This window comes from Rhinolophus sinicus, chromosome 18 (assembly GCF_057876585.1).
Source record: "Rhinolophus sinicus isolate RSI-liver-muscle chromosome 18, RSI-T2T, whole genome shotgun sequence".
NCBI classification, from domain to species: domain Eukaryota; kingdom Metazoa; phylum Chordata; class Mammalia; order Chiroptera; family Rhinolophidae; genus Rhinolophus; species Rhinolophus sinicus.
Window position 1 is genome coordinate 1,969,022 of NC_142518.1, and position 144,179 is coordinate 2,113,200.

The following is a 144,179-nucleotide window of genomic DNA, read 5'->3' on the forward strand; positions in this document are numbered from 1 at the left end:
CAGCACTGTGGTTCCAACACATTCATTTTCAACCTCAAGCATGTGGGTTTTACACTGTTACATGAGTTCCCAAGGTGTGTTTTTTGCTTTCATTTACAAAGCACAGGTTTCGAAGTGAAGGTTCAAATGAGAAAAGCGCTGTCGCCTGTGTTACTTGCCAAGGAAGATTTTCAGAGGGATGCCAGGGCACTAGGAAAAGACAGTGATGACATGACAAGCGGAAGCAAGCCTGAGAAATACGTGGGAAGGTGCTGCCGTGACGGGAACATGTTGGAAGCGACGCTTCCTGTGGGAAGAGAAAACAACATTGCAGGAGTGGGCGGTGGGTCGTCCCTGCTGGTTTTGGGTTCTGAGGCTCCGCGGTGAGTTTCTCCCTGAACTTTTCACACCAGTGCTCTTTAGTGCATGGTGATCTGTGTTGAGAGGGTGACAACCGGGGTGCAGACAAGCTCTGGCAGACCCTGGGGGCGTACTTGGCCCGTCTCTGCATTTACCTCCAAAGCGGTGCTGCCACTGGTGAGTGAACACACCTGCTGTCTTGGCTTGGCATTTGAGAAGGCTTATGTAAAGCTGATGAAGCGCTTCTTAAAAAATCATCATCGTCAATGGGCAGAGATTTTGCATTCTGGATGAGAGCTAAAGACACGTTTGTTTCCAGAAGACATGAAGCGTTTCCAAATACTTAAGAAAATCTCCTAAAGGACTTTCTCGGTGTTATTGCTGCTGATACTCTGAGGTATGTAACACTCCTCACGTCAGAACGTTGTCTAAGCATCCCTCACTACAGTTTGCTCATCTCTGAAGGGTCCCACATGTACACGACGGCAGGCAGACCTGCAGAGGCTCATTCATAATTCATTTACCAAGAGCGCACACGTGAGAATGGAGAACCTTATGGATGTCCTCAGGTTGCTACGAAAGGATCCAGTGCTGCTCGAGGGGAAACCGCCTTGGGGAAATCCATCCTTCAGCGAGGAAGATGCTGGTCACTTCTGGACCACCTTAGCTCCCGATGTCGTTGTGGTGGAAACACCTCCAGGGGAGGGAGAGGACTCCCAAAACTGGGACCATCTTGCTTTGGTAACCACACCACTCCTGTCACTTACATCCAACATGACTGCTGTTCCTCTGATCCTCTTTCAATTCTGTTGTTTGTAGGTCTACTCTCATGCCATTTGCCTGAGTATAGAAATATTGACCAATGCCCGGATTGGCCACATTTCTCAAATTCAATGATCAGGACCTATTTTCCATAATGTTTAGAGAGAAAAAAAAAATACAAACAAGAAGACAAGAGAGTAAAGGAAGAGAAAGAAATGAGAGGAAGGCAGGGAAGAGAAAGGAGGAAAAAAACAACAACCTGTGATCCACAAAGGGAAACTTTTTCTTTTCTTGTTATTTTATTACTTATTCCCGTTTCTTAACTAACAGTCCCTATAATGATCTTTAAATTGCATTGCCCTCCAGGTCTGTAAAAGGTGGTTTCTGGTAGTTTCCTTATTTCTCATGAAAAAGGAAATACAAATAAGGTTGAACCACAGGTCCTATCACATCCACTTTCCATTCAAATTGCAGATGTTTGTAAACTCAGAAATGCAAGGTACGGCGGGACGAGGGGTCAAGTTCAAGTTCGTGGAGGTGTCGTCTGTCCTCGCATGCCCTTGACTCCCATAACTCTGCCTATTTCCTTTCTCTCCCAATTCCCCACAGCCCAACGCACGCTCATCAGCCTTCAGTTCTGTTGGCTGGAAGCCTGGTGCATTGTGCTGGGTTCTCTGCCACAGTCTCCCATTCAGAGCAACAGCTGGGCAAGGCTCCTCTCTGCAGGCCCTGGGATGACTCCCCTTCAGGTGCATGCAAGTTGCTGCTAGAATTGTCCTCAGTGTGGCTGTAGACGGAGCTGTTTTCCTGGCTGTCAGCCGAAGGATCCTCTCACCTCTAGAGCTAATTACACCCCTCAGCGCATACGTGGGCCCTTCAAAGCCAGACGCGGCACGCTGGTGCTTCTCACAGTAGGAATTCCCAGAGTTACTCTTCTGCCAGAGAGAACCCTCTGCTTCTATAGAGCGCATGTGATTGGATCAAGTCCAGCGGGATAATCTCCTGTATTCTCATGTACTTTCATGTAAACATTAAATACGTTGGAAATGTGTTATGGTATAGAGTATAAACGGGGGTATGTGCTGCTTTGTCGCTAGGTGAGAGGTCAGCAGACACTTTTTGCCAAGGTCAGAAAACATATATTTTGGGCTTTGCAGGCCATGTGGTCTCTGTCATTGTAGAAGAAGCTGTAGAAAAAACATAAACCAATGGGTGTGTTCCAATAAAACTTCATTTTCAGAACACGTGGAAGGCCAAATTTGGCCCACAGGTTCCAGCTTGCTGACCGTTGTTCTAGTTACAGAGGGAGATTGACTAACTCTGTTTGTCCAATGGGCCATCCCTTTCCCAATGAACCAAAAGGCCAAACGTTTCGTACGTGCCATACAGACTAGGAGAAATTTACGAAGTTCCTAGGTTATGGTATTTGGTGCATTACTCCCCCACCTCCCAACCCCATTGCTGAGAACAAAGACAATTGTAGAATATTCTGGGTGAAGTGACAGAGAGCTGTAAGACGCTGGGACTTCAGAGGCCAACATAATAGAGACAAAGGGAACAGGGTTGAGTCACATATTCCATATGGAGTTACGATGTCCCCCCATCAACAGATTTACATGGGAATGTTCAGATAGTGAGAAGGCGAGCAGAAAGCAGACTCCAGCACAGAATGAAGCAGAATTGGGGGGAAGAACTCAGGGGGTCGGGGGGCAGAGGTGGGAGACGGAGTTTAAAGCCCACCGAAGCGCAGGGCTTGCTATAAATGCCAAAGCTCTGAGTCAGGCCTCACAAAAGGTTGGCTATTATGAGTAGGGGAAAGCTGGTTATAGAAAGTTCTCACAAACACTAACGTATAGGCTCTCACTGGCCCCACTCCTACTTGTAGTAAGGCAATCTTCTTTTCCACTAACTGTCTGCCAGAGGAAAGATAAATCCTGTCCAGAGCAAGATCGCCATTCCAAAATCCCCGCGCTTTGCTCATACGAAATGTGCAACATTCAATCAAAATAATCAAATATATCAATGAAATGCAATACAAGTTAAAAAAGATAGAGTCAACATAAACAGGCCCACGTGAGGTTGAAATGCTGGTTTTGTGAAGCTCAGAGTTTAAATACATACATTGGAGGTCCTCGAAGTACATTTCGACAGGTAACTGGACTGTCAGAAAAAGAATCAAACACAGGAAATCTGAACAGGCTTATGTACAACCAGTGAAGAGGCCGAGTTATGAACACGTGCAGTCAAATCCTCAAGGAAAGGTGGCCGATCAGATTCAGCACCGGGTTACGTGCGGGGACAAATGACATAGAGGTCGGAGGCAACCTCTCAGAGGGGAAGAGCACATCTGGGGGGGGGGTACAGGGGAGAGCACAACCTTGACCTGAGAAGGCAGCACCTTAGGACAGGACGTCTCATCATCACCAGCACCAGCGTGAGTGCAGTGAGATGACACAGGTGAGCTCTGCAGGGATGAGCTGTCCACCCGCCCCGTGGAACACCCACCCGGCAGGACAGACAGCCCAGCATCCCGCTGACCAGAATGATGTCCCCATGGGGCCTTTTTTCCTCACGTGGGTACGAGGGGCTTCCACACGCAGGAAACGCACATTTCACAATCCCTGAGCTCTTCACGCAGTGATGTGAGCAAATGGTGGTTATGTGTGTGCACCACACATCCCTTAGCACTTGACTCCAGATGGTACGTAAGAACCTTTGGCTCCAAAATCTACACACTGAAGGGGAACGGTGATAAAATCTGGGAAGAATACATTTTCAAGTATTTCAGTAAAACCAGATTTTCAGCAGGGAATGGCTAGGGGTCCTTGGAAGTGTCTGAAGGTGTAACCCCAGGTGAGCAGTAGCCAGAGGTTGACAGGTCAGTCAAAACCCCTCCTAATGGGGACACAGGGGTATTTTTATATCCCTATTTTACATTCCCATTTTTATACAGGAAAGGCTAACGGGGTCATATTGTTTATAGAGAAATGTTTGGGTTGGAAATTAAACCACCGATTACACGCAAAAGGGAAGCCCAAAATGGCTTTTAATGATGCACATAAACGTCTATACACATAAGAGACAGGGAGGGGACCAACTTTTTGCCACCCTAAAATGCCCTTTGGGATATTGATTTTAGGCTGGTTATTAAGAAGCAGAAGACTCAGAAAGAACCTTTGACCCAACCCCTTCCCTGCCCATAAGATTCCGATGGAAAGAACTGCTGCAGGGAGGGGATCTCAGCAGAGTCAGCTGAGCCTAAACTGAACTGAGGGGTGATACTGGGGGGGCTGCAGGCAGAGGTCTGGTGGATGGATCACCCCAAGTCGCGCTGAAGCAAGAATGTATCTGCCACGTGTGCCCTGCTCTCCACCACTACCTGTCTGTTGGCCATTTTCACTTTCTCAGTCTAAGACCCTGTTCTTCCCTTTTCTCCTTTGTCCAACATGACGCAGAGACCGATTTCACCTCATTCCCTGTGGAACTTTCCTGCTTATGTGAATTCCCCGAGTGCACGTATTAAAATTTGATTTCCTCCTGTGCATCTGTCTCTGCTAATCTGATTATTACCTCAGCCAGAAGAACTTAGAAGGTGGGAGGAAGAGCATTATCTTTTTTCGCCCCCTGAAGGGCATTCTGATGAGGGAAGAAAAAGCCAGGCTCAAAGGTTGTGTCCCGTATGATTCCACTGGTAGAATCACCTCAAAGTGACACAGGTGTGGTGACGGGAATCAAATGCGTGCTTGGCAGGGCTTAGGGGTGGCGGGCAGGGGTGAGGGGCGATCTGTGTGGAAATGGACTCATTCTGCATGTTGGAGCTGCTTCCGCAAACCCATTTATGTGAGAAAATGGCACAGAACCGGACACACTGAACCAGGGTTCCTCTGTTGCTTTTCATACGGGGCTACGGTTACGGGCATGTACCCACTGGTGGGAGCCGCCTGACGGTCCGCGGACCTCTGTGTACTGTCTCTGCACGTTTCTGTGAGTCTATCCTCAGTGCAAAAGAAAAAGAAAAGCATTACAACGTGTCTTGTCGGAGATTAAACTCACTGCCTCAGGTGACGTATACTTCCTGGCATTTCCAATACGAGAATAGGACTAAAGCCCTACGGCTCATGTACCTGCATTTATGAGTAATTCGATGCTTTGCCCCCCCCCACACGCTCACGTTTCCCTTTTAGAAGCTTTGCAATGTTTGCAATCATTTGACCCCCTCGTTCACTGTTTGTTCTTCTTTGAGAAATGAAACTCCAGCTTTGAAACAAGGCACTCATAAACGGCGCTGTTTATCACCGCCTGCAGTGCCTCCGACAAGCTTCCTCCATTCCGTCTTTCCTGATTCTCTCCTCCCTCTCCCTCCTCAGTTGGCTTCCCATCTGCTAGTTTGTCCCCGGTGCTCCAGCCTAACTAGCATTTTGCTCTTTGTACTCAAACTGTGCCTCTGATTTTTTTTTCTGCCCTCAAGAGCAGGCACAGATCATACGACCGTGTTTGCCCCAACTATTTTGTTTCTTCTTTCCCTGATGTAAAAACTCAGCATGACTCGGCAGTCTAGAAATTAAAACAGGGGCCACTGTCACAAACGCAATTGACATAAGCTTTTATACCTTCACAACATGAACAGGTAATAATACAAAGAAACACTCTGCAATATGTCAGAGAGGGGAAGCATTCTGAGAATCTAGCTCTCTTTGCATCTTTGAAAAGTGGTGAGGACCCTGTAGGGAATAGGCCTGATTGAGTTGGTGTTTTATGTTCCAGGAGAAACTGCTATATTTGTTAAAATGTCTTCATTAGTGACTCCTGTGCAAAAAACTGCAAAACAAAAAATAGAAATTCTTGCAGCTTTATTGCTGATTAAGTGTCTTAAGCAATTAGGCCGTACAACAGAACTGAATTTACACCAGTAATAATAAGCGTAGGAGGAATTTAATTGGGAGACAAACTACATCCTAGGTTATGGCCGCTGTCTAAACCACACAACCTCAAAGACGGTCTTTTGGGTTAAAATTTAAATGCACTATGGCTTTGTTTTTAAGAGCGAAAACATAAAGACATAGGTTTTTACATACACAGGTTGAAAGAGTTCATCGCAATTTGGCAAATGTTCCCTCTACAAATTAAAATGTATTCCTGGAAAATAGAGAGTTATTGTTAATAGTTGCTTATACATGCATTACGAGAAGTGATTCTGTAAGAGGCAGGAATACGACAGAAAAAAATACACTGCGAGGTTAAATCTGTAGCTTTCTTATATTTATTACAGAAACGTGTTTTTCAAGTGATCCTTTTTATACTTACCTGCACTGTTGGTATAGTTTTATGTGAAAGCAGTGGGGTGTCAGGCGGGGTCTCTGGTCCCGCTCCCCGCACAAGAACGCAGGGCATGGTGAGGCCAAAAAGCAACACCCACGGAGCCATGGATGGGGGAGTCACACCACTATATTCCTGCTGGCTGCTGGGTTGGAGGCACAGGAGACAGGAGCCACAATCTGCCGTCCGCTTCTCTGCCAACCAACCAACCACCAACCCCCTCGCGTAGCCACAGCAGTTATATTAGTGGCTAAAGGCTCACTGGTTACAGCTGACGGCCACCCAGCCACAGTGCAGGGCCATCTTATTACAGCTGATGGTCATCTAATAGCCGAGCCAGCACCTTTCCACGTGAGGTCGAGAGCCTGGAAACTGCTCTCTGGGACTCTGTCCCCACAGGAGGTTTTCAGAAGGGTCAGAATGTGAAACCAGAAGATATGTATGCATTTGTTTGCATCCATCTATTAGGAATTGCCTCATACCTGTAATACAACAGGGAGCAGCAGATTGCTCTCTTCTGAAGTTGGGATGCAGTGGGCTGTAGACACCAGGCCATCCGATATTAAAATGTCTTAACCCGGGGGTGGGTGAGTGGGAGGGAGGGTGGTTTCCTAATCCCGCTGTCTCACCAGAGACCTGTTCAAACAGCCGCTTGGGCCGGCAGCGGGAGGAGAGAGTTGGCTCCTGCAATACTGAGGGGAGCATTGGCTCCACTGTCCTTCCGTGTTTCAAAGCAAAATGGGGGAACCTGGTGTCCCAGGCAGCCTGAAAACAGGTGGGCCCTCAAAGCCAGTCCATGTGTGCTCTGCATTATGAGCCTGTGCTGCTGTCCCTGACACCTTAACGCCAACAGGGAGGTGGCCAGGTGGGTCGATTCCCACTCCCGCTAAGCCTGGAAAAGAGGGACGACACTCGGCAGCCAGGGGCCCCTGCAGGATACAGACACCTTCACCATCCACGAGCACATTGGAAATGAGGCCTCTTGCCTAGGTATCGGGGACCGTGAGGAATTCTAGGGTCTTCCTGTGTTTCAAAGTCTATTAATACCATCCATTAATTCAACCCACAGAAGAAGAAGAAACATGATTACATCCGACATGCAGCAAACACATTTGAAACTAAGTATGCAGCCCGACCTAACGTGGTAATAAGAAAAGCATAAGCAAAACCAAACGAAACCCAACTCACACAACAAACGCCTCTTCTAAAACCAATCCCAGTATCATCAGATTAAAAGTGGAAAGGAGTGTCCTCTGTTTTCTTTATGACCCAACAATGTCTTTGAAGATTCCTAAACATGCACTGAGACAAGTAAGTGAAAATGTGTTTTAACTACTGGAAAAGAAGCGATAAAAGGAGAGTTCGTTAGTAGACAGCGTGAGTGTGTACCTAAGAAAATCTATTAAAAAGCTATTCGAAGGAATAAGGCCATTTGGTAAAATTGCTCAATACGAAGAAAATAAACCAAATGTTTTAGCTTTTTGCTATACTGGTGATAAGTACCAGGACGGCAATATGGTCATATTTAATTTAAAATCCAAACAGTTATTAAAAATATATATCTGAGAAGGGCATTTCATTACAAAAGGGAAGAAAGAGATCAGGTCTTACGGAAGAACCCAGATGGAGATCCAAGCAAGTGAGAGGACCCGGTCAATTCTCAAATGTCTGAACAGGAAAATACCAATTCTCCCGAAATTAATGGAGGATTGAATTGCAATTCAAATTAGAACCCTAACAAGGGGTTCCCCGCCTTCGGGCAAAGTGATACTAGAGTTTGTAAGGAGGACTCATTTACAAGCACAGGTAAGAGATACATTTTGTAAATCACCCAGGTATGTAAACACACTCCAGTAAAGTGCGTACACGATTGTCACTGGTTACTCAGGACAAACTGACCCAACCTTGTACATTTGAGAAACACACTCTGTTTTTTCCTGCCCTCACTGGGGCTGTTGCAGGCCCTGACAAACTGTGCTGGCTCAGATCCTTTTGCCTCTCGACTCTCTAGCTTTTCAGAAAATTGTCTCGCTGCATTTTTTTCCCTGGCCAACCCCTGACTGAGTATTTTCCACTAATGGGACTACGGACCATTATTATGATTTATTCACTGAAAGCGAGTGTCTGATAGGCTAACGACGGCGTAAGTAAACTCAGATCAAATTAATAATCTGACATTTTAAACATCACGAACTCAGTGATTACTTTAAGGGTTATTTAAACATAATATTCATTGAACTGCCCCCAAAACATTTGAATGTATAAGTTCCGAACAAGTCAAAATATAAACTAACATTTACTTGAACAAATCCATACAATTTTCCTTAAATTGCTTATACCACAGTTTATGTCTTAAAATAACAGAAACATATAAACTGAATGCTTATGAAAATATGGGTGTAGATTATGATCTAAGACAAATGCAGGCATCCGACAGGGCATGCTTTTATCCTAATTATATATATACACACACACACATTTTGGTTTAAAACAAACTAAGGCTTAAAACAGAAAGGTGAAATTATTTTGCCATAGATCAGCTTTTTAAAAACCCTATAATGAGATACCACCTCACACCTGTCAGAATGGCCATCATCAATAAATCAAGAAACCAGTGCCGGTGAGGCTGTGGAGAAAAGGGAACCCTCGTGCACTGTGGGTGGGATTGCAGATTGGTGCAGCCACTATGGAAAACAGTATGGAGGGTCCTCAAAAAATTAAAAATAGAACGACCATAAGACCCAGCAATTCCACTTCTTGGTATTTGTCTGAAGAAATCCAAAACAGGAATTCAAACAGACATATGGACCCCTATGCTCATTGCAGCATTACTCACAATAGCCAAGATATGGAAGCAACCTAAGTGTCCATCAATGCACGACTGGATAAAGAAATTGTGGTACATACATACAGCGGAATATTATTTGGCCATAAAAAGAATGAAATCTTACCATTTGCAACAACGTGGATGGACCTAGAAGGCATTATGCTGAGTGAGATAAGTAGACAGAGAAAGACACAGAGCATATGATCTCACTTATATGTGGAATCTAAAGAACAAAATAAACAAATACAACAGAAATAGACTCACAGATACAGAGAGCAAACTGATGGTTGCCAGATGGGAGGAGGGTTGGGTGCATTGCTGAGAAAGGTGAAGGAATTAAGAAGCGCCAATTTCCAGTTATAAAAATAGTCATGGGGATATAAAGTACAGCACAGGGAATAGAGTCGATAATATTGTAATAACTATGTATGGTGTCAGGTGGGGACTAGACTTACAGGGGGATCTCTGCATAAATTATAGAAACGTCTAACCATACGCTGCACACCTCAGACTAATATCATATTGCATTTTCTGTGCAGTCATGATGTCATAGTGTTTAAGAGGACGATCACCAGTGCCCCACAACCATCCAACCGTTACCTAGTTACCTAGGTAACACCCCGGCTCAATTCAGAGGACCACAGAGGACCTCAGCCTTACGGGCAGGAAGGGGAAGCAGCTCCCCGTGAGTCGTGGTGAACACTAGCTGGGCCAGTCGGCCAGCCACCTGCCGTTTGATGCTCACCATCTTTGGTACCTGAGTGGACAAAGCAGCTGGACGTGACCTGAGGGAAAGGAACGAAAGCATTCCCAGGACCCTGAAAGTCCTTGAGACACCTGGTCCATTTCCCAGGAGAACTGGCTTCCTGGACGTCTCATCTGCTCGGGCCACCGTACCCAACACTGCAGACTCAGCACTTAAACAACAGATGGTTATGTTGTCACGGTTCTGGAGACTCGCAGCCCAGACCACGGTGGCAGCACGGTTGGTGGCTGGTGAGGACGCTGTCTGGATTCAGATGGCCACCTCCTAGCTGTGTCCTCACGTGGGAGAGAGAGAGAGAGAGAGAAGACACAGAGAGAGGGGGCTCTGCTGTGTCTTCTAAAAGGGCACTAATCCCACAGGATAGGGGCCCCATCTCTTCCACCTTAATTACGCCCTTAGTGCCCCCTCTGCCAGGACAGCGACGCTGGGACGTAGGACTTCCACACACAGATGGGGACGGACAGCTCAGACATCGTCAGTCTTTCACGCCAGGTCATTCAATGATAAGATGATTTTCCTTACGTAGAGACGTAGTTTAGCTTTTTCCACTGTTGTACGTGTACAGAGAACATATCGACATGGAAAGAATCGCCGAGGAACATGCAATGTGTACAAGGAAGCTTGGAGATCGTGAACACCTCAGAAGAAGAACCTTTGGGTCTTTCCAAAGTGAACAGGACGGGACGAGGGTGGACAGTGAGCATAGTGGGGGGATTCATAGTCATCACTGGATGGACGCAATGGCAGTAAGCTACGCAAATGAACGAAAACCTTGACACGGGAGGAGGACGCAATGAATGGGAAGGAGGCAGAGTCACTGCACCAACACTCTAAGGTGTTTCGATGACATTAGTTTGGTTTGATGGACATGTGAGTGTGAGGTCAGGCTCTCCACACACAATTCACTGAAGCAAGTGGCCGGGTTCGAGGGCTAATCATACAGAGTTCAGAATTCATCAGGGCACCAGGCCCCCCATACCGTTTACATGTATCTATGTTGGTTTACTGGTCTTTAAACGTGAGTGTGTTCTAACGCTCTAAATTAAGGGCTCTGATGAGAAACTCGCTGACTGAAAGTCACCATCAGAGGAGGCCCTCCCACCAGCTGTCTTGTCACCAAGTCAGGCTCTAAGGAAGGTCTGCTGGACACACATTTATCGGTATTTGTGTTGTGTGCAATCACCAACAAGTGCCTTCCTTTCCCCTTTATTTTAATTTTGAATTCTCTCTTGCACATAAGCCTTCCAACGTTTAGCCAACTCGGCTCCTTTCTTGTCTTTCAAAACAAACCCTTTGGATGGGATAAACAATTAACAATCTCAATAATAACAACCTTGACAGTAAGTTTCACAGAGTTGAATCACACTGGGAATTAGATTTTTTTTTTTTTCTTTTCAAAATGTGATTTCGAGAAAACTGTCATCCTCAACTTCGTTCTGAATCAGGGACCCCTCTTTTAAATGAAAACTTCACAGATAGTCCTAGGGGCGCCTTTTTCATCATCAATGGGTCTTTGAATAATTCAGAATGTGCACCTTACAGTGTTAAGAGCCCAGGGCCCACAAATCAAGCTGGGTGGTCGATGTCTATAATGGGCTTAGAAAAAGGCCAGGGACAGTCCTCACTTGATAATACTTTATAAATGATGGCAAAGAATAAGGAAGAACAGAGGTCTGCCCACACAGGTCCTACCTAGGACCCCACATATGATCCCTGAAAAGGGTGGGCTACTTTTCATCGTGCTGGTGTGTGTGTGTGTGTGTGTGTGTGAGCACATGTCTGTGCATGAGTGTGGAGTGTGTGTGAAGGCATGTGCGTGTACTTAACAGAGAAAAGGCTGATGGCCTTTCTGGAGGGAAGAGCGTAAAGGAAACCCTACCGCTGGTCTCCTGCTTCCTGGACAGCCTGGGCGCCTTCCTAAATGGCTCTGGCATTCACACAGCTCTAGCTATGCAGCTGCAGCTTTAGGAAGTTAATGAAGCTGCTTTTCCCTGAATGTGGACAAACTATGGCTCGGAGACGCCATGGACTACGGCCAAATGATCATTGAGTTGTTACCGCTGTGCTTTTTACCTCCTTCTCATGTTCCTTCTGGACTTAACCTCTGCGACTTTCATCCACGCTGCAAAAATTATTCAGCGAACACCTGCCTGTGCCCAAGTGATGTAGGCAAAGCTGCTAAAGTGGAAATAGATCCATAAAAAGGGATGAGCCTTCCCGTGAAATCACCTACAGTCTGAGGCAGAGGACACGCATGGCTGCAGCCTCGGTGCCTTTCAGAAGGTTAGGTAATGGTGAGATAATATTCATTTACGTTACGAGCTCAGCTGCAGGCAGCATGTAGGTATACAGGGCTATTAACTCTAAAAATAATCTTTTCTATGCTATAAGTTGGGCTTTCATCACCTCTGAAGAAAGCAGGTGAGGAAAGACATACATATTTCTATCAGCCGAGCGTCCTTTGTTTGGGAGGCGATCTTGCCTAGGACCTCACAGTGCTGAGAAAGACCTCTGGCCACCAGCTACCTCAGATGGAAGAGTTAGCCGGCATTCTGAATTGCTGCTGTCAGAAGCAGGCGAAGCAGAGTAAGCAGAAAGATGCTTATTAAAAGAGACAACACAGATCCTGAGGTTGTTTGGAAGGGCGACACAGCCAGGCTACAGGGGAGTCTTCAAGGAATAATGTGGAATCTAAGCTTATGAGACGGGTCTGGTGACACGTGGCCATGGGACACTTGGGGGTTATCACCAATTCCATTGCTACCCCGTGATGTCATGCCTTAAGTTAAGGCTGTGACCTGTTCCCAGGGCCGCTGCCACCATGAAAACCCACTCCCCCTGCTCCCGCCATCAACACCCATAAAGTGCCTCTCATTGCACATTGGTTTGGATCCTAGCTGCAAGGGAAGCTGGACATCTGAATTGTATGAATTCTCCTTTGAGTAGCTAAGACTAACAAAGCAAGAAATAGGCCATCCATAGCAAGTACATATAACACAAGTCAAATAAATAAGCCTTCCGTTCAAGAAATGCGTGGATGTCAGGTGTAATGTCAGTATTAATGAACGCCTTTCCTCCTGCTATAGAAATTGAGCTTGAGTCATGGCTGGCTCTGAGATAAATGGGTAGGTGGAAACAGGGCTGAAAGGATAACCGCTGTGTTACTTTGATGAGGACGAATGAACTACAAGGACCTCCCTGTCTAATTAGCTTGGCAAAGGCACTAAGTTATCCCCTTGTTATGAGATGTCATAGTTTAGAGCTTCCTTTGAATATTACTTATAACATAAGCAATGCACAACTGCCAGACAAGCATAAGAAAAAAGTGGATTCAAAAAAGGAATTACTTGTACTGCAAATATAGGTATCATTACGACATCCTGTTTCAATAAACAGGTGTTCCCATGCAAAGACATGGGTCTTCCCATCACCAAGGTCGTGACTCACCACCTCTGGCCTGAGGCAGCCCCTTTCTCCTTCTCACAGCCCCAAATCAAGGCAGGCACTGCTCACGAATCATGCCCTATCATTCCACTTTCCAACTTTCTGCTCCCTTAAAGGCAGTGGTCTTCAACCATATGGAAACTGGGGCACCCCTTCTTCAGAGACCAGAATCTGAAACAGAAAGAATTAGGCTCCTCTGAACCAGGTCACTTGGGGGGCCTCAGAGCTTTCATCACTCATTTCCCTAATTCTCATCATGCACAAGGTTTACCATCAGTCCCATAATGCCATCCATCCATCCATCCATCCATCATCCATCCATCCATCCATCCATCCATCATCCATCCATCCATCCATCCATCCATCCATCATCGATCTATCATCTGTCTATCTATCTTTCTATCTATCTATCTATCTATCTATCTATCTATCTATCTATCTATCTATCATCTATCATCTGTCTATCTATCTATCTATCTATCATCTATCATCTATCTACATACGTGTGTGTGTGTGTGTGTGTGTGTGTGTGTGTGTGTAGCAACTACGGTGAAAAGTTAACTTTTTCTTAAAACTATATGATGGATAGCAATGTGTTATTCTTTCGATGTTTATCTAATTTTGAAAATGTAATGAAACAGATAAACAGTGTAATGCCTGTTTCCAGAAAAATAAACACTTTTAAAAAATGCATTCCATGATGATAAACTGTAAACGTAAATAGCTGCAGAAATACGTGTTACTTATTGCAGGAAAATCAAAAGATTATCTTGGAAAGCTGTGAAGCTGATCACACCAGGAGCCCTGGCTTAAAGGCGTAACCATTTAATAACCAAGAAATAAAATAACTGCCTTCCCGTTTTCACAGGCCAGAACACACAAAGGAAGTCCCCTAAGGATTTAATAGAAATTTCCATCAAATGGTGCCAGCGCCAGGACTACAGGAAAGCTATCAGGCTTTACCTTGAAGAGCGATTCGGTAACAGTTAGCAGCTAAGAAATCAGGGAGACTGACCGAACTCCATAAAAGTAATCTCTGCTTCTTTCTACAGCACAGCGGAGAGAACACCTGCGCCCAATGGGAGAGACCTCAACCGAGTTCCAGGGGACAGAAAAACATGACATGGGAGACTGCTGGAAACAGATTCTTCCCGGAAAAACAAGACCGAAACTTATTCAGAACCCTAACTTAAAGCACAGATGAAAAGACGTGTGTACACGGATAACCGTACATGACATCCCAGCTCATTCATCTTATAGGTGGAAGTTTGCACCCTGTGACCAATGTCTCCCATTTTCCTGCCCCTCAGCCCCGGGCAACTCCTTTCTACTCTCTGCTTTTATGAGTCTGACTTTTTAGAACTTCACATGGCAGTGAGTTCATGCAGTAATTGTATCTTGTGCCTGGCCCACTTCATTTAGCACATTGTCCTCTAGATTCATCTACGTTGTCACAAAAGGCAAGGTGTCCTTCTTTGCTAAAGCTGAATAATATCCCACTGTGTGTGCACGCATGTGTGTGTGTGTACACCTTTTTTACCCAGCCAGCCATCAATGGCCACTTAGCTTGTTAGCTTGTCTTGGCCACTGAGCATAACGCTGCAGTGACATTTCTTTTCGATATACACCCAAAAGTGGGCTTGCAGGATCAAAGAGAACCCCACTAGAGAAGAGGTGACACTTTGTCTTTCCAGTCACCTGCGGGTGGACCCCTGGGTGGTTTGGAGATTCTCACTGGTGACCACTGTAGGTGCTATAAGCATGGGTGTTGGCCGTGTTGGGGAAATGTGTCTGTATTTCTCTGGGGTAAATACCTAGGAGTGGAATTTCCGTGTCACGTAGAAGAGTGTACATGTAGCTTTAATATAACATGCCAAATGGTTGTCCAAAGTGGATTCACCATTTATATTCCCTTCAGCAATACATGACAAGTCTCCGCTAATACCTAAGTTTAATTTTATCCCTTTTAATAGGGGTGCATTCATATTTCTTTTCAGATTATATTTGCATTTCGCTAATAACTGATCATGCCACGTGGCAATTAATGCACTTTGATATTTATCTTTCTAAAACAGAATTTATGTTTTATATATGTTTGAATCTTTTGTCTGTTCTTTTGCCCACTAACAATTAAAAATGTGTATGTAGAGTCTATCTTTTTCTATCTTGGTGACAAAACGCTTATCTCTTCATTTTAATTTTGAATACTTTTAAATTGAACTGGATTTGTAGTCCACTTAGAGTTGCTGTTGTTATTATTATTATTATTATTTTATGCTCTGAGGAATCTTGAGGTTGATTTATGTTTTCCGTGTGGGTACCCAGTTGATCCAGCAGCATTTGAAATGCTTATCAAAAGCACAGTATTATTCTTACCTCTACTGTTTTCTGAAAAAGTCTCTGTAGGATTGGAAGAATTTCACGTTCTTCAATGTGTCTTAGAACTCATCAAAAAAGTCACGTGGGCCTGGAGTTTTCTTTATTGAAGGTTATTGAAATTCAACATTAAAAGGTACTTACAGCTGTTCAGATTCTCTTGTTCTTGCTTGTCATTTCACATAATTTGTGTGTTTCAAGTAGAGTTTCAATTTTTCAAATTTCAAGATTTTTTTTTTATTAATTTCAAATAGCAGATCTGCTTTAATGGCATGAAGTTGTTGTTTATGCTTCATTGTTATTCTTTCCATGTCTGTATGGTTGGAAAGACAGCACCTCTTTTATTACCAATGTCGGTAATTTTTAAAACTGCGTTTGTTGTGATATCTCATCATTTTATATGCCAAGTCTAGTGGTTTTATAAAGTATCAGCTTTCAAAAATACTTTGAAATTGATACTGTACTTCTGTTAACTAGTATATACACCTTATCCACATTTCACCATTTTTTTTTACAAGCACTCTGTGTGTGTGTAGAAAAATCAACTTTGGGTTTTGTTCAATAATTCAGTTTTCTAGTTCAAGAATTGAATATCATTTATATCATTCCTTCTTATTTTTCATTAAACATTTTTTTTGATAGCCAGGTAAAAACTTAGTTGGCTGATTTTATATGTTTTCATGTTTTTGTATAAGCATTTAAATATACAGATTTATACAGATTTTCCCCTATGTCCTGCTCTGCTTGCCAGCAACTGACTGTGATACATTTTGGTCAAGTTGCTGGTTACCAGTCACACCAGGATATGTGGAAACAAAAGCAGAAGCAGAAAGTCAAATGGATGTGGATTTTTATATTCTGCTATTAAATGCTTCTTGATGGAACCAAAGAGGGAAAAAGAGAGTTGACATTAAGGGGGGGGGGGGGGGAATAGAAAGAACTAAGCTACGTTGATTGATGTAAATTTCCCATCAGGTACCTCCTTTGACACAAATAAGCCAGATGGCCTTCTCAATAGGTGACCGATTTGAGGATTTGGCTCATAAAAGTCAGCTAAAGTCATCAACACTGGAACTTTACGGCCTTTGTAAAGAAACTGCCATGTGCAGAGAGAAAAGAAAATGAACAGGCACAGGAGTGATGCTGAGCAAACACACTGCTCTGAGGGGGGGCTCAAGTCTAGGAGGGAACGAGGATTGACTCCCTTGTCGACCCCAGGAGATGTTCTCTCACACAGGAAGGGGTACAGTGATGGTCAGGTTGCCAGGGTGACGCAGACCACAAGATCCTACTCGGAGATTGTACTCAACAGTTGTACAGAGACAGCTTAATGAAGGGCCTGTTTGCTGACCTATGGAGAAGACTGCACACCACGATTTGCCGTCTGGATGTGCACAAGCAGAATGGCAGCTTGCACCCGCCCGGGGCGTAAGCGTAAGGCGGCAGCGTGCAGAGGTGCTCACCCGAGCTGCAGGGCTTCCAGCGCTGCCGGTAAGCAGCAGCAATCTCACTTGGGGGCACTAACCACACCACGTCACAACACAATAGCAACCTTCCGTACAAACAATAGGGCCACGTGGTTGCTATGTATGGACAACTAAGCTCAACAGAAGACAACGTCAGAAATTGACCCAACCACACTTGAGAATTGAGTCAATCACACGATGATGTCACCAATCAATGGGGACTTCTTAATATATTGTTTTGGGAAACTGGAATAAAATGGATTCTCTACCTCACACCATACACAAAAAAAATCTCCAAATGGCTTAGAGATCTACATGAAAAGAATTGAAAATATATGATGTTAGAGATAAAGATTAATTTGTCTAAAACCTGGATATATCAGAAAGCGTTGAACTGACTCAAAATCCAAATGCAATTAGAAGACAGATGGATAGAGAGAAAACAGATAAATACATGACAGAGAGATGACAGATGATGGATAGATGGTAAAAACATATAGATAGATAACTGATGGATGTGTAGATAAATTATAGTGAGAGATAGATGATAGACAGAGAGACAGAGAGACAGATAGATAAATAGATAGATAGATAGATAGATAGATAGATAGATAGATAGATAGATAGATAGATAGACAGATACGAGTAGATACCGCAGGAGTTAATCAATACTTTTTCTTTTTGACTTATTACATAAGCACGAGATAGGATGGAATAAATGAAATGACCCATTTAAGAAGTATTAACGGAAAAATATACACTGAACTTCCAACAGCATGAACAAAGGCGATTTCTATCAACTAAATTGAGCAATCAGAAATATAGACTGAAAAGAAAAAAAACCAGTTTGTGTACTTAAAACTCTGTTAAGAGGGTAGATGTCATATGACATGTTCTAACCACAATAAAATAACAATAAATATTAAAGTAAGAACTACAAAGTAATTTGAAAGGAAAAATAAAATAATGAAATACGTTGGTTGTCACATTGAATGTGAAATAATTATAATTCTTGTTAAGATGGAAATTATACCTTTTTAATTTTAAAATTACTCCCATTATTGAGATTATTATTTCACAAAAAAACACACATTTAAAATATAGAGATAAGGTAAGGTTGAGTGTTAATTGATAGTACCAAAAAGTATCAGCTGAATGCAAATAAAATGTAATAGGATTATTTTAATGTCATAGATGTGGAATTATAAGTGAAGCACGGTCATCAGAATGAAGAGAATTTTTAATGAGTGAAGATGGAACTGCTGACACTATATCATAAGTCTGTAGACATCACCAAGACAGTGAACTCTGCAAGTGGGAAATAATCAGAAAATGACAAAAATAAAGCGGTAAACACTCCAATGACCCTCACTGAGTCCGGGCAGATTTGGTACAAAATTAAGAGACAGCGTCACCAGCTTGCTTCTGTGTCTACAGCCACAGCCATGGGGAGGCATGTTTCCGTAACTAAAGTATTCTTGGGACGTGCCCAAAAGTCAACACGTAGGTCACACACCAGACAACGTAACGTCTGCCTCCCCAAGTCAATGAAGCAAAACACCATGTAAATAAACTTACGTGACAACGCTCAGGAATTCAGAAACACACTTCCAAAGCACGCCGTCAGGGCGCCACCCCACTGAACGCACCATGTGCCAGAGACACGTGGAGACCAGGGCAGCTGGCAGCTCCGCTCCCGATCAGTCCTGCAGAAACACCAAAAGATCCGACTCTCATGTGGCCTCATGCTGTGTGGCAAAGCCACCAATCCAGGACAAGAGGAGAGAGGGGGGCTGCCTGTGCTACAGCTCCCATGGTTTTCATTGGCAATACTTCCTACGTAACCATCTGAAACACTAACTATTATAAAAAGGAGATCGCATAGGACAGCGGAAAGACTGCACTGGGATAAAACCAGTGGAACTCAAGCTCTTCCACTGATTGTATTGGGCACAGAGCTTATCCTTCTAGCACATGGAGTCCTCATTTCTAAAATTAGTCGATGGGCTGACACGGTTGTGGTAATGTCGTTCCATGCATTGTCTCCGAGGGGAGTATCCGGCATGTGTGTGCATGCCTGAGAGTCACAGAGGATGACAGCTTTCTTTACGGTCTCAATGCTATGTACGAATCAAAAAGAGTCACCAAGTGCTGGAACGGTCGGCCCGCCTGGTCCTTCCCGGTTCTATTATCTGATTTCAACAGAAAGCAAGGCAGTTCTTGTACAACATGAGAAATGCAACACTGAGATTCGAATTCTTCTCCAAATACAGTAGTGGAGGTTGAAAATGTCCAATTAACTTATTTTCATTCAGCGAGTGTTCTAAGGTTACTCTTTCTTTAATCTTTGATAAATACCGCAAGGACATTACGTCCTTTATAAGAAGGGAAACTTATATCTTCAGGTAACTCCCTTCGGTGGTGTGTTCTTATTATGTCTTCATTCCTGGCCAAAATGAAAGGTGTTGGTCTTAAGCTATAAAGGCCCCCATGTCTTAATTCCTAATCAGCTCAGACACTGGCTTTGGATAACCCAAAAACAACAGCAGCATTTCTGCGTGTTAACTGTGCAAGCTCTCATGTGACCCTGAACTTCTCAAAGCATGTCTGCTTCTTAATTCTGGTCTCTTTATACATTCACTCCCAAGGCGAAGAACAGCTGAAACGGAGCCATGGAGAAGCCACCCAGCCACACGATGAAACAGTAACTCAGACCTCTAAGCACCACATAGGATTCTAAAAAGCTACGCGGCCAGCATCATGGAACCCAATAACCACGCATATGCTTTTCTGAAATGCAGCAGCTTCCACTCTGGCCCCCTGTGGTTCAGCGCAGGATCGTGTTAGAGCCTCAGGTACGCAATAAGTTCAGCTGTGCCCAGAGAAGGGGTCAATTTTGACATCACCTTAAAGGAGCCCGTCAATAACTGCCCATGGTTTAACATGTGTTAACTACTGAATCTATGGAGTTCCGTGGAGAATGGGGTGACTCAGTACCTCATTTCCTTTCTCTGTTGCCACTCCCTGGTTACCTATGTGTATACTGATACTCAAAACATTAAGATTTAGGTCAATGATACAACATTTTGGGGCTTATTACTTACAGTCCATGACCATGATGTTGTCCCTGAGCTAAACCAACTTGAAATTTGTCATGGGGGTCATGGCGCACTTAGTATGGTGGCACAAATTAGTACGGCGTGACGTATAACTAAATACACTGATTCAAGCAAATCTTTTAGACAATATTTTGCTCGGTTGAGAGCAGTATTATAATCAGTGTCAAACATGGCATTTTTGTTCACAGACTGATAAACCTAACCTTCCTAAGTACGCGTCCAAGTTCACTACTAAGGCCCCATCAATTACCATGTTACCAGTTCTAATCCAATCTTTAGAGGACGAAACTGGGTCTCACAATTTTAAACTTTCATGGAGCTCGTCAATGGTGCTACCAGGTAAATGTTTATGTCGTCAGTTGATCGTATGTCAACCCTGGATGTCTCACCAAGAATCTTCTGTTTTCATCACTGAGATTTAATTATAGATTTCATTACATGTTTTTTTCCAGTTGATTGCAGGGACACCAATATTATCATTTGGACCTAGACCGATTGACAGAAAGGGGAAACGGATGTAAGATACACATAAGAATAGAAGGAAATGTAATTAGAAACAGAGTATCCAGAGGGTCAAATGGTTGAGATAAATCATGGCTGAGGGTAACAATGGAAAAAACAAAAACAGGACGCAGCTGATGTTCACTAGTGACTCTTCAAGGATCAGCTCTCCTTAGAAAAGTGAAAGCACTGAAATCTTTTCTTGGTAGGAGAGGAAAACTGAGTAAAGACATGGAGGAGGGAGTTGATGAGTCTTGGCTATGCAATATGGTAGCCCCTGGCCGTACATGGACATTTCAATGTGAGTTAATGGAAACAGACAATAATCCACAGCTGGGTACCAGAGTTACAAGTGCCACATTTCAGCCACTTTCACGTGGCTGGTGCCACCATGTTGAATAGCACAACTACAGAACATTTCATCATCCCCAAAAGGTGTCCGGCCTGGTACCGCTGTGCTCCCAGCGGCTGAGAGTAGAGTCGGGCAACAATGTTTCTCTCAGCAGTTATTCGTGAGGTCAGCGGTGACATGCAAAGACCTGGAAAGGCGTGAACTCACAGCCTTAAGCCAAGTTAAAATAAATCCAGTGGAAAAAAGTGACTTTAGTGTGAATGGAATGCTTTAAAAATATGTCCAAAATTAAGAAACACAAACACACATCTCTTCTCAGATACCAATCACCCTAAGTTATACAAAGATACCCATTTACAAAGAGGGGAAAAAAATGCTTTGCAAAAATTATACGTGGAATCTAAAGAACAGAATAAATGAACAAACAAAATAGAAACAGATTCACAGAAACAAAGAACATTTTGATGGTTGCCAGAGGGGAGAGGGTGAGAGCTGGGTGAAAAAGGGGAAGGGGTCAAGAAGTACAAACTGGCAGTTACAAAATAGTTACGGGGATGTAAAGTACAGCACAGGGAATGTAGTCAGTAATATGGTAATAACTGTGTATAGTGCCAGGTGGGGACTAGACTTATTGGGGGGGGGGGATCTCTTCATAAGGTATATAAATGTCTAACCACTACGCTGTACACCTGAAGGTAATATAAAGTAATATTGAATGTCAACTGTAACTGAAAAATGATTTTTAAAAATAGATAAAGGAAACTTACATTTTAAATTCCGATTTCCTCATAGAGGCTCTTCATCGCTAACTATTTTAAAGGCATCCAAATTGTGTTCAGAGGCAGCTGAAAACACACCCTCTTTTTTTCTCCCCCTTCCCACAGCATTTTTCCTCCTCCACGGCCTGCGATCTCGGGACCTGGAAGCCACAGGTGTTTGCTCTTCCACCTCCCACCGAATCCCACCTGCCAGCAAAGGACCCTGGAGTTTCGTGAGGGCACATGCTTCTCAGATTAAAAACGAGCATGTATTTCTCAACTCACACGAACACCAATACAGTGCATTTAAAAACGTAACAACTTGCGATTTTAGGTAATAACGTTTTCTTCTCAAATATCCAAGGAGGCTTAAACTGTCATTGGGAATCATAAATTTAAAAAAAATAATAATGACAATAAATATTGATGGTGTGCACTGAAAATAAAATTACTAGGAAAATATCATGAGCTACTTGTTGCTGAAATACGTTTCCAGGCCCAAGATGGAGCCGCTCCTGCCTGGGGAGCAGCTCAGCAAAACAACACCTGTATCACTCTCAAGTCTCCGTGAAAGGTCGATCGACCGGACAAGCAAGACACACAGGATATCATCAGCCAGGCCCCACACGCCAACGGTGCATGTGTGGCCCCAGCCAATGTTAGTTTTCCTACGTGTCTCCCTTGTTCTTTCTTCTTTATCCTGTCAGCGCTTGCCGCCTTCCTCCAATGGAGAGTGTCCAGTTCACAGGTGGTCAAATTCGCTCGTATCACCCAGACTGGCCTCCTTAATCATTGGTAGCATGACCGCCCCTGCTCGGATTGATGCCACAGGGTTCTAACATCTCAAAACGGATCTTCAACAAGTGATCCTTGAAAATAACTCCTTTTGAGAGAGAGAAATCAGAGTCACTAGGTGACTCTGCAGGCAAATAATGAAGTAAAATAAGTAAGGATATACACAAAATGGTAAAAATACATGAAGAATATAAATAAAATAACAAGATAAAGTGATGCATTTTAAGTATCGACAAAGCCAATATTATTAATGTCATCGCAGACGCCTCAACATTTTACAAATGAGAATTTTAAGATTATGAAACATTTCCTTCATGTCTGCACATTAGCTGCACTGCACCATAAGGTGATACAGCTTAAACTTCCTGGAACAAACAAAAGGAGATGGGAGGGACAGAGGGGAAGAGGGAAGGCGGGAAGGAAGGAGAGAGGGAGGGAGGGAGGGAGAGAGAGAGAGAGGAGAGAGATGAGAGAGAGAACACTGTTATTTGAAGGGGAAAACTATATTTCCAATGAAAATAAGATGAAGCACAACCATAAAATATTCAGATGTTCTCAGATTTACAATATCCCTTTGGTTAAAAAAAAAGATGCATTTTTGAGATGCCATTTTATGCAGAATACAGATACCATTGCTGGGTGCAGTCGGGAGGCAATTTTTAAATATTTTCACAGTTTCCATCACTGCACGTCAATAAGCCTGTCCCCCAATCTCTTCCACTGGACCTTTTGCTATTATTATTCTTAAACAATATATGTAGCAGGACACGGTCACGAACGTAGGGTTGTTAAAACTGGTTACTTCCACGTTTATGGGGTAGGACACTGTTTTGATTGCTGCTATTTTCCCGTGTTGTGCTGGTTCCTCACACAGGGTACACACCAAATGAGTATTTGTTAAACACACTCTTGAATTTATAACCGAATAAAGAAAATCCCAAAGCACAAGAAATAGCCAGGAAACACATCCGCACTGTTAGAATTTCATTCAACATTCATGACTCCAGTACTCTGAAGGTGAAAAATCCACAACATTAATATGTGATTTTTGAGTTCAAACTGTCATTTTTCACAAGGATTTAGAAGCATTCAGCAAAATCTAACTCGTTAACTCTGTTTCTCTCTCCGACGTAAAGGTTTCAATTGTTGACTTGCCAAAATTACTCTAAGGCGTTCTAGGAAATCATTCGTAATTTCAGAATATCATCAGAAAAAGAGTTTTTGTAGGGTTGATTTTTGTTAGCAACAGGTAACGCTAATGCCATTGGGTTTACATGACATTTTCCTAGTCACTTACTTAGGAGATGATGAAGGTAATATTTAAGTGTGAACCACAATTTTTACCACCCCTGGTCTTTAACACAGTTACACAGTGACATAAAACACCTCCTTACTTCCAAGGGAAAACACTTACTTTTAAAGAATTTACTCTAAATACCCAATGCAGAAATTCTCTTTCAGAAAGATACCAAGACAAAGTGGCAAAGCCCTTGTCATTCTGTGTAGTTTTTGGAAACTCAGCTCCAACCTTAAAAGCACTGACTGATGGCGAAGATAAATGCAATAGAAATGAACTGAACTAATCTCAAAAGTACACACTGAAGAGAAAATAACGCTACATTAGAATAAGTACATCTGCATAGGAGGCAATCCTTCGTAAAGAGGGGTCATTTATAATCTGTTTCCAATTGTGTCTATGACGTTGTTTAAAGTTCAAGGTTATAAGTGAGCTTCTCCACAAGCATTCCTAATGCCCCATCCTTCGAAACCCATTCTAGCATCCCGACAGTTCGCAGCAATATTCAGAATAAAGTTCTCTTTTGGAAGGATAGAATGCCGCTATTATCATACCTACGGGACATTTGTGCATGGACGGGAAGTCATAATTATATACAGCGTGTGCCAAAAATGGGTACACACATTTTAAGAAAGGAAAAAACTGTATTAAAATTACACTGATGGGAACCGCTTTGAGCACCTCTTGTCATTGCAGATGTCAAATGTGACTTGTATGCATCTTCTGTTATTGGTATATATACACATGGACAACTACTGCTGATAATAGACGCTGATGCTTCTTTTCTCAGTCTGACAAAATATACAGAACTCCGATACGTAAGTTCCACATCCACATTGTAACCCTTCTCAATCCCATCGCAGCCTACCCCTGCCCGCGGAGCCGCCAAAACCATGGCTCTGTGGTGTATTCACGGCATTCAAGTGAGACTGTCAGAATGAACGTGCATGCACACAGGGGTTCTCTCCTTTGGATACCTTCTGTAAACAGACAGTACGGTGGTGGTGTGGTCACTTTGTACTCAGTGCATGTGCATCTATGAGCCCTCACACAGCAGACGCAGCTCAGAGTCCGGACTGCTGATTGCATTCCATTGCATTCCACGTTCTGCCTTGCTGAACTCTGTTTTCCCCTTTGCAAGGTCAGCACCACTGTCATGAGCCACGGCCATCTTAGATTTGATCCATTTGCCGTAAAAGGGTACGACTGTTTGGGCTCTATCCCCCAAACTGGAATTGCAGAGTATCATGGCGTCAATTGCCCACCTCCAATGTCAGTAGCGTGTGCGTGTTTTGAATCAGCTCCATTCTCATGAGTACACTGCAAGTATTCCCACTGACGTGGAGACTTTGGTAACACGACCCTTCCTGGTTCATTCTGTTCAGCCTGACCACTTGAGTAGGTTGTTGCCACTGAAGTGATTATTTTCCCCTTTGCAATCAACATGCACCTTGTGGGAGATACTTCGAGACCATGTGAAGATGCTTTTCTCCTCCAAACCCCGTCCGATCTCACCACCCGTCGGTGGATACAATTATTTCTATGGTGTCTGCCTAATGGCGATTTTATATTTCCCTCACGCCTGCCGCAAATATTAACTGAAATTCTTCTTGCCCATTTATTTATTAAATCAGTCACTTATATCTGTACGAACTCAAGTGATCTTTAGATGATTCTATGGGTGATAACTCAGTACCCTGATTTTGTTGCTAAAATTTTTCCACCTTTTTCTGTTGGGAGGTCCTCGAGTTTGACTTCTCTGTTCTTCCAACATGCAAAACCCCAGACAGACCCAGAGTGAGAGACACTCTACAAAGTACTTGACCACTGTCTGTCTTATGTGTACAGATGATGACAGACCAGGGAGAACAAAGGATGGGCCCAGATGGAAGGACGATAAGGAAACAAGATGACTATGCAAAGGGGGTCCCAGACTGGAAAAAAAGAAAGATGACACTGGTTAAAATAAGAGTGGGATTTGAATGTTGGCGTAGCTTAGTTAACAGCCTTGTACCAAAGCTAGTTACTTAGTTTTGGTAAATGGACCACGGTTCCGTAGATGTTATCATTAGAGGAAACGGGGAGAACACAAGTTCCCAGGACCCCATGTTCCTGCCACAAATCACCAGGTTTCCCCCCCCGGGTGGGTGCAGTTTCTGAGAATTGTTTATCTTTCTGGGGATCTATGTTTTCTAACCTTGCCCCATTATTGGGCTATTTTAAATTAAATCGGGTGGATCTTACTACAGAGCACTGGGGATTAAAATATTTAAATGTTTTATCTCCCTACACTCAAAGATTCTGACACTGACTGGCTTTTTCCTCGGCTGCTTAAATAAACAGCAAGCATCTTTACTAACAGAAAGACTTAAACAAAAAGTTAAATGAGAAAAAGATCAAAAAACTTTGGGCTCTGACTCGATCAACGAAACCGTCATTGGTTTACGATGCAAAGTATATCTAATTAGGCAAAGTGGTGAATCCTTAGTTTTCACTAAGTATCAGGAAGCTCTTTACATTCAGATTTATAGCATTGGGGGCACACATGCCCTCGCTTGTGTTTCATTTTAGAGCCATCGCTATTCTTCATGGTAAAAATTGTTGTGATCTGTCTCAATTTATGCAGAGATGAAGGAATTATTCCGTCTCCGGGTACTTAAAGGAGAGGAATGGCTAGTTCCTGCCTCTGATGTTTTCAGATTTCAGTAGAGTTGCTATGAGACAAGGAGACAAAAAATGGGGGGGGGAAGGGAAATTTTATGGACGGTGTTGGCATTTGGAAGCTCACGGCCGTCTTCGTTTCATGCTTTAGTCCAGATTTGAAACACCTGACTTTGCTTCCCAGTGCAGCCGTTTGGAAAGGAAAGAAAACGGAAGATTCTCCCTTTTATTGTGATGCGTTCTTATATGTCTTCTTGTATTTTGCTGTGCCTTCAACAATGCTGTGCATTATTACTGTCGTTATTATTTCTCAGGAGGAAATAAAATACTTGATTACACACACAGTATTGTGTGTGTGTGTACGTGTGTGTGTGTGTTTCTGAAAGGGCACTTAGTTAAGTATTACTGTTTGAGCATCTAATAAAGTGATTAATGTCAAAAACACTTGACAATCCGTCTGCTATCCTTTCGGCTCTTGACAAATATTGGAGATGCAACGGTCCGGTGTTTGGGAACTTTATTCTGACAGGATGAAGTGAACACAAAGGGTGGAGGCAAGCTACAAGTTACTGGAAGCATATACACACACACACACACACACACACACACACACAATCAACCCTAATAAAATAGAACGTCATTGATCGAAATCAAATCTTAAAATTTTTGCAAGCATGATTTAAGTGTTCATTATAAAGGGATGTATTATAACTTAGTGGATTTAAAGCTCTGATATACGGTGAGGATAAGAGATCTCAGTGACAAGCAGAAAGTTAAGTGTGACCCTGGAACTAAATAGAAGGCTGAGCCATCCCAGAAGAACTGTGGCAGGGACAGGTGGGGTGGGACCTGAAGACAGATGAGAAAATGGTAAAAGGCTGTGAATTCACCGTTTTTCTCCATGCCCATCATGTGATCTTCGGGCCTGGGGCACTTTTAGAAACCTTATCTATTTAGTTTCCGACTTTCCCATTTTCCTTTCCCATTTATTAGAGGAGGCTGCGGGTCTTGTAGTGTCTTCTGTGATCTGGGAATCAGCTCAGATGGATATACAAAGGCCACACAAAGTTAAGTCGGGGCCTCGTCGGGAGGTAGCGGTGCAGGACGGCTTGGCAGTCATATACAATAAAGAGTCAGAATGACACGTGTTCCTCTAACACTCATGACAGGAGGGAATTAGGAGGGAAGAGAGAACTGTAGACACCAGAAATAACCAAGTCCCATCACCTCATATCCACACTGGAAATAATTGATTCTCCAACAGTTTACCCAACGTATTAAATCTGTTTTCGCTACTTGTTCTGCGGGTACAGCCTGCTCTGAACTCAAATACCCACCTTCTAGATCTCAAACTGATGGGAAACCATGTTCCCTCAGTTCCGTTCTCTTGCTTTTGAGCTCTTTGCCGAGTAAGTAGACGTCATTGCCCTCTGGGTTTCCTCTCTTCCCTGTGCTGTGTCTGTTTCCGCTGCAGGAGCCAGGACTTTTAGTTATGAGATCTAAAAACAGCAGTCGACGGGCCATCGTGGAGTCAGGCAACTTGGCTTGTTCACTTTTGTAAATTCAGGACACGTCACGGCATCTTCGCAACAGAGGGAACTGCGTCAGTGTTTGGATACGCATGGTGAACGACAATTTCCACCTCATGCTTCATACCTGGGGACCTTCCGTAATTGGAATCAGGACCCGGCCGGCCGGCCATGAGTCCAAAACAGAAGACACTTTGTTCCCAGGCAGTCTCTCTGTTGGACGCTTCTAACCGTACTCTCTTCGTCAGAGAGACAATTTCGTCTCAGTCGTCTTCCTTTTTGTCCGGGCAGATATGGTTCTGCCAACAGGATGTCATTGACTGTTATTTCTGGGGCCCCCCAAATTCCCTCTACAATGAAAAGGAACACATTCTCCACGGAGGACGAGATCTTTATTTAGGGGAGAAGCTCTCTGCTCCTCCAAGAAGGGCACACTTTCTTTAACTGGCTTCTCTCCTTTTGAAACACATTTTTACATTCCTTTCAGCAAGGTTTCATAAAGTACGGTCCCCTGTTTTATGGAAATACGGACCTCCAATTGTGAAAAAGCTCAACCTATATGGGAACTAAATTTTTGAGCCGATGTTTCTAAGATGTTTTCTTTATTTTTGGGACATGGACCTAAGACCACCTTTGGTTTCCCCATAAATGTCCAAAAAACAAAGCCTTACCTGCCTATAAATTTGAACAGTTTTTGCTGGAGCGAGATGGAAGAATTCAGTGAGAATCCAATACAAAACAATAAAGGTGGTGTTTAAAAGAAACGCTGTCATCAATGACATGCCAGTGGTAGCCATCACAGATCCCTGAAAGTGAAAGTTTACCTAATTGTGTTTCATTTCTCCTCTTTATAACTGATAAGGACTTTAATTACAAAGGGGAAACATTCTGTGTTTGATGGCGACTTGGAATGTATTGCAAATTAAAAGGATTGATGGAAGCCAGACCCTGCGCATGAGAAAATAACTTGCAGATGGTTCAAAACCTTCATATTTCTTAGAAAATGCATGCAGAGTAAATTTCATTTCCTGAGATCAATAAGTGATGGATTTTGCATTTTCAGGGGCACAGTCATGATGACAATGACTTCTGTCTTCTTAGCCAGGAGGCTTTAACAATTCATTTCTCCATTACGGCCTTTCTCAGAAGCCCGATTTCAGAGGAAAACAAACCTATAATGTTCCCTGAATTCAAAATTAGACTCTGAAAAGCATCTATCAAAGTTCAATTTGGGGGAGAACACATGCGTCATCCAAACAGTCAGTCTCCCCAGATGGGGTCAACACGGATGTGCGTGGAGCCAGCCTCCACTAATACGAATCAAATGCGAAACGCCAGCACAAGAGAGAGATTAACACCCACCATCTCCTTTCAAAATGGATTTCTTCCATGAATGGGAGACAGTCACCCTCATCTTTCCAAGGTTCTTTAGGCTGCTTTCCTGTCTGTCACATTACAGTTCCCGAAATTCCACGGGCCTCCCTAAACAGGCCTTCCGTTCATATCCTTCTAAGGTAATAAAGCCACTTTCCCACGTTCTTTTTGGAGATTTGCTGGAGTGCCTTTTCTGTGGTTGGGTTTACCTGCAACTTCCCCTCACCACCAACCCAAAAAAAAAAAACCAAACTCTCGCCTTCTTACTGATTTGCTAGGTTTTCATTTTCTGCAGTGAGAAGCAAGACACGAGCAGACAGAAAGTGAAAGGATGGTAAAGACGCGGGCACAGTTTGTGGGATCCCCCCAAGCCCAGGCTATGACATGATGAGAGATCTCCAGGTTCCCCCAGCAGAGGGCGTCCGTGTTTATATGGGGACGGTGGTGCAGGTGGAGCTGGGGCTTCCTGGCAGCCACTGTGAGAGTTGGGTTTTGAGCCTGGCTTTTTAGAACTTGTCTGCATGTCTCTCCCCCGCCCTGGAAAATCGCCACAGTCCTAGATGGTGGGCTAGGCCATCGGCACCACGACCTCTGGGACGAAAGTCGCCCAGCGTCCTTCTCCATGTCCTCCCCCACCCCCTCTCCACTCAAACTCCCGGCTCTGCTGAGTCACAACCCAGGGGGCAGCCTCTGCGAAGGGCTGTGGCTTCCTCAGTTTTCAGGTGAAATAACTAGTGTCCTGGCTGGAGGACAGACACCAAGAGAGCGCCCTCCAGGTGTGTGGACCGGCAGGTCACCTACGATCCCCTGCTCACTGCCACCTCCCCTGGGACCTGCGGCTCCGCTTTGCCCTGGCGCTGTCCTGGAGAGCAGGCGGGAGAGGCCGTGCAGACGTTGGGAGGAGAAGCAAAGGGTGGCCCTGTGTGCAGTCCCAGAGGGGTCACTGGCTCCAGAAGCTTCCGGCTTCCTACGTGACTCCTGTCACTCAAACACAGATACACCCGTTTCCTCTGAGTCCCATCTTGACAGAGGACCGAGCGTCGGTGACGGCAGCCTCTTCCTTTGGATGTTCTCCCCGGCGCCTCAGCGTCCCCATCTGGTCACCTCTGTCATCACTCCCCTCGCTCCGACCTCTCCACTGAGACACAGTGGGCTTGTTGTTTGTCTAATTGGAATATCTGACGGTGAGTTACAAGAGGAAAAGCGCTTAAAGAAGCCTCAGGACATATAATACAGATAGTATGTAATATGCAGTGCATGTAACATCACATGTATGTCACGTTGTATTGAGTTATTATGTCACATATCATTATATATTAATTGATCATATTTTGTATGTGTTGCAACTCAATAATTTCTTTTTGTTAAGATTGTTTTTATTCTTACCCATTTTGGGGGATAACAAAATTTAACAGAACCAAGTTGCAGGACTTTACCTCATTTCAACACTTTACAATTAGAGGAACCCACATGGTACAGGGCTTGCAGAGAGAGCCCAGACGCGGACCCACTCATGCACGATCCACTTATTTTCCACAAAGGCACGGAGCGTGTTAATGGAGAAAGTTTTAAACGAGCCAGGATGGAAGAACTGGAGCTACTTGTGGGGGACGACCTACAGTTTGGGGAGAGAAATAGGGAGAAGCGACTGCTGAACATGGTAGGGAGGCTCTGAACTCAAACCACTCGTGTTTTTGCAGAGCCAAGAATTTGGCTGCAACGATTAAGAAATTACACCTATGAAGCGATTGTCTGTATTGCATCAAATGTACAGAACCTCCTTCTCTCGATTTTCAAGACTCATTTTTGAGCACAACGCCTCGCTTTTCTTGTGGAGGCACAGCTCACTGCTGAACGCACAGACCGTTCCCAGAGGGTGGGACGGTTCCTGCCGGTCTCAGTGATTTCTGCGTTCACTGCCTTTTGTTCAGCTCCCGCCCTAACTGTGGACACTCCTGCTTTGCTCTGTGGAGCAGCGGACACGTTTGACCCGGAGGGGGGATGGTTCATGCGATGTTGCAGAGGTGTGAGCCCCTGATGGCCCTCCCACATATAAGATGCACATTGGAGGCCATGGTCACTGAGAAGCACCTTCCCTTTTCTGAAGGGCTCATGGCACTCTGCACTGATGAGCAGCCCTGCACCCTCGTCTGCAACCCCAGAGCCAACTGCCACCCTAGAGCCCAAGCTGAGCTGCCACGAGGAGCAAACCGGTCTGGTATTTAGCTTCAGGGATGGGATGCAAACCTCACAGGCATCACGGCATCTGTGCTGTTACACACATTCAACCAGGAGCCAGGGTTCTGCGTCTGCACATGCTGGGGAGGGTCAGATGTGGCTGGCAAGTAACTTCTCCTGTGTCTAGGAGACAGGAAGACGGAAGAACGCAACGGGGGACCAATTCACTTCATACCCGAGTGGCTCCTGTCAGTTGTGCCCACTGAAGGGGTGCAGCCGTCCTTGGTGTCACGGAGACGGAGGGGCTAAGTGAGCCTTTTGTGACAGGACCAAGTTGCTGTAGCCTGCGCTGCCCGGGAGGAATGGAGAAATACCTTGGCATGGAAGCGGCGTTGTTTTGGAAGAGCAGACGGGAAGATTTGGAGGAGGCTATCTCTGATGCAGACCTGCCGTTAGGGGAAGGACCACGACACCCCAAGCTGGTGACCCAGGTGTGAGACCAGCCTCTCCAGGGTGGGGACAGGGCGCTTCGCAGAGTTTCGGGTCGATGCAGAAGGATTTGCACTCGGGCCTTGGTATCTGGTGCATTCTGGAAGAGGAAGTAAGCCACTTCCTACTGATCCGTCCAGATTCGGGGTTCAGTGAGCTCCACCTGGCACAGAAACAACTGCTCACTGCACGGATCCCACTTTCCTCTCCGTGGGTCGTTTGGAAGAAGACAGACCCTCCTTTTCCATTTCTTTTTCTTTTATAGACTATTTTTTTAGAGCAGTTTGAGGTTTACAGTGGAATTGAGGGGAAGGTGGAGGGCTTCCCCGCACACCCTGTGGCCCCCCGCAAGCAGGGTCCCCCTACCAACACCCCCACCAGAATGACAACTAGGAATCTACTCTCACACGTCACAGTCACCCAAATGGCTTACATTGGGGGTGTGCATTTCGTGGGTGTGGACAAATGTGTAATGAGGTGTGTCCACCAATATGGTATCTCACAGGCCTTTGCTTCAGAAGCTATGAAGAGTCATTATAGAGAAGACTTAAGGGGAAAATACAGAGCATTCTGCTTACAGATCTAATGAAACTGAGCAATCATCTCAAAGAGAGAATGAGAGACAGAGAGAGAGAGAGAGAGAGAGAGAGAGGCGTCTTTCTAAGATGGTGAAACCAGACACGCCAGTCAAGTAGGTCATTACAAAACCTCCCATTTTCTACATATTTGCTCCATTGATTTTTCTTAAGAAAGTTAAAATAATGTCATTGAAATTAACTGAGTTAGTGTGTTGCTCTCTCTGATTTCATTATTTCTGTTTATAGTGGCAGCACCATGTTCGTCAAACCTTTCAAAATACGTAATGGCCTATTTTTCTACTCCCATTTTCTAATATCACTTTAATCAATTGCAATGTAGTGCAATGTTTCTTACCTAAAAAGTAATGCACACTTTCCAATATCTGTTATTTCTATCCTTAGGGTGTAGCCTAATTTTTGTAGTTGTAACTTTATGGCTGGTTTCCTGTCTTAAAACCACTGTTGCTCGTTGAGATTAAAATAAAGGAAGCATGAAAATTGCTGCCAGGGACGACTGCCCCAAATACCCCAGAATTTCACCCATTTAGGGATTTTTCCACCCTGAGCTATAAGATTCAAAACTTAACCCCATTATTATCTAGGAATGGCTCAGCACCAAAGGTCTAACTCACGCCCGAGTCCCGATTCCTCAAGCACCGACAACACTTCCAACCAGAGGGCAAAATTATTAAGAGAGAGAAACGATCAGAGATTTTCCTGAAGCTGGGTCTCAGCCACCGTGCCCTCGGGCGGTGTTAGAATCTAGATGGTTGGATAAGCGAGCAAGGGGCACAGAGAAGCAGCCACTAAGGGGAGTTCAGGGCACAGCCATCCACAAAAACACGCCAGCGACAAAATGTCAGTTCCTACGCGGTCCTGAAAGGAACACTTCACATGGATTTTTGGGAAAAGGTGAAAAGTGGGGTCTCAGTCTCCCCTTTTTACGTGTCTTTCATGAGCCCCCCCACACACACACACAGTTTATTTACACGCAACTCCATCACGAATCCTGACCTAGCTACATGGTCAGCTTCCCTTGAAACCCACGGATTTCTGATGCTTTACAATCACTTTCCACGTTACTTACCTACCTCAGTGTGTGCTGACTGCATAGCACGGGTGTCAAGCCAGTAGATTATGGTGGGCAACTCCCCGTCTTAGATTTAAAAATGTACGTGATGACTGTTCCCCAAAGCCGACTGGGGCTGGGTCCTTCCCACAACCCCAAAACCGCCACTGGGAAATAGGAGCTTCCTCAGAACCCATCAGGCAAAGGTCTGCGTTTCATCACCCTGGACTCTTATCCCAGAACCGGGAAATTCTCCCAGGCTTTCTGGAACTTGCTTCTCAATCTCTGAATTGTTTACCTACAGCCTACACGGTTGCCTTGCTAAGTTCACTTGTAACTTACTTGCAGTCATTTCTACGACAGAGGGAGAAATAAGGCAGAGGCTCAAAATTCCCTTTACGCACTTACATAAACATATGAATTAGGGTATCATATGTTCACATACTCAGCCTATTAACACGTTATGTTTATAAACATTACGTTATTGAAGCCAAGCCAGACTCCCTTCTCTGCAAAGCCCCCCATAGCTTCTCGCTTGCAAGAAACCAGACCCGAGTCCCTTTTTCCTGCATTCACCTACGTCTACTTTCCCAGACAGAAGTTAAGGTTTCAGGGTACCCACTCCTCATCTGATAGCACAGAAAACATACCGACGCATCCCTTGTTTCACAGAAACTACAAACCTCTCCGCCAGATCCAAACTGCTGACCATGTCACAGGAACCCCAGCTGCCTGGCCGGGGAGGACGATGAGCACAAAATATGTCCTAACTTCAGCTCCAACCGACCAGAAGGTGCCATGGGCTGGCATGCACGGAAGACCCCAGACCCAGCTTCACACTTTCCAACCAACTGCCTTTAAGCTCATGGGAATCCAGGCCTGAGAGTTTCACTGCCCGTTCTCCACTGTGTAGGGCTTTGCAATAAAAAGTTCTTTTGTCTTTTATTGCACCTGATGTCAGTGTAATTGGCTGTCTGTGTGCCTTTGTGACACACACACACACACACACACACACACACACACACTCACACACACATCAACATGTAAACATGCAAATCCAAACCCATCAGAGCCTCTCATTCACATTATGCAAAAATGAAAAACAGGGTTTGACCATTTCTCTCCTTCCACATGCTGTTGCATGACAACATTTTTTTCCACAATGAGTTATCGCATCTCTAACACATTGTTTAAATGCTCAGAGATTGCATCTGAGCTGCCAGCCACTCCTAATGCATCACTATTCATTTTCCATTTCAATCTAGGAGCTTTATTAACTTGGAAACTGCAGGGAGAATGAAATGTAATTTTGCCACAAGTAACTATTCAACACACTGATACTTTCAACACGGAGAACCATCTGCTAGTCCGAACCGTTTATTAATGAAATTCTGACGGCAGGCTTTCCATGATCATTAAAAACAAGTTTTATTTTAAAATCCAATTCCCTCCTTGTCTTAGAAGTAAACTTTGGAGACGCCAACCAAGTTGTAAAGCAAATAAAGATAACCTTTGAACACTTTGCAGCCTTAGGGCACAGGAAGGCAAGAAAAAATAAGGAAAGTGGCACATGGTGTCCTCAAAGGGGTCCCCGGAGGTGGTCCTCACCAGGTGTGGTTGGGAGACCCCCCCAGCACCAAACGATTCAACTCAATCCGGCTGCTGGAGACGGCATCAGATCCCACAGGCGACGGCTCCGTCCCACAAGCCTGCCCCCACCTCAGACACCAGTCACCAGTCCAGGATGTCAGCTGTGCTTTTGCCTGACTGGCCATAGGCTGGAGGCTCCCACACCCCACTAGAGAGGCTCACGGAACAGACACACATTCCTTACTGGGTCACCGGTTTGTTTAGAAGGAACCGCCAGGTGGAAGACACAGGGAGGGCAAATGAAAGGGGGAGGGGAGGGGGAATCTGTGTCCTCGTGAAGCCACCACTCTCCCCCTGCCCTCACTCCATGCCCACGGGCTCACCCACCTGGAAGCTCTCGGAACCCCATCCGTCTGGGTTTCTTGGAGGCTCCGTGACACAAGCATGACGCGTGGAATCACGGACCGTTGGACTGATTCAACCTCCCCCCTCCTCGCCCCCCAGGAAACAGGGCAAGGACTGAAAGTCTCAGGCCTCTAATCACTAGGTTGGGTCCCCGGCAACCAGCCCCGACCCCCCTTCTTAGGTGCTTGCCCCAAGCCACTCATTAGCATCACATAAGTCACCTCCAAGGCTCTCCTCACAGGAAATTCCAAGGGTTTTACCAGCTCTGCCAGAATCTGGGATAAAGACCAAACCTACCTCTATTTCTTATTATAAATCACAATATCATTGCTATTTACTCTGGACCCCCTTCGCCCAACCCCGCAAGGCCCAAGTCAAGCAAATGCTATTGATTTAAAGACCAAAAAAAAAAAAAAAAAATGACAAAGCTTGCTTCCTTAAAATATTTCCAGGTGCCTGTAAAACAACCCTTCATCGTTTGGTGAGGACTGAAGATTTTCCCCTTCACGTCATAGTTTTCTGCTTTATTATTGGGAGGAAAGATTGAAAGTTACTGGGGGGTGGGGGGACAGAAACAAAAAAAAATTCACAGCTGATTTCTTCTTAAAGTTGCCCCTGAGTCTAGTAAAACTCAGGCCTATGTGGCAAAACATTTCCCTCTATTAATCAGATGCTCGCTTGCAGAGTAACAAGTTGTATTAGGGTGGTGCAAAAGTAACTGCGGTTTAAAAGGCTAAAAAGAATTGCAAAAACCAGTTACTTGTGCACTAACCAAATACATTCAGTGCCTGACAACTGTAGTCAAACATTGTCACAGAACCCAGTGGTTAGTTCGTTCCCTGAAGTATAATCTCTATGATTAGACTTGTTAATGTCATTTAATTATATTTTAATGGGGTCCTTTTATCTTTTCTGATTGGTTTTTACTTTTTCCATCACATATTATATATACTTTTATATATTCACATGGTATCATTTAACCATGCTTGCATGGGGTCCTTATTAATTTTTACTTTATCACATATTTGCATCTATCCTATGATATCATTTAATTATGTGTGTACAGGGTCCTTCCTTACCAGTTTTACTTGTTTCATCGTATGTTGTATACATATGTGTCCATATATGACAACTCCCTTGTATGCACTGATTATAACATCTCAGAGCGTTTGGACGTCTCTCACGGTCTAAACGTTCTCCCAGTGCAAAGCTGAGTGTGAGGCTAATGCTGAGAAATCTCTTTGTTCTGTTTTCTGGGTTCTGTCTCTCGGACTCAGGACTTCCCTTCCCAGCCCACAGCCACGCTTACATTGTATTGCATTTGTTTCCGAGAGGCTTTCAAGTCTTAGACACGGGGGGGGGGGGGGGGGGGGGGGGGGGGGGGGGGGGGAGTGCATGCACATGACTTGTATCATCTTTTGCTATCAGTATACATTGAGTATTACCGTTTTAATACAGTGCTTTCCTTTCTTAAAATGTGTGTGCGTTTTTTTGGCACCCTGTGTGTTGTGTTGTGTGTGTTTTGTGTTGTGTGTGTGGTGTGTGTTGTATGTGTGTTGTGTGGTGTGTGTGGTGTGTGTGTTTTGTGTTGTGTGTGTGGTGTGTGTTGTATGTGTGTTGTGTGGTGTGTGTGGTGTGTGTTGTATGTGTGTTGTGTGGTGTGTGTGGTGTGTGTTGTATGTGTGTTGTGTGGTGTGTGTGGTGTGTGTGTTGTGTGGTGTGTGTTGTTTGTTGTGTGTGTTGTGTGTGTTGAGTGTGTGTTGTGTGTGTGTTGTGTGTGTGTGTGTGTGGTGTGTGTTGTGTGTGTTGTGTGTGTTGTGTGTGTAATGCATGTTGTGTGTGTTGTATGTGTGTGTATACATACAGACACATGGTGAGAAAGAGTAGCAGTGTAGGAGGGTGGTGTGCGGTGCAGGGAGGGTAGGAAACGATCTGTTAACTAAGTGACACTTGGGCAGATGGCCTCAGGGGCACACAAGGATCTCTTCAGGGATGTGGGCTAAGTGAACACAACCCACGTAGCCTCGTCCTGAGGCGGGTCCCCTGGAAGTTCCGCGTGGTTTGAGCAGAATGAGCGAGGGCAATGTGGACAGAAGAAGTGGGAGAGAAAAGGGATGGACTCTGGGCAACGCCAGAGGCCACGGTGAGTAGCTCATTCTACTCCAGCGGGAGGAGAGCCACTGAGGGGATGAGGTAAGGCACCCACCTGGGTACACGGCCCTTCACGGATTTCTCTCAGGAATAACGTGCAAAGGGGAGACTGTTACTGATTCCATGTCTGCATCCGACAGCCAGGCTTGCTAGCTCATCCTCAGCAATCTGACTACTGCCCAAGTGTCTGGTTCATCTGTGTCCCTATTTGTGAGCATAAAGGGGGTTATAGCACGATCATTTATGAGGCATATAAATGATAAACGTCTAAGTATTATTTGTTTTGTGCACCTGAAACTAATTAAAAAAAAAAGTTTACTGACTTCCAGTCAAAAAAAAAAAAAAATCTTTGAAGCACATCTTTTCCTTTTTTCTTTTTTTCCTGTTAACTTCGTACATTTTTTTCTTCGCATCTTTACTCAGTTCTCCTTCTATCTTTTTATATTATTATTTCTTCTTCAAAATTTATTTTGTTTTTTATTTTAGTTTCAGGTGTACAAAACAATGTAACAGTCAGACGTTTACACCCCTCACGAAGTGATAAACCCCCTCCCCCAATCTACTGCCCCTCTGACATCGAACCTTATATAACTGTTACAGTCCCACTGACTCTATTCCCTTTGCTGTACCCCACATCCTGTGACGATTTACATATAGACATAGACATAGATAGATATAGATAGAGACGTAGGTATATAGATATATTTAATTCCAGTTGACATTCAGTATTATTCAGCTTCAGCTTCAGGTGTACAGTGCAGTGGTCAGGCACCTACACTGTCCATGACGTGGTCTCCCTAATAAGACAAGTGCCCATCTGACACCCTACACAATTTTTACAACATTATTGATTATATTCCCTATACTGTATTTCACATCCCCGTGACTATTTTGTAACTACCAATTTATACTTCCTAGTCCCTTCACCTTCTTCCCATTTCCCTCCCTCCTATCTAGCAACCATCAGTTTGTGCTCTGTATCTCTGAGTCTATTTCTGTTTTGTTTGTTCATTTATTCTGTTCTTTAGATTCTACATATAAGTGAGAACATATGGTATATGTCTTTCTCAGTCTGACTTACTTCACTTAGCATGACGTTCTCTACATCAACCTAAAAAGTATTTCTCACAGCAAAGGAAACCATCAACAAAACAAAATGACACCCTACTTACTGAGTGGGAAAGATATTCGCTAATGATACCTCTGATAAGGGATTAATATCCAATATTTATAAAAAGCTCATTCAACTCAATACCAAAAAAAAACAAACAACCCAACTGAAAAATGGACAGAGGACATTTCTTCAAAGAGGACATACAGATGGCCAATATACATATGAAAAGATGCTCAATGTCAGTAATCATCAGGGAAATGCAAATAAAAACCACAATGAGATACCACCTCACACCTGTCAGAATGGCTGTCATCATTAAATCAATAAACAAGTGTTGGAGAGGCTGTGGAGAAAAGGGAACCCTCATACACTGTTGCTGGGATGGCAAATTGGTGCAGCCTCTATGGAAGGCAGTGTGGAGGTTCCTCAAAAAATTAAAAATAGAACTACCATATGACCCAGCAATTCTACTCCTGGAGCCAAAGAAATCCAAAACACTAATTCGACAAAAATATATGCACCCCTATGCTTACTACAGCATTGTTTATAATAGTCAAGATATGGAAACAACTAAAATGCCCATCAATAGACGACTGGATAAAGAAACAGTGGTACGTACATACAATGGAATATTACTCGGCCATGAAAAAGAATGAAGTCTTACCATTTGCAACAACATGGATGGTCCTTTCATCTTTTTAAATTTAAATTTTTAAAACTCTAAACAGATGCCATTTTTAATGTACATCTATTTTCAAAAATCAACTTGGCTTATAGTTGATGTGCTCTCCATATTTTCATTTCATTTTAATTAAATTAAGCTCTTACGTTTGTAACTCCCCTCCCCCCCATATTTGGGAGTTTTTCTTTTAGCTTTGTCCACCTCTACAGTTGTGGGCTTAGGTAACCGATGTTCGGCATTATTTCTTTATCTGTAATACTCTGAATATTATCATTTCCTCTCAAGGAAATGAAATCATGTCGTTTCAGCATTGTGCATCCCTACATATTTTTAAATTTCTATTTTAATTTCTTACGCAACCAATTTTATCACTGCATTTTAGAATTCCAAACAGATGTCTATTTAGTTACTACTTCATCCTTCCACTTCAATTTAAATTTGCTTCCAACCTACGACATTTTTTCTTAGAAAATATGGTCTGTAAAATTTTTATACCCAGGTGTTTATTGAGACTTGCTTTGTGGACCAGTTCATTGTCAATTTTAAAAATTGTCTCTCTGTGCTTGCAAATAATTATATTTGTGGTTTTACCCTTATGAATTAGATCAAGCTTGTTAATTATGCTGTTTAATTTTTTTTTTTTTTTCATTTTTCCAATTGGTCTGGTATACACAATAGTCAGACTATAATGATTATTTTGTCTAAGCTTCTATGTGGATCTATTTTGGTCCCAAAATTTGTTGCTATGTTATTTGGCGCACGCAAATTTAGATTCTACATAAGACACTGTTTTATATCATTAAACACACACACACACACACACACACACACACACACAAAACCCGTTTATCTTAAAATTATTTTTGTGCTATTAACACAGTTATACTAGTTTTGCTTTGGTTGGTCATTGCCCCATTACCATTTTTATATAAAGCCTTTGGGCCCATATATTTTCCATATGTCTCTTGTTTGTACAGAGCACACAGCAGGGTATTTTTGTCCTCTCACTTTTAATCTGCTTCTCTCTCTTTTTTTCTTTTTATATGTTTCGAATGAATATAGAAAGTTTTTTTTCTAACTGATTAAAATTTTTGATTCTTGGTCGTCATTTATAATTTCAGTATTAGTTCTTTAAGATATTGCCTTCACTGCAATTCTATCTGTAATCTGCTTTCTGAACTTTGGTCAGAAATGTACGAGACCATTTCTTAATTATTCATTTATGTTTTCAGATCTTTAGCTTTTCTATGGAGTTCTGCGTAACTTTTTCAAGTTTCCAGAATTCTAGTACTTTTTATAGCTGAGTCTATTCCGCATTTTAAGCCATCTTTTGAAGTTTAATTGTAAAACATTTATGTAATAATCTAAACGGAGACAACAGATATCTAGTTATGGCTCAACAAATCTTATTACATAAAATAGTTACCCTGTTTCCTCAAAAATAAGACCTAGTCAGACAATCAGCTCTAATGCGTCTTTTGGAGCAAAAATTAATATAAGACCTGGTATTATATTATATTGTAGTGTATTATATTATATTATAACCGTATTATATTATATTATATTATATTATATTATATTATATTATATTATATTATATTATATTATCCAAAACAAATAAAATAGCAAAATATCCGTTTGTCAGGGCTTTTTTGTGCATGTTTATCTGGAATTTTGCCTTACTTGCTTCTTCTTCATCAGAATCTATTCTTTAAAAAGCGTAATTTAATAAGTAAATTTAAACATCAATTGGAGAGTTTGTTAATAAATGTCAGTGCTTCTTTTTATTTAACAGCTCTTGGTGTTGATAAAGTACTCTTTCTTCTTTTCCTCCAAATTAGATTAATACAATTGCCGTTCTGTTTATATCCTAGACCTTATCACACAAGGTGGAAAAACATCTTGAAAACACATCGAAAGCAAATTATAGACAACACTTAACACAGTGAGTGTTACAATATGTTCGTATAAATCAGGTCAATTAAGCAAGTAAGCAAGAACGCTACAACACATAAAAACACATAAAAATTATAGGCTGAGGGAGAATCAGAGAACTCCAGAAAGATTCTAGGGGAACCGCAAGTCCCTGTCTGTCTCCCACCAATATTACTTGAATATTTTCAAATTCAGAAGAGCTCTTGTGTGTTACCTTTCACATCGAGACCTACGATATAATGAAAATCGACTTTTGTGCATGGTGGGAGATAAAAGCCAATATTCCTTAATGTTTCTTTTTTTACATCCACAGATTCTTTCGTTCACTCTGCGGTGCCGTCTTTGTCATTAATTGAGTGACAGCATACACCTGCATCGTTTTCTCGAAGCTCCATTATTTCCCATTGATCTGTGTGTTTATTTTGTGTCTATAACACACGGCTGAATTATTGTAGTAATCACTAGTGGGATGACAGCGCCGTGGTTTTTTATTTTTTATCAAGATCGTCTTAGCAATTCTCAGTACGTGTCATTTCCATTACAGTTTATCACGGACATTGATTTTTACAGAAACCCTGCCTCAAGTTTTATTTTGTTTTAGTTGACTCCAGAGACAAATGTGAGGAGACTTGACATCTTTATATCATAAACATTTAAATGAAGATATTAACACTCATGCTGAACAACAGATTATGGAGTGCACTAAAAATCATTCAATGCATTAATGTTTTTAAAACTAGGTGTGAAATTGTAGGTGTGTGGACTAGCCTAATAAAAAAGACATCTATACAAAGGTGTTTTATTCTGAAATCATGGTGGCATAATAGTTGTCATTTTTGTCTGACTTTAGTAAAATATTTGGTTTGAACTTGCATTGTTACACCTTGCATTGCTGTGTTTGCTGCTACCGAATGCCAAGTTTCATTAACTTCTGAAAAAAACTGACAATGGCAGCAATGCATCCACTTCTGTGTATGAATTTGAGCTTTATAATTTCCCTGTTGTGTAACTGAGTTTTCAAAGAGAAACTACTGATGAAAAAAAAAAATACTTATGGGAAAAATCAGATGGGTGGGTCTGCCAAAAGAAGCTTATATAGACAATGACAATATTCTTGACGTAGAACCAGAAGAGAAAGGCAACCACTTACCACGGAGAGAAATAGGACTTCACAACAGCTGGAGAAAAACGGAGGACGTGACCTATAAATTACACCTCACGGAGGAAGCATAGCCATTGGGCCTGGATGCCAAGCCCATTAATTAACGAAAACTACGTTACAATGCTTGCCATCCAATGCACACAAACTCGTCCAGTTTTTAATGGAACTCACAGGTCTAGAAGAAACTAAATTTGATGTTGACGTTTTTGTGTTAGGTCGATATAGCAACAGAAAGTGATGAATTTTCAGAATCCCAAAGCAGCTGGAAGGTGCCCTCCCTGTTGACTACCAAAGCCATGCAGACGTCAGAGCTGGATTTCCTCAGGGATTTCATTGGCGCAAAAGGACTCCTTTCTGAAAACGATTGTCCTTTTTGTATTACCCTTGGACTCGCTACTCTATTGGTTGCCTCAGATTAATTTGTCATGAGAGATTTACTAATCGTTACCAACTCTAACCAACCAGTAGCCATCCACTGACATGTTTACTAAATTTCTAATCCATGCAGTTGTTTTTTTGTTTTGTTTTCTTCAAATACCTGAGGGCATCACAGCAAGAATTTCTGACAGGTTTCAAGAACTTGGGGGGAGAAATGTATTGTTTCTTATTTTAAAGGACTTCCAACATGACCTTCTTCTGCACGGTGATTTTAAAATCATACATGCCAAGTAAGAACATAAATAATATGGAGAAAATACATGGACAATGCATTTTTGCAGAACCTAAATGTTCTATCACATGGGAGACTGTCAGATTAAGTACGTAAATAAATCAGTCACTATTGTCCACTTCAGTTTTTGATACCATTTCTCTAGTTGATTTGTCATCACCATCACTACAAATTATGTAACTAAATTTTTGGAGCCCACATATATTCATATAAAAGTGGGGTGTTTCTTAACTAAGTAAATATTTTAAATTTAAAATACTACAGTGCAAATCTTCTTATTGACTTTATAAAAGTTGGGTTGATTGTTCAGTCATTAAATTTTTACGGTTATTCTTCAGAAAACATAGCAGATGGCACTTTATACCAGGTGGTAGAAGATTTTCTTCTTTTATTACATTTTTTTCTGTAATATTTATAATGAAATGTTAAATGCTCTATGGTTTCCTTTTCAACTTTCGAAACAGCTACTTATAATATACTTTCATGAACTCATCATAGAAAAAGTGCTAATACCTCATTGCTGAATATCACTACGGTCACCTTCGAAGGACTCCCCTTGGGAAGCTATGCACTGATGCCAGCACCTAGTCCACCCTTCAAAACAACTTTGGAACTTTTTTCTGGAATGGCCATCAGAGCTGTCATCATATTACCCTTGGTGTCCTGAATGTCATCAAATGTCTCCCTTCCAATATTTCCGTTATCTTCAGGTAAAGAAAGAAGTCATTGGGGGCCAGATCAGGTGAGGAGGGAGGGTGTTCCAATACAGTAATTTGTTTGCTGGCTAAAAGCTCCCTCACAGACAGTGCCGTGTGAGCTGGTGCATTGTCGTGATGCAAGAGCCATGAATTGTTGGCGAAAAGTTCAGGTCGTCTAACTTTTTCATGCAGCCTTTTCAGCACTTCCAAATAGTAAACTTGGTTAACTGTGTGTCCCATTGGTGCAAATTCATAATGAACAATCCCTCTGATATCAAAAAAGGTTATCAACAGCGTTGCAACAAGTTCGCGAATTTAATTGTCAGACGTCATATATTTGGATTTGGGATTTCTGGGCTATAGAACCTGTAGCAGAGTTGGGTTGTGTGGGTTCAAATTGCTATCCTTTCTATTATGAGCCCATGAGTCACCTGGCAAAGTGACTCAGCCCTTAGAGAACATACTCCCCAATGTGTATAAAACAAAAATCAGGACCTAAAGAAACGAAATGAGAAATTTTAATTAATCAATTAGAACAGCGTGTAGTAGATGACAGAGGATTTCAAAACTAGAGCCGGTAAGAAAGGTAAAGTGTATTTATTATTGAAAGATTCGTAAACAGACCTTCTGAAGAGTGAGATGGGAGACGTACAAACAGAGTTAGGCTCAAAATTCTTATCAGTGTGTCACACGTGAACATGATTGCAGCTCGAAGGGAGCTGAACGTAAAAGGAAACCGTAATCTGAACCAATTAAACGCACATTAAAAGTGCATTAAACAGCAAGACCAAAGCATGCCAGAATGCCAAAATATGTCACACATACGTCACTTCGGGGCTACGACCACTGCATTTGTAGAAGACAATTCAACAGCAACTGAAATGGTTTTCACACTGCATGAGAATTCTGCTCTCTCATATCCAGCAGGGGACTGGAACTGGAAGAGCTGATGCATTCTACTTCTCCCTCGCCACCCAGCTGGTGCTTGTCACCTGGCCGTGGGGACACCATCAGCAATTTATGGAACATCTAAGGAACCAAAGGACCATGACAATGGAATCAAATAACTACTTTCGCAGGAAGCACGACAAGACACTCAGATTTCCAAATAACCTCCTCTGACTTTAAAACAGGACCAGGAGTTGCAGCTGGTGATGGAATTACGATTACTGCACTTTTAACTAGGGTTACTGCTGCAGGCTAAAAACAGAAGCGACTATAATTACGTGTTACAGCTCGTACGTATCACGAATTTGCATAATGTGTAATAAATTGTATTTTATAGCTGCAAGTTCATACTTTAGCATCTTTGTCACAAGCGTTTCAAGTCATGCGCTCTCTGTCCCCAAAGCCTCTCAATCTGGAATTCATCAGCTTCCAGAGTTTCCAGCTTGTCTGACGGTTAACAAGCCCTCTGTGCCTGCTGTTCCAGGCTCTAGTATTCTGTTCCCACTGCTCTTTGAAGGAGTGAAGCCTTTAAATCACGGAAGTGTCAGCTCTGACACTGTCTGGGCAGGTTCCTTGGGAGCACACCACCAAAGGAGAACCCACAGACACTCCGCCGGGTTCTCCATCCACAGACACGCTGCTGGGTCTCCATGGTAACTACTGCCTGTGGGTTCTCGCGCCCTGACTATCCGTTTGCGAATTTCCATGCCCACGTCCGTTTGCCCCACGTAAGTATAAGCTGCTCTAGGAAGGGAGTTTGTGGGAGGTTCCTATACACGTTTTCCTGACACAGTTCTCTGCTGCGTCTTCCTCCAGCAGCTCCTTATCGGCTGCATGGCTGTGGAAGGGGAATTTTTGAGCGGAGACCCTCTGTGGATCTGATGAGAGCTGTGAGCTCTCTTTACAGGAAAAGCACATTTGCAAGTGCCTGTTACGGGTCATGTGTATGGCAGGCCCCCCCCTTATGGATGGGGGACACGCTCCAAGGCCCCCAGTGGATGCCTAAAGCCGCGGATAGTGCCGAACCTTACATATACCATGTTTCTCCCATACATACACACCTATAGTAAAGCTTAATTTCTATATTACGCACAGTAAGAGAGTCATATGACTAATGATAAAATAGGACAATTATAACGATATACTGCCATGAAAGTTACGTGAATGTGGTTTTTCTCTCTCCCTCAATGTACTGCAGGCACCCTTCGTCCTGTGATGGCCGATGACACAAACCTTCCGTGATGAGACAGACAGGTGAATGGCAGGATGCTGTGACAGTGCCAGGCTGCCATACGGGTGACGTGACACCAAGACAGGGTATCTCATCACCCAGACGGCTGCTAAGTGACCCCTGAGCGGGGGGCGTCTGCAGCATGGGGACCCTGGACACCGGGAGGGTTCACGTCCTGTGTGAAGGATGTTGGAAGGGGACTAGCCCAAGATTCCCGTAGCTTGAGATTTCACATGCTGCTCACAGCGTGATGACATTTAAAGCATATGAGTTGTTTCTCTGGAATATTCCATGTAGTATCTTTGGACCATGGCCGACCACAGCCAACTGGGAGTAGGGCACTAGTGCATAACGAATCCCAGACAGGTGGTACTCTGCCTGATCCACGGACACGGGCATTCGGACATTTGCTGAACTGGGTGCCACACAGCAAACAGGCGCAGGCAAGAGCTCATGTCCTCTGCACAGACGCTGTATCAACTGGCTGCTGGTGGGTGGGAGCCAGCGCTGAGACCGTCTCCTGCAAAACAGTGTGTCCATTTCGTTCACCTCAGGTTGCTCTGTGCTGTTTCTTGGGTGTGTTTGTGTTTGCCCCACGTCTTCCCGTTTCCACTGGTGCTTTCAAAGTTCTCTGCCTTCCCGACCTCCTACGACTAAAAGTGGATGCAAACTGGATGCACTAATTCAGACGCACTTGACAATACGTTCAATGATCGTATTATTACTGTTGCTTCATGCGATGACAGTGTTTTCTCCAGGGGCTGAATGAGTTCTGGCACCCACATTATCTACGCAACTGCTTCCCCTTTGGACGTCCATTCTTACCCAGGGTGTTACCAGAATCAACACTGACAAATTTAGGAAGTTATTACTTTCACATTACCAAGCATTCTTTGCAAAACTTAAATAGAAATATAGATTAATTGCTGTACGAAGTGAGGGTTTTTAAATACTTTGATATGGGTGAAAAATCCTGGAAGCAACTTTGAAAGTATTCAGAATTCAGAGACTAAATGTATTTAATTCTGTGTTCCTGAGGTCTGTCTTGCTGGAAAGCCCAGTGATTTAAAATAATTAGTTTTAAAATAGATAAGCAAGTTAATTTATAAATTATTTCAAATAATTATGGTATAAGATGAGGCATATTTATTTATAAACTTATTTGTAAATGTATTAAATTTATTATAATTACATAACTTTTTGTTTTAAATTAAATTAAATTTTACATTAAATTAAATTTTCATTTAAATTAAAAAAAAAAACTCTTTTAAAATGTTACCTACATTTTTCTTACACGAACCGAACTCTTCATTAGATGTATATCTTTTATTTGTATAACTGTAGATAAACTATTATATGGCACGGGTATTTCTTTTTTTAATAAAAATGTATTTTGAAGTTTTAAATCCCAAAACTAGATCGTCAGTCCTTATTCTTGGTGACGGTGAGGAACACTTATTTCATTAATAGGAAACTTGGCTCAAGCAGATCCAGCCTGAAGTGTCCGGGGAAATGATGACAGGAGGAGCAGCTCGATGAAACATAAGTCAGATCAACACCACGGTACCTCACACGTGAGCAAGTTGCAGAATAAATATTGCAACATGCATTTCCTAATATCGTCCTTCAAAATGTAAGACTTGAGATAATTGAAAGAATTTTAAAAACACCATTTTGGGTCATCAAAAATCTAAACTCGCAGCTGTAGAGGCAGCTCCTTGACCTCCCAAGACACACTCAGAGGCTTGGGATTTGGGGCGTTTTAGGAATTCCCCTTTCTGTTCCTCATACATATACGGGGAGGGGCAGTTAGGGCCACGTAAGTGACGCCTGGGCTTGTGTGCATTGTGAATGCTTCAATCTCACACAGAGAAATGATGAGGGAAGCTGTCTAGATTAAGACGCTCAATTCCAAACTTGGTCAAATTGGAAATTCGAAACCGGGAACAGAGAAGTGACCTTTAAAAAGACTATTAAAGCAGAGAAATCGAACGACCAAAGTGAGTGGGGAGAACTGCCTTTTGTGAGAAGCAGGGTTATCAGCACTTAGAGGGAGTCCTCCAGGACAGTTCCCACATAAAGGAGTGTTTGAAGATGATTCTGGGGGCACGGAAGCATTGCCCAGTTGGAAAACCCCCAGCCTGCAGCTGCTTTAAATAGTGTTTACCCCTATGATGCACGGATGACAGAGGCAGAACCCTTTGAAGGGGGATAAACTGGTTTCACGTGGAAGACCAGTGGGAGATGAGCGGGATTCAGACCATCTCCTCATCTGGAAAGAGGGTTCACACACGAGCCTTGGCTGTTGGGGGTGGGGTGGGGGGGAAACGTACCCAGAAGAGACTGACCTAACCAGCCACCTGCTATTATATTCCTTGTTCCATATGAATATCACCAAAATCCATTGCATTTAATTAAGCAATCAAGTGACAATGGATGGAAAGAGAGGAACGTCTGAACTTACTCACTAGTTTAACAACTCTCTCCTTAAAGCTAATCGAAGCAATGTGATACGCTTAAAATTCCCTTTGCAGGATTTGTGTCTGCAGTATGGTCCGTTATTCTAACCATTTGAAAATCCTTAGCAGTGCAGGGTGTTTGCAGGGAATACCTGGGACTGAGGGGTGGGCAGCTGAAGGTGTGGCGGTATTTCTGTCTGCACAGCATATCACAGGACAGATGGCATCCTTTCAGAAATGTAAAGTACATTTAGAGAGCATGCCTATGTCCACACTTAAGACAGATACAGAAATCGTCACACCTCCATCAGCGAGCAACGGAAAACTGGATGGCTCAAGGTTCATCTGGATTCAAACAGCATAGAGAGAAAATTACAACAGTATCGTGTTAAAAATTCAGTTAAATGTTTAGCACTTTAGTTAACTCATAACTATGAGAAACATCCATACTTGATAAGTTTATTGTTCGGGAACAGTAAACGTGGGTAATGGTTTTCTGTTATTTGGTTATAAGGAAAGCACACATGTACTACTGTGCTTATAGACGACTGTAATCTACAGCATAGGTTAATCATAATTGTATCAAGTTTCAGATATTACGCAAGTAAAAAGTATGATGTTCAATAACATATTTTGTTCAAAAGCCAATTTACTGTAATGGAAGAATTTCTGAGAACACCAACTGTCTGAACGAGGTAACAGAGGCATTTCTATAACCTCAAAGCAACACCGAAATATATATACTTTACAGGACACCAAACTGGACTGGGTTCTAAGAAATAATCGGAGGAAGCCAATTTAATGACAGTTACCTGAATCCTATCTATCAACACACCCTTCCGAAAAACTGAGAGTCGAAAAACAACGTCCACCCAAAACCCCAAGTAAAAACAAGCCAACACCGTGCCTGCCACATAATTACCTGAGAGAAAGAGAGCAGACCTTTAAATAACCTCCCCGTGAGAAGAAAAATGTAAAAACCAGAAAACAATTTCCACGCGAATTACTTCTTAAGCTCCCATGATATCTGAAAACACATCTTTGGGAGAGAACTAAGGGGTTCTAGAGAAAGAAAAGAATGGAAGCAACAAGCCAGAGACTGACCTAATGTGCCCCCCAAATAAGGAATGCGCACAAACTGTAAAGATATTCATAGAGGGTTCGAGAACATCAGCCTGCTGACTGCAGGGATGGCAGATGGACGGTTTTCAGGTTCCAAGGTGGAGGTCTTGAAAAAGCACCAATTCTTGGGAAGAGCTCAGCTCCTAAAACGGGGTGAAGTGCTATTTTTTGAGCACAGGTGGTAAAGGGAAACAGAAGAAAGAAATGGACATGTAGAACCTTGTAAGAAAAAAAAAAAATACTGAAGCACACACGATTCTACTCCCAATTATTTCTCTCCCTTCCCCCCAGAAAAAAACCACATACACACAAATCATTGGAAGAAACTGCAGTCCCCTACACTTGACAGCAGAGGGTCCAGCTTACGTATCTCTCAGTGGCAGAGTGAAGTCTACACCACAGGTGACTCTGCCTCACCTGGGCAATGGGGATATCAGGAGAAGAAGTGGGGATATCAGGAGAAGAAGTGGGGCATGCACCTGCCTTTCCAGGTCTCTGTTTATGTCCTGTGTCTGCAGACAGGTGTGTCCAGTGCAAATCAATCACAAACTGCGCCCACACTCACGGGATGGAGAAATAGATGGATGGAAAGATGTGGAAAGTCTTCTGGAACTATTAGAAGTGGGAGACTGGGGTATTTGTGGGATCAATCTACCCTATCGACTCTGGGAAATGCACTGAAGCCTGGAATGAAATATTCCTAAGGTACCAGGAAGAGCTGAGTATGCTGGGTAGCTTCCAGGTGAATGGTTCTTGTTTCTTGTCATCTGATTTCTGCGTCACAGGTACTTTCTTAGGCAACTGGATACATATTTAGAGGATTGTGTTGATGTTTTCCTTTCTGAATTATGGGTACCTCGTATAATATGCCATTCAAACTCCACACTCAAAGGCTCAATGGTCCAGTGAGTGAAAAACATAGGGAGAGCAGAAGCACACGACAATTCAGATCCTTTAATAAGGGAGGTAGATACATGCAGAAGAGAGCAACTCAGAGTATCACGGCTCGAGTCAAAGGCTGTTTGAGGAGCCAGTGTCTGCTGCTGAGCAGAAAACAGGACAATGTTTCTCATGGGGGATTTTGAGGAGATGGTGTCTTCCATGACCCTTGTTGAGGGTAGAAGCTGAAATTAGCTAAACAGCAGGAGCTACGGTGGCTCCCAAGGATATATGATCATTTCCAGACGCCAGGAAAGAGAAGCAGCAACGGACTTAGGTTAATGCAATGACATCCACGGCAAAAATCTAATTTTCAGATAAATCTCTACACTTACTGTGTTCTCTTATATAAAGAAAAATACAGCACCTACTTTCAGAATAGTTAGATTTATATTTCTTTCAAGTTGCATTAATGTAATCTGTGTCCACTAATAAAAATTAGAATGTTGCAATTCATCGATGAGGCAGTATATCTAATTACATGGTGTAAATTCCGTCTTTAAAATTTTGGGATATTTTTAAACATGTATTTTATGTGGGCGATAATGTGTGCTTTAAAAGCACGAGCTTTGTAGTAATATTTAAAATCATATGGGCTTTTCTTTACCCATTTCAGAGTAGAGAAGAGTGACTCAGAATGTACAAAAATATACATTGCACACTGGGATCCTTTATTTAGGTGTCATGGATGGAAGGGGTGCAAGGAGATACGGGGACTTCATTTAAAGCAGTGGGGTACAACTCATTTTAAGTTGGAAGTTAGAATTGAGAGATGAATTCTTAACTTTTAACAAGAAAACGTGGGTAAATTTGGAAATAGTGAACCTGAACTGTTTTACTAGGGCGCTAAGAACGTACTACTCTACAAACAGTTCATAAGTCATATATTACTAGGAACAGCGGGGAAGTGAAGAGAAGACGGACATTTCAAAGTGCAGACATCAAAGCTTAGGGACTTTGTCGCTATTTTCTGACTTTAGGAAAGCAAGATAACTTCTCTGGGCCAGGTGTCAGGCACTTTTTTCCTCTAATAGGCCGGATGGTGAATATTTGTAGTCTTCCAGGGCACACGTCTCTATCATGACTCTCAGTTCTGCCGTGTTTCCCCGAAAATAAGACCTAGCCAGACAATCAGCTCTAGTGCATCCTTTGGAGCAAAAATTAATATAAGACCCGGTCTTACATAACATAACATAACATAACATAACATAACATAACATAACATAACATAACATAACACAATACCGGGTCTAATATAATATAAGACCGGGTCTTACATTAATTCTTGCTCCAAAAGACGCATTAGAGCTGATTGTCCAGTTAGGTCTTATTTTTGGGGAAACATGGTGCCAATGTAACATGAAAACAGCCATAGACAATATATAAACAAATGAGCAAGTCTGTGTGCCAATAAAACTTTATTGACAAACACAGATGGTGAGCCGGACAGAGCCAACTTCTGCAGCTCTATGCTTCAATATTAAACACGTAAATGTGTCCTTGAAGGAATTTGGAGAGGACAAAAAGTGACTGTTTTTCACTTTGTAAGCGCTCAAAAAGGGTTCCTCATATCAAATCCAGTTCTGAGGACTCGAGAAAAACCCCAAAGAAGCTTTCCGTTCTTCTGATTTGAAACAACCAGTGCAGTGAACATTTGAACACATGATGATTTTTCTGATTTTTTTGTTCCCTAAAGGAAGAAGACCAGCTGTTTTCTTGAATCTACGGGAAACTATGAACACTAGGACATTTTCTTGGAACAAATGCTTAGTCTCCCTGTTGACATCTAGTTCTGAAAAAGGAGGCTGTGTGCAAAAAAATAATGTGTTGACCAGCTAGAGAGTCTTGGGAACATGTTTCGAGGTGGACGTGAAGGGAAGACCTTTATAGCATTTGGAAGTCTGAGGTCAGGAGCTTTACGATGCGTCTTTTCATGTGAATGTCTGAAATTGGGCAAAGTCTGGGTATCACACGTTGGGTGGGCTTGCACGGGAAGCTGACAAATGCATCTGGAGGAAAAAAAGAGTTGCTTTGAGAAGCAGAGGGTCCACCTGCCTGAATGAGCAATTATTCTGAGAAGGAGGCTGTTTACCCAAGTGGTGAGTGATCTAAGTTTTGAATAAATCAATTCTTGTGGCTGTTCTTGCATCTAATGATGAGGTCATTTACTGGTCTACAACCTCACATTTCCATGCAAATATTGTCTGGAAGAAGTAGTGTCAGGTTGATGCAGGCCTGAGAGAGAGGAGCCCAGAGCCGGCATCCCACTTTTCATCCCATGCTCTAAGCATGGTGATGACAACCTACAACAGCGGTCGGAAACTTATGCCCCACGTGTTGACCAACTGTCTTTGTAAATAAAGTTTTATTGAGACAGTCACACCCATTCGTTTACGCATTTCCTGCTGCTGATTTCATGCCACAAAAGCAGAGTTGAGGAGAGACAGAGACCACAAAGCCCGCAGAGCTGATAATATTTACTCTGCCCCATTATAGGAAAAGTTTGGAAAATCCTTCAAAGCGAGCAAATATAATATTTTCCACAAGCATGTGGGTTAGTCTAAGACCAGCGACGACGGTTTTCATTGTTTCCTGTGCTTTGCTAGGTATTCGTGTGTTACAATAAGCTACGACCAGTTTGTTAAACTGTTTCTGTTACCTCAGGGCTGTGTGTGGTTCCTGCTCCATTCTACACACAGCAAATCCGTCCTCCTTCCTTCGAAAGCCATCTCCTGTGCTGCCTCGTAAAAGAACTACGTCCATTTGATGTGAAAGGGCAAGGCATTCATTTGCACTTAAAAATGATTCATGCTTTTCATCCCATCACAGAAAGGAACGTTTGCATGTGATTGGAAATGTCATGGCTGGGATTTATTTTAAATTAAAATAAGGAACAGTAAAAGCCTGCCTGTGCATATATATTCATGATTTTTAAAATTTCATTCACATATATATGTATATTTATACGTAAATGAGTGCATGTATATGTAAATACATACTTCTTTTTGTGTGGGAATGAGCAGGGCAGATAACACTCTCCTCATTCGCTAATGAAAGCAATCCAAATTTCTGGGCTTGTTTTGGTAACAGCAAATTTTCTAGACTGGCCAGATCACAGTATTTTTTTTAAAGGAAAGTTACTTGAAAAAGAAAAAAGAGAGGTAACGTACGAGAAAAGCAAAGTGAGAACGGACACGAGTGAAAAATAATTTCAAAATGTGAATTAATTCATGGTCACACTTTGACATTTCCTAGGCACCTGTTGGTCTATGCATGTTCTTTAATGTTGTCCTTCTGTTAAGCTTGACATTTAAAAATATATAAAAATACATATATTAAACAAGATGGTTAATTGTTCGAAGAGTTTCTAAAGGAATCTTTTCTTTCCATAGACATTCTTTTCCCCTTAACGGAAACATGTCTGTTCCCTCCATCATCCCCAAATTAATTCAAGGGATACATGTTTTCATTCTTAATATTTTAGACATCAAGGGCAGAAGTGCTGAGAACCTTCCAGAAATACGTTCATTAAGAGGGGCTCCATATTACGCCAATGAGCTATAATGTGAACATAAAACCTAACTTTCTGAATTAAATTCAGAGTGGAGTGGATTTGGTGCGTGCTTTCTATGAGCTTCCATCCAATTTGACGTTGAAGAAAGAGATAAAAAGGAAAAAGAATGATTCTCAGGATCAAGACCGAGGACCCCTGGGCCTTTTTAAGTGCTGTGATTTCTGAGCAGGATTTCCATGACTATCAAGTGAAACCCAGTGGGAGGACGGTAATGCAAACTGTTTTATTCTTGTATTTGCTGTGGGCCGGTACACTGAGACAGAGCAGCCGAGAGACACACAATCACGTAGCACTTAGTGTCCCAGGAAGACGCCCATTTCTTCACAGCATTCCATTCATTCTTTGCTAATGTGTTGGTTGCAGGGAATTTATGCAAAACATTCCTTTGTGCCAAACACATATTTTCCAGAGACCGAGTTGCGTATTTGTACATTCAAAGCCAGTGTACGAAAATAAATAATTTAAAAAGAACATGGAAAATAAATTTTAGAAACGGAGACTGGTTTTTAAAATGGTAAGGTAGAAACTACTACATTATTTTATATAATTCCCATTTCGCAAGGTTAAATTACTTCGTTTTCAGTATATTATTCATGAATTAGTTATGAAAAAAATATCCATTGCGTGAATTAGAGGGACAAATAGAGATGGAAAGTGATTTAAAAGCTAGTTAATTGGTTAAAATGAAACTTAGGAGTTTAATTAAATATTTTGGAGGATTTTTACTTTAATCTCCCAAGTTGCCTCTCATACGACCAATTTTCTCCTTCTCTTCTCTTTGCTTCTCACTCTGTGTTCCCCTTTTTCGCCTTATCTTTGTTCCAATTTGCTTCTTTTCTTAAAAATAAAGTTGGGGGGCTGGGTGAAAAGGGGGAAAGGATTAAGAAGTACAAATCAGCAGTTACAAAACAGTCATGGGATATAAAGCACAGCGCAGGGAGTCAATAACATGGTAATAACTGGGTATGGTGCCAGGTGGGGACTAGACTTAGCAGGGGATCTCTTCATAAGGTATATAAATGTCTAGCCACTATGCTGTCCACCTGGAGCTAATATAATATTGCATGTCAACTGTCACTGGAGAATAAAAACTAAAACAGCGGTAGTCTAGTTAATCAAATGTGTGTGTTCAAGCCTCCTGAACAAACGTGAAACTTCTAGGGCGCAAGCATTCATCTCTGTTCCAGGTACAACAGGATAGCCTGTCCTTCTGGCTGCTTCTGTAATGGCATCTCCAAACTTCTATTCAACCCCGTGTCAGAAGAGGCAATGTTTTCTTCCTCACTCCCTTCTCTCTTGTGGAAACTCTGAGTGCAAATAATGGGCTCTGCATTCTCAGCAGCAGCTATGTGCTGCGGGAAACTAAGTGCTCAGCAATGCTTGATAAAACAAGTAATGAGCAAAGGAATGAGGGGATTTAGCTCTCTGAGAGAAGTATTGGAGAATGCAAAATACTGGCTTCCTTGAACTGGGAGGGGTGCAGGTTAGTTTTTCTGGGAGGCAGCCTCGGGGATGGAATTTAACTTGCAGGTTTTGTTAAGAATGATCTTTGGGGTCAACGCCCATGGAAAGAAATGAAAGGATACAGGGAAGCATAGAGATGAGAGGCATGGATGTGGATGTGGATGGATGGATGGATGGATGGATGGATGGTGGATGGATGAATGGATGGATGGTGGATGGATGGATGGATGGATGGATGGATGGATGGTGGATGGATGAATGGATGGATGGTGGATGGATGGATGGATGATGGATAATGGATGAATAGATACATGGTTGGATGAATGGATGGATGGATGGATGAAGATGATGGATGAATAGATACATGGTTGGATGGATGGATGGATGGATGGATGGATGGATGGATGAAGATGATGGATGAATAGATACATGTTTGGATGGATGGATGGATGGATGGATGGATGGATGGATGGATGATGGATGAATGGATGGTTGGGGGAATGGATGGATGGATGGATGGATGGATGGATGGATGGATGAAGATGATGGATGAATAGATACATGTTTGGATGGATGGTTGGGGGGATGGATGGATGGATGATGGATGGATGGATGGATGATGGATGGATGGATGGATGGATGATGGATGGAAGGGGGGGTGGATGATGGATGGATGGATGGATGGATGGATGGATGGATGGATGATGGATGGATGGATGGATGGATGGATGGATGGATGATGGATGAATGGATGGTTGGGGGGATGGATGGATGGATGATGGATGGATGGATGGATGGATGGATGGATGGATGGATAATGGATGAATGGATGGTTGGGGGGATGGATGGATGGATGATGGATGGATGGATGGATGATGGATGGATGGATGGATGGATGATGGATGGAAGGGGGGGTGGATGATGGATGGATGGATGGATGGATGATGGATGGATGGATGGATGGATGGATGGATGGATGGATGATGGATGGATGGATGGATGGATGGATGGATGATGGATGGAAGAGGGGGTGGATGATGGATGATAGATGGATGGATGTTTGGAGGATGAATAGATAGATGGGTAGATGAATGGATAATGGGTGATGGATGGATGGATGGATGGATGGGTGTGTGGATTGACGGTCAGATAGGTGGATGGATAGATAGTAAGTGGATGGGTGAGTAGATAGGTGTGGGGGTGGATGGTGAATAAATAGACGAATGGGTGATGAATGAGTAGGTGGGGGAGGGATGGACAGACAGACAAACAGATATGACATGTATATGAAGACATACATATTATACATGGAGTATTTTGTATCATATGAAATATAAATTTTCTGTTGCTAACACTAACCATTTTTAACTTACAGATGTGATATTCGTAGGAACGCTATACAGAGACATATACATGTGGATACGTACACGGTCATTAATATTTTTACATTTGTGTATTTCTATGGAGAGAGAGACGTTCAGAAAGGCAGACGTGATGTCCATATGAAGAGACTCACTGAAACCTGAAAAGAAAGTATGTTTTAGCAGCAAAAGGTGATTATATAAACCAAATATTAAGTGTCTACAGGACTGTCTACAAACTTATTTTCTGTATCAGAGGAAATTAGTGCTTTTACAGGTTTTGCTAAACAAGTAGTTTACCCCCCACAAAGGGCTCTTGCTGCTCTCTGTAAAAGGGAATTACTGATGCCTGTGACAGCAGGAGTCAGGACAGGGGCCAAGGGACGTGGACATTGCAGACGGGAGGACAAGAGGGCCACCGACAGAGGTCAGAAGTGTGTGCGTGTGGCACACGCACGTCTACCCACTGAGCAGGTGGTGGGGGCACATTCTCCTTTCCTCCAGAATTTCCTCCGGAATTCGTCATTTTATAAAACAGACGATGCCCAGTTAAATGGGAATTTCTGATAAACACCAGACGCATTATTAGTATAAATGCCTTCTAACTATTGCCTGAGACACATTTAAACAACCCAGTACTTGGTGTTTATTGGAAAATCCGATTCCACAGGGTGCGATGTGTGTTTATTTGCATTGTCCTGTGCAGAAAGGAGGTGAGTTCCTGGAGAGCCTTAGAAAATCGGTAAATGTAAGTACATAGGACGTCTTCGAATGGCGCTGTGAGTGCAAGCACACGTATGACATCTAACGACATTTAAATCAGCTGAATCGTCTCAGTTTTATTCACTGCGTGGACATGGGTCTGCTAAGCGTGGTGTGTTTGTGTGGGTGTGCTGCAATCTAAGGAGACACGGGGAGGGAACGCTAGAGCACACCCCTCGTGTTTACTCTGCACTGGGCTCAGTTTCCATCTGAGGACACCATGGTGACAGGCTGTATGTAGGAAAGGCTGTGACAGCAAGTGGGACAAACGTAAACTGTGTGCACCCTGCACTGTCCACTCCCTTCTTTGGTGCCCAACTACCTGCAGCAAGGTGGGTCCTGCATACGACACGATCACTAATATTAGTGATGATTTGAGTTTTCTCGAAGGAGGCCATATGCTCCCGAGCAGGGCAGCTGTTATTCCAGGTATCAGCATGACGGATTAAAGCAGCAGAACAGAATGCTTCAGTATCTTACGGAGGCCTTGGAAGCCACCCTGCAGTATGACAGGAATTCTCCAGAGGCAACAATGAGACGTGGAGAAGAGTTGTAGGTAAAGAAGGGAAAGCAACACGAATGAGAAAAAATACTGCATGGGCGGCTGGCCTTTTTATAAGGGTTTTCCTAACCTGTTTATACAGTCTCTCTGTACTGTTACAAATGAAGCAAAAAGTATGAACCTCTTATATGATAAAGTCGCATCCAGCTTTGTTATAATTGTGTGAAACATAAGCAGCCCAATAAAAGCCCAAACTGAACTGTTTTCTTTATATCGATATAATCAAAATATTACATTAGCTTGTCTTGAGGATTTTAAAATAAATATTTCTTCATCTATTTACCTATCTATGTATCATCCATCCATCATCTATTTATCTATCTATTATCTATCTTGTAAACTCACATTAAACACATCTCCCAAAATGTAACATCGCCTTGTAGAACAAAACACTACATTCAACATGTTTTAATTTAAATAGAATGTGGTTATTTTCTATAAATAAAAACGACAATAAATGCCATTATAATGTACACCTCTTATTATTTGGACTTAACTGACATCCATGATAATTAAAATGTCAATACGTTTAAATCTAACATGGTTTTGTTTGTCTTTCTAACCAGGATTACGTGTTAATGTGTGAAACAAATGTGTGTTTAATGTGTAAACTGAATGGGCTTTGAGTGTACAATACTGATTTACTTTTATAGACTCACATTTTTAAATTACACTGTGATTTGACAAAGAAGCTTCTGAGATCTTAAAATTCTGACACATGTTCGTTTTATATCTCCACAGAAAATTGCTGGGATAAATATAATCCATTGTTTTTGAAATTTATAAACAGAGTATCCAGCCTCTACGTGTACTGAGTAAGAGCTGGGCAACAGCATTCAACTTTGGGGACATATTTTCATGGTACGTTCTCCCTCCAGAATCTCCCTCCAGAACGAACTGCGTTTGTTGAATAATAAATCAGACGTCAGACCCTAAGAATAATTTGAAGTGACAGCCAATGGAGAACGGACGTCAGGGAAGCAGCCGTGAGTGCACAGACAGGGGTGGCCAGGGTCTGTCCCCCAGCCCTGGGGTTCACTTCAGTGGGCGTTTCACAAAGGATTCTACAAGTAACTTACTGCGATGACCACGTTCCTGGTGAAGGAAGGCTGGCTCTTTAAAAATAAACAAACAAAGTCCCTGACAGTCTGCACGACCAAGGTCACCACCATTTACAGAGGAAGAGAGTGCAGGAGGAAGACAGCAAGAGAGAGCTGTGTGTATGGCCAATTTTCACAGTTCATACAGCAATTCACAGCAACGCCACCTTTTAATACCAGGTTCCATCAAAATCACACATCACTGGATATTCCCAGGAAACCAGACTCCCTTCCTGAATGCCACGGCTACTGGAGGGATTGCAATTGGCCTCTGTGTGCACGAGGCAGAAAATACATGATAGGATCCAGCCTGGCTAAGGGCAGCTCCTGTGACGGGTGTGGGCATTAATTAGACAGGCATAGCGTCCAGAAAACGGTTAGTATTACTAGTAAGCTGCATACCCTACACAACTAGGACATTCTGGCCAATAGTAGCTATGATATATACATATGTTATTCGGGGGTACCAAAAAATGTATATGCATGACTTGTAGTCATCTTTTGTTATCAGTATATATTGAGTATTACAATTTTAATACAGTATTTTCCTTTCTTGCAATGTGTATTCATGTTTTTGGCACCCTCTGTATATGGATTTTATATATATGTATGTGTGTGTGTGTATATATATTCATTTTGGATGTATGTGTCACCATTTCTTGAAATGTCTATAATTGCCACTATACTTAATCTGGTACTCAAATTTTCCCAGAATGGAAACCCCTTCATTCTAGCTCTTATGTCCTTCAGATGAATTTTTCTAATATTTTTGAGTATTTCTTACTTTTGGTATTGGAAGACATTCCAATTGGAAGACAACGGAGTAAGAAGACGTGAAGGAGAGAGAGAGAGAGAGAGAGCACGCGAGCGAGAGAGACAGCATGTATGAGGAATTAAAAAGGAATGAGCAGAAAATATAATTTTGGCAAAATGTAAAATAATACTACTTTTGGGTGATATACATAAATTAAATAAATGATGGTCTCTTTGAAATAAAAGTTCACAGATACAGTGCATGGAATCTGAGAAGGAAGGGAAATACTTCAGTAAATGGAGAAAGAACTAGAAAACACACACACACACACACACACACCAAAATTTGATATAAACGTAATACTGTTATAAAAATGAAAGTAATATTAGTTGTTTCCATGTCTTGGCTATTGTGAATAGTGCTGCAATAAAATAGTGCGCTGTACACCTGAGGCTGCAGCTGAATAATATTGAATGTCAACTATAGTTTTATAGCTATAGATATAGACATAGATATAGATATAGATGATATAGATATAGATATAGATATAGATATAGATATAGATATATAGTCACGGGATGTAGAGCACAGCGTAGGGTTTAGAGAATAGAACTGTAACAGCTTTGTAGGATGTCAGAAGGGTAGTAGATTGGGGCAGAGGGGTTATCACTTTGTGAAGGGTGTAAATGTCTATTCATTGTTTTGTACACCTGAAACTAATAAAAAAAAAAGAAAGTAATATTGCTACAAAAACACAGTAGAGCAGAAAAATTTAACAGAGTTAGACCTGGGAGTCAGACTTCGAAATCCTGTGCCATATGAAATAAAGAACTAAAATTCACAATACCTTAGACCCAAAACCGATTGCTATATCAAGCCTGAAAACAAGTTAAATATATGCATAATCCATAATCGTTTGATAAACAGTTAATGATGTACATTTTTTTTATTTTTTATTTATTTTTTTTAGTATCCGGTGACCTTCAAGGTAATGGGTCAAAGACCCTGGGACAACTCATAACGAATGAAGCATTTCTTACACCAACTATCATCATCTAACTGTTGATGAGAGAAAGATATCTCCAAACATTGGACACTGGGAAACACAAGGAAGCCTTGAATAAAAACAAAGTAATACTACTAAGTTAACAGAAAACCAGCCAGTCAAGTGAAGGGGCAGTAATCTAGATTCAGCATATCACTAATGTGGAAAAGCACAGAGGCTAGGGGTTGCCATGCATAATTCATTTTTCTACGAATGCAAAACTAGGCAATAAAAACACTGATAGCAGAAGTGACAGGAAGACCTCAGGAAGAAGTTGAAATGCATCTGATTCCCCCTTTTCAGAGAGGATATTTTAAAGACGATACATTATGAGAGATTTATAAATATTAAAGCGTTTGTAGGAATCCCTAGAAAAACTAGCATAAAATTATGAAAATGAGGCAGACATGATTATGGAGAGATATTATTTTTCTGATATGTAAATCTCTGTGACTAGGATATCGGTGCCAGGTTTCTGTTGATAAATGAAGAAATAATTTTGAATATATTAATATCTACTTTAAAGCATAACCATAGATTATATAACTTCCATTTTTTGGAAAGGAAGATAAACCCACCTCCCCCCACACACAGACTCACGAAAGGGAGAACTCTAAGAGTCCGATCAAAAAAATGAAATATTGAAAATAAAATTTTCTGTTCGTTGACTGTTAGTTTTGAAAAAGGAGTTATGTTTCTTCTCCCGTAAATCTACCTTAAAATGAACCGCCGTTTTTCATGTTGAAACTCACAACACTTCAAGAGTGAGAACGAACGTTTTTCAGGCAATGAAGCATTTCGATGCTACTTAGAAGGAAGCAGGGCTGACTGACGAACAAGAGGGAGAAAAAGACACAAGTTTGATGTACCCTTTTTGGGAGGTCCAGTGGGAAAAGCAATTGGTACCCGGGAAAATGGGAAAGCCCAGAGAACAATACTTTTAAAAAGACCAATTTCATAAAAGGTAGAGAAGCTCACAGTCTGTCTTATGCACGGAACTGTGTCCCCCCAAAGCCCTGAGTGGAAGCCCTGAGTCCCAGTGGGATGGTGTCAGGAGATGGGGACATTGGGAGACTTTGGGTCATAAGGGTGGGACTTGCATGATGGGATCAGTGACCTTGGAAGAACAGACGCAAGAGACGTTGCTTCCACTCTCTGCATCTCTGGAGCCGACAGTGAGATGGCGGCCGCCCGAAAGCTGGAAGGGAGCTGTCACCAGAACCCACGTCTGCTGGTACCTTCGTCTTGGGCTTGCAGCCTGCAGAACCGACATGAACGTCTGCTGTGCAACCCCTTCCCCCCCAACCACCCCCAGTTTGTCGTATTTTTTTTGGCCACGCTCACTGAGACAATCTCAGTAGGATACGCTGGCCTCTTGTTGAAGACTAGTATTTTAAAGATGAAAAATCAACTCTATTACCAGTAACAGGATTTGTAAACACCTGGGAAACATAAAGTATGTTCTAGAAAACAACAGTGTTTTAGGAAGAAAAAGAGGGTAATCAAAAAAGGGGAAGAAAAAAAACTATTTAGGAAATCCATCATCTATATGTAAAGTATTCTCAAAGGAAGTGGAATGTAGGAAAGCGGGTGGCCACAGATGTGGAAACACTGGTGATTGTCCAGATGAAAAGTTCAATGGCGGCAACGTAACTGGTTTTTGTCATTTAAAACAGCAATGATAATACAGATGTACAGATATTTCCATTGATTTGGTGAAGTCATACAAATCACTGGAAACACAATGGCTGATGGAGATGTGATATAAAGCCCAGGGCTCGAGAATATAAAAATGTGAATACCTTTGATGGGCATTAAAATGCAGAAATGGGAACAACAAAGCAGGTGTTAGCAGAGACATTACAGAAGAACACAGAACGGAGCTGAGTTTTATAACCCTGTGAGTCACCTCATTTACGAAAGGTATATTTAAGACGTGCAACCCATATGAAATGATTTTGAGGAGAAACAAAAATCAGTCAAATAACGACAGAACATAGGTGAACCATTTTCATGTAAATATTGAGGATGCCGTCAGTCTTAAAAAGGCTCAAATATTAATGTTTTCTCCTATACATTCCATAGAGCGTAACATACTTTTTCAATGCCACGTAGGCCAGTTCAGGCTGTGCATAGGGACAGAAACATTTTAAAGCATTATTTCATGGATTTGGTATAATTACATATAAACACCTGTAGATCAACACCAGGTATGATTAATGACGCAAGATTTCTACAATAGCAAACAGATCCCAGTAGGAATGCAAGTAATATGTTTTAATGACCTAATGGCACTAATTTCAATAATGCCAGGATATTTTCACATAAGAAATTGGTGTATGTGTGTATTTTGTGAGTTGGAGCATGAATTACGATTTTTCCCTCCTGGTTGTAAAATTGAGAGCAGTGGGATAAGACGGGTCTGGTCTACGTGGGAAAACGGGGACACAGCGCATGGTGATGGCATCTACATTGCAGAAGACATGGGTCAATGGAAGCGGGATTTTCCAGAAGCCAGTGAATTTGGGGAGATGACAGCTCCGGTCAAGTGCTACAGCAGTGCTTTCTATGTAATCACTGCGGCTTCTGGGGAAGAACCAAGGCAGCTAACGCAGACACACCCCCTGGATTTGTGAACCACCACACGCAAACTGAGGGCTTATGGCCACCACGACAGCCTTCTGGCACGGCATAGCTGCCATAAATTAACGGCTAGGAGAAGGCGGAGCTTACACGACCGATTTTGCTTTCACTGCACTAGAATTCCAACTACCCACGCTGCGTATAGACGGAAAGTTCGACCATGAATGGACAAACACTCATGTTTCATATTGATTGTGTTTACAAAATAAGGGAGAGAGAAGTTAATGTAAAGACTTGCCATTCAGTTTTGACCCTGAGCTGTTAATAGACTTGCGAATTGTACCCAACCGACTGCTCTTCAAGAAATGGGGAGCGATGGGGCTTCTCAAATCAGAGAAAACTGAGTTTAGACCCCTGGTGGTGGTGGTGGTGAGGGTAGAGAATCGTAATATCCGTACTCAGTCTTAATACCCATTTCAAAGTGTCCGTTGGTATTATGAGACAGAGAAAATAAAAAGTTCTCTCTCTCTTTCCCTTAGGATTACGTATGCAATTCAGATCCTTTCTTCTGCCTCTGTAAGCCTTTTCGATGACACAAGACACGCATTCATAAAAAGGGGTTAAAGAGAAAGGAACAGCTTCGTGGGTGAGGCAAAACCCAGAATTACAACCCTGTTCAGTAGCAGCACATTGCCCATAACTCTAAGTGGGGGACAGGAGGGAAAAGGGGAGAGGGGGAGGGAAAGGAGAGGGGCCACCCCCCCAGGGGCTTCTTTACTTTCCCTGGAGGTGACTTCTATCCTGAATTTCATTACAGCTGCTTCCTTGTTGCTCTGTAAACGTTTCTGCCTAAGGGTGCCCACTGGGGCTGTCACATGCAGACGGGAATGGGCAGGGAGCCGGTGTGCGGTTTCCCCTCCAGCCTCTTTCACTCAGTACCCTGGACAGAGCTGAGCTCAGGGGTTGGAACTGCTGTGTGGATTACTCGCTCTCTCCATGCTCCCAGGACCCACCGCATTCCTGGGGACCCACCGTGCTGCCAACCCACCGGGAATCCAATGCTTCCTGCTCTTTGCACATGGGATGCACCCATTTCCTTCCGAGCTCTTTGAAAAATAAACAAATAGATAAAATCTCTGAGCTAACAAATATTCGACACAAAACCACCTGCATACGTTTGGGGTTTTGTTGTTTGTTTGTTTGTTTGCTATACAGCATATCTCTAGAATTTACGCATTGTGAGTACCTGAAAGTTTGATATGGTCCCACATGTTTCTTTTTGGTTTTGTTGCATCGCGGAGACACTCTGATCGACTGGATCATTTCTCAGGCATCCCTCACAACGCATAACAGAGTCTGAAGATGCCCTATAATGCTGATAAAAATTTTACAACACCAATCGCAAGTTCTCGGCTACCGAGAAGGGGACATCACGCAGCCTAACAAATCTCAGAATAGACTTGAGTCTAATCACTGAGTTGAACCTCATGCAATGATCGTTTTTGACCTATAACAATGGCAGCTCATGCCTCAATCCATTACAGTCTTAGTAAATATGAGGAATGCAAGGCAGCAAACACACTGTATTTCTTTTTTTTTTTTTTTTTACTTTTTTTCAATGAGAGTTGACATTCGATATTATTTTATATTAGTTTCCATGCATTTCTCATCTTCGTTTTATTAAAGCAAACCATGGGTCCTAAAAGCAACAAGGTATCTTTGTCACCATATTTTCCCAGCATGAGCTCTGCAGATGCTCCTAGCTTAGCTAAGCTGGCAGATAGGTGGTGAGAAGTCTGCCTAGAATGCATTTCTTTTCTCTACACTTTTTGAAGGACACGGCACAACAGGGGATGCTTTCACTACAGCCTTCATAAGCTCTCGTATAAGTACCTTGGGAGGGTTTTTGTTTCCCATGTAACAGTCACCTACTAAGTTACCCGTTAGATATGTAAAGCCTGAGCAGGTAGGTACCAGCACACACAGTCACACTTGCACTCTGTAACTCGCTAGCGTGTACGAAAACAACATTTTAGTTACATGGGAACTGACCGTCTCCGGCCACCTGGCCAAGGGGCAAACCAATTATGGTGACAAAGCATGGATCATTTAATTTAGGACACGTGCTCTGGTGATAGAAGTTTATCCACAGACGTAATGTATTTCGCAAACTCCATTTGCACACATCTGTTTCCCCAATACGGAAAGGGGCTGTATCTTTACTAGGATTCATAACAAATATTTTAATACCTTACGTTTTGCATGTTTAGTCAGACTCTGTTGCTAAAAGACTCAATAACGAGCATCATAGAACCGTATTTTGACCCAAACCAATTTAATTCCATTCCACATGGAGAGAAATGAGGCTCTCTACATCTATGCAAACAAAAAACTGCCTTCTTATTCCACTATGTTGGAACTGTTTGCAAAATAGGTACCACTTGGACATACGTGGTTTGCTCACTTCCGATGTGGGTCTGCTGTCATTTTTGTCCCGTGGACTAAAGCACGAGCAGGAATAAATCAGGATGAAATGTACCCCTCTGCTGATGGAAGGTGGGGATGATGGTGAGGAGAACGTTAGTAGAATGCTGAGCTGTGACTCAGTACCACTGTTTCCCCAACAGCAATATGTTTCACTCTTTCACAGGACCGCCGAGGTTTCTCTTCACAGGAGACGGCAGAACAAGAAAAATAGGTGCTTTGCTTCTGAGAGGTATAAATGAAGCCATGGCACGTGAGATAGATGAACATGCCTGATCGTTTTGTTTTCCTCAAATAACTCCCAAGTTTTTCTCTTGCATTATAACCAAGTCCCCAAAGGTGGAGTCTGGTCCAAATTTAATGACGGCATTTGTTTTGCGCCTGGTCTTGGGGGTGTGAAGAATAATGGTAGTGGACGGGCACTGGGAGTCTTCCTGCTGACGTCAAAGCCACGAGGGGTCATCTCTTAAAGGGCTTTCTGCCATCAGTGTCGCCACACTTCCCTGATGTCTTAGGAACAACCCATGTGCCTGATGGAACACCAGGTCTTCCTGTGTGTATTCACATGGGGTGCTTCTCAGTTGGGCTGCAGCTTTTGGTTGGTTTATTTTCTATATTCTGTCTCTTAACACACCCACGTGAAATTGATATTTTCTGATACTGGCTTCCAATGTCAGCTCTACTCATATGAGATCCAATATTGTGATATCATGTACATATGTGTGTGTCATGCCTATAATTTGTCGATAACTATAGTCATGGGTACTGATGACAGGGAGACCCTTTCCAATACCACTGGGGTAGGAGGAACAATCATTTATCATTGCAAAACTGACTTCACAGATCCGTAATTAGCCTGAGCTCAATCATTGACATGAGCGTGGCTGACGACCCCGTTTTTATTGCCCTGAACCTGTGACGGCCCCAAGAGAAAGCATCCCGTCACCTGGGAAACACATATTAACTTGGGTTAATGCATGTACCCCAGGGGTGGTTTCCAAACCCAGGTGCAATTACAGGTGACTGTCGCTAGTCCCTCACTTGTAGCTCTGTCAGCCGATGGGGTCAGCTGTCCAGTGGACGAGGAGGAAAGGAGATTTTCCGGGTGGGTTAGCGGATGCTATAATCTGCTTGCGTGCTGCCACATGCACAAGAGACCGGGCCTTGGACAGACCCACCACGAAGTCATCAACTGTATCTGTCTCTGTGGGGTTCGCAGGTATCTGTCAAGGTCATTTTCCTTCACATGCGTATTTACAATGCATGAAATTCTACCATGGTTATAGAAGCTCCACAGAGGTTTTCTAAAAATGTCTCCTCCAAAACGAAATTAAAATGCATTTGTTATACTGTCTTAGTCAAGTTTCCCAGATTTCATTCACTCAGCAGGGTATTTGCATCATGGCTCGGCTTCATTTGCAGTCGGATGGCTGCCCGGGTCAGAAGGTAGTCCTCCTAAACGCATGGCCCGTAAACCCACGGAATCCAGGTTTTTATCATGAGCACACTCACCCAGACAGGTATGTCCTTCCCACACGTCTTACAGGTGAGAATCGTGCCACTAGCTTTCACCAGGAAGTCGTCTATGGCACGTGTGCAAGAAACTAATAGATCTACATTTGCTGTGCACTCTTTCCCACCTACTCTCTTGAGATATTTATCAGCTCATCCATTCTCCAAAGCTGCGTCAACAATTAACTTTTTAAAGAAGGGATTCATTACACAGACATTTCCTAAATATGAGCAAAAAGGTATGGGCTACAAAAGAAAAGAGACGTTATGAAAATAAAAATAAACGAGCCATAGACTGGGTGGCGATATTTCCAAAACACATACTTGACAAAGGACTTGAATTCTGAACGCATGAGAACCCTCAATACTCAATAAAAAATAGAACAAACCACACAATTAATAATATGTAGAGAAAAGATTTCAATTACACATCAGCGAGGAAGATATATGTATAGCAACTAAGCACAGAAAAAGATGTCCAAAATTATTATTAGCAATTCAGTAATGCAAAATAATATCAGATGAGTTCCACTGCACACACATTATAATGTTTGAAAAGAACCAAACAACGCTTAAATCACAAGTGTAGTAATGTTTGGGAAATATTGCACAAAATGTTATACTGTTACAATGAGCAAATCTAGTCTTTTATGTTGATGGTAATAGCTACAGCTATAAATGTTCATTGATTGTCTAATATTTCTTGCTTCAAATTAAATGAATTCATTTGTGAAAGTAAAGATCCATGACGTGTGAGAACTTCAGAAAACAGGATAAAGAAAATAAAAGTTCGCTTCGACTGTAATTATCCTTTTATCAAGTATCTTTTCCTGATTACTGCGTAACAGAAAGCAGTGTAATGATGTTATTTGTGTTCTATTATCTATCTGTGCACTCAATTCCTGGGGTTTATACTTTTACAAAATTGCTTCAAAAACTTGCGTGGCCGTGTGTAGTGTTTTGAGGCGACCAAATTTGTCTTTCCCGAGTGCCATTTTACAAGTTTAGGAACCATTATTACAAAATGTCTTCAAAAATAGGAATGGTGACCCAGAGGTGTTTAAAGAAGATTTACTGTTTGCTCTCCAAACACCAGACTGCAAACGTTTCAGGCGACATCGAATCTTTTCCTGTAGGAGGCCCATCAAAAGTGTAAACGCTCCCACTACAGCATTATCTGCTTTGATATGAAAAAACACGTTGTGCTCCTTGTTATTTTCTGGTCCTAAATACGGAGTATGAACTTAGAAGACATAAAACAAGGAGCAACAATAAATGGGGCTGTTCCATCTTTCGGCTGAGGTCTTGTAGTATTGATTTCTATTTAGGTATCTTTATAAAAATGACAGCAAGACACCTGCCTATGCGTGCATTTGTGTCGTTTGGGTCATCATTCAAGATAATATCGGGGTTCTCTCCTCATGGTGTTGTCTTTCACCGATTACTGCGTGCCTGGCGGGTTCCATAACGAGAGCACCTGTAAGGGTCACGTCGTAGGGAAAGCCCCGCCGTCGGTGATGTGTCCCCAGTTACGACCCTCCATGCCAGGAGCTGCACACACACCTTACTCTGTAATTGTGGCCTTTCCTTACAGGAGAGTCCAGGAAGTGGAATGACCGGAAAAAGTAGGGAGTTTCCAGATCACTGGTTCCTAACGCCAATGTATCTTTTCTTAAAAAGCATCACAGGACCACTGCACTGTACACCTGAAGCTGAAGCTGAATAATATTGAATGCCAACTATAATTTTATATATATTTAGTCACAGGATGTGGAGCACAGCACAGGGCATGGAGTCAGTGGAACTGTAACAGCTGTATACCATGTCAGAGGGTCCGTAGATTGGGCGAGGAGGGTTACCACTTTGTGAGGGGTGTAAATGTCTAACTAGTACATTGTTTTGTTCACCTGAAACTAATTAAGAAAAAAAGAAAATGCTAATTAAAACCAAAAAAGAAAAAAAAATCACAAGAGTAACATTGCGTTTTTGTGTACATGTGTTGTGGACCTGCCTTTTCATCATTCAGGGCTGTCTCCAAGAAAACATAATAGTTTTATGATAAAAATGTGTCTCTCATTCCTGAAAGAGTGTTTCTTACTAGCGTGAGGGTAAACACCATTTCTGTATCCACTCGTTTATTCTTGTCCCTGCATAGAGATGCGATGAGCTGTTTGGTGGTGATGCCGTCTATTTTTATCTTCGCCTAACTCTCTCTCTTCATTACTCAGTGTGCTCTGTTGAGGACTCTTTAGAGCTGACTCAAACGTACGTGGCAGCCTCAGTGTGGGTCGTGTGCTTTGTGTGTCCCAAGGATTTTCTCTGCCCTCACGTGCCCTCCGGTTACACCCTCTTCTCTGTCTACTGGGTCGTTGACAACCGGTGCAGTCTATCTTGGCATTGCCTAGTCCAGAGTCAACCTAAAGAGCATAAAAAGGAAAAACTCACATTCCTGAATGGCATATAGCTACTTACATAAAGTACATACATTTTCACGTGCTGCTATTTTCCATTGAAAAATGCAATCATTATGTTTAAAATAAGAATATTTCCCTAAATTAACCTTTATGTACATATAACATGTACACATATAAACATATGCCTGCGTATAGACTTATACATGTATATATGCATATACATGTATATGTATAAACATGTGTTTATATAAATATATACACATAAGAGGTCTGACAATTAAGTTCAAGAACCTGTTACAACGCTGTTGCTAATCTTTTTTGATATCAGAGAGATTATTCATTATGAATTTGTACCCACTGGACAAACAGTTAATCAAGTTTGCTATTTGGAAGTGCTGAAAAGGCTGCGTGAAAAAGTGAGACGACCTGAACTTTTCGCCAACAATTCATGGCTCTTGCATCACGACAACGCACCAGCTCACACGGCACTGTCTGTGGGGGAGTTTTTAGCCAGTAAACAAATACCTGTATTGGAACACCCTCCCTACTCACCTGATCTGGCCCCCACTGACTTCTTTCTTTACCCGAAGATAAAGGAAATATTGAAAGGAAGACATTTTGATGACATTCAGGACATCAAGGGTAATACAATGACAACTCTGATGGCCATTCCAGAAAAAGAGTTCCAACATTGCTTTGAAGGGTGGACTAGGCACTGGTGTCAGTGCACAGCTTCCCAAGGGGAGAACTTTGAAGGTGACCGTAGTGATATTCAGCAGTGAGGTGTGTGGCACTTTTTCTAGGATGAATTTGTGAACATCATTGTCCGACCTTGTATGCATAAGTATATGAATATATTTATATAACTATACACTTATGCATATAGTTATATATGCATGTATTAACATAATGTGCATATACCATGGGGGTTAGAGCTTCACCATATGCATTTGGGGGGGATGTAAATTAGTCCATAACAGAGAAAAATAGATACATGGAGATATTTCGATCTTTTTTTCAGTAAATTCCTCAGCAAGCCTACAGTTATTATAATGTATAGTTAATGTGAAGTAAGCAATATGTCCCCTCCCATAAATGCTGTGTAACCTGCACAGATTATGACAAATCCATGGAGAAACCAAGCAGCTGGTGCAACTGTGCATGCAGCCACCTGCTTATTTAAATACAGTTGTAAGTTACTCTGACAGAACTACTAAGTCAAAATGCCACTTGATGAGTTTGGGAAAATCTACTTTGGTTTCCCCGTCATTCACTGAGTTGAAATGAACCTGTCTGATGGGGAGACAGTCAGAGCCCCTGTGCTGTATCTGCTGACACCCGGCCAGCTGCGGCAGCTCACTCACAATCACGCACCCCCGTTAGTCACCCTCTTTTTCTCTCTTGCTCCTCAGGACACGTCTTCCTGCCTTTCTCCTCAATGAGATCACCAGCTCAAAAATGCATGGCCAGGGTAAATTCAGACCATCCCTGGGGTCTTTGCAGGTCAGCTGTGCTGCTGTCACGTTCAGCAGGTCTGGAGTTGGCTCTGAGCTGTTAGCACAGCCGGCTTTGTCTGTCCATCGCTGGGGCTGTGCACAGACTCGTTAGGTGAGCCCGTCCCACCGCCACCCCACGCGGGGGAGGGACACCTCTCCGCTCAAAGGCTCACCTCATCCTGAAACACCCTCACAGACACACCCACCACGACAAGGGGCGCTAGATTTGTGTGCCTTTACTGGGATGTTTCTCCGTTAAGGAAACAAGCCGTCAAACCCACGCAAGGATTATTTTTAAAGCCTTCAGTAGAATTTTCCTCTGTTGGACTTTGCTGTTTTCTGTTAGATTCCATCCCAAACACTGTGCAGTTTTGCACTAACGTGTGGATTTATGTTTTACAGAAAAGCGAACCCCCACATTTACGTTCTCTGTGTCTAACGAATAATTATATATTACAGCTTCTCTTTTTAAGTACTTTCCCAGCTGGACTATATAAACGCCTGTTCCTTAAATGCTCTTGGCGCTGTATTTACCATCCGAAATCCCTCCATTAATTTGAGAAACCAATAATCTCCTGCTCATGTCTTCTGCCTATATTTGCATGAGTTGGACTTTTGGCTTTTTAAAAGTTCTGTTTTAACAGAGAAAATGCCAAGAAGTGAAACAAGAAAAAAAGAAAATCAAAGTTTCTAAAACCCATCGATATAAAGGAGAGGGCACTGAAATGGGTTTGACAGGCAACTGGCAAGATTTTGAGTTACTTCAGCGGAGCACGTGGTGGTGGAAAACCTCAGACCTCGGGAGGGTGGGAACGTAATGCTTCAGGAAAAAGAGCTGAGGCACAAGACTGTTGGAAAATGGAAAGATGAGAGTGGGGAGCTAGTGTGGTGACTTAGATTTCATTACGGGTGACGAGGGGAGAAATGCACGTGCGTTTATGAAGGAAGGTTCAACCCAAGTTGAGGGCTCTTAATGTGGTTGGTGTATGGGTTTCCTAGGGCTGCCGTAAGAAAGGACACAACTCTATGCCTCAAAACATGAAAAATGTATCCTCTCACGGTTCTGGAGACCAGGAGCCCGGAGTGAAGGTGTTGGAAGGGTCGGTGCATCCTGGGTTCTTCACCCCCGTGCCGCTGGCAAGTTGCCATTAAAAGGGAGAAAGTGAAACATCTGAACACTCAACTGTCGTAAACCAACCCTATGTGTTGCTCTTTTTCCTGGTTCCTGCCTGTAGCTATTTCCTCCCTGACTCTGCTATAGTGGGGTTCACCCAAAGAGTGACTCACGAAACTCAGGGTGCTAACAGCCTGGAGAGCACACAGCTATCGCTGTGCACTTGTAACGTCGCACATATCGCCTGGAGCACGTGTACCCTGCCAGCCCCGCTGCAGTGGGGACGTTGAAAACTTACAGGAAATTCTTGGGCGCAGAAGCAGTTCCCTTTTCTTTCAGTGCGGAGTTTTAAACACTGTCAGAAATGCCAGCTCTGTTCAGTGGGGACCCTCCGTTACCAGATGTCCTCTTACAGCCAGGCACACTTTCAGAATGAGATGCCTCTGCAGACTCTTAAACTCCAGAAAACTGCAGCAGCTGTGGCTCCCACTCCAGCTTGCCAATTAGCAGAGGTCGATGCTTGCAACCAGAAGTTGCTGTGGGGAAATCACCGGCAGCTTAGCACTACAAGCTGTAACTGTGTCAGGGAAAGCAGGCAGGTGAAGTGTGCAGAACACCTCAGAACAGCCATCTAGCTTGCCCACACCAGTTCACAGTACGGAAACAAAACAAATGCAAGGATCGAAAGTTAACCAGGTACCATTTTGCTTAACCACGAGATTGAAAGGAAACAGTAGATAGGTAGGTGAGAGCACACAGCGTATGTTTTCACCTTGAAATAATCAGTGGACCTATTCCTGCATGGAATTAATAAGTAAAATTAATTCTGTAAAAATTTGGAACATATGGACGTTGGGTTAAAAGACGCTTTTATGAATTTGACTCCAAAGGCAGGGGAAGTAAAAGCTAAAATAAATGAATGGGACTATATCAAACTAAAATGCTTCTGCACAGCAAAGAAACCATCAACAAAATAAAGAGGCAACCAACTAAATGGGAGAAGATATTTGCAAACAACACCTCTGATAAGGGGCTAATATCCAAAATATATAAGGAACTCATACAACTCAATAACAACCACAACAAAAAAACCAAATAGGGAGGCCCGGTGGCTCAGGCGGTTAGAGCTCCGTGCTCCTAACTCCGAAGGCTGTCGGTTCGATTCCCTCATGGGCCAGTGGGCTCTCAACCACAAGGTTGCCAGTTCAATTCCTCGAGTCCTGCAAGGGATGGTGGGCTGTGCCCCCTGCAACTAGCAACGGCAACTGGACCTGGAGCTGAGCTGCGCCCTCCACAACTAAGACTGAAAGGACAACAACTTGAAGCTGAACAGAACCCTCCACAACTAAGATTGAAAGGACAACAACTTGACTTGGAAAAAAGTTCTGGAAGTGCACACTGTTCGCCAATAAAGTCCTGTTCCCCTTCCCCTCCCAAAAAAAATCTTTAAAAAAAGACCAAAAAACCCCCCAAACAATTAAAAAATGGGCAGAGGACCTGAAGAGACATTTCTCCAAAGAGGACGTACAAATGGCAAATCGACATATGAAAAAATGCTCAACATCACTAATAATCAGAGAAATGCAAATGAAAACCACAATGAGATATCACCTCACCCCAGTCAGAATGTCTATCATCAACAAGACAAATAGTAACAAGTGTTGGAGAGGCTGTGGAGAAAAAGGAACCCTCATACACTGTTGGTGGGAATGCAGACTGGTGTAGCCGTTATGGAAGGCAGTGTGGTGCTTCCTCCAAAAATTAAGAATAGAATTGCCATATGACCCAGCAATCCCTCTCCTGGGTATCTACCCAAAAAACCTGAAAACATTTAGAGATAAAGACACGTGTGCTCCAATGTTCATTGCAGCTTTGTTTACAGTGGCCAAGACATGGAAACAACCAAAATGTCCCTCGATAGATGAATGGATAAAGAAGTTGTGGTATATATACACAATGGAATACTATTCGGCGGTAAGAAAAGATGATATAGGAACATTTGTGACAACATGGATGGATCTTGAGAGTGTAATGCTGAGCGAAACAAGTCAGACAGAAAAAGCAGAGAACCATGTGATTTCACTGATATGTGGTATATAAACCAAAAGCAACAAAAGAACAAGACAAATAAATGAGAAACAGAAACTCATAGACACAGACAATAGTTTAGTGGTTGCCAGAGGGTAAGGGGGGTGGGGCTGGGAGATGAGGGTAAAGGGGATCAAATATATGGTGATGGAAGGAGAACTGACTCTGGGTGGTGAACACACAATGGGATTTATAGATGATGTAATACAGAATTGTACACCTGAAATCTATGTAACTTTACTAACAATTGTCACCGCAATAAACTTCAATTAAAAACAATTGGAACATAAAACAATATTGCATGTGGATGGTTTCACTTTCTATTATATTTAGTTGCTTAATATACAGAGATATTAAAGGCAAGAGTGAAAGCAGAAATCTGTATGTGTAAATCTGTATGTGTAAATCTGTATCTCACAGCACTAACAGTAATAGAGCAATAACCTTGAGTAACTTTTATTTTGAAAGTTATTTACGAGATTATTTAAAGCATCAGACACATTCTCAGTCATTTTAAATGGTTTGTGACAAAGAGGGTTGAGTCTTTTCTTTTCCCAAATCCTTAATTCTCTTGAAATTAAAGAAAAACATCTCAGACAATGTGTCTAGGAAAATATTGAATGCCAACTGTAATTGAAAAAAATTTTTAAATGTAAAAAGACACATATACGAAAGAAGAAAATGGAAGATCAAAGAAGAAAGCAGACAAAATAATACTTTTCATCATAAGAGACAACTATGAGATAACGCTTGGCAATGCACTGCCCGTGAGGTTTGTGGGATGGCAGAGAGGATTTTCCACTCAAACCCAATGTGTTATTGACTTATGCTCTAATATCTGATGCCATTTCCTTACAGGTTGGGACTTTGTCAACTTTCTGATCATTTAAAATCACAGCTCACCTAGCTGTGGTGAGGGATTTTCCTAATCTAGTCCTTGCCTCGGCCATGAGATAAAATCTCCATCCTCTAGCTCCGCTCTGCAAACTGGACCGCGTCCCCTTCCCCGTCTATGGGTTTTGGCCTGACTGTCTTGGTTACTGTCTCATCCCCTTTAAGACACTGGTTGTGCCTTCACCTCGAACCCTACAATCTGGGGTTGGCCATAGCTGGGCTGCACGGTTCCTGTGACTGTGATCTTACCTAAAACGAGGTCTTGCCATGGACCGGCCACAGCTTGGAGGAGGCCACAGCGGCCTGTGAGTGGTACTACACACACTCATGTGCTCGTGGCTGGGCCCTGGGAGCCGCCATGGTGCCACCGCCACCCCCATTCTCATAAGCCAGAAGCCACAGCTTGCTCAGCTCCCCTGGCCTCCGCTTCCTGAGGGTGCACTGACCCCTGGAATTCAGGGGTGCAATTGTGAGAAGAAGGGCGACCTCAGGCAGGTGTGACCATGCTTGGGGTCCTCCTGGAAGGATACTTTATAATATATAGTTTCTTTGCTGGTTAGATACCAAACTGAAGTCAGAGCCACTGGAGACCCATTGCCGTGGTCTCCTCATCAGTCATTGAATACAGTCTCTATTTGTTTGCCAGAACTGTTGTAGCAAAACACCAGAAACTGAGTGACTCAAACAGCAGAAATCCATCTTCTCACACCCCTGGAGGCTAGAAACCTGAACTCAATGGGTCTGCACGGGTCATCCAGTCTCTCACCCACCTTACATACTGAAAATTCTTCCATCATTCCGTTTCCGGAGGACAGTAGTCTTCCCTTAGGCACAGTTTTGCTTTCCACAGCCTCAGTTACCCACCATCAACTGTGGTCCGAAAAGATTCAATGGAAAATTCCAGAAATTGTCAATTTGTGAGTTTTCAATTGCAGGCCCTTTTGAGCAGCGTGATGAACTCTCACACCATCCACTCTGTCCCACCCAGGATGTGACTCCTGCCTCTGCCCAGTGTCTGCATCCTGCAAACACCCCCACCCATTAGTCACTTCGTAACCATCTGGGTTATCAGACGGGTTGTCAGAGGAGCAGGAGGGGAGAGAGAAAGAGAAACAGGGAACCAACATGTGTGTTTTCTTAAGAGTTCTGTTCCCCAGAATTAAAATTTACGCACTAGAACGTAGTTCCAACGCTTAGCTCTCAACACACATATTGTTGCACATGTATCTTCCTGTTCTTGGTATAAGGGGATGAAATACATATTTTCAACGTTATCCCAGTTAAGCATAAGCTTTGAAGGCTTCTACAAAATAACCTGTCTGAGTGGAGGAAGGCATTTTGTTCCAAATCGCATTGTTGCGTTACACCTTTTCAGTTATAAATTATATTATGTATATTGTCTCTATATAAATATGTATAAATTTTACATATACAGAGAGTGCCAAAAAAATGCATACATATTTTAAGAAAGGAAAAAACTGTATTAAAATTTTAATACTCAATATATACTGATAACAAAAGATGAATACAAGTCATGTGTATATATATTTTTTGGTACCTCTGGTATATTTATATTTGTATATATTATAATCTGAAAGGTGTAATATAATATGTCCATATTGTGCATAATTTTACACATAATTATATATGTGAAATTTATATATAATTTTAACACAAAATTTACATGTATTTTATAATAAATATAATGTATACATATTGTATATAATTTATACATAATTCTATGCTTGTGTATATATTGTTATATGTAATATATACTTTTAATATAAAATTTAAATATATATTATAGAAATAAATATACTTTTACATAAAATTTACATATCGTTATATGTGTAGGAAAGAATCACAAAGTGAAGATTTATGGACTGAATTCCCGTATACCAATCACCCAGCTTCAATAATTTTCCACTCACGGCTCATCTTATTTCATCATTATCCGCCTCCATTTTTTTTCCCCCTCTCCCTTTCAGATTATTTTAAAGTCAATACCATATGAGATAAAAATAGCATTCGTCACTCCACACTTGATCTTAGCCAAAAGGCCGAGAAGCGATGCATTCATTCCTCATATGTAACTATTTTGGGATTCTCTCTGATACACACAAGCTATTTAAAAATAAATCTACAATTCCGTTAGCACACATAAAACATTACAGACCCCGTCGACGTCCACAAATATCTAATCAGTGTTTCATTCCCTAAATTATCTCACACATTATTATTTTTGCATTATTAATAGCGTCTCCATTTGAAACAGGGTTCAACGATGTTCTACGCATTGCAGTCGGCTGGGATCTCTCTTTCTGTTGTAATTATCGTCTCCCACTCTGTCCCTTTCTCTCCACTTACACTTTATCTGATAAACAAACCCGGTGGTTTCCCACAGTCTGACTGTACGTTCCCGATACCCTTATAACATCCTCCTGTCTTTTATTTTCTTGTGAATCAGGAATTGACCCAGAGGCTGGATCCGATTACAGTTTGATCGTTTCAGCAAGAATATTTCCATGGGGAGGTACAAACGCATGCGTTTCCCTCTGTGTTGATAGTAAGAGTCATTGGTGGTCATTAATAAGAGGTTACCAAACAGTGAGTTTCTATTTGTTTCATTCTCTTGCATTAATTAGCTGGACTATTTTTGTAAAGAGACAATTCCTTTCATTACTCGGGTAAATGGAGGTAGATATTATTTAAGAAAGTTAGGGATAACAGTTGATTATTTCACTTTGTTTACCAGGTTGCAAATTAATGTGTTTGCTTACATGACACTCCATGGTTGAGGGTGACACAGGACACCTCTCTGTGACTATCTTTGCCATAACTCCTTGCCAAAGACCATAACTCCTGGTCTTTAAGTGTTTCACACTCACATGTTTTTCACATGACACACATCTGGGAATATCTAGTTACTCTGAAGTAGGCAGGATACGTTTTACATGTCTCCAAAGCTCCCTTGACAGCGGAGTGTAATTGAAAAATCACATACATACAGCAGCACGGAGCAGGCAATGCCCAGCGAAGACGACAAGCTCATCCTCCTGGTTTTCAGTCTCGTGTGTTTAGAAAACTCTGCACCTGACACCTGACTGACACAGGTGGTTGCGGTGGTGGCTTAGCCCCTCTTCCTCCCACCTGAAGAGCTGATTTCCCTGGAAAGTCTCAGGCGGTTCTTTGCGTGTCAGTGTTTTAGGAGTGTCTAGCACACGTGGATCCATCTCTCCACATGGTCATGTCACAGGAAGAACAGCCATGGCCCTTCCAGAGCAAGAGGAGACGACCAGCCGTCACCATCACCAGCTTTTCTATTTTCATCACACTCCCTTAACCCCCGTCATCGCACCTTTCTCTCATCAACCTGTGCATCTGCCTTGATCAGGGAATAATGCTCTCTTCTCCTCTCCACAGACCCCCTCCTACCCAGGACGTTGTTTCTGTTGTTGCACAATCGCCACCTGCCATGGAGCCATCAGGTAAGTTCCTGGCTCTCTATTCTTGGAAACTGAGCGAAGAAATTTGGACTTTATCCTGAGGACCATTAAAGAGTTTTCATCAGAAAATGACATGAGGAGGCTTTGGCTTTAGAAAGTTCATTCTGGTTGCACAATCGAGAAAAAATTTGAAGGTGAGCAGAGAAGGAGAGAAATCAGTTAGAAGCTTATTGATTAAAAATCTAAGGGGGAAAAAAGCAGGTTGTGGAAATGATAAAGGGAAACTATGGAGAGACTGAGAAGGGATTACACAGGTATCACTGACGGGTACTGGGAAGAGACGAGGGGATAGGACAAGATTAAGCCTCTGGTCACAACCACTTCCTGGCTTGAAGGTCGGCTGGAGAGCTTGCTACTTAATTAAAAGAGGGCATGTGGAACTCCAAGGGCTAAGGGACGTGGAGGTGAGGGCATCAGCTAAGGACACATGAGGTTCGGGTCTCTTGTGAGAGAAGAAGGTGAGGGTTCAAGTAGGGTGTTGAGTTTGTAATCATGGGTGTAGGGGAGAGATGGGTTGGACATAACTGCAGAGTCCTCACTGACACGGAGATGGTACATGGCATCACGGTGGAGGGAAGGGCTCTCAGGTTGGAGCTCAGTTAGTTATAGGAACAGAAAGGAGAGCACAAGTCCTGTGTTAGAACCTGAGCGACGCCAGAGTCGCTGCTCCTTCTGAGGAACAGGATGGTTCTTGGTCCCTGTTTTCAGGTGTAAGCCCAGCCTCGGTGTGCAAAGCAGCCGAAGGGGAACTGCGCTGAAGGGCCAGATATGGTTCCACACTCCTGGATGCTGAATCGTCTATTTTAACACCCCTGTTGGGTGGAGGTGTTACATGAAGCCATGCTCTTCTAACATCCACCAAACACGCTTGGGTCAACTATATTTATGGAAAGGAAAGGCATGTGAGTTCTTGAAAAAGGAACAATTGGGGTGAGTGATAACACGCAGACACTAAGAATTCTGTGGTATGAATCAATGTGAATGAGAGGCAAGAAGATAAACAATGCACGTGACTAGAGAATCCCTGAGATGTTGCAAGGAATAGGGATCTGAGATCAACTCCATCAGTTCTATTTAAAATCTTAAAGAGGACGGGCATGCGAGGCTGGATGAAATGGGGGTCCCTGGCACCTGACCCATCTAACATAGACCTTCAACAAATACCACTGCTATTGCACTCGCTGGAACACTGGTCACAGATGTTATCGCAAATCTTATTATTAGCAGTTGTAAATACGCTATTCACACGCAATCTGTATCGCAAGTGGGGCCCTCTTCAGTCACTGCAAATTTGCCCTGACACTGTTTGTCTTACACAGGCAAGAGTGTCCGGAGACCTCAGGGGAACATTTCAATTACAGTGGGGTTTGCAGCACCACTTTCAAGCCTCTCTTCCTAGGAAATGTGGTCAAGGGAGAGATAGGTGACTATGTTTGGTTGATTTGGCAAAGTTCTCAGTGTTTGTTGTATATTCATATTACTCTTAACTAGTGATTAGGGTTTCAAAATACTCACATATGACGCCCTTCCCCAGAAAGCCGAACACAGACTAATTAACTAAAAGAATATCTCCAAGAGTGGACCAGAGACTTCAATTTTTTTTGTAAAATCTCCTCAAGTGATTCTCATATGCAGGCAGAGTTGAGTTCACTAATGAGACGTTTGGACAGACAAAAATCAAAACTAAATCCAACTCTCAAGTTCTCTGAGAACAGTGGGACCTACAGAAAAAGCGTCTGAATCCTTATCCAGTAGGTACAAACCAAATTCCCTACCTCAAACACTTGAGGGGCGATGGAGAAAACAAGAAAACAAACATCTGCAATATGAGAAAGTGAAATTTAGTTGTCATGTGTTGTGCACAAATTGTAAATTCGGTAACTTTAGATTTATTGAACTGTCAGGAGACGCAGGAGGAAAGAAATATGACATATGTTCAGCCCTAAATGGGAAAACTTCGTGACACTTTCCAGGTTGAGGCCACGACAGAGATTTGTGAGAGACGGTTTCTGGAGCAGAGTCCAGATGGCTCCACGGTGGAGGATTTATTAGCGTGACAGAGATATTTCTCTAACATCATTATATTCCATAGGATGTTGATGTTTGTTAACTGGAAAAAGTGCCCTGAGGTTCCTTTAACACCACTGACGGTTAAGTTTCTAGCAGCCATAATTAAATTCCAACATAAATCTTATTGTTAATCTAAAGAAACAGAAGATTTAAGGTAAAAAGAAATCAGCTGGCAATAATTTAAGACGACAAAGTGAACTCCATGTAATAGTTAAGGGCTTTACAACATGCACAGAAACACCCAAGCTCCATTTGTGAAACACCTCATTGAAAACCTGCTGAAGTTAGTTTTATGATTTTGAGTTTACAGAGAAAACTGATAACTAACTATGCTACTATTTTGATCGAGGTTATAATATTAGCCACATCCAAAATGAATACATATGGTTTGGAATCAAGATTGTAGAAACTGCCCTTGAATAGCCTTCCATGTCACCCACAAAAATATATGTGACTCATGGTTTTGGGGACTACAGGCCATATACAGAAATTTGCCCACAGAAGTTTGAGCCCCATGAAGCAGGAAAAAGACATCAAAAGTATTTGCAAATGCTTGGCCATTTACAGTATTCCAGGGTGACAGTAGCTGCATGGTGACATGAGATGACGTCCAGGCCACCCCCTTGAAGTCACAACAAGTCAGACAGCTATAGTTCAACAAGGACTCTGTGCTGACACACAGCCACGCCTGAGGGATCTGCCCAGTGAGACGTGCGAAGGCGGTCGTGTGGGGGAAGCACACGCTTGGGAGCTGCAGACATGGCCTCACTGAGGGGTGAGGGGTCACCCCCACTGCACACACGGAGGGGCAGGGTCAGCCGTGGGGCCTGGTGGCCGGTACACATTCGGGCTGAGCCCAGTGCCAGGGGCAGAGAAGCCATCCATGCAGAGGGTGGTGGCATTTCACAGCCCGCCATCAGCAGACAAAGGAAGCCGTAGATGAGGAAACATGCCTTACCTATCTCCCTGGGGCCTGCCTGGCAGTAAAATCCTCTCTGGGCAGAACAAAAAGACAGAAGGAACGTTCTAGCCTAACTGGTACGTACTATTGCGTCGAAACCCACGGGAGAAAACAGAGCTGCAGACATGCAAACCTGCTTCCCCCCACCCCTTCCCCACCCGTGGTGGTGCAACCTGGGGGAGGCCACTGAGGCATCTCAGACAGACGGGCACAGCTGGTGGCTTCTCACTACAGGAAGGCAGCCCCAGCAACACAGAGGCCAAGAGACCCGTAACCTGCCACATCCCCCCAGGAGGTGGTACCCGGAGACCCAGGCGACCGGGCCATAACGGGGACACCCACCTCCTTGGGGAACATGGGGTGTTTTCCGTGGCCGAGGTAACATGGCCCCAGAGAAATCCCGGAAGCCCCAGTAGAGCAGGCAAGAGAACCAAAAATGTGTGCTTTAGTAACAAGTAACACCCACTGGAAAGCAAAAGAAAGACCCGCACTTAACAACCTGTAAAACAGTTAAGAGCAAAACACTTTAAAAAAAAAAATTAATTCCCACAAATGCCCAGGCAGAGAAATAATCCACAAGCACCGTGAGTAACCAAGGTACGAATGGAATTCAGAAAGAAAATGAAAAGTCCACACAAAGTGAAAGACATAGAAGACTATTATTTACATGAAGAATTTAAGATTGCAGTTCTGAAAAACACTCAACGAGATAACAGAAAACTCAGAGGAGCCGTTCGAGGAGCTGAGGAATAAAATCAACAGAGGAAAGGCGTCATTTACCAAAGAGACGGAAATGACAGCGAAGAACGAAACATGGAGCTCAAGAACTCAGTACACGAGACGAGGAAGGGACTGGCGAGCTTAAAATACGCCACCTACCTCACGCATGCACATTGCATTTGTACACACGCTGCTCTCTGAGGTGAAGTAAGCAAGTCCCGACGGCTGAGGGGATGCAGGGTGATTTGTGGACTCATCCTGGTTTCCCGGCAGGTAGCTTTACGATTGAGCAGATCGGGATATGCAAAAAAATACAATAGCATGGAAGGGGCTGATGGGTTTCTTTAGCTGACACTCTGAGTATCTGGGGCCATATTATACCGACATTCTTAAACACTGTGTTAATTTTTTTACAAATCAAGTTAGCCCCAAGTTTATTCCATGCCCCTGGTTGCAAGACCCATCGCGCATGCCCACTTGTGCTTGGCCGACTCTGAGCTGGCATGACTCTCTGTTGGTGCTGGCGTTCCCAGGTAGCCGTGAGGCCGTGTACCCCACGGCTGGAGAAGTCTGCCGTACGACCACAGCAGAGTTGCCCCAGGAGAAATTCAAACCATGTCTAATGTCACTGCCAATAAAACATGTGCTGTAGAACATTTTTATTCCAATGCTCCTACCTCACCCAACAAGACCGCCGTTTCTTAAAAAGGTCTTCTGCTGATGGAGAAAAGATCCAGAATCCAGTTGTCTGGTTGCTATTATTGTCAGATCAACCCAGCCATGAATTCCAATGGAGACTCTTTCCCTTGAGAATGGAGAAAGTCAATGGTGTCCTGTTGGCCATCGAGGTAGGAGATTCACTCCCCCAGCTGCTGTGTGTAGAGCTGGAGGCTCCTGCTGAAGCAGTGACTGCAGTCTGAAAACATTAATTGTTGTCCCACCCTCTATGTTGTTGATGAAGAAAATGGGACGTAGCATCCACACTGCCCCCGAGTAACGGCTCCTGAGTGACACAAAACTGGAATGCCGCCCCAGGTCTTGTACGTCTCCAGGCTTCCACAATTCTGCATTCGGAGCCAATCATTCATAGGATAATGCAATGAGGTTCTCCCAGGATGGAAATGGCGCTGTCCACACCTAGGATTAGGGCTGCAGACTGATGGCCTTTGTGTCAGTCAATAGGCTTGTAGTCAGAGAAACACCATTCAGCACGGATGCCATTGGGGGTCTTATATAAATGGGAGCCTGTGACTGTCAAGTTTGCTTGACTAGGTACTTGCGTGATGGATGCAAGGGCCCAGTTTGTTTCTAATCTCTCCGCTCTGTTTTCCAAGAGTTGGTTTTGCCCTAAGTTTAGTTCTCTCCTTGTCTTCAGCACTGATTGCCATGGCACCCTCCTTCTCTGTTTCCACCGTGTCTCCTCGAAAATAAGACCTAGCTGGACCATCAGCTCTAATGTGTCTTTTGGAGCAAAAATTAATATAAAACCTGGTATGGTCTATAGATTAGATTAGATTAGATTAGATTAGATTAGATTAGATTAGATTAGATTAGATTATAAGACCTGGTCTTATATTAAAATAAGACCTAGTATTATACTATATTATATTATATTATATTATATTATATTATATTATAATAGGATAAGACCGGATCTTATATTAATTTTTGCTCCAAAAGACGCATTAAAGCTGATGGTCCAGCTGGGTGTGATTTTCGGGGAAACACGGTATCTACTGGGTGAGAGAGACATTTTCTTCCTTGGCCAAGGAAAGTCAGTCCTTCCATTAAATCCAACTGGACAAATTACACAGTTCATTTTATTCCCCAAATCTTGGAACTGTAAAGAAGGAAGTGCTTTAAACAAAATGAGGGTCTACTCAGAAGTCTTGAAGAAATGGGAAAGAGATAATGCCTCGGCCACCAAAAGCGTCCGCTGTATTGTCACTCCTTGATGTCTAATTCTAAAAGTTTAACAATGTACACGTGAAATGCATTTTTGTTTATTTGCTCGTGTGTGTTCTGTTTCATCCCCAAAGTACTGAAAGTAATGTTCTTGCGTAACAAATCAAGCAGCATCTCAGCGCGTTAGTGAGCAGCGAGTGTGTCATTGGTCTGTTACTTGATAAACAAGTAGGTGAGTGTTTGCACGGCACTGAGAGCTGAGAGAGAAAACTCTACTCCAGGTAAAAACATCTGGGAGCCATGATGATTCCGTTTTTGTTTCAGTTTCCATTTTAATCGTTTCAATTTAATATTCTGACCAAGCAAGACGGAGCCTCAATGGCCCTCAACTTTTGTTAAGAAAACAACGAAGACGTAGAATGAACAAAGTAGGTTTAGAAACAGTGAGTCTGGGGTTTAAACCTTGGCTCGTGTGTAGCAGCTGGAAAGAAGCGTGGTTAGGCTGTGTGACTATTTATGCACATTTAAAACTATAGGGGCGAGGGTCCTCATTCCTGCGTCATTTTAGGTTTTAAGTAGTAGGATCGTGTGAAATATTTCTATCTAATTCCTATCAGATATTTTTAAAGGATTAGTTTTCTGATTTAACTGCTCCCTTTGAAATTTAAGAACAGCTACAGTTAGCTCGATAAACCTCACTCCAGCTAACAGAAGTACCCAAATATTCCAGAATAAGAGGAGACTTTTATGATCCCAGTGCATATATGGTCAACGGTCAAACCCGTCTTTGATTCTGTTCAGCGCTGATTAACTTATTTCTAAGGCTCAGCAGTGCTGAGTGAGCTGTGAGGGGCCAGCACTGACCAGCCAGGCACCCGCATGCCACAGAAAGGGGTGGTCAACTGTGTAACTTAAGCCTTCACCTAAGAAAAGGCAACATCGTTATGCAAAAAAACTGCAACGATTCCTAGGCATTGCAAACCAAAGGGGGTGCAGATAAATATTGGGGTTGCATATGCGTAACTGACAGTGCAGCTGGCTTTCGGAGGACGCTCCGTTTCCCGCTGTCCAGCCCCTTGCAGACACTCCCGCCACAGGGTTTTGCTCTTTCTCTGCAGGGCTGTCTCCTGACCAAACTGCAAGATAAATGACGTATTAAAGCAGGAGCAGCTGAGCCTCGGGCAGCAGCCACGGCTTTGAGCACAGCTGACCTGGCCGGGGTTTGACTCTCCACTGTTTCTCAGTTAGTCCTAGTGACCAAGTCAGGGCAGAGTCTGCGAGGGCCGGTGATGCCTTTGGCAAATATCTCCGAAGAGAAACGAGTTATTTGCAGTGTTTGGCTGCCAGGGCTCGTTTGGCCAGGTGAGTACACAGCGGGTTTGTGCTGGTCCACTGGCGTTAGTAAGAGGCTGGTAAATATTAACAAGCCCTAAAAACGCATCCAGGTGGGAGGCCAGCCACAGTCTCGGAGGCCTGTTTCCTCTGCAGCGGAGGCCTGGCCAGCAGCTCTGCAAGGCCGGTTTCGTAACAGATGGCGTCTTCCCAAGTGACACAAGGGCCACTGTGTCGCCATCTGCACGTGTGTGCCTGAGCCACAGGACGAGTGGCCGAGAGGTGTCGCCTCCTGGTGGTCCGGGAAGGTTGGTCTGTGTTGGGCCTTTTGAATAATGGCTCTAAAAATGTCTTCGTAAAAATTTTTTTTTCAATTTTTGAGATGGGGCTTGCATAAAAAGGGAAGGGGAAGCTCAGGGTGTTTAACTATAAATGCCTATGGCAGGGTTCAAAGGCACCCTTCCGTGGGGCTGTGCCTCCAGGCGGTCACGTCCGAGGTGTGGGCAGGTGGCTGCAGGGAGCTCTGGCCTCACTGCACCCAAGTCTTGGGGGTGCGCCCTCCTGCAGGCCCAACGGGCCCACAGCCTTGGTGAGTGAGTCTCACCTCCGAGCCCACGCCCCCTTCTCCCAGGCCCCCTTCTCCCAGGCCCCCTTCTCGCTGCCCAGCCAGCCGGGGGCATTTCATCCGCCTCCCGCCCGGGATTCCTCGGTATGATTTAAGGGTATTCTTACAAAGTGAGAGGGACCTGTGGACAAGATTTTGAGAAATCCGACCCCTGTCACTGAATTCACGTGATGTCACTTTACACTCAATAGCGTCTTGAACCGGAAATGGAGACGTGGGGGCCGAAAATAGAATCCAAAAGAGAGAGGTTTTGGGAGCTCACAAACAAAGAAAACGTGGCCCCGGCCCCGGCAGGAGGCCGCTAGTTCAGGAGGGATGACGGACGCCCTGCCTCCGAGGCTGAACGAGGGACGCGATGGGTTTGGCCTGGCTCCGCAGAGTTTCCGTGTTCAGTTCATGGGTAGGTCACCCCGGGTCCCGAGGACCTCGGGAAACTTCAATTCCAGGTGAATGCGGGGGCACACACCCTTTTGAGTTTCAGGAGGTGCATATGTGATGGATGCATCCTTTCCGAGCATCTGAAAGCAGCCAAGGAAAAAGTGGATGATGCAGCACAGGACAAATGGGCAGACCGGGCTCCCTGAGACGGACCGAAGGCCTGCACCCCAACGCCGGCTCTCACTGCACCTGACCCTTGGGCCTACCTATGGGCCTACCTACGGCATGTCCCTACCTCCAGGGAGGGGAGCCCTGCACACCCGGGCCCTAGGTGCCCCCTGGCTTTCCTGCAGCAAGCCCGGGGGACATGGGCAAGACCACAGCTGTGGCTGCAGCCCCCCAGCTCTTGCACGTCGCGAGTCCCTGCAAGGAACACAAGCCACGGAAAGCAGGTCACAGAGCAACGTTCCAGCCAGAGCACCGCGCAAAGGGGGCCCTGTGAGCTGTGGCCTGTGCGAAAAATGAAGCGAACAAGACCCTGGATCCTCCCACACCGTGTGGGACGGCCGTGCTGGCCCAGAGCTCAGCGTGTGCCAGACGGGTGGAAACCACAGCCACGCTTTCCTGGAGTGGACATGGGCTGCCCCCCAGCTTCCAGGCTTGCCCTGGGGAGGTACCCACGTGGGATAGACCGAAACAGCCCAGCGCACGCTGTGCAGTCCCCACTCAAATCCAAACTGTAGCCTGTAAAGGCAGCTTGGAAGGAGTGATCTAAAACTAACTGTGTTAGGTACCTGCCAAAACCACCAGCACAATAAAACACGAACGCAGGAGATGTTTACAGGACCTGGGACTCACAGTGCAACACAGTAGCCCACGCTTCTGTGCGAAGTCACTTTCCACGGCTTCAGTGAGCCAGGCTCCACCGCGCTCCACCAATAGTAAAAGGAGAAATCCAGGAAGAAACAGTTCCCAAGTGTCAAACTGTGCGCTGCTCTGGGCCTCCTGCTGTCCTGCTGTATCCCGCCCAGGACGGAAGCGTCTCCACGCTGGAGACACTCCCCGCCTGTGTGTCACTTCCTGGCTGTCTCAGATGCCACATCAAATGGCCACAGTGTTACACGGCTGGTGTCCACGTGACCCTTGTTTTACTTAATGGCCCCATAGCACAGTGGCAGTCCTGCTGGTCATTCGGAGTCGCCAAAGGCAAGCCGGGAAGTGCTTCCTTCGAGTGGAAACATGACAGTTAGGGACTTAGTAAAGCTAAACGTCCTAGGCTGAGGTTGCTGAGATCTGTGCGAAGCAAGAATCTGCTACGCATAAAACTGCCTGATTTATAAAGTAAACTGTGCTATAGGTAAGTGGTACAAGAAATACATAGTATGTCTACGGTTTGCTGCTCTTCAGGCATCCACTGTGGGTCTAGGAACGTCTCCCCATGGATAGGTGTTCAGGGTTTTGTTCCAAAGTACTTGACATACAAAGCTCAGGAGAATCTCATCAACAGTCAACATATCACAACATAAGGCATCATGAGACCAAGCTTGCAAAGCAAATAGCATAACCCTCTCGTAAGAAATAAAGGTGAGTGTTCTGGAAATACTAGGAGAGGGAGACGTTATGACTAGGAAATGGAAACAACGAAGTAGAACCAACAGGCAGGTGTAGCAATGAACGCACAGGAAGAACTAACGTGATTTCAGGACAGGGGACCAGCGGCAGAATGGTGGAAAGTGAGGGAAGGGGCAGCGGGCTTGATAAATGAATACAAATCACCTCATCTGAAAAACAGAGCGAGCTGGAGATAAATATTAATAAATGTGCGGGAGACTCTCAAATGGCCTCAGGTTCTTATCCCGGAAGGTGCAGCAGGACAGAACACAGAAATCGGTGAGGGCGGAAAACGGGTTACACACTAAGTCAGTGAAACCTGAACAGGATAAACAGCATCAAGTCCACACACACGTCTTCAACTGCTAAACAGCAAAGTCAAGGGAAATTCTGAAAAGCAGACAGAAAACAATACGTGAGACTCAGAGACGGGTGATTTGAACGAGGGCAGGGTTTTCATCGAAAATCACGGAGACGCCCTGTGATGGGCTTATGTCATGTAACAGAACACACTCAGCTGTGTTGTCGCACATGACAGCATTTCCTGCCTTCCTTGTCAAGGCTGACTAGTTTTCCTCGGTGTATCTAAACCACACGATCCTTATCCATTCCTCCATAGGTGGACACTTCGGCAACCACTGATATTCCCACTGTCTCCACAGCTTATCTGTCCCAGGATGTCAGAGTTGGGAATCACACAGTATGTAGACCTCTCAGATCGGCTTCTCGCACTCAGTCACGTGTAGTTACATTTCCTCCATGTCTTTTCATGGCTCATTAAATCGTTTTTCTTTTTAGCGCTGAATAATATCCCATTGTCTGCATGGACCGCAGTTTATTTATCCATGACCTACTGGAGGACACCTGGGTTGCTTTCCAGCTTTAGCAATCATGACGAGAGCTGCTGTAAACATTCGGGCACATGTTTTTATTTTTGTTAATTCTAATCTAATGCGTGTCCTTGCTTTGGAGTGAGAGTATTTGAATTATAAACTTCTAGTGAAGCAGACCATTCTAGGGTTTCCGATGTACTGAAATAGGAAAACAGAGGTCCACTGCCCCCACTTTTTTCTCTTATTTTCCATTATAAAAATATACTTGTTCTGCACAATTGCCAATTTGACTAAATGTCACGTTAGATTCATCACAACTAGGAGTCACTAAATTCAAGGTGTCTGTAAGGAACATAAATCGTTTGTATTTTGTTTGTGGATTTCTTTTTCCGTGACTGCAAATCCTTACTCTTGCTCAGAGCTCTGCATTTCCATATCAACCTTCAGCAAGCCAGGGGGGTGCAAGTGCATGCGTGTGTGTGTGTGTGTGTGTGTGTGTGTGTGTCCATGCGTGTGTGGGTGTCTGAGAGTTCAAGAGGGTGCAAGGTTATCTGTGAGCATAAATAACCTGTGTGGGACCAACGCTGTCCATTTCAGTATCGTGTGACAGTGGAAATGTCCTCCATCTGTTCTACCCAAGCCAGGCGCCACTGTCACATGTGCTACCCAGGACCTGACATGGAGATTTGATAATACAAGCGAGGAACTGAATATCCAATTTTATGTAACGTAATGCATATTTAAACAGCCACACCTAGTGAATGGCTATTGTACGCACCAGCAGAGCTCTAACAAACACTCCTGTTCATGCACTGCCTCATCGCCCATGGGTGTTACTAGCTGTTGGCATATGAGTCACAAAATTAAACATCACGTAGAATGTTCTAGCATAAAACTTTAAACAAATTTATTTAACCTGAAAATATTTCACGGAAAACTTTCCAGACAGGAAGACTTTCTTTCTGACACTGGCCACATGAATGGAATAATGACGGAGGGTATCGTTTTGGCTTTGTATAACATCGTGTAATGAACGTTTTTATATGTGCCGCACATTATTAACTGAAATTTGACTGAAAATATGTTTTTACTTTAAAATCTGAATTCAAAATAATCTTACTTGTCTTTTTGTGTCTGTCGTGATGTAAACTGCTCACTGATGTAGTTTTCCTGTAATATTAATATACCAGGGCTGCCCAAAAAAATGTATACGAGTGGGCACTTTGGTCACCGTTGCTCAAGCAGTAGTTCGCCGTCATCAGAAGTGTCTGGATGCTGATGGGAACCACTTTGAGCACCTCTTGTCATTGCAGACGTCACACGTGACTTGTATTCATCTTTTGTTATTGGTATATATTGAGTCTTACCATTTTAATAGCTTTTTCCTTTCTTAAAATGTGTGTACATTTTTGGGCACCCTCTGTATAGTATATTACTAATATAATGTTATTAGATTGATATATAATTACCATATTGATGTGTTACAAACCCAGCAGAACATACTTTCCAGCATATGACATCGCTAGGAAGGAACTAGCAGCAGGGAGGTGAGGGACGATGTGAGATGCCCTTTCCTTGTGGCCAGCAGTGATTAGGGCTGATTTTCATCACCAGCCATGAGCGCGTGCTGCAACGTGTCATAGGACCTAGCGGAAATTTGGGGCATGAAAGGAAAAGAAAACTACAACTTTCAAATGTACTTAGTTTAAGGATGCAGTTGCTTCCAGAGCCAGGATACGCTGGCCCATCTCCTGCTGTGTCCTGCAGGGCGCCATGTCATCTGGCCTCCGCTCTCACTGAGACATGTCCAGACACTGTCACGGGTGAATTGTGTCCCTCCAAAGTCCCTCCGGTGAAGTCCCACACCCAAGTACCTGAGGACGTGACCTTCCCTGGAGATGGGTCATTGCACATGTAATTAGTTCAGGAGGCCATCACAGGGTGGGTTTGACCTGAGGTGACTGGCATCCTTATAGAAGGGACATTTGGGCACAGACATGTACACGGGAAGAAGAACACATGACGATGAAGACAGACCTGGGAGTGAGGCCCCCACAGCCAGCGGGCATCAAAGACTGCCACCAAACGACCAGAAACCAGGACGGAGGCCTGGGACACATCCTTCCTCAGGGGAGCCAGCCTCACCCACCCACACCTTAATCACAGCCCTACAGCTTCCCGACCCTGAGACCACCGAGTTCTGCTCTTTCCATCAGCCACCCAATTTCCAGCACTTTAACTGTCAGAATCTAAGACAGGCCCCTACTTCTGGTTAAGCTCTGACGTGGGGTGAGACCCATTGGTGTCCCAGTGTGACACAGGCAAGTGCAGAGACAAGGAAGGGAATTACGAGAATGGGGTCTCGTGTGATGCTTCCCCATGTGACGTGTTACGTCGCTATATGAGCACATAATTACCACTGCCTGCAGCGGTGGTCTCTTCTTCACATGAGGGGTGGTGTGAGTTTCCGTTTGTTCCCAGAAACCTCAGCGACGGCACTCTGCCCCACTGCAATGGCCACGTGGGAACCCTCCCCTGGAAGCTGTAGTCCCATCAGTTTAGGAGTCAGCTCTCTAATGCATCTCAGTGGCTGAGCTGAGACAAAACGCTTGACCAAGGTGTCCTGGTGTCACCAGAACAGATAGCTTGGAGCAGATGTCCCACACCTGTCTCTACAGAGACCTAGCGAACCCTCCACGAACCACGCACACAGCTGCGGTTCTTCCAAACGTAGGCTAATTACATGCAACTCCTGTGATCTCCAGGCTGGACACCCTGAAACCTCTGCATTCCGATGAGGCTTCTGCTCACACGTCGCCAGAGTTCACCACCCCAATTCAACAGGGACCCCCAAAACAAAAGAGTAGAACGCTCTACAAAGAACCATAAATGTTTTGGGGCTGTGAAATATTTATTCCAGAATCCATGCACACAGCCTCTTGTGTATCTCAGAGATGTCTGTGTGGGTTTCCTGCACGGTCGTCTATTGTACAAGCCACACTCGTCTCCGTCCAAGATTTCTGTGTCCATACGGCAGCACGATTTTGCCGCTGTGTTTCTCTGAGCATCTCGTTAGCCGTGCGACTCAAAATGGGGTATCAGAGGCGCAAGTCCACACGGTAGGAAAGCTTGTCAGAAATGCAAATATGAGCCTTTCTGCAGAACTAGTGGATAACAGGTGGTACATTCACAAAAATAATTATAATAGTAACCGTTGATATTGGTAATGTAATATGTGGGTGGACTCGGAAGCCACCCAATATGTGGGTGGACTTGGAAGCTCTGTACATCCCTGTATCAGAAATGTCTCCTGCATGTCTGGACACGACGTAGCAGAGGTGGGAGGGAACAGCATTCATGAAAGGACGGGGCTGACGAGATCCTGGGCGGTCCCTACTTCCCACCCTTTGTGCTCTAGGATTAAAATTCAGGCACCGAGAATCCCACTAGAACAATCTATTTCTCCTTACATAGAAATCAGGCATGATGATTCTTAAATAGGAACAGTCAGAGTGTGTGCATAATCATTTAAATTGAGAGCTGAATAATGGATCTTGATTAGCAATACATTGAACCAAACGCGGGGGGAAAAATCAGAGTGCTTCTCCACTCACTATGTGCCTAGAATACTTGAAATTTTGTTAAATGGCACATGTGTTCAAAGGAGCCCAGTAGATGTCCCATCTGACTCAGATTTCTTTTCACCCAAGTACTCTGTCACCTCATGCAACTCACTGCTACGTATCAGCTGGACTCTACAAGGAGCGATGGCACATTGGCTTTTGAATGCATCACACCATTCTCTTAATATTTCCCAGTGTTTTCTTGTCGAGCCACTTTCAAAGGCCTATTAAAATCTGAACATACCTATGTCACCCTTTTAAAAAACCGATTGCCAGTGGAATAACATAGTTACCTTGCAATGGCAAATTTAACGGTGTTATCACTTTGTTTATTCATCTTGAAAGAACAAGGAAGGAACGCACTACAATAAAATTCTAATTGTTCAAATAGTAACAGTATCTGGATATGTTTCCGTCATATAAATCTTAAATATACAGTAAGTCCTTAATGTCATCAGTAAGTTCTTGGAACTGCGAGGAAATATGGGGAATGAAACCAATCCGACCGCAGGCTAACTGCCGCAAACAGAAGTTAAGTCTCCCCAGGTGTCTTCAACATTACCATGAAACGACCTTGGTTAAGGGAAGGAAAGCACGTCATGCAACGGCCTGCTGTAGGAGCTCTATTTGAGGCTGAGTCTAATTTTTAGGGATTTTAACATGTACCTCGGTTTTCGAATGTAATCCGTTCCGGAAGACCATTCGAGTTCTGAAACGTTCGAAAACCGAGGCACGGTTTTCCCATAGAAAGTAACGCAAAATGGATTAATCCATTCCAGACCTTGAAAATCAACCCCGAAAACTGCAAATTTAGCATGAATTTTACTATCTAATGATACCATAGATCCATAAAATTTATGGCGTTTGTAAACCGAAATGTTCAACGGAGACGGTTGAAAACGGAGGTACTACTGTATTTTTTTTACGCTTAATGTTTAATAGCAATGTCACCCAGAACACGGCGGAACTTTTACTCTCCACCTGTCCCCCAGGAGAGAGTAGGGAGTGCCCATCTGCATGTCATCAGAAAGCGTGTAAATGTTACCCACAGCTTTTGCTCTTGGAGCAGGCGACCGCTATGCAAGGGAAGGGCCAAGCTTACCCAGCCCATGACAAATGCATGTTAAAGATGCTTGCAGAGCAAGAGGCTGGCCCCGAAGGATGCAGAGGGAGTAGATACACCTGACTACAGCAGACACGGGACTTACTCATGGGAGAAGAGAGGAAACTGTGAGGCCGAGAGTAAAAGCAGCTCTGGAGGTACATGCAGGCCAGGCTCACGGCTGCAACGGCGCAGTGGGAAGTGGGGGGACAGCAGGTTCTCACTCAGTAAGGGGACCTGGAATACATACTTATTGCACGTGTAAATCAATTTATTGTGCTATAAAGAATGCCATTTTTAAGGGAAAGCCGAAGAATGACGCATAGGGCGAGCCCCCGTTCCCAGGGAGCGGTGTATACACCCACGGCTGCAGAATGCATTAAAATTCACCAGTGCCGCTCTGCCTCCTGCGTCACGCTTAGAATACTTAGAAAGAAAGAAAGAAACCCATGAAAAGTTATGACAGTCCCGCATTACAGAGCATGCGTCCTTGTGCATTAAATGTTCCAACTGGGTTCACACGGGCTATGAGAATTTACTTGTGAGTGTGAGTGTGTGTGTGTGTGTGTGTGTGTGTGTGTAACCCATTGTGTCCATGGATTTTCACGGCAGGATTTCCAGGTCCAAAACACACATTTTGGGAAATGCAGTATCAGCCTTTTAGTACAAGTGTTCATTAGAATATTTCAAAATATTGTACTATTTTGAAAGTAAAATTTCCTTGTGTCTCTATTTCACTGCTGTATACATTTCTGTGTATTTTAAGGCTACGACAACTGAAAGGAACACACACACATCGGAAGACACCAGTGACGTGTGACCTAATGACCCCAATTACTTCTTCATTGTCTGTAAGCCCATCGCCACCACGTTGCTCCTTTTTCCAGGTTACTTTCAATACGGACGCAGAGGTGTTTCCCAACCTTGCCAAGAACGGGGCTGAAACTGCGGCTGTTTCTGCAAACTCCGTCCCAGTGCTGGGCTGGCAGTGTCCAGAGCGCCATGTGTCCAGGGGTCTAATTCCCTTTGTAGCTGCGTTGGGCAGAGGAGATACAGGTCCAGGCTGACGGCATCAGTGCCAAGCTCTGCCAGGACGACATTGCCTTCCTTTTGCCAATTTTCTCATGCTCCTCTCAGAAGACCCCTGTGACAATGCAGCTCATCTGTATGATGGTGCTCGAAACACTAAGTGTCCCAGGTGAGGGAAAGGAGAAGCCAACATACGTGGTGGCTAAGCCACAGGAATCTACGCTCTCAGAGCTCCAGAGGCCAGAAGTTAGAAACCCAGGTGTGGGCAGGGTGGTTCCGCCTGCAGGCTCTGAGGGAGAGTCCTGCCCTGTCTCCCTGCCAAGCGCCTGGTGTTCCTGGGCTTGTAGCTGCAGCCCTCCAGGGTCTGCCTCCACTGTCACACAGCCACACTGTCTGTCCCCCATGCTCTTTACTCTGTGTCCACATGTCCTCTTCATATAAGGACGCTGGGCATTGGATGGGAGCCTACCCATGTCCTAACTTGGTTCCACCTACAAAGACGCTATTTCCAAACAAGGTCACATCCTGAGGTTCCGTGTGGACATGAATTTGGCAGGGGAGGGGGGGGCACTGCTCAACGTGCTACCCCATTCTCTTCCTTTCATAACTTGACTGTAGAAAGCAACGAAATGATATCCGTTGACTCTGGAACATAACACCCTTAGCCCTCTCTGTGTCATCCCACTTTCTACCTTTTAATGTTAGATTTCGTAGCTTGGTTCAAGACTGACATTGAAGGGCCGGCCCAGTGGCTCAGGCGGTTGGAGCTCCATGCTCCTAACTCCGAAGGCCGCCAGTTTGATTCCGACATGGGCCAGTGGGCTCTCAACCACAAGGTTGCCAGCTCAATTCCTCGAGTCCCGCAAGGGATGGTGGGCTGTGCCCCCTGCAACTAAGATTGAACACGGCACCTTGAGCTGAGCTGCCTCCCGGATGGCTCAGTCGGTTGGAGCGCATCCTCTCAACCACAAGGTTGCCGGTTCGACTCCCGCAAGGGATGGTGGGCTGCGCCCCCTGCAACTAGCAACAGCAACTGGACCTGGAGCTGAACTGTGCCCTCCACAACTAAGATTGAAAGGACAACAACTTGACTTGGAAAAAAAAAAAAGCCCTGGAAGTACACACTGTTCCCCAATAAACTCCTGTTCCCCTTCCCCAATAAAATCTTAAAAAAAAAAAAAAAAAAAAAAAAAAAAAAAAAAAAAAAAGACTGACATTGAAGTCCCGCAGGGTTTTGTAACAACAATAAAGTTGACCAGACTGAAAAGAAGGAGGAGGAGGAGCCGTCTCCTCTCGCCAGCGTGTGAGAGCAGGCTCCTTGCAGACACGTGTGAGAGCAGGCTCCTTGCAGACACGTGTGAGAGCAGGCTCCTTGCAGACACGTGTGGATGGAGGTCGCGTGCAGGTTTGCTGTGTCCGGCTCGCAAGCAGGATGCTTACAGACAAGAGCAAGCGGCAGGTTTGGGTAGAGAAGGAAATGGAAATGTCACTGTGTCGTACCAGTGCCAGACGGAGCTGGGAAGAAATGCTAGCAGCTCAGGGCCAGATGTCAGCAGCACGCCAACAGCCCACTGTGGACGCACCACACTTCCCTGACATTCGAGAACGCCCGGTCCATTGCTGGAAGAACCCAAATGTCAACGGAGACGTCTGCCAATAAGACAACAGCTTTCTAATCAGACAACACCTCATTATACGCCTCCAAAATGTAATGATCTGAGAGAATCACCAGGAGGAAATGGACCAGAAAAAGACCATGGAGTGTTACACCACTTTAGGGAGCATTTTGATATTACTTTCTGCAAAAAAATAAAAATAAACACCCCAAATTGTTCAACTTAGCAGATAGAGCTGGATAGCACTGAAAAGCCAAGAGAAAGAAGTAATGATAGTACATGCTCCATCTTTGTATCTCCGCCTTCCTGAAGGGGCGAGACTGTTTTCCTAACCATCCCGAGATGCAGCTCTCTTCCTGCTCAGTGGACACAGACGCCTCCTGACGGAGAAGGGTCCCCATTCTGTAACCCCACAGAGGCCAGGCTTCTTTCACCTGCATCTCATGCCCAAGCAGAGAATGTCCCCCGCCTCTGATTACTTCCACTCCCCACCTCTGTCCCACCAAGTCCCGCTGTCTGTTTTTTCACATGTGAGTTCCGTTCCCTTAAAATACCCGAATTCCTTGACTCGTTCCTCCTGAGTGAATCAGCCACTCTCCTGTTTCTCAGGGAAGGAGAAGTATTTTAAATGTCTCGACTGTAAAGTAGCATGCAGAGGAAACATGGCTACAAAGAAGCTGTAATTTAGAAAGAACTGTGTTGTGTACTATTACCTGCCACTAAACATTTATCTAAAATTATATATATATATATATATATATATATATATATATATATATATATATATATATGCAGATTCTGTGTGTATACATATGTCTTCGCACATATATGCACAAATCTAACAGAGCTAACATCAAATGCAATGTAAGTTGCGAGAGCATGACAATGTCATTGAGATATCGAAGAGGAACTATTTTTAAAGACCACACTAGGATCTAACATCACCGTGTGACAAACAAACTGTATCAGTCACCTCAGCTTCGGGGGAGGGACCGAAACCACTCACAGGTGTCTATCTATCTATCTATCTATCTATCTATCTATCTATCCATCCATCCATCCATTCATCTAATCTACCTATTATCGATTTATATCTATTTGTCCATCTATCTACATCCATGTACCCATGTACCTCTATGATCGATCATTCACCTGTATATATTTATCTCTGTCTACAGAGATCTCTATCCATCTATTATTACCTAACTACTTGTACTATCTATTGATCTATGTCTATCACCTACCTACCTACCTACCTACCTACCTACCTACCTACCTACCATGCAGCTAACTATCTCTCAAATTTCAAGGCGTGGCTTTCACGACTTGCTCAGGCTGGGACGTCGAGATCCGCAGGAGAAGACCACAGGCTGGGATGGCTGACACTAGTCTCGAGGTGGAATTTCTTCTTTCTTAGGGAAACCTCAGAATTTGCTTTTCACTCTTATCAACTGGTCGGATGATTCCAGCTCACATTAGAATAACCAGCTATACTTAAGGTCAAGTGGATGCGCTAACCACATGTATCAAATGACGTCACAGTGGCATGTAGCTTAGCGTTCGGTTGGACAGCTGGGTACCCTAGCCCAGGGGACACCTTACTGACCTGCACGCCACCCACGCAGTAACCCTCCCGTTTGTTCCGTCTGCAGGATGGATGACCTTTCTGGTACCCGTGCTGGACAGATTCCTTACGTTTGCCTCTCCAGTCTCATTTGCATTTTCAACTCTGCTTCTCTTTGTTCTATATTATGATACCACATCGTCAATACATCTTTTGAACTGGAACTTATCAAGGTAAGTTCAGATATTTATGTCAGTATTTACTTGGTTAGGATAAAAATTACCTAGTATAAAAAAGAAATGCTCACTAAAAAAAAAACACCCTATTTTGCCAACTCTTTCACTGTATAAACTCTAAATAACTAACACAAGCAAAACCTTCACTCAAAAAAACAAAAAACAAACAAAACAAAACGGTAGCAGATTGTCCACTTAAGTAATTAAGTTGATTGCTGAAACGTACGCATCAACGATTGTAAAATTATACTTATTTTGTTCTTGCATGGCTCAGCGAGAACAAATGATGATATTCAACAAAATTCTTACAGGTAAAGAAATACCACCACCCTAAAACATATATATTGTGCACTTTTTATTTCTTACAGAAAACAGTAATTTTAGTCATCTTCAGTTTGGTTCTTTTGGGACTACAAGTCATCACTCTTTTCAATCAAACGAATTCACTTTTTTCATAAGACGCAGCTTGAGACATTGTAGAAAACAGGTCCCTCTCACTGGATTTAGAGGGACATTCTACAGCACTCAGAAAATAATTTAAACTCTGCTGACAAATGGCAGTGGGACAAAAATGCCCTCCATTCTATGTTTGTACAATTACAAGTCCAAGTAAATGGGAAAAAAAATGCTCCAGCCGTATCGCATGGCGTATGTGCAAATACATCGACCGAAGCCAGAACACCTTCCCGTATCAGAGGCAGCCCATCCAGGAATCACCAACAGCTAACGTGAACCATGGGAAAGCACGGAACATACGTGCAATTATGAACTAGGTAACGAGGGATCAGTGGCTGCTGCCTCATACACCACACAGACCGAAGAAAGTACAGCGCACTTTACGCCAATCCCTTCAACCTCAATGAAATAAAAGAAAAAGCACGGCTTTTGTTTAACTGGCCAGTCACCTAAAGATTGTTCATTTCCCGGTCATCAAAAAAGCTATGAATTACTCATTTCAAAATTAGATGAGCAACAAACGTAAATTTTTTCAGTGTCCTAAATAATTAAATAGAACACAGGTCACGACAGTTCCAAAAATACTTTGATTTGACTTTTTTTCTTTCTTAATAAAGATGGAAACCAATGCTTGGAATTGTATAAAATGACTGATCACTGATTTCTAGCCTGCTCTATTTTCAGGTAGTGATATATATTTTTATGGGTATTACATTTGTTTCACTTTTACCTAGATAATACGTTAGAACCGATTTCTACTATCTGCAAATATTTTTCGTCTCAGATCTATAATTTGCATTTTTCTCAATTTAAGGTTAGCATGTTTCCCTGTCTGTTAAAAATATATTATTCATAACGCAACAAGAGACTAAAGTGTTCAACAATGTGCAAGGAAGATAAAGGGAAACCTAGTTTTAAAAAATCCTGATAAGCCTTCTTTTCTTATTTCCCTCAGATATTCCTCCCCCCTCACGAATTAAAGTTGCGCTTGAATTTGTTCTAACCAGGACCCACAGCCAGCTCACCAGCACGACAACTTTCAAAAGAACGAAAACTTAAACCTGAGTTTATTCAGCAAACTTTCTAGTGGCCGATTGGTTGGAATTGCAGAGTTTTTTTTTTGTTTGTTTGTTTTTTAATTAAAGTTTACTGGGGTGACAATGGTTAGCAAAGTTGCATAGGTCTCAGGTGTACGATTCTGTATTACACCATCTGTATATATCACATTGTGTGTTCACCACCCGGAGGAAAGGTTCACCATCCTTCCATCGAACACTACTCGGCCATCAGAAAAGATGAAATAGTGCCGTTTGCGACAACATGGATGGATCTCGAGATTATTACACTAAGCACAGCAGGTCATTTTTGAAGACAATATATAAGTGATGTAAATTTAGACATCGACTACAAAATAAAAATGTGGTCTTTCTAAATGCACGTCTTACTGAACAATGAAACTGCATCTGTTTATAATTGTACGATCTACGGAAAGGAACAGTTACAACGCGAACCTCCAAACCACTGAGGCTTCTCCTAACGTTTTGAGTCTCTGTGACCTTTCTCATCACGAGTAGAACTGACTGTCGGTGATACTGTGGTAAAATAAGAAACACATGTTTGGCCTCTGTCCTGCGTTCCCGGCACCGAGCGCCAGAAAACCATTGTAACTTCCTGAGGGACAGGGGTGAGGGGAGCATCTTTTGTTCCTTTATAATGAGCAGCTTTCAGTCACACCTGCGATGACGCGATGTGGGGATTGCAGGGGCGCCCCGGGAAAGCTGCAGGGTGGGGGCTGGGGGCCAGAGCAGCCAACTCTGTGACTAGACGGTTGGTCCTTTCAGCCGCCTGCCCCCCGCCCCACCTCTAGGAAGGGGAGAGGGTCTGGAGACTGAGTCAATCACCATTGCCAACGATTTCATCCATTACTCTAAGTAGGGGGACCTCCAGAAATGCCCTAAAACTAAGAGGTTCAGAGAGCTCCTGGGATGGTGGACACGTCCATGTGGACAGAAGCTCTCACGCTCAGGACCCTTCCAGACCTCGCCAGCTCATTGCTCATTTGCATCCCTTATCCTTTCCTTTGCAAGAAACCCATGCTAAGTGCTTCCATGACCTCTTTGAGTAGTTACAGGAAGTCGTCAAACCTGACCCTGAGAGGTGTCATGGGAGCCCCTGATGTGTCACCGCATTGGACAGAAGTGGGGGTAACCTGGGGAGCCACCGCTTGTGACTGGCGGCTGAGTGGGGTGCTCTTGTGGGCCTCATCCCTCACCCCGTGGGAAGATGCTAACATCAGAACTGAATTCAGTGTAGGACAGACACCCAGTGGTGTCCAGAGGGGGCTGGGGGCTCGCTGCTGTGGAACCCCACGTGCTGTCCCCTCGTCTGTGACCCACTCATCCGCTGCGGGGGCAGCCCACACACCACCGCCATGCTTTATTGCCCAGTTTTCTCCTACAGGGTTATCTCCATCATGATTCCCAACTTTAAATATAAACGTTAATCCGTCAGGCATGTAATATCTCATGGAAGCTGTGTGAAGGAGGAAACATAGCAGCACATCATTTATGAAGCAATGGTGGTGAACACCCTGAGGGATAAACGGTGAGCAACACAGACACATTCAGTGGAAGAATTAGGAAAAGACACCAAGAGCAGAGCTGTGTCAGGAGAGGTTCCAGCTTCATCTCTCAACCTAGAAGAAGGAAGGACATGTGATCGAGTGCCCCAGGGAGAGGGCAATGTGCTCGGTGCCCCTGCACACTGTCCCCAGTGCCTTCCTCTGAAGACCCAAGATGGAAGGAGCAGCACAGTGACCCAAAACGCGTAGCCCTAGGATCCTGCGTTGGCATTCAGGCAGCACGTGAGGGGGCAGGCAGCAGACGATGAGCCGTCAAAGTAGACGGAGAAGCGGAGATCAGAGAGAGCAGAGACGAAGCAGGGAGACGTGTGTCTGCAAACAAGGGACGTGGGAGGTCCCAGTCCCCGGGACTGGGCAACAGCGGGAAACACTGACCATGAAGCCAGAAGGTCTGGAACATTCCTGCTAGTTTCATGGATGGAGACGTCAGGGGGACTTGGGCAGAATCGACTGCAGCCGTGTGAATGCAAACCAGAAACATGGAATCAAGTAAATGAATGAAACAGCTCCTTCAGAGCAGGGCCTGTATATAGCCTGACTTCCAGGTGCCAGGAGGAGAGCAGGCACGCAGAGTTGTTTAACTGAGCGTCCGGCTGAAAGTTTTGCTTTTTCCCTAATGTATGGATGTAAGGTATCGCCTGGGAGGCCCCACTTTCCCCTGAACTCTCTCCGCTGCGTGACAGGAGGGTCACGCCAGGCGTCTCTCAGTCCGATGAGCCAGCACAGACGATCCCCACGTCACTCCTCCAGATTCTGAAGTGTCCGTGTGACGGCACCTGCGTGAGAGGGGTCAAGCAACCTCTCAAACAGAGCCCAGGCCTCAACACTCTCAGGTGCGTCCTTAGGATTTCCGGGGAGAGCTCCAGATGGCGCAGAAGTCACACATTTTCTTGTTGAGTGTTTCGTGCCCCGAGCGTCGTCAGATCTGTGACCATAACCAAGGAAAGTTAAAACCGCACCAGAAAGTATCTCATAGTGAAAAACAATGGTCTGGGAGCACGTTTTTAACCCACGGCATACGGACGTACCATCTGCCAGGTACACCCCAGAGTAACGCTTTGCGATGGTAAAGAAACTGACCATTGGAAAAATGATTAAGTATCACCAGGTTAGTCCAAATTACACATATGTCCGCGGGCGTCGCAAATGAACTGCCAATTAATAGAACATGCGGACTTTATAATTTCCCCCCAAACCCTCTGTTCATGCCGTAATCTAAGACAAGCAACTTATATGTTAATCCAACCGGAGAAATGTAGTTAGCAGCAGAGGAACAACAGAAAACAGGTTTTTAAAGTGGAAAAAAAACTACGATTGTAGTACAAATAAGCCTTACAGTAAACGAGATGAAAGGATTCTAAGGATAATTCGTGTTTCTGGAAATTGAAACAGTAATTGTCTAATGGTTAAATGTGATCAGAAAGTGACTGTTTCTGTGAGTCCAGTTACATTTCTATTTTTTTTAAAATTAAAGTTTATTGGGGTGACAATGGTTAGTAAAATTACATAGATTTCAGGTGTACAATTCTGTATTACATCATCTATAAATCCCATTGTGTGTTCACCACCCAGAGAGAGTTCTCCTTCCATCACCATATATTTGATCCCCCTTACCCTCATCTCCCACCCCCCTCCCCCCTTACCCTCTGCAGATACATTTCTAGAGCAGCAGAAATCATTGAAGCCTTTCATGGTTCTGGTAGACACCACATCATAAAGATACGATTACAGGAGAAAGTAATGTACTCATATTGCAGCCCCTCCGAAAAGATGAGCCCCCAAAGTAATAAGACATCAGTACCAAGACAAAGATTATGTATGTTAGGTTGTGTGTCATAAATACATCAATGTGTGTATTACATTAATATACAATATGTAGAGAGCAGGCCTCCCGTGCCCGCAAGGGATACGTTTCCCCACCCCCAGCGGATGCCCGAAACCACATAGAGCAGGGAACCCTATATATACTATGCTTGCTCCTATACATGCCTGTGATAAAGCTTTATTTATAAATTAAGCAGAGTAAGGGGTGAACAACAATAACTAATACGAAAATAGAGCAATTATAAAAATGTACTGTAATAAAATTATGTGAATGTGGCCTTTCTCTCTTCTCTCTCTCTCTCTCTCTCTCTCTCTCTCTCTCTCTCTCTCTCTTTCTGTCTTTCTCACTCTTTCTCTGGTAACCAGTCCGATCACCCAGACAGCTACTATCTGAGTAACGGTGGACGGCTCGTAAATGAATCCACGGGAAGGAAAACCGTGGATAAGGGGACCCCTGTATGAACTCCTGGGTCCATCAGGCATCCCTGTTAGCACACACACGTACGTTTTCTGACGTTTATGATGACTTGGGATGGAACTTTACACCTAGTCCAATGTTTGTCTACACAAGGCGGCGTTATGCACGCAACCCAATTCGGTTTCAAAACGGTACTTACGGTTTTTCATCAATGGTTTACGAGATGTGCTATTGGGGCATCAAAGCATAAATATAAGTCTCTTAGGAAAGAAAGACTCCTGAAGGCTACTGAGGGCCCGTAAACACAGCAGCTCGGCTGCCACTATTTTCACTGTCATTGTTGGCTTGTAACCACGTCAGCCAATCGTCACCCACGCAGAGCTCGAGGGTGGGTGTCAGGAAATGAGCTTCCATGAGGCACGTACACGTCTCACCCTGTTTCACACCCAGAACCAGGACAACCCCTTGTGAGCCATTGGTGGAAGGCGACCTGCACCCACGAGCTTTCTCAGGACCTAACGTACAAAACAAACACACCAGAATCGGACTGGGAATGAACGCGGCAAACAGCAAGAAAGAAACGTTGAGTCGTGTGTCAATGCAGGAAATCACGCCACATTTATAAATTAATACATGTGTCAGCATTTTACACACATGTGAGAGACACTAGACTTTCCTATTTATAGGCAGCTCCAAATTAGCACGTCTGTACCTCAAACTACAGCCCGATTTGAATGAAAGGTTTGTTTACAGGTAGACAAATGATGCCAGAAATTTATTACAATTATATGTTCATAATTGTGTAATAATTACAGGCACGATACATAATATTGCCTAGTTTATACCACTTATACATAATAATGAAATTGTTCTCTAAACAGAGCACGTCTGTTTGTTTTATACAGACAACGGTTGAATCTTGGTGTGGGAAAGCCTTTCACTAAAATTTAAAAAACAACAGCCATAAAGTATCAAAAATTTTGAGTAATAGTTTCAGATAGTTTCCCAATAGTTTTCATAGAAAATGATACATAAACAAGCAATACCTTGGGGAGATTTTTGCCAATCACATCACAAAGGGGTAATTTGCAAATGTAAGTCTCTCCTAAAAATGTGTGTACGTATAGAAACACAGAGACATGATATAAAACAGGGACAGAGGGAATTAACAGGGCGCTCACACAGCTGAAATGCAAATTATGAGCAGTCACCCAAAGTACACACAGCCTTTAAAGGGAAGAGAAATGAGGAATTAAAAATTCACTATGTTCATTTTTCACGTATCAGTTACGTGGAACTGTAACGTTTTCACTTAAGCTTCTGTTAGCAAACCTGGAATGTTTCACTAACACCAGCTGACGCTGAGCGCCTGCAAAGGCGGGTGGTAAATATCGACGGATATTGCAAACACACCCACAATTAACCCAGAAATCCCACTGCCAGGGACGGGTGCCACGGACACACCCACACTTTGCATGAAAAGATACGCCCAAGGTACTCAGAATTGCTCGCTCACATCACTCTCCCCCACAGATAACAAAGAAACTTATGTCGCCATAAAAAAAGACACATATTTAGGAATCGCGTTGTACAGTGTTATGACAAGACGGCCATCAGGATATACCGCTGCCTAAAACAAACTTTAAACATGAACAAGAAGGAGAGGAGAGACTGGACTAGTGGGGTGTCTTTTGTGCAGGGACGTGTGGGACATGACCACCTGTGTTTAGAGCTGGTTGCGTTCGCACAGAGAATATTCGATGGATTCGGAAGACACTCACAGAAATGCTGCTGTGAGCGGCTGAGTCAGGGATGAAGGCGTCCCCACATTGCTCTTGTGTGGGGGGTAACTGAGCAAAGGGACACTGCGCACACACAAATCCAGCAAGGTTTCCAGACACACAGTTGGAGGTCCCCAGGTTCATCCTGGCAGGGAGATGCAGAAAGCAGAAGGGGTGCTGGCAGGAGAGGGTCAGAGGCTGTAGGGTCGGGGGGAGTGGGGGTGCACAGGAGCGTGGCTTTGGCTGAGCCCAGAATCCAGCCGCAGGACAGACGCCTGGCTGGGTGTCTGGCTCTCTCCAACCATGGGACACGCGCTGGCCAAGCCGAGTGGGAGCGCAGAGGACAGGCAGATGTCCGAGCTGGTGGCCAGCAGGGTCAGGCTGCAGGGGCACAGAGCAGGGGGGGGAACGTGGGGAGGGACTCCCAGGGACCAGTAGGAAACACAGCACGCTGCATGCACGACAGATGGGATCAAAGCAAAAGGCACGTTTTTCCCGAAGAACACGTCACACCGTCCATTCAGACTGGACTATAGTCTTGAGGGACAAACGTGCTAATTTGGAGGTGGCTGTCAGTAAGAAAACAGAGTGTGCCTCACGTATTTGCAAAGTGCTGGTATTTTTATGAATGCAAAATGCATCAGTGTATAAAGTGTGGCAGGATTTCCTTCACTGACACGTGACTGGACATTTTCTTTCTGTTTTCCATGTTCATTCCCAGCTCTTCACTTCCTAAACTAGGACTGTATTCTCCACTCAAGCGCCATGTTCAATGGCCCAAACAATCACGTCTTGTTATGCTGATTTTCATTATAATCTCATCCACTGTTAGAAAAAAAAAAAGTCTTCTCAAAGCTTCATAATGTTTTGCTGGAAAGTACTTTCTTTGCCCTGAAGCAAAGCTCACAAATCCACAGGGGGGCCGTCCTGCAGACATTTCGATCTTTGAATCATCACAGTTTTTGGCCCAAACTTTCAGGGAAAAAAAAAATCTTTCCTTTTAATTTTTTAATTCAAATTTTTATTTGTTTACATTTAGGTACTTGTTTTTTGTTTTATAAAGGAATTTTAGCATTTGCTTTTTGACATATTACGCTACAAGAGATTTTATGTAACAAATAATTACAAAGCACGGAGAACAGATACAAGGTACAAGGAATTGTATGTCCTGGTAACAAATTTACGATATGTATGCATCACAGAAGGCCAAGAACTCTTCATCGGGGTAAGTTCGTTGTAAGCTCAACAAAACCGATGAACATATTCAAGGGTATTATTTTGCATACAGAATTGTTATTGATTTCTACAGTTACACTTTTAACTGATAAGCATCAATAAAAGCATTAAGAACACTTATGTAGCTATGGAATTCGTACTACCCATGTATAATGCTCAGCTTCATTTTTCCCTCACAAATTTGGGCAAAAAAGTGTGCATGATACACGGCAGAATACGGCATTCCATTTCACCAGCGGCAAATGCAGGATAAAACTGTATCTCCGTGTTGTTGTTTATAGCTGCCATGGTCCTCGTGGCTTTCTGTTAAGCTCAGGGTAGGTGCGAGGGGCCGTAATATTAATTATGATTTCCTCGATTGGGAACACATCTTATTCACGTGTCATGAAGAACGTTTGGATTCGAATAGGAGTGTATTTCGCTGGGTCCATCTTAATACTGACCCTTTGGTAGCAAACTCCAGAGAACATTTTCTGGAAGGTGAAAACTACTACCTCGGAAGACTTTCTTTTTCATCTGATTCATGCTGTGAAAATGTGTCTCATAGGCACACACTTGCCATTCAAAATCAGGCAGCTAATACAGGGAGGTTTAGTATTGATGATTGATTTAATCCAGACGGTCAAATTCGAAGATTCTCCCTGCCCAACGCATATTTCAGTCCACCCATAGAGTATTTGGCCAACGGAGGACTGCACATAACTGTGAAAATGTTAGGCTCTGTTTACTAAGTAAGCGAGAGCTGCCGGCAACATAATTCTGAGAGATATTAGTGCAACAGTGATTTAACTATGGATGGTGACTAGACGGGGACGCAAAGGTGAACGAGATAAATGTCTGTCTTTCGCTGAAAATTTTCGAGTGCTATAGCCATAAAAATGTGTGAAATCATGATCGAAATTCCCTTTTTCTCAATCCATTAAGCAGATGTACTATCAATACATAACTCTACAACATGGACCCATTTAGGATACAGAGTCCAAAGCCCATCTTTTCCGAAGGGTTTTATTTTCTTTGGTAGAAGTCGCCCAAATTATTCAATTTGGGGATGTGTCTAGGTCTAAATGTGCCCACGTAATATGCAACTGCATGTACAAACTGCCTTTCACTATTTTACGGGCATGCCCTGAAAATGAGGAATATTGAATTTCACCTGAGACATCTATACAGAATCACTGAACAGGAAAAAATAAAACGATTCTCGGCAGTGATGATGCTACGTGTCCTTAACCAGATTTATTTGAACACAGTGGGCTACGTTTCAACAGTCATGATTCAGTACTTGCTACACCTTAGCAAATCAAACAAGTAAATGCAATTCCACCAGGTATGGGTTTTTAAACAGTTACAAAAAAGGAAAGGAGCGAAGCATGTAAATTAATGCATTGAAGACAGACATCGCAAACCTCGCTTTACGATAAACCGTGTCATGAATTTTCTTTTTCTTTTTTTTCACCAGGGATGACAATTTCTCGAGGGCATTCAACAACGAGAGACTAGGAAAGCCCAGGGCTTACTTCCAGAGATTGCATATTTTCCCCAGATAATCGCAGTGCTTCTGTCTTACAGGGCATGTGTATTTTTATCCAGTCATGTTTACATATCGACTCTTTTGTGCAGCCTGTGGTGGAAGGTGGTACTTCCCATGCCACAGCATAAAGATGCCCTCCGCACATGTGCTCGGTGAGGTTGGACATTCACACGGCACCTGATGAATTTCCGTGTCATGGAGACCTCTTTCCTGTGTGTTTCCCCCATTTGCCAGCGGTGGTGACGCTACTGGCCGTCACGCTGTCTGCTGTCTTCCTTCCCAACAGACGTCTGATCTGCTCAGGATGAGTGATGTCCCGAGCTGGGTATCTTCTGCTCCCCAAATGCTTCTGCAGCTAGAGGCAGGCAGCTGCGGATGCGTTTCTGCAAAGTGTGGGCTCACGTCCTGTGGGTGGGCCTCTGGAATAAAACCTCTTTCTCCTGATATTCTAGAAGCATCCGTCTTTAGTTTCTGTCTTGACACTCATGTAAATTCTGACCACCCTGAACCTGATTTTAGGAACGCCAGCCAACCTGTGCAGAGGTGATGTACGCATTCACCCAGATCTAATCGGAAAACAGAACACGCAGCAGAGATTTCAAACCGAGGCCTTCCTCCTACGGCTCTGGTTTCCAAAGGCATCAGAAATGCCAGCTAGGAGAGGATCCCGGAAAATGGGGTCAGGGCACCAGGAGGGAGGGTTTGACGGTGCAGGTCAGGAAGCTGCCATCATCCCCACAAAGCGCACGAGCCCCACACTCGCTCCAGTGATGATGGAGTTCTGAGACCTGCAGCATCGGGCACTGCTCAGGAGGGTTTGCAGGGTCCAGCACAAACTCGAAAGCTGGGGCTGAGTCTCACCAGTGGGGCCAAACTCACGCTCGCTCCAGCTACCACAAAACCCTGACGACAAGGACCCCAGCTGTGTTCCCTCTGCAGGCAAGTTTGCTCTCCCTTTGCTGTTTGCATCCCTCTGCCACTGACACAGACTTTACCAAAACACAGCTGGCAAAGAAATCTGGGAACTGTAGTCTGCTGCCCTCCAGTCCTAGTGACTTTAGAAAAACCAGCCCCGAGCAGGGAGGTGACCAGATGACCAAAGTACCAGAACAAGTTTACTTCTACAGGAGGCACGAGATGTCATATGAACATTGAAGGAAAACACACGTGATGACGAACCATGCCTGTTCTCTCACGGGGTGAGCCTTTGTCCTTATGCTGAAAATAAACCACCACTCTTTCCTGATCTAAATAAATTGGCCCTGGGAACAACCCATTTCCTGATTCGTGGTTGAGCTGAACAGTCCCAGAAGACGACCCTAAAATTTCCTGTCACCTTTGTATACCTTCCAGGTATAATTACTATAGTAGCAATGATTCTACCCTGAAAAGTTAGCTATTTCCGAGAAACAAAGTGTTCAGCAAAAAAACAAAGTTCAGCAAAATTACCTGCAACAATAAGACTTTTTTTTTTTTTTTTTTTTGGTCTGTCTCCATTTTTGTCCGTTGTTTCCCAGGTCACTGCACAGAGAGAGGTGTGGAAAGTAAAGGCTTAACAAGCTAAGAGAAGCTTCCCCTGTACCCCCTGGGTACTGAAATCACATAATTACTGTATGCTGACCTGGGGGGACATTTTATCTTATTATGAATCTTGCTTGTAACCACAGTTATCTTTATCTTGTATTTATTCATGTGCCTTTAACCAGCAACCACCTTTGAATTTCAGAGGTAACCCTGGAGGATACACCTGACCACAGTTCGAAACTTGTAGTAGCACAACCTGAATTTGGCTGTATCCTCGTATTCATAAATTTACAATTGATATGCTGATTTTAAAATAACAGAAGAACAAATTTTTATTCCTACCTGGAAGGGTCATTGCATATTTTCGCAAAGATGGAATTGTAATTATTGTTGAAAGTATTATAACAACTAATTTTCTCTTCAAAAGTGTAATTATGTTTTTTATCCAAAACACTGTATTGGAGCCGTGGGCACACTGCTTCCATTTTTCCTCGTTAGCAGTGGTTTCGTCGTGGTCCTCATGACCTTGGAGGGTGGGGTATACTGTGTTTATACTAACTTACATTCAGTTTCCAACTTATCCAATTGTCTTACCATCTTGTGTTTGACTGTGCACTGCAGCACACGCTCACCGGTCAAAATCATTGTATACACATGTCTATGTGTGCGCCTGTGTGTGACGTAAGCATTTTTTCTTATCTGATTTCCTTTTTGCTACAACGAAAATCTGGAGTCCATTATTTCTACTTGTTGGAAAGCAGAAGTCCTTACATTGCAATCTAAAAATGCCCACTGTTCACAGATATTTATCATAACAAGCGCTAGTGCGACCATCAGCGAGGTTAGCTTGAGTCCCTCGGAACTAATTATGTGAAAGCACTGCTTAGTCTCACAATTCCTTGTCTTTCTAAAGAGAAGTTCTATCTTCGCCCTCAGTGAGGTTCCAATTTCACCACAAATGTGCCTTGTCCCCAAGCTCTCTGGGGTTTATTTCTGTTAGAGTTTTGTTCTTATTTCTGTTAGTGCAAACGCAACTGCACTAAACAATCCTCAGTGTGTTGGGGTCTCATGGACAAGGGATGCTTGTTCTTCTGCATGTGGCTCCCTCGTCATACACACTGGCTAGAATAAGCTCCCGGGTGCATGCAATGAATGAAGGAGAAAGAAGAATGTCTGTGATACCCAGTGCCACCAGGACATTCTGAAACACGTATTATTTAAACATATACGAAATGTCACACAAGCAGCAGTTAACTTAACTTTTACTGCAGTCTGTGTGTTGGATTTTCCTGCCGTTTGTGGGTGTCGTTTGCCTCTTCATGAATTCCACTGATTTCTGATGTCGTTAGTCCATTGCACAAGTATCATTTGTAAGATTCCAGTGTAAAATATTCCTTTTCTGTCCCACCGCTGTTCTCTGTTTTAGCTCTTCTCTGCCCTCCAAGTTACTGAAATCCCAAGACGGGCCTCATTTTAGGGGACACATGTCTCACACTTAGTTAGGAAGGACCTCAATTCCTCTTTATATACGAGGCTTAGAAAACATAACTTTAATACTTATTTTTAGGGGAGGAAGGGGTACTCAAAAGCAGAAGCCCTTCAGCCCCCAGAAACAGTGACGTGTCCCTGGTCTCCCTCTACCTTCAGCTTCTCCCACCCTTTAACTGTACTTCACTGTGGCAATGGACTTTCTCTTTGGGTTCAGCTAATGCGTTTCCTCCTTATAATTCTCTGACTGGAGTAAACTATTTGGGAGGAAAGAGGGCTATCCTTCTCCCCGTTACACTTGCCATGGCACAGAGAACAGCATTGTCCTGGAAATGTTCAGAATGTATCTGGGTGCAAGATGGTGAAACAGCGCCAGCTGCAATCACTGGTCACTCTATTTGAGAAACTGACCGATGGTCAAGACAGCTGAATTTTGTGAGAATGGGGAGAATTTTCCCAATTATTTTAGTTAGAAATGCTGTCTTTTAAAATCAGATTTTATACACACACATACACACACACACGACGTATTACAGAATTGTATACTTAAAATCTATATAATTTTGCTAACCAGTGTCACCCCAATAAATTTAATAAAAAGCAGGGAAAAAAAAGAAAAAAAGAAATGCTATTCTAACATGAGACCGATGACTAAGAAAAATCATGTGTAAATTCTATTTTACGTGTCTTAACTGGAACTATTATACATTTTTTAAAAAGGTGGTTGACACCAGTTCTGGTCAGTCCATTCTAATTTATCCGGTCAAGACATTATGTTTGCCAGGTCTCAATGAATAATTCTAGATACAGTCGAGCAACTCAAATTATTTGATCAATATACAAAGATCTCACTGATCTAATAATAATCTATATTCATGTTTGCAAAATAGCCTCACAGTTAATTAAGGAGAAGCAATTACCCTAATTGTTTTACGTGGAAAACATGAGACTACTTTATAGCCTGCTTAGAAATTTGTATTGGGAGCAAATACACATTTAATTCCAACTTTATTTTTCTTTTCAAAATAATAGAAATAATACTTGCAAATATATGACACACGATTCTAGCTGCTTGGCAACCCCTAAATAGCAGTTATGTGGGTTAAGTTTAGACCAGAGTGTTAATAATTTCTAATTCTCCCAGCAATAATAAATACCCATGGTTGTGATATTTTTTTCCTATGTGACTTGACAATTTAGAGTCTAAATAAATGCCCATCGTGTTTTGTAAGCAATGCACTATTTGCCGGTGTTACGTCCGTTTCCAGGGTACCAATGGGGGCTCATTTCACTAAGAGGTATGTTTAAAACACGCAGAACAGAAAACCAGGGGTTTTGAGGTGGAGCTGTTATCACCTTGTGTAGAATTCGCAAAGGGCGCCCAGCTCATGCAACATGTAAATGAGAAAGGGTGAGCAGATCTGTAAATCACTAGGTCCCCTCGAGAAAGTACATGCTACAAACTGCACATTACGTTCGCTTCAGCTTTCAGTCAGGACACACTAGTTAGTCAGGGCGGGGGGCGTTTTCTTGTGCAGTGACCCTGAAGTGGGTGCCAAATTTCTCCTGGCAACATCCAGTTTTCAGGGAATTTACAGCTGTTCCTCTGACTTCCCATCCAGTTCATTAAACAATCGTGTGATCTGCGGTTTGCTTCTTAATGCCTGTGCTACTCGGATGCTATTGGGAAGAAAGAGACCACTGTGTATCAACAAACATCTGCAACATGTTCGTCAATATCAGGGTCACAATGTGTAATGTTTCACCCTCTGTCTCAATAGGATAACCTTCAGGGGTCGTGCGTACACCCTGATGTGGTCTCCACTTCCCAGACGTCTTTTTAAACCCACAGGCGTGAGCGTCTACAAACATGTCTATGTCTGTAAGTTAAACAATGGATGCTTCTGTTCAGCTGGAATTAATAGAATATTGTTTGCCAACTGTCACTGAAACATTATAAAAAACAACAACAACATGAAAACATATGGATGCTCAATCCTCACAAAAGACAGTAGCAAAGGCACCCATTCACTCATGACTTCGCTTCTTCTGGGATAGAGTGAGGGAGAAAGTGTCTCAGAGGAAAAGTGACTTTCCCTTCACATTCCCGGGGGACAGGACGTGCTGGGGGCTTCTTCCTGCAGCCCCAGAAGGGGAATAGCCCTCCAGAAGGACCCCACCACGTGTCCCCAGACAAAACCAGCTTTGGGATGCAGGGTCCATAGCAGGCCTTCACGATACAAAGCAATGCCTGGCAGCAGGCCTTCCGTGGAGGGGCCCCGTCCCTTGTTGGTCCCTGGGCGTGGGCGGGGAGGGCAGAGCACAGCACAGGCTGTGTACACATCACGGGGCAGCGGGGGGAGACGACAGTTAGCAGGACGATGCAGTAACATCCTAGGGCTGCCACAGCCAGGCACTGGGACCTGGTGGCTCAAAGCAGCAGGAATGTCTGCTTCCTCAGTCGTGGGCCAGCCGTCCGGATGGGGTGTGGGCTCCTCCTGGGGCTGTGAGGGAGGGGATGCCAGCCTGTGAGCTCCTGGGGTCTGCTGGCATCTCTAGGTGACGCCTGGCATGCAGACACAGCACCCTGACCACTGCCGCAGGCCCTGCATGGCTGTCTGCCCTCTGTGTCTGTGTCCAAATCATCCCCCCGCCCCCATTTCAGAAGGACTGCAGGCCCTGGCTTACGGCCCGCCTGCGTGTGCAATGAGCTCCTACCGTGTTTCCCCGAAAATAAGACCTAGCCGGACCATCCGCTCTAATGCATCTTGTGGAGCAAAAATTATTTTACTATAATGTAAGACCGAGTCTTTAATAATAAATATAATATAATATAATACAATGTAATATGATACAATATAATACAATATACATATAATATTATAATATAATGTAATATATATAATATAATATAATATAATATAATATAATATAATATAATATAATATAATACTGGGTCTTATATTAATTTTTGCTCCAAAAGACGCTTTAGTGCTGATGGTCTGGTTAGGTCTTCTTTTCGGGAAACACTGTGCAGGACACATCTGCCTGACCATATTTCAAAAGACGACCACGTTCCCAGGTGCCAGGTCCCAGGACTTCAATGGAACGTTTCCTTGTGGCTGAGTTGGCCAGAGAGCAATGGACTGGATCAGGGGGCCATTATGGGATGGGATGCGTTATTCGAGATAATCCAGTTGGAGGCTCAGCCGGAGAAAAACCAACTCATCCTGGCAGCCACCATGATGGGACTTTTCAATAAACGGGTCAACTTAGTGTTTTCTAGAAATTACGTTCCTTTAAAAGTTACGTTTTTCTAGATTGACACAGAAAGAGTCCCTGAAGCTCAGCAGTTCTGCCTACTGACCATCATCAGCTGTCAGGTACAGAGAGGGCTTCCATCGCATTGTTGCGCTAGAACCAGCACCGTCGGGCTTGCTTCCCCTACCATCCTGACGTCTGGGACGAGAGCAGGCCTGCTGACCATAACGAAAGGACGAGCCGTCTGCCCAGGCGCCTGACTCATTTACCCCTTTAGGTCGACTCCCCTGCACTCCTCCCAAATTTCAGATGTGGCTGCTGCAAAGTTCTCGGATCACATTTCAACCTGACTCATCAATACAAACATTGACATTTTCAGTACCTGCACGTGCATGAGCACCTATTCAAATTTTTAATGTTATGAAAACAAAAGGGTACGTGAATGACGCAGTCCCAGATGTTGTCCTAATTTTGACATAATATCTTTACGTAATAGATATATCACCAGTGCTCCAAATTTGCTTTTCAGAGTGGCCACTCCTGCAGTTGTTTAAACAAGCATGCTCATTCTATCTTTTTTTTCCTATCAGATTTTCAACTGTTTAAAAGATTCACAGCACGTGGAACACTTTATTTATCTTTTAAACACAAATATGTGTGCTTGGGTACACTTGCATCTGCAATTAACTTTGGGCAATTTCCTAGAAAGCACACGACCCTAATGTGCTTTCCTACTTTCCTAGAAAGTAGGATCTTGTAAGCAAAAACAGAAATGTCATCTTTCAAACAATGACTGTCAGTGTCCAAAGGGGACAAAAAGTGGAGAAGCTAGTCTGTTGACAACCAAGGGTAGCAGATAGGCCATTCAAAAATATGCCACTTTGGTGTAAGGATTATTTGGAGCTCGAGGGAACTGAGAAGAAAAAGAAAAGCCACAAGAAAAGCCCCCTGCGTGCCCCCTTCTTGCCTAAAAGCAGGACATGAATTTGCAAAATCGCCCTCTCTCCTCTTTACCAGGAAAGACAAAGGTTAATTCCTGGAGGTAACTTTAGACCCTGGCAACCTGGACACAGCGCCAAAGAAATCCACGTACCAAGCGTTCCTAATTCGCCTTTGTCTGCCCCCAGTTGACCCTGCCATGGTTCGCCAGCCCTGGAAGCTTAGACGCCCTTTCCTTGGGCCCTGCACCCTGCAGCTCTTTGCTGGAGATGCCAGAGTGTTAAGCCAACTCTTTGAATTCTCATTTTCCCTGGGTCTCTCCCATGGGTACACAAGGTACACATGTCAATAAACGTTTGTCATAGAATGTCTACAAATGATCACACACACACAATTTTTTAAATACTCATTTTTAAGTGTTTTAAAATCTCAGTGTAATTGAGAACATGCTCTAATATAAATTACACAATATATCTTGACTGAGTCATGTGAGTATCACCTGAATTATTTTAAGAACACTGTTAAATGATAGACTCATGTGTCTGACAGTTACTCCAAAATTCAGTTGGTTTGTGATGCTCTGGACGGTTTTGTCACCTTGTATTCTAAGTGACTCAGACTAATAAAAACAGACATTATTTACTTGGCATTTATTTTCCTGAGTCCTTATGTATTTTGTGATTTTCTTTAATAACGGAGTCCGGTGTTCAGCTGCCATCACCTGAAGGAAACCACTGCTTATCTCTGGATGTTTCATTCTTGATGGTAAATCAGAGATTCGTGCCAAGAATTCCTGAGACTCACTCGATCACTCACTGTGCTGAAAGAAAGTGTGCATTTGAACTTTCTGTCTTTTCTGGATTCACGCTCATTTTCTTTGATAGGATTACTGTGATAGATACGCATGGCATACTTCTCATACGATAACCCTGAAACCCACCGCTGGGCTCAGTGAGAATCCTCGCATCATTGTGTGGTTTCTTAGATCTGTCCCAGCTACCTCACGAAAAGGTGTCTCCTGTTCTCACAGCCGCTGTGAGAAAACACACCCGCAATCTGAGAAACGGAAATGGGAACCGTGAGCGGTCTGCTAGGTGCCATATACTATAACCTCCTAACTTTGGTGAAATGTAGAGGTTTTCAAACTGGCCACGCAGTCGTCAGAACCCCCTGGGGATCCTGCCAAAACACAGATTCCTGGGTGCTGTGGCTGGTCCGTCCACATAGCACAGGGGTCTATGGATGGGGCCAATTAATAACAACAAAAGCCCGCCGCTGAAACCACCGGCTACGTGAAGGTTACATACAGCACGGCCTGTCACATTCAGGTCCATTGGTCATGGGAGAATACACAGCTGGTGGCTGAGAGCCCTTGCATAACTTCTGGGAAACAATCTTCATAACGCCCTATGTTGTAGAAACACACGTGCAGTTAATTAGGACTCATTCAGGTTCATTTTCCAACCAGGAAACACTGCAAAGCGTGTTACTGCATTAGCTGTTCTGTCTTTAGTAAGAACTAACGAGACAGATAATCGTGCTCACAGAAAACCGTGACGCTACAACTTTGCTCTTACCTGACAGATTTATTGCTGGCATACATGGGAATATACAAATCTCAACCCTCCTGTCTCACATGTAAGCCCAGGGTGGTTTAATAAACACTTGAGATTCTAGGAACCATGAATCAGGCACCACTCTTGGCATATTGACAAAATATGACACAATTTTTGGCTGATAGCCTTGTTGGTTTAGAAGGAGCCAGGACTGTGGGGTAAATCCCTGACCAGAAGTTGAGTCATCGAGTGTTTGTCAGGCAGGTGATGGGTTTGCTCCCTGTGCTACTGAATACACTCGGGCTGGGCACCTTGTCTAGTTCCCTTAACACTGAGATGCCCAATTTTCTCACGTGCCAAATGAGGGTCGTGACAAGGGACATGTCTGTGATAGGTGTAGCTCAACGCTTGTCACACGCAGCTGGACAGACGGTAGTTCTCATGATGGCTTTGGGGCTTGTCCGTCTAACCTTCACCATGGCAGGAGGTAGAAAGCTTGTGTTGGGGACATTTGACAAGATCCGCCTTCCAAAAAAAATTGGAAAAAGCAGGAGATTGTGCAAATGTAAACTAAGAACGATGCGAAACGTTTTTAACGCCTTTCACGTTATTATTATTAGCAGTACAAACAACATTTAACTGTGACAAAATATGCCACAAGAGTCATGGAAAGCCTCTATACACTTGTTTTAGAGCACACACGATAAAAGGATGGAGTTACCCTTTTTTCTTTAAGAACATGTCGTTTATTTCCCCATATGTAAACTGACGGCCAAAAGAATCCCAGATCAGGTAAAGAATATTACCTAAGAATTCACGGAAATGTGAGATTGCAGTCGATCCCGTCCATCTAAGGATGGACAGACGGCAAACCCTTTGCTCATTTTAATTATTCAAGTTCTCAGAAGACGAAACCCTCCCCTGATGGGTGACAGAATCATCTGAGCTGATTGCATTTGGGTTTACAGCAGCCAATTAAAGAAACCAATTACAGTTCCAAGTTGTGTCAACACGGATTGACCTAATTTGATCCCTGTTAATCAGTTACACAAACAAACCCCATTTCCAGGGCGCATTTAAATTCTGCAAAGACACAGAAAATGGGCCCTGCAAGCTCCGTGAAACCAACCAACTGCCAAAACCCCCACAACACCAGCCGTCGGCATTAGTTAAAATTGTGCTGATGACAAACTAAGGATTCAGTTCATTTATCTGTAAGTGACACGGTGCCCTCCCTGCTCCTACCTTCATTTCTCGTAGATAGATGCCTTTTTAAAAAGAAATTATCGAAAACCTCACTACGTGTGTCCAAAAGAATGAACGCCATTACCTCGGGCGACCTGTGTTTCAGTTCAGCGTCTCTGAGCGAGGGAACTGAAGCAATAATACAAATACAGATGGCCGGGAGCAAGAAGCCACAGTCTGTCCTCACTCAGGGACAGCAGACACCCAGCGGCAAACACTAAAACTCATTTTAATTAAAACAACACAGTAGAAGAGAATGTCTATTGTCAGAGTTATGACCGTGGTCTCGGAGACGTTAGCAAATACACATAGTGAAACAAGAACAAATCAGTGGCACGAACGTGGTGAACAAAAAGATGGTTATCTAACTTTCCTGGCGATACATCGTACACATGGAATAATATCCTGAGGAACTCCATCAAAAAGGTAAGTACTAGAATTAATAGTAGAATTAGGAAAAGTACCTGGGGCGAAGGAATGATCTCTAAAGAGTATCTTTCTAGCCCTGCAATTACAGTGAAAATAGAAAAACAGTAATGATTTATAACAGGAAAACAATGTGCTTTATTAAGACTTATGAATAGCATATAATACATGAAAAGGTAAGTTTTGATGGAAAAACAAAACTGAATATTATCAGTGTGTGTGTGTGTGTGTGTGTGTGACTCCATCCCAATCCAATCCATTGGGATTCCTGTCTACATTGCATTAAATGAACATAAAATGCATGAGCACAAATCTGTACAAGTACCCACAACGTGGAAGGAGGGAATGACTGACAAATGGCATGTAGAGGGGACGATTTGCCACTAGTCACCCTAGTCTAGTGCACCCTAGACATGCACCGTAGTCACCACAAGACCAATGCAGGGCAACACAGGAGCAGAGAAAATTTTAGTGAACAGACTACAGGGTGAAAATAAGATCCCAGGACGAAATTCTTCATCATGACCAGAATTACGTTTTAAACATATGTCCTCCGAAGTATGTTCCTTTCTAGAAGGCAGGCTCCGTGAGAACTAGGGACCCATGGGTCCTGTTCATTCTGGATTCCCAGCGGCTGGAACAAAGATGGCGCAGCATTTATTTTCTGAGTGAGAAAGAACTAATCACAAAATAATGTCCATCATGGTTAACATTGCAGACACTTCGATGGACCTTTGTGCTCTTTGGTTTCCCGATGTGAACCTTCTGTGTGATTTATGAATTTCTCCACATCTGTAATGACTCCTGAGGTAGAGTGTGTCCAAATCCCAGGCTCTCTTAGGTATCAGGTGCAGGCCAGGTAACCCAGTTCATGGTAAGTGGACATCCCAGTGGTTTTGGAAGTCAGGGACACGGTGGCAGGGAAATCAGCCTGTGACCCTTCCTGGAAAAGCATCCAGACGTTCCGTACCAGCATGGCTGGCACTCCTGGTTTCCGATGGCAAGGCTGCCAAGCCGTCCTTGTTAGTGCTGTGGAGCCCCCACTGCGTGCCACTTTTTGTCCCCGTCTAGGTAAGTTTTCAAAATCAAACTCTGGAGAGTCTTTGATGTTTCTACTATATAGTAAGAAAACCCTTTCCTGCCGCAGCCAGTCAGTGTGGATTCCATCCCCTGCCCCAGAAAAGAGCTGGGTTTCTTTGTTAGGCTGCCGTGACAAACCACCGCAAAGTGAGTGATTTTATGCACGGACATTGATTCTCCTGCGGTCCCGAGGTAAAGTTCTGCCAGCAGGACCACACGCCTTCGGAAGGCACTTGGGGAGGGTGTGGTGCAGGGCCCTCTCTGCTTCTGGTAGCTCCGTAGGTAACTGCCATCGTCACATCACGCCCCTCCTGGGTGTATGCCTCTGGGTCTTCCGAGGCCGTTTTCATGAGGACACCGGACATGAAAGAATAGGGTCCCATCCTACTCTGCAATGACCTCGTCTGCACTTAGCTAATTATAGCTGTGACGACCTTATTTCCAAATAGGGCCACACTCTGGGGTTAGGACTCTGGCATATGAAGTTCGTGGGGGACACTGTTCAATGTAAAACGAAGGATGGAAGACATAAACACATCACGAAGGCTGCGAGGACCATTGTGGGGAAGGAAGCTGCCATGGGCACCTCCGGGAACTCTCATGTCTGACATGCCGACTTCTCTCTTGTTTACAAAGGTCCGTCCTTTGGATTTTAACTCTGTGACGGTCTGACTGCCCAGTCCCTCCATGGCCAGTTTGCGCTCTCCCAGGTGGCAGCTGTGGACATAAATGTGACAATGCAACACCAGAAAGCACTCCTGTAGCACAACAGCCCCGCTGTCTGAGGAGCACGGTGAAGGTGTCCAGATGCATGAGAAAGGTGAGGAACCACAAAGCCACATGTACACGGAGGCTCTTTCAAATGCCCTCAAATCATGAACTCGGAAGTGGATTTCCAAGAGGATTCCCCAAGGACGACATTTCTAGGCAGATGACCATACTCGGTGTTCTTCGTCCTGTCCCTGTTCACCTTGTAGGGTGACACCATTCTGATTGGGGTCGACACGGTGTGTTTTGCCGTGTCCTCGATTCTCCAGAGGAATCCAGTTGTCTTGCCTGAGCATATTCCCCAAATAATGTGTGACTGGATAAGCTCCCTACGTACTGCCCTGCTGACGAGCAAGAGGTCATCAAAACTGAGGCCCATTCAAAACACATGCCCTGGGCCTCCAACGAGCAGCGTGAACAGTTAGGTTTTAACAGATTTTTAAAAACGCCTTCCTATTTGCAACTGCCATGGGCCTTTCCAACTGTCACACAAACCAGTTCAGGGCTGCAGTTCTGCATGACCCCTGGCTCTGCTCCCAACAATGTCAGTGTTGTCACTGTAACTCTGGTGCTTCATTAGGTCTGCCCAACAAGAGGATGTCAAGTCAGGACATACGATCTGTGAAACGTCCCTGAATGAAGGCAAACGAGAGAGAGAAACGGGGGAATGGAGTGATCATGTGGGGCACCGTTCAATTTCTACTGCCAGGGGCCACAGGGGACCACGAATGCATTCAGGATGGAGGACACCAGTGCGTCTGGAACCCCGATATGGGCTCGTGACAGGTTTACAGCCATCACTCTGCACATCGTCTGTGCACGCACTGCTCCGCGTACTTGCTTCAGTTTCCCTTTTTTTTTATTAAGTTGCCCTCTTCCTGCTCCCTTTTAAATGCTTCATGACTATGCATGCAGAACTGCCAGGGGCGGGGGCATCGGAAGAGAGCGCTGTGAAACTGGAGTGCACAATGGCTGGGCGTCCCAGTGCGGCTGAAGTAGTGGAAACGCTGCAGTGCTTTCAGGGATCGGGGAACTTGTACACACGGGGCGCCCTGCCCAGGTGCACCTCCGAGCCGCCGTGGGTCAGACCACGGTCACACAGCACTGTTCCTGCTGTGTGCGTACAGGAAAGCTGCTCTGTCTGTTTGGTTTTCACACGATGTGCTCTAACAGCAAATATCCAGGGCAGCGGCTTTCTCTCTCCATCACAATCATTGATCTTTGAGTCGTTTGCCTGATTGTATAAGCTTTGCCCCTATTCATGAATTCTTTGGACACATTATAAATACTTTCTCCATAGCCCTTGTGAGGTAAAATTCTGGTCAATCCACAGACCGTTTTTAATGTGGTTTCCTGGAAATTCTTTTAGATGATGGACTTTTTCTCAGCCATCATATGTGCAGTATCTCTCTAAATATTTTCATTTGCTGCTGAGAGAAAGGTATAAGCACCACACATATGCTTTTCTCACAGATAGGACATACACCTGGATTTATTCCATAACTAATGATGCTTAGGATTTTGACAACAGCTGGAAAAGTAGGATTTTTTTAAATGCCTTCCTATTTGCAAAAATGACAAACAACATCAGTTATTTATACAATAAATATCAATATACTCTTCACCCTCAGGTAAAAATAACCTATAAAAAAGACCATGAAACACGTTTCGTATTCAAAATAAACATCTGCAAAATCTGGTGATTTAAGTACATGTATGATGGAGTCGTCCAACCACACGGTAATGAATTCCGACAACAACCTAAGTGAGCCTGGACGTAGGGACGTCCCCAGTCAAGCTTTCAGGTGACAATGCGGCCTGGAGTGACCCCTGATGGCCTCCTTGCAGAGAACTCAGCTGTGCTTTGCCTGGACTCCTGAGCTCCTGAAACGGTGAGCTGGTACATGGGGGTTACTGTAAGCTGCTGAAGGGATGACAATTTCTTATGGGAACTGAAAACCCACACTTTTGGCGCACAACGTTCTCGATGGTAATTGGCAGCCTGTGCAGGTTGGGCGAGGAGGGGACCTGGTTGACCTTGCGTTTTATGAGTTTCACTTCATCACATTCTTCTACCTTTTTATGTTCAATTTTTCAATTTGCTTCTATGCTTTGAGGGGAAGAGGGTTAATTACGTGAAAACATGTTTTGTTTTGGATGATAGTTCAACAGGTATTTCAGCATAAAACTAATGCATTTTCTTATTTTTTGAGAACACCACACTATTCGAATTGCTTTTTTTTTTTTTCTGGAGGGAAATTCCATTTTCATCAACTTGTTCTTCAAATTCAAATTGTCCTTGGGTATTATTGTACCTTAGCTTACGTTTTACCTTATCATACGTTTTAGAATAGCTTGTCAATTTCTAAAAACAATGATGCATATTTTCTTAGGGATAACACTGAGTTTGGTTGAAGAAGAGCTGTCATTTTTAACAGTATTGAGCGTCCTTACCTACATATATTCTCCTCAAAAACCTTATACACGGTGGGGACAATCTTAACTTACGAAGAAAATATGTCAGACATGAAATGTGCGGACAATAAGGACTGATCGATTTTACGCTATCGGTTCTTTAACTAAATAAACCCAAATGATTCTTCACTCCCTGCCCCCAACACATATTACCACTTTCTTGATATTGATGGATATTCTTTCCTCCCCTAATTGTAAAAATTTATTTTAGGTATTTATCTGAAAAGACACATTTTTTTTTATTTCAAATTGGCCATAAAATACGTCATCCTCTCCATGTGACTGCATTTACTTTTCCTAGTTATGTTTTAAACTCAACTCTGTGCCTCTGAGATTTATTCTTATTGGCAAATAGAAACGTAGTGTGCTCCATGGATGCTGTAAATTATTCAATGATGTGAATAAAGCACGGGCTATTGGTCCATTCTGCTGCACATCTGGGTGCCTAGCTAGGCTGCTTCCATGTTTCTCTGTCCAACGCCAGGCTGAAATGGGGCCTCTCTGCTGTGGGTGCGAGAGGATTGAAACGTGGAAATGGGATTCCTGGGAGGACAGCACAGTGTTAAAAGCGTGAGTGTGCGGCTACCTGGCAGAGCTTGGGTCCAGGAAGAGCATGGCGGACCTGCCTCTGGCCCAGCTTTCCGTACGTGCAGCCACAGGTCCACGTGTGGCCACGTGACGACAACTTCCCTCTTGGTTAACGGTGAATCTGGTGCCAGTTCTCTCTGTGGTCCTCCTGATTTCTAGATTAGATGAAGTAGGACAAATGGTCACATATTTTAACTTCAGGGATATTTTCCACTCTCTTCATTCCATCACTGTTTGCTTCTACCTGTGCAATTTTTCATGCCATCAAATTACTGGCTATGCTCTCTACTCAGCTTCATTTTTATGGCAATGAGCTGATGGTCTCCTCCTCACGAAATGCGCCCACCCTAGTGTTGGGCATTTTCGTTCCTTTTCTGACAGAAACCCTGCTTTGCACAAATACTGATGTCTTCTCTTTTGAGAGTTATAACATTTTCCATTATACCTTTCTTTCTATAATAGTTGGACAGCGGATTAACTACAGTGTTTGCTCTTGTTATCATGTTGTGCACACAGTTTTATGTGAGTTATAAATTTTTTCTACATTTACGCCTTTCTGTTGTATAATTTGCTCCCAGCAAAAGAGAAAATCAAATATTTCTCCAACGGCAATGGCAAACTCTGGAGGTATTGTTTTTCGTACGTCCTGTATTCTTCCTCATGCATCACACCAGAAAATCGACCAAATGAATCATTTTGGTACTTCTGAGAAAATGTTCAAAGTAACCAACTGGGGAGCTACCAAATGGGGCCACCACTGCTATTTTTAGGCTTGGGTTTTTGCGGAAAAGAAGGAAAAAAATCTTTGTAATAAATAGCGCCACAGCCTCGTGAATCACGAATCTCTCTGTCAGCTCTCGGGAACTAGGAGACGTAGAAGCAGGGGCCACGGTGCAACGGGACGCATGCTCTCCACCTGGCACCTGTCTGAGCCTCTCATCCTGGTTGACACCGCACATCCTCCACGGTAGAATGTCCCCGGAGTGGCCACCTGCGCACACGAGCTGCCCGTCACGTGGAAAACCCGTGCCCAGGGCAGCTTCTCTCAGGTGAATCCAGTCCTAGGATTTGCAGCAGAAACGCTGGTGGGATGCAAATGGTGAAGGGCTTTGCTGGTGCTGTGCTTGTTTCCTTTCCTGCTTCCTTAGGGCTGCCTGTCCCCAGTTTCACACGGGGATGTGGCTCCCCCACCCGCTCCACAAGTGGGGTGTTTAGGTCCATGTGCCTGAAACGCACCAGGACTCGGGGCTGCTTTTGCTTGTGTTTGGAGACAGGCTCCCCAGATGCCATCGGGTGACTCGAGGAACATGCCAGCATCTGGACCGTGGGGTTTATTCTGGGGTGGAAGTCAGCTACATCCTACATCGTTTCTTTGCACGTTTTATCTCTCAGAGCCCCCACATTTGCAATATGCAATTAAATTTATCATTTAATGAAGTACCAGAGAAAATCAATTTCTTCTGAGAAAACGACACATTTTTCCATCAGATAATGAAAATTATGTATTCTTCCACAGTTCCATTTTTGCATTAGCTGCTGCAAAGCTAAAGAAATCTGCATCCCATAACACAAATTATTCAGTGAAAGGGTAGTTTATATTCTACACTTGTTCTATGCCGATATTGTATTAGTTACCCTCTTTAAAACTGTGGTTAATTATGTAAACCACATCTCTTTGGATGTCTCTCTATGTAGAGAATATATTCTCTCTCTCTCTCTCTCTCTCTCTCTCTCTCTCTCTCTCTCTTTCTCTCTCTCCTTCTATATATACAGAGGGTGCTAAAAAATGTATACACATTTTAAGAAAGGAATAACTGTATTAAAATTATAATAATATATACCGATAACAAAAGATGAATACAAGTCACGTTTGACGTCTGCAATGACAAGAGGGGCTCAAAGTGGTTCCCATCAGTGTAATTTCAATATAGTCGTTTCCTTTCCTTTCCTAAAATGTGTATACATTCTTTTGGCCATATATATATATACACATATATACACACACACACATATATTCTCTCCATATATATGTATGTGTATATATATGTGTGTGTATATATATATATACATATATATATATATATATATATATATATATATATATGGAGAGAAACAGAAACAGAGAAATAATCAAATATATGGAGAGAAACAGAGACAGACAGAGCTCCATATACTTATAGTATAAACATAAACATGTACAAATATAAATAAATACAGACATACACATATAAATATAAACACTTGGACATATATTTTTGTGTGTGTGTAAAGGCAGAATTTATATGTGTATATGGCTTGCTACAGGTTTTGTTAAAGTTGGTTTTAAAGGGCATTTCTCTGTTTTCCAATAATGGTTTTTGATGACTCAAATAGTCACTGCATCTTGTTACGGCCGACCCACTTACCAGGAGATTTTGTTTTGCCCGTTCCTTTCCTAGTTACCCCCAACCCAACGTCTGTACTGGTTATGAATGTGGGGACTGAACGACCACCTCCCCGTTTTCAAATAGCAACTAGCATCGTCCTACACTTGACTTGTCCGTAACGTGAACAGCACGGCAAGTGGTCATTCCACGTCCTTGCATGCGAGCTGAAACAGTCAAAACAAAACCCACAGATAAGGCCGACCTGTGTGATGTACCCGACACTCACACACTGGAGTCAGACAACCTGAGCTGGACATATCCAGGCATCTCTTTTTTTCCCATGAGAGTAGTTAATTGAATGTATTCGCTCATGGACTATTCATGTGCCGCTTTTCTAAATTTTAACATAAAAGCTTACAAGGTAATAGCCACAGTTTTCTGCAGATAAAAGAAATTGGGAGTCTTTCAAATCTATGAAGAGAAAAATCCACTGTTCATAATGTTATATTTGATTGCATTTCTACAATTTACAATAGAACAAGTCAACATAATTCTGTGAGCGCTATAAACCCTTCAAAGGTTTTGCATCGTCCGAACGATGCAATATCTAATGGCGATGCTTCCACATTATTGGAGAGATGGAAAGAAACATGTTTACATCAACTACTTTTTTGTTGCTGGCGGTGGCGGTCTTTCATGGTCAATTTTTAGGATTATTTCTGTTGATGAAGTACTAGGTTATTCTTTCAAATCCAAGCCTCTGTTTATGATAAATCCGCTTTCATGTTTAAAGATAATACTGGTGGTTTTGTTCTTTGCTGTAAATGACTGGTGCCATCCTGAAGTTGTTGTTGCTAGCAAGTACCATCTGGAAAATAACCTTTGAAGCGTGACCTTTTTCTTACCGTCACCCTACCCTGTGGAGCAGGGTCCCTACTACTGTGTTTCCTTACCTATTTTTGGAGATTCTTTTCCCCACACTGCGCTGTTTTGATAAATTCTATAAGAAACTGCATTATAGGCCTAAAGCGTAAGTCTCAGAAACTCGGTGTCCTACTTGGAAACTCTCATGCATAGAAGACACCCAGACTGGAATGGGACTATGTGGGTTCTTTTCGGGTGTAGCCTCAGATTATTGGTTTTTCTACTTGTCGCTTGTTCTAAATTCCACAAGGTCCCCTTGCCTCTCCGTTTAAGTTATGTTGACGAGAATTTTTCCAACTATAGGTGCCAGGCAGGGGCATGGGCCAGCTTCTCCAAGAATCTTCCAAACCAGCTTTGCTCTTTCACCTGATGTATTTCCCAAGCCTGTGCATCTGCTTAGTATTCAAGTTCTTCACTGAGGTAAGAGGAAGTCTTCATCCCCAGCCTACTTGGCTGAACCTCTGGAATTCTAATCTTCACCAGCATGACAAGCCCCCAAAGAGTCAACTCCCCACCTTTCCACCAACTGCCGCATTTGGAAGCTATGGATTTCCATCCCCCAACTCTCTCTATGACCCTCATGATTTCTGATTCCAAAAAGACAGTCTGCTCAATAAATGGTGTTGGGAAACTGGACAGATGTATGCAAAAAAAGAAAAAGAAAGAAAGAAAGAAACTACCCCTCTTACATCATATGCAAAAATGAACTCAAAGTGGATTAGAAATTTAGGTGTAAGACCTGAAACCATAGGACTCCTAGAAGAAAACATAGGCAGTAAACTCTTTGACATTGGTCTTACCAATATTTTTTTGGATGTGTCGCCTCAGGCAAGGGCAACCAAAACAAGTAAATGGGACTACTTCAAACTCAAAAGCTTTTGCACAGCAAAGGAAGCCATCAACAGGATGAAAAGGAAACCTACAGAATGATGAAGATATTTGCAAATGATATGTCTGATAGGAGGTTATTATCCAAAATATATAAAGACCTAATACAACTCAACATCAAAACAAATTCTATTTAAAAAGAGGCAGAGGACCTGAACAGACATTTCTCCAAAAAACGACCTACATATGGCCAATGGACATATGAAAAGATGCTCAACATCAGTAATCATTAGGGGACTGCACATCAAAACCACACTGAGATATCAGTTCACACCTGTCAGAATGACTATTAACAAAAAGCCAACCAATAGTAAGTATTGGCAAGGATATAGAGCAAAGGGAACGCTCACGCAAATTTGGTGGGATTGCAAATTGGTGCAGGCACTATGGAAAACAGTACGGAGGTTCCTCAAAAAATTAAAAATAGAACTACCTAATGACCCAGCAAGTCCACTCCCAGATGTTTATCCAAATAAATCCAAAACATTAACTTGAAAAGATATTTGTACCCTATGGATCTGCATTATTTAATATAATATAATGGAGTATTACTCAGCCATAAAAAGGAACAAAATCTTGCCATTTGCAACAACATGGATGGTCCCTGAGGATATTCTGCTAAATGAAATAAGTCAGACAGAGAAAGATAAATATCACGTTACTTCACTTATGTGCAGAATCTAAAATAAAACAAAATAAATGAATAAACAAAACTGAAACCGACTCAGATGCCGAGAGCAAGCTGATGGCTGCCAGGTGGAGAGGGTGGTGGAGGGATGGGTGAAAAAGGTGAGGGGATAAGAGGTGTCCCCTTCCAGTAATAAATTCAATAAGTCGGGACATAACGTACAGCACAGGGAAAACAGACAATGATTTTGTAATAACTTGGTACAGTGACAGATGGTTACGGGATTTATTGTGGTGATCACCATGTAAGGTATATAAATGCCAAATCACTATTGCATACAACTGAAACTAAAATAATACTGTATACCAACTATACCTTAATAAAAATTTTTAAAAAACAAACAACAAGAAAAGTAACCCAGAATGTCCGTGCTGGGCCTCTCACTGACAATGATAAAAATTAAGTAGGGAAGGAAACTTGTGTCTTCATGGTTTAATCCTGTTACACTCAGGGGGCACACTGGAGCAAATAAAAGACACGTTTCATTAAAAAAAGATTTCCGTGCCCCCAACCTTGTTATGCATCCCAACACCTGGGGTCTCTTAAATGAACAGGGGCCTGTACATCATTGTGGAATCCCGCCTTCCACAAAGTCTGGGGTGGAGCGGAGGAAGCGCACATTGAACAGTTTCCAGGAAATCGTAATGCAAGTCATGCACAAACCACACCTTGAGAATGGCTGGGAGTCCATTCTCCCCTCACGCCGTAAGTTTGCACACCAACACTGACCAACACACACTCAAAAATCACCGTGTTCCATCACCGCGATGCGTGCCTCACTTGTTGGGAAGTGGCAACCCCTGATTTCGGATGAGAACGATTCGTGTGGCAGAGGACATCTTGGATGTGTGTCCTACGAAGCATAAGTACACCCCTGACTATCCACAACACCCAGGTCCAGCGAGCTCCAGCAGTGCCCTCCTCCAGTGATAACTACACCTTAGGATGCCGTGTTGCTTTTGGGGTCTTCAGAAGGAGAGTCAAATGAAAAGAAATGATCTGCCAACGGTCCCTTCGGTGATGTTAGCAGATTCCCCCCGGGTCTGGGACAAAAGGCGGAAAGAGAAAGCATTTGCTCCGTGATGCACAGCGTACAGATGAAAAGGACCCAATTTGACAGCAGTCCCAGGAGGGCTGCTGATTGTCAGTTCGATGGGCTTCTGGCCCACAGACGAATATCATACCTGCATCTTGCTGTGAATACACTGAGACGGGACTCGGGCTCTACAGGGAAATGCAAGTGTCTCATCTTCCATCCGGCTGATGCGCTGTAGGCATCAAATCCGTCTTGAAGAACGTCTGCAGCAAGACATCTGAGTCCTAGGTGCCCATTATCTGGCACAGTGGGACAAAGCTCTCAGGAGTAGCTGCATGGAGAGAAAGCTGCCCCTCACAGCAGAGAGGTGACTGGAGCAATGCTTGGTATCCAGACTCAAAGCATTTCGCGTAAACACTTTCATGGAAATATTTACTCTGCCTCTGCCCAAATCGGACTAAAAATGAGAAAACTGAAAATGACAGGCAAATACTTTAGTTTCTGATATTTATACTGAAGGGCCAAAGTGACGTCAAAATCACCACGTCTTCCTCAGTAATTGTGAACTGTAGACCTTCTTTCTGCTAAATATGTGGCACAGTATTTGCAATTTCACCAGAAGCAATGGGTTCTCTGACCAGCCGCAGGCACACAGCCTTTTGCTGACGTATGTTGTAAAATTCTGTATCTTTGCAAAAACAAACGGAAGGTTGCTAGAGACCGTGAATTTGTTCCAACAAGGCTAATTGCAGATGATGGAAGGCTGAGTCACACGTTTCCTTCTTAGTAACGGGACCAATTAGCCCCGGATACGAATAGATGCCCCTTTGCTTCCCTGAGGAATAACTAGTGACAAAAGACACTAACAAGACTCTAACAAAAGACACGAACAAGGCTCTTCTTTTGACGGAGACCGAGGCTGCTGCACGAACAGCACTCTGTGCTGCCCCTCATGTCATCTGTGGCCTGAAAGACCCATACAAGGTTGATAGGACAACCACATCTCCCCTCTGCTCAGATTCCAACAAGATGGCTTTCTTGAATGATGCGTAAACTTCTAACCTTCTGAAAACCTGCCTTTCCGGTGTGTAGTTTAAAGCAGCTACGTCCTTTACGGAGCCCAGCCATAATTCTGCTAATAATTAATAACCTGGTGGGATTAGCTACCTGGATGGCAAAGCTCTTGAGAAACAGCAAAAAAAAAAAAAAAAAAATCTTTGGAATTGGTTTTATGTTCCTAAGTAGAGTTCTGCATAATTGATTTCCCTACAGCACTGAAGCAATTGTATGTACATGTACACACACACTCACACACACACACCTACATTGTAATAACAACACAACTAGTTTAACTAGTTCACTCCTACGTTACTACCTGAGACTCCATTAAAGTGCCACATGGCAGGTGAGCCCTAAGTCAGGATTTCCTAGGAGAACTACACGCTGGGTGTCTTTCTGCTTGCAATCGAAATCAGTGTATAACTGTTTTCCTAAACTCATAATGATCTTTCAAAAATGGTTCTTTGCGAGACATACTAGATACAGATTCTCATATTCCTCTGTAGCTTTTGCATGTCAGTAACGCGACATTAGCAAACACTGCTTCTCTGACAGCCTATGTCAGACCACGTGGGCTGCGCTAAGCCAACACCGCGCTGGGCGGCTTACAAACCACAGAGATTTATCTGTCACAGCACTAGGGCTGCAAGTCCAAGCTCAAGGTACCTGCGGAGTCAGGGTCTGGTGAGGGCTTTCTCTCAGGTTCTGTGTCGGGATCGTGTTAGGCACTTAAAGTTAGTGATAGCAGCTATGTAACAAATTACAACACCCAGATAAATTAATAAAACAATAATCACACTCTGAAAGGTGAAGTCAAACAACAACGCAGCCAAGTAGCTAAAGCAATCATGATTTCACTTTAGAGGGAAAATGCCACCCTTTCAAGGAAAACATGTTTCTAGATTATTTTAATCCAGAGAAACAACTCTGAGGCTGTGAGCCCCGTTGCTTTCGGAGGACCCTGTCCTGGAATTACATCAATTCCAAGGTAAGTCTGCTTGGAACAGACTGCTCTCTGTTCTGGAGATGCCCGTGTGCACTGAGAAAGGGAAGATTTGAATCAATGAGGGCTTTCGTACAGACAGACACTGGTATGTGCTGAGTCACGGCTACTCGCACACACTCACACACACTGATGGATTAATGAGCGCTGGTCACTGCAAATTGCTGAGTGACCACAGAAGATTTCCGGTGGGCTATTCCTCACCTCACCTCTCCCCAGGGGGAGTCAATTCCTTGCACACTGCAATCAGGGGGGCTGGAGAAGTCAAGGAATCTCCACAAAGACTCCATTCCTTCTGGACGCTGATGACAGCTCATGTCTGAGGGGGTTCCTGGGGCTTCAGGATCCAGCTTGTGGCAGAGCACCAGGCTCTGGGCAGCCTCTCACAGCCACACCAAGTGTCCCTCGTCACCCGGCCGTTCTCTGCTCTACAAACACCACCCTGCGCCTCGGGCGGAGATGTCAGGACCTGCAGCTTTCTGCCTCCATTTCCTGCCCACTGGCCCTTGTCTTTTCCTGCTCTGAGGGTAAACGCCCTCCTGCTGCCAGGGCGACCGCCTCAGAGTGGGAGGCAACGTAATATGACGACCTCTACTCGGTTCGGTCAGAACCTACAGAAATCTGGAAACAGCAGGTCTTGGGGAGGCTGTGGAGAAAAGGGAGCCCTCAAGCACTGCTGGTGGGAATGTAAACTGAGGCAGGCACGATGGAAAACAGTAGGGAGGGTCCTCTGAAAACAAAGAATAAAGCTACCACACGACCCAACAATCCTTCTTCTTGGTACCTACCCCAAAAGTGTGAAAACACATATTCATAAAGACATCTGTACCCCTATGTTCCCTGCAGCTTTATTTACGGTGGCCAAGACATGGAAACAACCAAAATGTCCTTCGATAGATGAATGGATAAAGAAGTTGTGGTATATATACACAATGGAATACTATTCGGCGGTAAGAAAAGATGATATAGGAACATTTGTGACAACATGGATGGATCTTGAGAGAGTAATGCTGAGCGAAACAAGTCAGACAGAAAAAGTCAAGAACCCCGTGACTTCACTTATGTGTGTGGGATATAAAACAGAAACAACAAAGGAACAAAGAAAATAAACTCAGACACAGACAACAGAAGAGTGGAGAACAGAGGGGGAGACATGAGAGGGGTGGGAGATGAGGGTAAGGGGGATCGAATATATGGTGAGGGAAGGAGAACTGACTCTGGGTGGGGAACACACAATGTGACATACAGATGATGTAATACAGAATTGTACACCGGAAACATACAATCTCACTAACCAATGTCACCCCAATACATTTAATTTAAAAACAGACATCCGGGTTTGTCTCACTCCCTGACACTGAAAGCTAAGGAGTCCATGGCTGTTTACTGTTTGGTTCAGTCTGTGTCTCCACAAAATCAGGTCCGCCTTTCCAATTCGCTGTCAGTTTACTTGCTGAGAACTATCCAGCCCTCCCACCTTTCTCTCCTGTCACACACTGGGTTTCCACACATGTCCCCACGAAGGACCAGTCCTTTCTTGAGAGTCACTGGTTGAGCCTGCATCTGGGTTTACTTGGTTTTGCTTGTACGATGCTGCTTCTTTCCACCCACGTGGAGACCATAGGCGGCTGCGCTGGTCGCATGCCAGCCCTCATTTCCTGCAGGGCCTTACCACCTACAGCAATGAGCCCAAAGTCTGGGGAGACCCAGCGAGCGGAGAAGCCGGACAGTAAGGAATGTGAGGTTGGCTCCTAATCGTTACTGAGCTGTGATATCGCAAACCCTGACACCCAGCCCATGGGTTAACTGTGCCCCCAACTCCCCTAGAATGCTAATGCGGACCCACCTCCCCGACAGAGACGCCGTTCTTATCCATAACGGGGGCCAGACAGCTTCACGCACAGACACGTCAAGTTGCCTCACGGCCCATTTCTAATACCTCCAGCCAGAGGCTGTCAGCCTCAGCACTGTGGACGTGCTGAGGTTCAGAATAGCAGGTCTGGGCCCTGCAGGACCGTTGGGACGTGCTTCCCAGGAGCCAGGAGCACCTCCTTCCCCACTTGTGACAACTGGAAACATCTCCCAACATTGTCCCCTGTATCCCGGGAGGTGGGGTAGCCCCTGGTTAAGAATCCGTCTTTACACCTGTTTCTGATTCACTGGTGTCTGGACACCGAGCCCTCAAAATGATAAGCCCATGGCTGCTGACCCCAATCCCACATTCTGTACATAAAGCCTGTTACAGAACCAGCATCCGGAAGCTGGGGCTCCTAAAACTTTATCACACAGACTCTTAGAAATGTGCTGAGACCCTTTCCTGATGGGAACTGAGGGTCCAGTGACCGGTGTCCTCAGACTGAAGCCCACAGCACTTCAGCAGAGGGACAGGAAAGAAGGAAGAAGCTGAGACCTGGGGGAAGGACCCCCGAAGCAGCCGCTCCCAACCAAGATCTAAAGACCCCAGACCACTCAACGTGCAAGAGCCTGGGGTCTCCAAGACTGAGCCTTGAGGGTGACAGACGCATGGGGGCTGGGACGTCCCCTCAGGGGACACGCAGCTACAACACTCTAGAGGCACCGGGATTCGAGGAAACACATCTCAGATCCTTCATTCCCCACACGGTCTACGTACAGCAGGTACGTTGTGGTGAAACTTGCCGCGTCTTTAATCAACCACAAGACCTGACGGTCTGTGCTTTAAACCAGACACAATCACTGGTGCTGTTGTCAACAGCCCTTCAATACCTGAGTCATGATGGGCACGCCCAACGCGGTGGAAAGTGTCGGCATTTCCTGGCACACGGGGGGAATAAAGAACCCAACCCTCGGTTTCCCTCTCCCATGTTTGTTTTGAGAGAGTTTGTCGAAGAGTCTCCAGAAAGCACAGTGTGTTTCCTAAAGCCCTGAGTTCTCGGCAGCAAATCAATGGGCTCATTCTCATTCCGAGGGCATCGTCCCCCTTGCTGGGAAAGCTGGCAGGCGCTCACGGAGGAGCCTCGGGCACAGGGAGAGCCGGGGCAGCCGCTGTGAAGCCGGCTCGCCTGACAGCTCCAGATAGGGGTGGGGCTGGGGGTCGGGGCTGGGCTCACACAAATGCACCTCCAATCATCGCGTCGTGGATCTGCCGGGTTTTTAAAACGTTCAGAGTCGAGACCTTCCTGTGCCGTGTGCTGGTTCTGCGTGTACAGGATTCCAGAGCAGAATTCGTTCATCAGGAAATGCTGCGACATTGTAAGGCAGCACGAATGCTCATTTTATTCCGGTCTAAAACACAACTAAGAGGATATAGTAACTGCGCACGTGTGTGTATAAAGTCAGATTATTTTGTGTCCGCACATATAAGGTCCCTAAGCATATACACTGTAATATATACCACATCACAATTGAAGGCAGGGTATTACATATCAGTACATACACATATAACACGTGGTAAATGTGACACACACTGTTCTAACACACAGTGTGTCGTGATGCTGTATACTCCCTATAAAGTATCCTATGTGCACTAGCACACACACAGACATATCCTACACAGGACGTTGATAGAATGTAGGTAGTGATTATACACCTATATTTTTACTTATACAGTATTTAGAGGACTCCTATTTCTGGTCACGGTTTAGTCGAAAGACACAGGCGTCGGTCGTTGCTTGCGATGAGACAACGTTTGGCTTTTCGGGGTCTCCGTTAGTGTCCCAGGGAACTGGTTCTGGGCGCTGCAGCAGCCATCCTCAGCGATCTGAACAGCCCTCCAGTCGTGCAAGCCCGATAATGGCCTGGTGTCCTGCCAGCCTGGCTGCCATCAGTGCCGCTGCATAGGTCGTCTGTCATTGTCACCGGGAAGAAACCCAAGTACTGAGCCGGCGATTGGGGGACGACTGACGACAGCACCTGCACTGAATACTGGGAGCGCCGCAGACATGTTTGTGGGAGGAAAGAATTAATTCTACGACTGAGGGGAAGCACTTTGGAGGTTACAGGAAACGTGTGTGGAATTTCCCGTCGGGACAAAGTCAGTGTGGACACCAAAGTGAGCTCCAGTCTTCGAGGATTTTCAAAGCCCCCGTGAATGAGTCTAGTGATGAGGACGGAGTTTAAGGGAAAAAGGGAGAGGTGGGGAGATGCCTCAGGGAAGGGTTGAGCGCGTGAATCCATCTGGGGTGCTGGGAGGACACAGGAAACAGCAGAAGTGTCTGTGGAGGACGGATCTAGGGGAAGTGGGAAAACGTGCTCCAGGGGCTGAAAGGAGCAGCGACACTCGGATCCACAGAAAACTGTCCGCACAGGAGAGGAAAGCACACAGGGTGCCAATGGTACTGGCCGCGCTCCTAGGGACAGTCCTGAGTCACGGGGACATGGCTGTCACAGCCGTATCCTTCTGACAGTGCAGCCTGGTCCCTGGGATGGAAGAGCCACTGGTGTCACGTCCAGTGCCCCTTGATGGCCTCGGGCAGGGTCCCAGGAAGACGGAGCAGTTAGCCCACGAGCTTACGAAGGTGCCTGGCTCCTGTCAGCCCTTCCCCACCACCACGCATTGTTCCCAGCGGCTCGGCTCTGTGTGCACAGGGTCAGGGGGCCCCAGCACCTGCATCCGTCCCCAGCTTAGGCACCTGCCTGTCGGCACGTGCTCAGACGGCCCATGAAGGAGTCAGCACACCCCATGGGCGGTGCTGAGTCCAGTTGCTGGCCTCACTCCTCCACTTGAGTAAAGTGACGTCGCAGCTGCCGTCAGGTGGAAGCAGACCCAGGCAAATGCTCACGTGCAAAACAGAGGGAGTTTCCGTCCCACTGGCAGACTCCGCTGTCAGGCAGCTTGTGCTGCTGGAGAGGGAGGGACTCGGACGTCCTTGGCGAGGCCGCACGGGCTGCGGGCTGTCTGGGCACAGTCTGCCGTCACTGTCAGAATGACGAGGGCCTCGCCGGGTGAGCCAGCGATGGTCCTCTGAACAGTACCCTCCGGGCACATCTATACTGTGTGACGTCATGGGGTGAGGGCACGGTACCCCAAATAGGGCACTTTGTCTGCTGGAGGAATCTGGACGGACAGACGCCAAAATATTTGCGGATATTCTAAAGTTTGAGGGACAAGAAAGAATACAAACTGCATACATGCATGTACACACTTATTTAGACACATACTTGTGCTTATGGTATTTCTATGCATATTCATGTCTGATTGTAAGCACATAAAGAAACATCGGGACGACATGCAAAAATATGCCCAAATGTCTAATGGGGTCATTGGATCCGGCTGTCTGGGGCAGGCATATATGTGAGACGCACCGGTGTATTTTCATTTAGACCTTCGAGTCTATACTTTGAAGCATGCGAAAATATCGGCTACTGAAATAAACGTTAAAATCCCAGTGTACTTTAGGCAGCCATGCAAGCTCAGTAACCTTTGGGATGTTTACAGTTTTAGATTTAAGAATTCAATGTAAAAAGGAACAACTACTGAAGACTGATGTTTAGAATTTAGATTTACGTAAGCACGATAGCCATAAAATATTTCTGTGCGTAAGCACTGCATAAATACAGACCGTAAGAAATTAGCAATGATTGCACATAACTTACACTTCTCAAATTTACATCCTGTAACTATGAGACTGAAACCTGGTAAATTATTTTTTTTAAATTAATCTATGCAAGCACCAATTTACCAAGCAATTACTCTTATCATTAGGCTTTTGGTGGAGAAAATAAATGTGCATGAGGTTCTTTAAGGTTGATTCTCTCGTATGTAGTTGAGTAAACATTTCCATATGCCATTTGAAAATAAGATTTACAAAGAGATTACTTGGTAAGAGCTCCACTGAATGAGTTTTTCATGATATTTTACAGAAAGGCAAATCCTACACACTGGGTCCCAACTGATTACTGCTCAAAAAACATGGCTATTTATTTCAAAACTACATCCTTTGTAGGCCCAGCGAAAATAACGCTATTCTAACATAACAGAAACACACCTTCATTCCGTTTTGCCTTCCACAGTAGAATTGCTGGGTGTTGTATTTCAGTGTCAGCCACTATTCCTTGTGTAGAATTTCATCCAAGAAATTATTGCTTAAGACTGAGGAGCCACAAATCAGCCAATATGACTTTACTGAACATTTGCACCCAACATACGACAGGACACTGGCTCAAAATCTAGAATGTGTGCTTTGAAATGAATCAAATTTCTTTTAGATGATTAAAAAAAAAATGCTCTTTCTTTTTTGATTCAAGAATACATCGCATCAAAGAATACACTTTAGCAACGTAAGCCATACTGACAGAAAAATTTACAGGGAACAGGAAAATGCTATGGACTTTTCACCAAGTGAAAATGTAAGGACAGTGCCCTGGTAAACACACAGGCTGTCATCAGAAATCCAGAAACCATCGCACCTCTTCCCAGTCACTTCACTTCCCAGGTGGGAGATGTGTCATGGCATCTAACAGGATGGATGGGTTTCCCATTGGTTTTTAACTTTTTAGAAATGCAACGCCAGAGAACCATCCAATCTAGGTCACCGGGGTCCTTGAGAGAACGTGGAACCTGAGGTCACAACCCCCACACCTACAGAATTACGTAGGACTTGCCTCCTAGCGAGTGTCCACAGAGACCTGTTTTCACGTTAACCCGCGATTCGTGCTGGTTTCAGAGAAGCTGTCTCCTCCTTTCTGCCCTGGTGGCTCTCAGCCAGGGTATGATGGCACCTCATGGCCATGGGCCATCTCCCAAAGGGGCGATGCTCTCTGGTTGTTGTATTTCACAGTTTTCTGGATGGGGTAAGATGTGCCTCATACCATTTTCAACTGAAACATTGCTTAAATACTACCATAATTCGTTGAGGAAACCCTGATACAGACAGCTAAGGATTTATGAAAGATTGAAGCAATAATGAGCTGGCTTGACAAAACATACTTAGATCGATGTGCATAGTACACAGTGACAGCAGTCGCCTGTTTGGGGCACCGATGTGTCACCTGTGTTAAAACGTGTCTTGTCGCCAGAATGATGTTCACGTTTTCATCAGCATTTACATGTTTCTCATTATTTTCTGCTTCTAGGTACTGTGTTTCCCTGAAAATAAGACCGGTTCTTACATTAAGTTTTGCTCCAAAAGACACATGAGGGCTTATGTGCAGGGCATGTCATCCTGAAAAATCATGCTAGGGCTTATTTTCCGGTTAGGTCTTATTTTTGGGGAAACGTGTAGCAGGCTAGCTCAGTTCTCTTGGCAGAGGCTTAGTCGTCTGGTATCTGTGCTGATTTGTCAAGCACAGAGTGTTTTCAGCTTGGATGTCTGCGATGATTTGCAGGTCAATCCATTAACCATTCCCTCGTACCTCTACTGTACAAGCTCCGTGCCTCTGTTTCTTTCCTGTTTGCGTGGATCCCATGAACGTCTGCAGAATGAGCCAGCTTCAGAAAACGTGTATCTCTTTTTTTCAAATAGAAGTTGTGTGAACACCTTCTGCGGAGACGGCAGACACTGATTACGGCTTCTGGATTTTACCCAGCGTCAAATGCATAAGGCGGTAAGAGGTTTTCCATGGAGGAGTTTTCTGCATTATTCACAAGTTCATTTGTCTCTGGTGGGTTTTGTCTCTGACACTGCAATCCTGCCAGGCACACACACATGCCATTGCTACAGTAACATGTGTTTGTCACACTGTGGTCATTTTTGATTAGGCCACTGCATGGAGAAATGTAACGGACAGTAATCAGAAATTTAAAACTTTTATAAAGAATTATCCAATGTTTCTTCCAATTTTACAGTTTCCTCCAAGACTTACAAAAAGTCTCACAGAGCGTTACCTACATCCATCCCACATATTGCGCACAGTTGTTTTTTGTAATGATTTTCATTTAAGAAGAAACAGCATTGCCTGACGTTCTGCTGCCAAGGGGAAAAGTATTTACTCTTCTGTATCGCTCTCTGGACCTTTTCTGAGCACGCGATTGCTCAGGGATGAACTGAAAACTGTGTCCGTTCCTTGTTACGTACTGCACCCGTCTAACTGTGAAAATGATGCAAATGTTTTCCTCCTAAAATCCGTACACTTGATTTTCTCTGTATTCACTAGGATTGTCATGAAATCATGGGTGTGGATCAAGAGCGTACATACGCTTGCCTTGTTTCCTGATTCTGAAGGAGGGGTCCTCTGGTTTCATCAAGTCTGAACTTAGGGCAGGATTTCTGCAGATGTCTTTGTGGGGTTAGGGTGTGTCCTTCTATTCCAACAACTTACTTGATGTTTCTGACCTACAAATGCCGGAATGGTATCAAATTTTAATCAATGACTATTCATCTACCGAGATGGGTATTCTGAGTCTGTGTACTGTGTTAATATTAGGAAACATTCTCCTGAATACATATATTATTAGAGCTTTATTTTGCCCTAATGTGTCTGCTCAGCAATCTTAGAATAAAATATTGTAAATTTGATGTTTTTCTTTAATTTTTCAAGTTAAGATCTATATTGCACGACGAAAGAAGAATACAATTACAGCACCTTGAATCACAGACAAAGGTGGGAGTTCATGAATATCCTGAACCACGAAAATAACATAAAATATCGAGTAACACACCCAAGCTATTGAGTAAAACTGCATTATTAAATTAGATGGCCATTAAATTTATTTCACCTTGTAAAAATGTATAAATAACATGAACTCATATAAAAGATTCCTCCTTACTAAATGGTGAGTCTTCAAAGATAAAATTGCAGAGAAGTCATAGCTCAAAACACTCCTTATTTGAAGCCTCATAAAAAATGATTAAAGAAATAAGAAAATAGCATTAAAATACACGGGCAGAGAAAATATTTGCATCCCACGTGTCTGACAGAGGACAAAAGCTAGAACACACACACACACACACACACTTTCCTTTCTCCAAATTCATCAGGAGGGTTGGGAGACTGAGGCAGGTGTGTGTGGCTTAGGGACAGTGTGCGCCTTGGTTGTGATGGAGGTGGGCTGCCTCCCGACTGCATGACATCTGTATCCCGGTGGAGACACGACAGTATAATTTACCAACATGCTACCACGGGGTGGGGGGTGGGGGGGACCTGGGCAAAGCGTACATGAGATTGCGGTGATTTCCCACAACTACATGGGGACCTACAATTACTCCAGAAAGAACCACAAAAACAAGTTTAATCAGAAATCAATCCAACAAATAGAAACCCAAGAAGCACACATACAAAAGCCACCGGCTGCCCTCTGAGGCAGGAACACAACCTCAAAGCGTCTCATTCGTGAGGGGCCACGCAGGGAGACGGAGGGGTGGCCCGTGGATGGACACGCAGATTCCACTCCAGAAACTGCTGTGAAGGTGGCAGAGGGACCAGACTCTCCGAAGACCTCCCGGTACCTTCCAAACCGCTGAAAGAGCATGAGCTGCCTAGAACGAGATGGGTCTCCAGTAGTGGAAAAGTCTCCATAGAAGAAAGGGGTAGGGATTCTATCTGTGTCTCTGAAATAATGTCGGCCTTAGACTATGCTCCCCTCCATTCTTCCTCAGTATCATACTGAATCTCATGGGCTGTACTACTAATGACCGCGCACTGGGGACAGCCCCTCTGTGAGTCTGCTCGGGCGGCCATAACGAGGTCCCACACACCAGGCGGCTTACACAGCACAAGTTTATCTCTCCCGGTCCTGGAGGCGGGAACCTGAGGTCCAGGTGTCCCAGGGCTGGTCCCCCCCCTGACTCTCCTGGGCGTGTGAACGGCCGTCTGCTCCCCGTGTCCTCAAATGGCCGTCCCTCTGTGTGTGTCTGTGTCCTCATCTCCTCTCCTTAGAAGGACACAGTCCTATTGGAGCAGGGCCCACCCTAGTGACCTCGTGTCACCTTAATGCCCTCTTTAAAGGTCTTATCTCCAAATACAGTCCCATTCTGAGGTCCTGGGGGTCAGGGCTTTAACATATCAATTTTGCAGGGCATGCAGTTGAGCCCATAAGAACCCCCCAAAATAGCTTTCATGAATGATCTTTTTCTATTTCTGTATGAGCATTTGAAGGAACCATTCCCATGCTCTTTCCACAGGAAACCAAGAAGCAAACCAAGTTGGAGCTAACGTCCTAATTAATTTTCTCAGGGCTGTAGGTGTGGCACAAACAATACATACGGATTCTGAAATTAATTTTCTATGGCAGCAAATATGAATCTGTGCATTATTACTTTCCACACCTTTTCTTTATTGTTGAGTGCTGTAAATTTATCTTCTCATAAATTATGAGGGCAAAGTGAGTGAATATGCATTTACCTCTACTCACATCTTATACACAGAGGGTGCCCAAAAAACATATTCACATTTGAAAAAAGGAGAAAACTGGATAAAAACTACACTGACGGGAACCCCTCTGAGCACCTCTTGCAATTGCAGACGTCACACGTGACTTGTATTCATCTGCTGTTATCAGTATATACTGAGTATTACAATTTTAATACAGTTTTCCTTTCTTAAAATGCGTATACATTTCTTTTTGGTCCCCTCTGAATATACAAAATGTTGGTTGTTGGGTGGTGGCAGATGAGATTGTGCTTAGCAGTGGTCATTTGTCTCTTTGTCCAGAAAATCAGATGCAGAGAGGACACTCTGGTCAGGTGGAGATGCTTTGTGTATGTGACAAAAACACATATATTACTGTCACTTAATGCTTCTAACCCACATTGCTGTTTAGGAGTGAAGGGTGATTTGGAATACTAATGAGCGAACTTCATCTTTAAGGAAGAAAATATCTAGTTTCCCCTAAAAAATGTGAAAAACAGTTCACTGTGAATAAAATGCTTCAACTATGAACGTGAAGAAATGAATGTATTAATTCCTTACCCTTAGGGATATCAGAATAACCATTTCTGAATGTTGATATAAGGGCAGATCAGAAAAAAACTGGAAACAGGCATTATCGTTTAAATTTTGAATTACTAGGCTCCCGATATCAAAATAAATATTACAGATGCATTTAGAAGAGTTTATTCTAAATTCTAAAATAATTGTTAAGAGATCATTTTGTGTCACGACAGCAATGGGAATACTTGACTCATGCTACTTTGTTCAGCCACCCCAAATTGAGTCTTCACCCATCTCTATTTTTTCACATTAATGCTTATTCCTCATGTCTTTTGAAGCTTCTGATAATAATTCGAGGCTTATTTGAAACTCACAGTTCCTCCTGCCACCAGCGGTTTATTTAGAATGACTTTAGTAGCAATTGCAATCCATGTCCGTCCGGAAGTGAGTCTAAGGTTAAGTCAGGGTTCCAGGCGCAAACACAGAGGTGCTGCCAGCCAAGGAGGGACTCAGCTGGTTCAGGTTTCATTCAGCCCTCAGGGGATCGGTGACTCTTGCACAGATCAAGGACTTGCTTTTGTCTTTTAAGCTACAAAGTGGAGCATATTCTTAGCCTTCCAGGGGCAACTAAAACCATAAATAACAGAAATTTGCCAAATGTAAGCCAGGCATTCAAGGGAGGCGTGTCGGGCCCCTTGCTGGTGACGGAGGGGAACAGACGGCGTCCCTTCTGAAAGGACCTGTGGAACCTTGCTGCGTCCGGGTGCCCT